The sequence below is a fragment of the Gossypium raimondii genome, chromosome 1 (assembly GCF_025698545.1).
Source record: "Gossypium raimondii isolate GPD5lz chromosome 1, ASM2569854v1, whole genome shotgun sequence".
Lineage (NCBI taxonomy): Eukaryota > Viridiplantae > Streptophyta > Magnoliopsida > Malvales > Malvaceae > Gossypium > Gossypium raimondii.
Window position 1 is genome coordinate 7,341,192 of NC_068565.1, and position 144,179 is coordinate 7,485,370.

At 34.0% G+C, this 144,179-nt stretch overlaps 8 protein-coding genes and 1 long non-coding RNA gene across 24 annotated transcripts; 8 read left to right on the forward strand and 1 right to left on the reverse strand.

Annotated features, from left to right (window-relative positions):
* The first annotated feature begins 8,815 nt into the window (after positions 1-8,815).
* LOC105779790 (G-type lectin S-receptor-like serine/threonine-protein kinase SD1-1) lies at positions 8,816-12,161 on the forward strand. Its single transcript, XM_012603715.2, has 7 exons — positions 8,816-10,228; positions 10,313-10,444; positions 10,585-10,706; positions 10,798-11,008; positions 11,103-11,340; positions 11,419-11,569; positions 11,655-12,161. The coding sequence occupies exons 1-7, from the start codon at positions 8,947-8,949 to the stop codon at positions 11,961-11,963; spliced, it is 2,445 nt and encodes an 814-aa protein (XP_012459169.1). The 5' UTR covers positions 8,816-8,946; the 3' UTR covers positions 11,964-12,161.
* A 3,348-nt stretch (positions 12,162-15,509) lies between these two features.
* On the forward strand, positions 15,510-24,815 carry LOC105779852 (G-type lectin S-receptor-like serine/threonine-protein kinase At4g27290). Of its 10 annotated transcripts, none has more exons than XM_052631031.1 (7): positions 15,510-16,826; positions 16,964-17,098; positions 17,187-17,308; positions 17,379-17,589; positions 17,704-17,941; positions 18,023-18,173; positions 18,257-18,631. In XM_052631031.1, the coding sequence occupies exons 1-7, from the start codon at positions 15,551-15,553 to the stop codon at positions 18,557-18,559; spliced, it is 2,436 nt and encodes an 811-aa protein (XP_052486991.1). In that variant the 5' UTR covers positions 15,510-15,550; the 3' UTR covers positions 18,560-18,631. The 10 variants fall into 10 exon arrangements, with proteins under 10 accessions (XP_052486991.1, XP_052487005.1, XP_052486994.1 ...); XM_052631045.1 differs by lacking the exons at positions 18,023-18,173; positions 18,257-18,631 and adding exons at positions 24,190-24,340; positions 24,424-24,815 and having other exon boundaries at positions 15,511-16,826; XM_052631034.1 differs by lacking the exons at positions 17,704-17,941; positions 18,023-18,173; positions 18,257-18,631 and adding exons at positions 23,872-24,109; positions 24,190-24,340; positions 24,424-24,815 and having other exon boundaries at positions 15,512-16,826.
* Positions 24,816-26,309: 1,494 nt separating this feature from the next.
* LOC105779829 (G-type lectin S-receptor-like serine/threonine-protein kinase At4g27290) lies at positions 26,310-47,170 on the forward strand. Its single transcript, XM_052624147.1, is given in 13 exon segments — positions 26,310-26,537; positions 26,539-26,638; positions 40,563-40,589; positions 44,580-44,688; positions 44,690-44,812; positions 45,098-45,315; positions 45,599-45,733; positions 45,828-45,940; positions 46,011-46,220; positions 46,313-46,394; positions 46,397-46,550; positions 46,629-46,779; positions 46,865-47,170. Coding segments are annotated over 13 exon segments (1,956 nt in total).
* A 976-nt stretch (positions 47,171-48,146) lies between these two features.
* Positions 48,147-50,930, forward strand: LOC105779805 (uncharacterized). Of its 4 annotated transcripts, XM_052631073.1 has the most exons (8): positions 48,149-48,480; positions 48,741-48,794; positions 48,883-48,941; positions 49,022-49,126; positions 49,414-49,469; positions 49,649-49,753; positions 50,578-50,623; positions 50,709-50,930. In XM_052631073.1, exons 3-7 carry the CDS (start codon positions 48,910-48,912, stop codon positions 50,598-50,600), a joined length of 321 nt encoding a protein of 106 aa, XP_052487033.1. In that variant the 5' UTR covers positions 48,149-48,480; positions 48,741-48,794; positions 48,883-48,909; the 3' UTR covers positions 50,601-50,623; positions 50,709-50,930. The 4 variants fall into 4 exon arrangements, 3 of the variants coding, with proteins under 3 accessions (XP_052487029.1, XP_052487033.1, XP_012459193.2); XM_012603739.2 differs by having other exon boundaries at positions 48,154-48,480; positions 50,578-50,930; XR_008196069.1 differs by having other exon boundaries at positions 48,147-48,480; positions 49,025-49,126; positions 49,414-49,753; positions 50,578-50,930.
* Positions 50,931-64,625: 13,695 nt separating this feature from the next.
* Positions 64,626-65,534, reverse strand: LOC105786727 (uncharacterized). Its single transcript, XM_012613220.1, has one exon. The coding sequence runs from the start codon at positions 65,532-65,534 to the stop codon at positions 64,626-64,628; it is 909 nt and encodes a 302-aa protein (XP_012468674.1).
* Positions 65,535-66,516: 982 nt separating this feature from the next.
* On the forward strand, positions 66,517-67,577 carry LOC128035354 (G-type lectin S-receptor-like serine/threonine-protein kinase At4g27290). The gene is made up of 4 exons (XM_052624930.1): positions 66,517-66,809; positions 66,945-67,154; positions 67,206-67,318; positions 67,423-67,577. The coding sequence occupies exons 1-4, from the start codon at positions 66,517-66,519 to the stop codon at positions 67,575-67,577; spliced, it is 771 nt and encodes a 256-aa protein (XP_052480890.1).
* A 9,149-nt stretch (positions 67,578-76,726) lies between these two features.
* Positions 76,727-81,184, forward strand: LOC105779797 (G-type lectin S-receptor-like serine/threonine-protein kinase SD1-1). 4 transcript variants are annotated; one of them, XM_012603729.2, is made up of 8 exons: positions 76,727-78,133; positions 78,254-78,388; positions 78,593-78,714; positions 78,780-78,990; positions 79,068-79,305; positions 79,389-79,539; positions 79,628-79,955; positions 80,949-81,184. In XM_012603729.2, the coding sequence occupies exons 1-7, from the start codon at positions 76,873-76,875 to the stop codon at positions 79,931-79,933; spliced, it is 2,424 nt and encodes an 807-aa protein (XP_012459183.1). In that variant the 5' UTR covers positions 76,727-76,872; the 3' UTR covers positions 79,934-79,955; positions 80,949-81,184. The 4 variants fall into 4 exon arrangements, with proteins under 4 accessions (XP_012459183.1, XP_052487041.1, XP_052487044.1 ...); XM_052631081.1 differs by lacking the exon at positions 76,727-78,133 and having other exon boundaries at positions 78,267-78,388; positions 78,583-78,714; XM_052631084.1 differs by lacking the exons at positions 76,727-78,133; positions 78,254-78,388; positions 78,780-78,990 and having other exon boundaries at positions 78,413-78,714; positions 80,949-81,183.
* Positions 81,185-96,166: 14,982 nt separating this feature from the next.
* On the forward strand, positions 96,167-98,787 carry LOC128039264 (uncharacterized). The gene is made up of 2 exons (XR_008193777.1): positions 96,167-96,275; positions 98,427-98,787. It is a non-coding gene; the product is annotated as an uncharacterized LOC128039264 (long non-coding RNA).
* Positions 98,788-112,939: 14,152 nt separating this feature from the next.
* LOC105779859 (calcium-binding protein KRP1) lies at positions 112,940-113,565 on the forward strand. Its single transcript, XM_012603819.2, has one exon. The coding sequence runs from the start codon at positions 113,089-113,091 to the stop codon at positions 113,464-113,466; it is 378 nt and encodes a 125-aa protein (XP_012459273.1). The 5' UTR covers positions 112,940-113,088; the 3' UTR covers positions 113,467-113,565.
* Positions 113,566-144,179: the final 30,614 nt, after the last annotated feature.

Here is a 144,179-nt window from a genome sequence, read left to right on the forward strand (position 1 = left end):
TTGAAATTGAGATTGAAAATGAAAGGCATGAATTTAATGTTTATGTAGTGATTGAAATTGCTACATGTGATATGTGATTGAGATTGAAGAATAGTTAAAAATTGTATTGTTATTGTCAAATAATGAAAGTTTATGAACTAATTAATATTTAAGAAATATGATAGTTACATGCTTGGTAATTATAATTCTTTATTGCTATTATAATTTGAATTATGATAATACCAGAAGTATAAAATACTCATTGACGTTGTTTTCAGTGGGTTGAAAAAGGGTCTGAGTCTCGGTTCAGCATCCAGGTCAATCCCGACTCTTGCATAGAGATTTCGGTGATGTTTTCTTCCTTAAATGAAAGTGGCATGTACATAAGAATTATAATGGTTATTTTGGTATGTTATATAATTTTGTTGTAAAGAAAGGTATTTGATGTTTTGATGATTATATTAGTAAAATGGTAGAAGTTATTTATAGCATTGGTATCGAATTGAAATGACTTGGTTAGTTTTATGAATTAATTAGAAATGATAATAGGATTTTCATTAATTAAGTTGTTATGTCAATATGTCAAGTATAATTTAAGTATATAAATGTATTGGTTGAATTATGGGATTGGTTGGTCTGAATTGAAAGTTGCGGGGTTTTATGTAAAATAAGCGTAAATGTCATTAAATTTATAAATAAAAAATGAATGAAGTCAATTACTAAAATTTATATGAATTTATGATTTATTTTAATATGTTGGTTATTTATTTAAGATTTATTTGTAAATTGTTTGATATGTCCGGTAATGTCTCGTAACCCTGTTTCGGCGACGGTTTGGGCTTAGGGGGTGTTACAAAATCTTTCAATTTCAATCATATAAGTCTTTTACCAAATCTTACCGAATCAGAGAACGACTTACGGGTATGAGTACATCGTATTCAGAAGCCCGAAGGTTGCAGTGTTAAATAGAAATCCATAAAGGGTTGAACGGAAGCTCATAGGAGCTGAATGGAAACCTATAAGGGTTAAACAAAAACTCATATGAGTTAACAGAAGCTCGTGAGAGCTAAACGGAAAGTAAACACGAAAGTTTGCAACAAATGCTGAACCTCGGTTTACTTGGGTACATTTTCCATCAATTCATCTTTTGCATTTTACCTTCAATTCATCCTTTGTCATAGAACGATTGTACTCAATCCCACGTTCCACTCATTTTGAGCATTCAATTTAATTTCATATTTTAACAATAATTTTATTTTCAACAATAGATATGAATAAATACATAATATCATTCATCAATTTAATAAGAAAACATTAAATTTTAACCATACGAACTTACAGGTTAAATTGTAAGATTTGTAGAAGTTTAGGGACTATTATGCTATTTTCCCTTTTCACGTTTGTCTATAGGCTCTTGATCTAAGATGTAAAATTATTCATTCATTAGCATATATTTCAGTTTCAATTCACTTCACAATTAATACCCTTCAAGTTTTGAAATTACACAATTACCCTAATTTTTACAGTTTTTGCAATTTCGTCCCTCACCAATTAGCCTATCAAATGAGAATTTTTCTAAACTGACAATTTGTCTAAATATTCTAAGCTATCATACTACCTTTGATTAACATAATTTAGTATCAAACCCTAATATTTAATCTTTTCACAATTTGGTCCTAAAATCAATTTCTATTAAAATCACTTGATAAAATCATCAAATAATAAAAATTAAAGCTCTAAATCCATGTTAATTCATCACAAGCATCCAGCACTCATCAATGGTAACTTTAAAATTACCCATAAAATCAAAAACTAATGACATAGATAGTTGGACCTACTTGTAAAAGTCTTAAAACACAAAATTTCAAGAAAAGAGTAAGAATTGAATTCAAATGAAGTAAAATATGAAAAAAAACAGCTTTAAGATCTTTCCTATGGCTGCTTTTGGCTGAAGATTGATGAAGAAATGCCTAGAAAATCTTTTAATTGCTATTTTATTTATTTAATTTTACAAAATTTACAATTTTACCCTTAAATCACCTAATTTCATTGTTTTTTCTGCTTATGCGCCTCAGCCTTCTATCTTAAGCTCATTTACTCTTTAAGTCCTCCTCATTTAACATCTAATCTTGAATCGAAATATGATTATATGTGATTATTTGAAATATGTATTGTTATTAAATTGTTAATTGATTAGAAAGTGGAAAAGTGATCTTGAATTCGAAATGAAAGTGAATTGAGAATTTGAATACCCTATTAACTAGTCGGGCTAAGTCGGATATAGTTGGCATGCCATAGGATTTGGAAGAGTACGGGATTTATCGGCTTTTCCGATTAGGCACTTTATGTGTCATACATCAGGCACCTCATGTGTCGTTTCAGGTACTTATGTGTCGTATACTGATCAGATACTATGTACCGTTTTAGGCACAATGTACCATACTGGTGTGTTTGGGTTGGAATCCGTGTATTCGTCAAAGTCCAGATTATTAATAGGGTGAATAATTGAAATGAGAAAATCAAATGAATTTGATCGATTGTAGTATTGAATATGAGAAAATTTAAAATTGTGGATTGAAATTGAGATTGAAAATGAAAGGCATGAATTTAATGTTTATGTAGTGATTGAAATTGCTACATGTGATATGTGATTGAGATTGAAGAATAGTTAAAATTGTATTGTTATTGTCAAATAATGAAAGTTTATGAACTAATTAATATTTAAGAAATATGATAGTTACATGCTTGGTAATTATAATTCTTTATTGCTATTATAATTTGAATTATGATAATACCAGTAAGTATAAAATACTCAGCGTACGGTTGTTTTCGTGGCAGGTTGAAAAAAGGGTCTGAGTCTCGGTTCAGCATCCAGGTCAATCCCGACTCTTGCATAGAGATTTCGGTGATGTTTTCTTCCTTAAATGAAAGTGGCATGTACATAAGAATTATAATGGTTATTTTGGTATGTTATATAATTTTGTTGTAAAGAAAGGTATTTGATGTTTTGATGATTATATTAGTAAAATGGTAGAAGTTATTTATAGCATTGGTATCGAATTGAAATGACTTGGTTAGTTTTATGAATTAATTAGAAATGATAATAGGATTTTCATTAATTAAGTTGTTATGTCAATATGTCAAGTATAATTTAAGTATATAAATGTATTGGTTGAATTACTGGGATTGGTTCGGTTGCGAATTGAAAGTTGCAGGGGGTTTTATGTAAAAATAAGCAGAAATGCTGCCGAAATTTATAAATAAAAAAATGAATGAAGTCAATTACTAAAATTTATATGAATTTATGATTTATTTTAATATGTTGGTTATTTATTTAAGATTTATTTGTAAATTGTTTGATATGTCCGGTAATGTCTCGTAACCCTGTTTCGGCGACGGTTTGGGCTTAGGGGGTGTTACAAAATCTTTCAATTTCAATCATATAAGTCTTTTACCAAATCTTACCGAATCAGAGAACGACTTACGGGTATGAGTACATCGTATTCGAAGCCGAAGGTTGCGATGTTAAATAGAAATCCATAAAGGGTTGAGCAAGCTCATAGGAGTGAATGGAAACCTATAAGGGTTAAACAAAACTCATATGAGTTAATGAAGCTCGTGAGAGCTAAGCGGAAAGTAAACACGAAAGTTTGCAACAAATGCTGAACCTCGGTTTACTTGGGTACATTTTCCATCAATTCATCTTTTGCATTTTACCTTCAATTCATCCTTTGTCATAGAACGATTGTACTCAATCCCACGTTCCACTCATTTTGAGCATTCAATTTAATTTCATATTTTAACAATAATTTTATTTTCAACAATAGATATGAATAAATACATAATATCATTCATCAATTTAATAAGAAAACATTAAATTTTAACCATACGAACTTACCTGGGTTAAATTGTAAGATTTGTAGAAGTTTAGGGACTATTATGCTATTTTCCCTTTTTCACGTTTGTCTATAGGCTCTTGATCTAAGATGTAAAATTATTCATTCATTAGCATATATTTCAGTTTCAATTCACTTCACAATTAATACCCTTCAAGTTTTGAAATTACACAATTACCCTAATTTTTACAGTTTTTGCAATTTCGTCCCTCACCAATTAGCCTATCAAATGAGAATTTTTCTAAACTGACAATTTGTCTAAATATTCTAAGCTATCATACTACCTTTGATTAACATAATTTAGTATCAAACCCTAATATTTAATCTTTTCACAATTTGGTCCTAAAATCAATTTCTATTAAAATCACTTGATAAAATCATCAAATAATAAAAATTAAAGCTCTAAATCCATGTTAATTCATCACAAGCATCCAGCACTCATCAATGGTAACTTTAAAAATTACCCATAAAATCAAAAACTAATGACATAGATAGTTGGACCTACTTGTAAAAGTCTTAAAAACACAAAAATTTCAAGAAAAGAGTAAGAATTGAATTCAAATGAAGTAAAAATATGAAAAAAAAAACAGCTTTAAGATCTTTCCTATGGCTGCTTTTGGCTGAAGATTGATGAAGAAATGCCTAGAAAATCTTTTAATTGCTATTTTATTTATTTAATTTTACAAAATTTACAATTTTACCCTTAAATCACCTAATTTCATTGTTTTTTTCTGCTTATGCCGCCTCAGCCTTCTATCTTAAGCTCATTTACTCTTTAAGTCCTCCCTCATTTAACATCTAATCCATTTAATCACTATTTCTTTAATTAGTTAATTTTGCACCTTTTTCAATTTAGTCTTTTTTAATTAATTAACTATCAAAATGTTAAAATTTTCTAAAGAAACTTTAATACTATCTTAATGACACTCCGTAAATATTTATAAAATATTTACAGCTCGGTTTATAAAATTGAGTTCTCGATACATGGTTTTCTAAACCACTTAACCTAATAAATCTTTCTAAAATCACATTTGACTCGTAAATACTAAATAATATACGAACTTACTCGTCATATTTGGTATTCTCGAACCACTATTTCTGACGCCACTGAAAATCGGCTGTTACAGGTTCCCTTATTTTTCCTTTTCCTTTTCCTTTTCCTTTATCTCTTAGTTTGGGTGACATTTTTTAAGAAACTCTCTGGTGAGAAAATCAAGTAAAGAATTAGTTTCTCCTTTCATGTATTCAATATCAAAATCAAATATGCTCAAAATTGCTTGTCATCTTGCAAATTCTGTTTTGAGGCAATATTTTGAACATCTTTTTGTAAAACCTCTTTTGTTGATTTGTAATCAATTCGTCAAAGAAATTTTTGATTTAGTAAATCACTTTGAAATTTTGTAATGCATAAAACAATTGATAAAATTTATTTTCTAATAGCACTATAATTTTGCTAAGTTGGATTCTAGTGTCTAGAGGTAAACTAGACTATTTGCTTTTTTCCTCCCTTAACTTGTTTTAGGATCCTACCATACACTATTTCAGAAGCATCTGTTTCTACTATCTTGGGAGCATTTGGATCAGCTAAATGTAAATAATGAAGTTTAGTAATTTGTTTTTTAATCTGGGTAATAATATTGGTGTGGTCATTTGTCCAAGGTTGTGAATTCTTTTTGAGCCTATCATATAAGGGCTTACACTAATATATTATTCGAATTGTAAAATTCAACTAAACTCAAACTTGAAACTCGAATTACTTATTCGAGCTGATTTGAAAAAATTGAATAACTCGATTTGATTAACTTGAAATTCTATTATTTTTACTATTTTTCGAATCGAATCAAGTTTTGCTCAACCCTACAAAAAATCAAATAGCAAAAAAATTTCGGAGTGTACACACCAATATTTGACCTCACCCATCTAACACAATCTTCTTGAATAGAACCAAGCTTAAAGTTATTCAAAAGTTGTTGAAAAGATAATCACTGGCCACGCTCCCAATCAAACGATTCTTACCTAAGTGAAATGAGTTGGTGTGTGGAGATAAAAATAAACTTATGAGAAATTAACGAAGGCTTTAATGTGTGTGTCAATGCCACTTTTTTTAAGGTTCTATTCGCCCCCTATATTATAGTGTGCAAAAGAATTATTGACAAATGAGCCTCAATGATACAATAAAGCCCAATAACTGTCTACGTTTTGCACTGAAAGAAACAATCCACTGAGCATTGAAAGGAGCATAGCAAATATATCAATTTCTATAAAGAATTTTCGGAGTAATTCTTTATAAATTAGTCTAGGAATATAAAAGATGATGGAAGAATAAAAAGAAACTTTGTTTCCATATTATTTTTGAGTGTGTCTTACAAATGAAATTTCACTCCTATTTATAGGAGATCTCATATCTCTTCATAAGAACATAATTACCTAAATGGATAGTCATATCTTTAATAAAAAATATAATTATTAAATAGATATATACTTGAATAAATATGACTATTTGTTATTATCAAATGACATAATTTTTAATTTAAGAGACATAACTCATTACTATAAATAATGACAACTTTTAATTAATAACTAAATAACGTAACTTTTAATTACTTATAACTTTTCATTTGTAATTATTAAAATACAATATATATATATTAAAAATGTTTTAACAGAATATACCAGTACCAATACCAATTCCATTGATCGTTGATCCAAAATTTGAACTCGACAACCTTTCCATCTTTCCTTTCGGATAAAGCAAAGATCCCAGGGAATGTAAATTTTAAAGTTGAGTTCTTTCTTCTCTAATAAGTTCCCTACCCACATATCGGTCCAAAAATTCACAATAGAACCATCTCCTAATTGATCATAAATATTAGCAAGAAAGCATCCTCCAAACTGATTCTAATTAGACGATGATCAAGTGTCCCACCAAACCCAAGATTTATGTCGAGATGCGAGATTTGTAGGGAGGAGATTATTAGCCCAATTTTCATACTAGGTGTTAATCACCTGTTTACAGAGATGCCAAACCTCCACAAAAAATTTGAAAATCACCCATTAAATTTTTTAAAATAAATTATTTTATATAAAAATAAATGAATCTCTATCTTCTAATAAAAACCTCACAAAAATACTTTCAAGTGAGTCTCTTTAATTTGGTAATAATTCTCTTTTCTTTTCAAATTTTATTGATTAATCTTTAGAAATGTTAGAATTTTGAAATTTTTTATGATAGTTTAGAATCTATATGCAAGATTTTATTTATTTATTTATTTATTAAATGATTTTGGGATATTGAAAATTACTTACATCTTAATTGGGTAATTGTTTTTAAAGGTTAACTAATACAAATCCTTCAAAAAATTAAGATTGACTGTATTTATATAATCTTAAATTTCTTAAATATTGATTAAAATGTAGCATTCTTATTTAAAATTTGTTGTTGATAGCGTGATTATTATGAATCTTGTGTTTGAAAATTTACATGTTGCATATTTTTTCTTTTGTGAAAGAAAATTATTAGTTGTTTGTTGGTTTCATAAAACCTTTGTATTTATGATTTAGATTTATTTGTTTTAAATGTTTAACAAGAATGAAAAATATTTTAAAAGAATGTTTACTAATAAAATAAAGGAAGAGCAGGAAGAAAAAATAGTGAATAGCCAAAGTGAGATACAAACCAATTTGAAAAAAAAAGGAAGATTAAAAGAGTAAATTTGAATTTAGCATTACTAACCTTTTGGTCGATCCGAGATTAAGAACCAATATTACAATTATCATCCAAATGATAGAGATAATATAAGATCATTGACAATAAAAGAATCATATAAGAAAGACATATTTTAACAATTGTAAAAAAATATGCAAGTACCTTTTGTTATAGTTATTGTTTCAATAATTTTGTAATAATTTTACAATAATTTTATGTTTAATATTTGACATTTTAAAAAGAGTAGAAAAGAGTCAAATTATTGTTTTTTAACCGAATTACTGTCTAAACCATTAAAATTTTAAATATAGTAGTCAACATAGCAATTCACGTGTACTAAATGCTAATTTTTATATTTTTATGAACTATTTATATATAATTTTATTTTTGAATCTTTTGAAATTTTATAATTATTTCATGAAGTATACATAAACTGCCACATAGGTTACCACATCAATATTATTAAAAATTAATATTTAATAAGCATTTCTATTAGAAAAATATGATTTGACTCCTTTTAAAAAGATGAAAATTAAATTTAATTTTAAAAATATAAATATTGATAACTAAATTTATCATTTTCTATTAAAAAAAACTTTTGCAATGGTTTTAAATCAATTAAATGCTTGTCCTATTGGAAAACAGGGATAGATGTTACTGTTGGACCTGACAGGCCAACTCATGACATTAAATTTGCTGTCAAAGTGGAGAGAAGGTGAAGGATTTGATAAATTCAATTGAAATTTTAAAATTACATAGAAAGTGGAGTTGATAGTTTGACAATGAGATATTAGTCGCAAAAGCATATGCTTGTACAAGCTCCAACGCATCAAGGGTTCTAGAAACCTTAAAAAAGAAAACTGGGTAACTTTTTAAAGTTAATGTATAATTCAAAGCAATGATTGTAATGAAATAGGTGCAAATCTACATTATAATCCATTTAAGAGCAAATGTTATTTGCCTTACAATTTTCTTTATATGCCTGCAGTTGTCAAGATTGAAGTTGTTTGAGAGCCCATTTGCATCATTGTGTTTTTGGATAAGGCTTAGACTTTATAGTTAAAAAGAAAGGTGATTGATTTATATCAGCATCATGCATTAATTTTTCATTAAATGCATGAAAAAGTTGATCAAGTCTACGTTGATTCCATGTGGGAGCCTGGTAGGCTAATTAACACTGATTTGTATATGTGGATTGAGATATTTATTAAATGCTTGGCACTCTTCAGAAAATAGAATTTGCATTGAATCTTCATTGAACTACTAAAATTATTAAGGTCTGCTTTAAGCTCTCGGGGTGATGAATGCAGCTTATTCTCTCTCTCTCTCTTTTTTTTTAAGATATCAGTAGTTTCATATTGAATTATGGAGAGAAAATCAACTGAAGGTTTTGGAAGGTGTTTTTTGTTGGCTTGTATGCTAGTATTTGTCTTGGCAGCCTCTGCTGCAACAGATAATATTACTCCAGGCCGATCTATCAGAGATGGGGAAGCTCTAGTTTCAAGTGACGAAACTTTTGAATTGGGATTCTTCAGTAGCCCAGTTAATTCAACAACACGTTACCTAGGAATATGGTACAAAGTTTCTCCTGAGACTGTCGTTTGGATAGCCAACAGAGAGGCTCCTCTTCTCGATCATTTCGGAGTTTTAAATGTCACTAAGGAAGGTAGTATTATTCTCCAGGATAAGAAAACTGACATTATATGGTCATCCAATAGAACAAGAACTGCTGAAAATCCAGTTCTGCAGCTCTTGGATTCTGGAAATCTTATCGTAAAAGATGGAAACGACAGCGGCTTGGCAAACTTATTATGGCAAAGCTTTGATTATCCTTGTGATACCTTACTGCCAGGGATGAAGCTTGGGAAGAGTTTCATTACAGGAACGAACTGGTCTCTATCATCTTGGAAGGGCCTCAACGATCCTGCCCCAGGTCGGTTTTCGGCCTTGATAGATCCCGAGGGGTTTCCCCAGCTAGTTGTGAGAAATGGAAGTGCAATCTTTTACAGAGGAGGGTCATGGAACGGCGAACGGTTTACGGGGACTCCTGATCTAAAACAGGTTGAATCATCTAACCTATTCAAGTTTACATTTGAGTTGAATAAGAATGAGGTGTACTACAGAGGTGAGCCCTATCCTTCATTCATTTCAAGGTTAGTTGTGAATCAATCAGGCTTTTTGCGGCGCCTAGTGAGAACGAAACAATCGCAATCTTGGATTGAGATCTATTTTGCTCCTCGCGATGAATGCGACCGTTATGCTGTATGTGGTCCATATGCTAGCTGCAACACCAACAACTGTGCTTGTTTGGATGGATTTGAACCAAAGTACCCTGCAGAGTGGGATCATTCAAAATGGTCTGGCGGATGCGTTCGAAAGACTGAATTGGCTTGTCAAAATTCTGTCTTTACGAAGTATAATGGGTTGAAATTACCTGACACATCGAATTCTTCTTTTGATGCAAGCATGAGCCTTAAGGAATGCCAAGAGAAGTGTTCAAAGAACTGCTCTTGCATCGCCTATGCAAATTCAGATATCAGAAATGGAGGTAGTGGATGCTTGCTGTGGTTCGGTGACCTTATTGATATGAGAATATACCCTGACGGTGGACAAGATCTCTACGTACGGATGGCCAATTCAACATTAGGTATCATCTCGAATTTAAACCGATTATTGTTTTATCATAATTGTTCGAGAAGCTAATTGTTCAGTTACACTTCTGATGTTTCAGGTTACCTTGTTGCAAGCAAAAACTCGAGTAAAAAGAAGAGAGTAGCCATTATTGTCATCGCGGTCATATTAGTTGGACTGATTTTGGGAGGATTAATTGTCCACTTGAGATGGAAGAAACTCAGAAAGCAAGGTAAGTAACTAACTTTAGGGACTAATGTCTGTCAATTACGAGAAATGAAGCTCTACTGATGTTTGGTACGTATTTATTATTATTTGATCATTTGGTTTTGATAGTAGAGATTTTTACTTCATTTTGATTAATGTATAAAGTTGAAGGTGGAAAGGATGACATGGAGTTACCAGTATTTGATTTAAGCACTATTGTGAAAGCCACTGATAACTTCTCCGATGATAATAAGCTAGGACAAGGTGGTTTTGGACCTGTTTACAAGGTAAATTTAAGAAAATATACCCAGATGAGCTATCCGTTTTTTGGGGAATGAGGAAATGTGAATGTTAAGCCTTTCAAATGATGATTTCCAGGGTACCTTGCCTGAAGGGCAAGAAATAGCAGTGAAGAGACTTTCAAAAAGTTCTGGACAAGGATTGGAAGAGTTTAAAAACGAAGTCGGATTGATTGCTAAGCTTCAGCATCGCAACCTTGTGAGGCTTCTCGGTTGTAGCATTCCAGGAGATGAAAAGATGTTGATCTACGAGTACCTGCCCAACAAAAGCTTGGACTACTTTATTTTCGGTTTGATCCTTGAACCACATTTTTTTTGAAATGGTTTCTCTGAGGTTTTAATCAGTCGAAGCACTAATGTTTATTTTGATGAGACAATAATCAGATCAAACAAAAAGCGAATTACTGGACTGGAGAAGGCGAATGCACATCATCGATGGAATTGCTCGAGGACTTCTTTATCTTCATCAAGACTCTAGACTAAGGATTATACATAGAGATCTCAAAGCCAGCAATGTGTTACTAGACAGTGATATGTGCCCCAAGATTTCAGACTTTGGCATGGCAAGAACAATTTGGGGTGATCAAACTGAGGCAAACACTAACAAAATCGTTGGAACTTAGTATGTAGTGTAAACATACTCTAACTTGAACCTGATGCCTAACTGTGTTATAACTTTCTTCTTCATCACAATTTTCAGTGGTTATATGCCTCCTGAGTACGCTGTAGATGGACTATTTTCGATAAAATCCGATGTATTTAGCTTTGGTGTGTTAGTACTCGAGATTGTTAGCGGGAAAAAGAACAGAGGATTCTTCCATCCAGAACACAGCCATAACCTTGTTGGGCATGTAAGAAGGAAGAACAAAACATTATTAATTACTATTCTTGCTGTTAAACAATAGATACTTGACATGTTGGTCCTAATGTTTCCAGGCATGGAAACTGTGGATGGAAGAGAAGCCATTGCAGCTAATTGAAAGTAACTTGGGAGATTGTTTTGTGGTATCTGAAGTTCTAAGATGCATTCATGTGGGTCTTTTGTGTGTTCAAAAACGACCAGAGGATAGACCGAGCATGTCATCCGTAGTTCTAATGTTAGGTAGTGAGAATTCAGTACCTCAACCGAAACAGCCTGGTTTTTTCACCGAAAGGAGTCTGCCTGAATCGGACGCTCACTCATCAACCCACCATGAACCAGCTTCTAGCAATGGAGTTACCATTTCATTGTTAGAGGCACGATAGAAAACATGTATAACGTTAACATCCTATGCTGTAATTATTTACCTTTGTATTAAGAGCTATAATGCTCTCTGTATGACTTACCGTGCTAGCAAGCAGGTTGGTTTGTATGTATACAAGCAAATAGTACGTGATGGGTTGAAGATATGGAATTTTCATGGCAATAATGAGCTAAAAAGTTGGAAACTAGTTCTGTTGACATCTGCTCATCTCGTTCTATAAAATCACCAATAGTAGATAAGCTTTTAATAGTTAACATCGTTAGATTATTGTCTTATATAGTTTGATTAGGGCCTTACTAAGAGGTAACTTGGTTCCTGGATGTCTCCCCTAAGCCATCCTATGTGGGAGGATTTCGATGTCTCCCCCTCAAGCCTAAAATACTCGCAGCAATTAAATTAATATGACAAATTGAAAGTATCGACTACGAAATTTCCCGAATCCAGGAGTTGTCGGTGCATTAGAAGACCAAACAATGCCTTTGGTGACCAGGTCTTAATTAAGCAGCCCCTTTGACTTTTAAAATTACTTTTCTTTTATAATTAAGCAGTCCAATAACTTTTTTTATTTATTTTTCTCCATGATGATACCTTAATTTAAATGCCTTTCAACTCATTGCCGTAAAATTAACATAAAATATATAGTTTTCAGAAAACAAATTAAAGTTACAAGCACTAATAAAAATTAATATCATTATAATTATTTAAACATGGCAGAATTTTTTTTACTGGAACATGGACCAAATTGGTAATAATAACAAAACATTATTGCTGACATAACACTATAACATTGTTGCATTGACCAGAAAATTAATTAAAGACCGTATTGGGAAAATTAGACCAACGCATCATAATTAAGGGACTCAATTAAATAACTATTTTAAGATTAAAGTATTTATTTAGTAATTAATTAGTAGTTCGAAAAAGTATAAGTGAACTTCTTCCCCAAACATTTAGGCTTAGTTCAAACTTTAGAGAACACATTATTGGTGAACTATACTTGAATACCACCTTCGATCCGAACAAGGCTATGCCTAGTCCTAGGGATAGGGATGAGCAAAACTCAATTCGACTTGATTTTTTTTTAAAATTTTGAGTTAATTGAATTGAGTTATTCGGTTTTTTCGAGTCAACTTGAATAAGTAATTCGAGTTTCGAGTTCGAGTCGAGTTGAATTTTATAATTTAAATAATTCGAATGATTCAAATAACTCAAATAACATATTGGTGTAAATATCTTTTGATCTTTTTCAATTTTGAAAATGAGCAAATTAGTTTCTCTCAACAAAATTTTTAAAAATCAAAATAATTTTTAAAATCTAAAATATTTATAAAATTTCAAAATTTATTTTTAAAACTATAAAATTTCAAAAATAAAAATTCAAAAAATATATATAAAGTTTAAAAAATTGGGTAAATTCCTAGGTGATCACCCAACTTTTGGGTAGGTTCTATTTTGGTCATCCAACTTCAAAAACTTTCAATTTCATCACCAACGTTTTGAAAATTTAAAATTTTAGTAACCCACAATTAATTACTTAACAAAAAGATGATGCAATCCTTTTTTTATTGGCCTAATAATAAACTTAGTTCTCCAATGTTTATACATTTTATCAAATTGATCCTAAATCTAAAAATTCAACAGATTTAGCCCTTAGTGTTTATGAAATTTATTATTTAGTTTTAATTTTAAAAATCAATAAATTTAATTATGAACATTTATACAATTTGCCAATTTAATTTTAATTCTAAGAGTTTAAAAAGAAAAATATTTTAAAAAAGCAATAAAAATTCATTTTGGCATTTAGAAGCTCTTTGAAAAGCATATACAATAACTTTTTAAACAACAATTTAGAAGATCCCCAACAAAATCTTTTCTTTTATCATAAAATTGAAATTTCTTTTATATATACCTAGTAAAGGGTGAGTAACAGATAAGAGAAAATGACTTTTTATTGAATTTATCAAAAAATTTAAACTTTTAAATTTATAATGAAAATGATAAAATTTACTCACAAATAATTTTAGGTAAATGTTTATTGCTATAAATATCACAAAGTAAATTAATTTTAAAAAAATTAAACTTCTGTTGTAACTATTATAATTGTTTTCTTAACCTATTTTTCTAACAAATAGTTGTGTGAGCAATGGACATCCATGTTCACTACACCAAATTGTTGATGCTAAGACGAAGTTAGGCTAAGATAAGGCGTCGATTCACCTTGGTAGGACTAAAAGCCATCAAGAGGAGGAGGAGAGAGACCGTTTCCCCCGTTGAGTACTCTCCTATAGTATTTATATGGGGAGTTGAGGTGCCATGAGGGAGCACCCCATTGGTGGACAAGTCAGTTCGTTGTTTTTCGGTAAAAATTGTGATGTGACTTTATAAGCTTATGATATGACACTATAAAGTAAGTTAGTGATATAACAAGCATAGTTTTACTTGATATAGGTGTATTAAATACCAAAATATTGGCTTTTTGTTTTATTTGCCAAAATATTAAATAGGGATAAATCCATAATCATACATTAATTATGGTTTAATGTGCAATTGTATACATGAACTTTAGTTTTGTGCAATTTTATACATGAAATTTTGATTTGATCCAGTTCTTTTAAATTATTAACAAAATTATTGATATAACATCATTTTATGTTTATATATTGCATACATAAATAATTATATTCATTCAATATAAAAATAAATGTATTTATTTATTTAAATCTGTATAATTAAATCAAAATTATAGTTTCAAGTATACATTTGAACCACAATTAAAGTTTCACTTGTATAATTGTACCAAATTAAAGTTCATGTATATAATTACACATAAAAATAAAATTCAAATATAATTTTAAGATTTATCCCTATTAAATACCTAAAAGTATTTATGGATGTGTGTTAGAATAATAAATTTTGGGCCCATTTACAATTGTTTAAATTATTTTGAACCAGTCTTCTTCTATCTTCAGTTTAAATTATTCTGTGCTGCTTGTTCCTGGGTTCTGGAGTGTGAAAAAACACACCTTTCTACATCAATAGTAGTCAAGCATTGGTTTCAGCTTTTTCTTTTTATACATTTATATACTTTACATATCTTATATACGTATGGCAACCCTTTGACTTTTCAAAGCCGAAGTTATATGAACTTGGATTCAAACTCATATTTTAACTTAATAAATCAACATTTAATTTTGAAAAGAAATTTAAAGATATAAAATCCGAAAACCCTTCCAATATTTAACTTGGTAAGATGCGAGACCAAGGGTGAGTTTGAATAGGTGATTGGGTGCGGTGCGTTTAGCCTACTTTTTATCTTACGTCACCGTGTTGCTACAATATCTAATCTCACCGCCACCGTTATTTTTATACTAACTGCAGTTAAACGCACCAGACATCCAAACTCACCCTAACATCAATCTGAAATTCATTTGATTTTAAATTTAGAATGTCAAAGGGGCTGCTATAATGAATAGAAAAATAAATACCTACAGAGAGGGACGTCTCACCCAATAATATTGATATAGAGAAGTTTCTCCTTGCATCTATTATCTTTAAAATGAGTAATCAGTTTTACTTATTAGGAAATAAATGGAAGCCTTCTTAATGGAGCTTGTTCTGTGTTTGCTTCTCTTCTTTACAAGAAGAACTTGGGCAATAGACACTTTAACCCAAGGGCAGTCCATAAAAGATGGTGAAACTCTTGTGTCAGCAGGTGGAAGCTTTGAACTGGGATTTTTCAGTCCTGGGAATTCCAAGAGTCGATACGTGGGAATTTGGTACAAGAAAGTATCAACTGGAACTGTTGTATGGGTTGCCAATAGGGAAAATTTAGTTTCAGATGCCTCAGGAGTTTTAAGTATCAATGAGAAAGGCATTCTTTCAATCATGAATGGCACCAAAGGCATTGTTTGGTCTTCAAACACATCGAGGAAATCAGCAGAGGAGCCGATTGCACAACTCCTGGATTCGGGAAATTTCGTAGTGAAGGACCGAAATGATAGTGATTCGGAAAACTTTCTTTGGCAAAGTTTTGATCATCCTTGCGATACCTTTCTACCAGGAATGAAGATTGGAATAAACTTTGTCACCGGTTCCGAGAGGCATGCATCATCCTGGAAAAACACGGAAGATCCTGCTCCGGGCATATATACTTACAGGGTTGACTTGCAGGGGTACCCACAGGTAGTTGTTAAAAAGGGAGCTGATATATTATTCAGAGCAGGTTCATGGAATGGTCTTTATCTCACAGATGGCCCACTGGCTGTTAATCCATTATATTCATCTGAGTTTGTATTGAATGAGAATGAGGTTTACTACACATACAATGTGCAAAACAATTCAATATATACAAGGTTTTTATTGAATCCATCAGGTCTAACACAACGCACCTTATGGAATGAGAGGACAAATAACTGGGAGGTTTACGCCACATCGCAATCGGATCAATGTTCGATCTATGCCCATTGTGGACCATATGCTACTTGCAGCACCAATGAGTCTCCACCATGTAAATGCTTGGAAGGGTTCATCCACAGATCAGCATCTCCCAGGGATATTAATTCAGTAGATTGGTCATATGGATGTACTCGAAGGACACCGCTGACATGTCATGGTGGAGACAGCTTTCTCAGGAAAACTGGCCTAAAATTACCGGACACTTCGAAAACTTGGGCAAATATTAGCATTGATCTTAAGGAGTGTGAGAAATTGTGTTTGAAGAATTGCTCTTGCACTGCATACGCGAATTTAGATATCCGAGAGGGAGGCCATGGCTGCTTGCTGTGGTTTGGAGACCTAATTGACATCATAGAATTCAGTGAGGGTGGACAGGACCTTTATATCAGGCTGGCTACTTCTGATCTGAGTAACGTTCCTTCTTTGTTTTCCATTTAGATTGATCAATAAAATTAGACATAAACATTTGGGGTATATGTTCAAACATGAAACCATTTTTTTAACATGAAACCATTTTTTTGACTGATTATTCGTTAATTCTTTCAGATCATATACGAAGCAAAGGAAAGCTAAATGAAAAGCTGAAGGCTGTAATCATAGCCATCTCTGTAATAATAGCCAGCGGAATGACAATACTAGCATTGTTGTTGTATGTTCAGAAGATCATGCTTAGAAACACAGGTAAACAGATCAGTTGCCAATTAAAACCACTATCATATAACAAGATAATCATTTTCAATCCATCTTATATTAATTCAATGACAACCAGGGGAACATGGAAAGGAAGATTTAGAGTTGCCTGTTTTTGATTTAACAACCATAGCTACTGCAACTAATAACTTCTCGAGCAACAACATCCTTGGACAAGGTGGATTTGGTCCTGTTTACAAGGTATATAAGCTGTATTCTGCAAACTATATTTCACTCACTATTTAACCATTTTGAACATTATAAATTTTAGGGAACATTGATTGAGGGGCAAGAAATAGCAGTGAAGAGACTTTCAAAGAATTCGGGACAAGGACTGGAAGAGTTCAAAAATGAAGTAACATTGATTTCCAAACTCCAGCACCGCAATCTTGTAAAGCTCTTTGGTTGTTGCATCAGGAAAGATGAAAAGATGTTAGTTTATGAGTACATGCCTAACAAAAGTTTGAACTACTTTATTTTCGGTTCGAAACCTACTATCTCAGCACTTCTTTTTCTCCCCTTCCTTCCCCACCCCATGGTCTTGTTACCCAATTTCTTTTTATTTCTTTGTCTGATGTCTTTTTTATTGGTTGCAGATCAAACAAGAAGCAAATTACTGGACTGGCGTATACGAATGCATATTATCGATGGAATTGCTAGAGGGGTTCTTTATCTTCACCATGACTCTAGATTGAAGATTATCCATAGAGATCTCAAAGCAAGCAATATTTTACTAGATCATAACATGAATCCGAAGATATCTGATTTTGGCTTAGCTCGAAAGTTCGGAGTAGATCAGACTCAGGCCAAAACTAAAAGAGTGGTTGGAACATAGTATGTATATAAGCAAGACTTGTTTGGTGCATTATTCCAAGTGGCTTTTAAAGTTCTAATCTAACATTTTTTCTCCTGCAGCGGTTATATGTCCCCTGAATATGCTTTGGATGGGCTTTTTTCAATGAAATCTGATGTCTTCAGCTTTGGAGTTTTGGTTCTAGAGATACTATCAGGAAAGAAAAACAGGGGATTTTCCCACCCAGAACATGACCATAATCTTCTTGGACATGTAAGACCTGAAGACTGAACTGTAGCAAATCATGTTTTCTTTTGTCTCAAACAATAATATCATTTGCCGTTCCAACTTTTCAGGCATGGAAATTGTGGATGGAAAAGAGGCCATTAGAACTAATCGACATTGCATTGGGCGACTCGTATGATGCAACCGAAGGGTTAAGATGCATCAATGTAGCTCTATTATGTGTGCAACAATGCCCCCCAGACAGACCTAACATGTCATTGGTTTTGGTCATGTTGTGCGGTGACAGTGTATTGCCCCAACCAAAGGAGCCTGGGTTTTTCATCGAAAGAAATCTGCCTATGGCAGACTCTATATCAGTCAAAAGTGAAATTTCCTCCATGTATAGATCTATTACATCATTAGAGCCACGATAGACGCTTGTAAATGTTGGAACAAAGAACAAGGTTGAATGAAACAAGCAATTTCTTGAGCTAGAAGGCTCGATACTTGCTGTGCAAACAAAACAGAATTGAGCTTAAAGAACTAAAGAAATCAATGAATTAAGAGAGCATTGGATGATAAATTCTTTGAAGAATTTTTCATATATTTGAAAGATGGCATAATACCAATACATATACATGACATAAACTGGTTAAGAGAAGCAAAATTGATCACCTAAACACTACCTACTACCACTAAGTACATTGATATCATTATAATTATTTTAACATGGCAGAAATTTTTTTTTTACTGGAACATGGACCAAATTGGTAATAATAACAAAACATTATTGCTGACATAACATTATAACATTGTTGCATTGACCAGAAAATTAATTAAAGACCGTATTTGGAAAATTAGACCAACGCATCATAATTAAGGGACTCAATTAAATAATTATTTTAAGATTAAAGTATTTATTTAGTAATTAATTAGTAGTTCAAAAAAGTAGAAATGAACTTCTTCCCCAAACATTTAGGTTAAGTTCAAACAAGGCTATGTCTAGTCCTAGCGGTGAGCAAAACTTAATTCGACTTGATTTTTTTTTTAAAGTTTGAGTTAATTAAATTGAGTTATTCGGTTTTCTCGAGTAAACTTGAATAAGTAATTCGAGTTTCGAGTTTCGAGTTCGAGTCAAGTTGAATTTTACAATTTAAATAATTCAAATAATTCAAATAACATATTGGTGTAAATATCCTTTGATCTTTTTCAATTTTGAAAATGAGCAAATTAGTCTCTCTCAACAAAAATTTTTAAAAAATCAAAATAATTTTTAAAATCTAAAATATTTATAAAATTTCAAAATTCAATTTTTTAAATTATAAAATTTCAAAAATAAAAATTCAAAATATATATATAAAGTTTAAAAAATTGGGTAAATTCCTAGGTGATCACCCAACTTTTGGGTAGGTTCTATTTTGGTCACCCAACTTCAAAAACTTTCAATTTCATCACCAACGTTTTGAAAATTTAAAATTTTAGTAACCCACAATTAAATACTTAACAAAAAGATGATACGATCATTTTTTTTATTGGCCTAATAACAAATTTAGTTCTCCAATGTTTATACATTTTATCAAATTGATCCTAAATCTAAAAATTCAATGATTTAGCCCTTAGTGTTTATGAAATTTGTTATTTAATTTTAATTTTAAAAATCAATAAATTTAATCTTGAACATTTACAAAATTTTCCAATTTAATTTTAATTCTAAAAGTTTAAAAAGAAAATATTTTAAAAATCAATAAAAATCATTTTGTTATTTAGAAGCTCTTTGAAAAGCATATGCAATAACTTTTTAAACAACGATTTAGAAGATCCCCAACAAAATCTTTTCTTTTATCATAAAATTGAACTTCTTTTATACATACCTAGTAAAGGGTGAGTAATGATAAGAGAAAATGACTTTTTATCGAATTTATTAAAAAAATTAAACTTTTAAGTTTATATTGAAAATGATAAAATTTACACACAACTGCTTTTAGGTAAATGTTTATTGCTTTAAATATCATAAAGTGGATTAATTTAAAAAAATTAAACTTCTGTTGTAACTAATATAATTGTTTTCTTAGCCTATTTTTCTAACAAATAGTTGTGTGAGCTATGGACATCCATGTTCACTACACCAAATTGTTGATGCTAAGATGAAGTTAGGCTAAGATAAGGCTTCGATTCACCTTGGTAGGACTGAAAGCCATCAAGAGGAGAGGAGGGAGGAGAAAGAAGAGGAGGAGGAGAGAGAGAGATCGTTTCCCCCCTTAAGTACTTTCGTCTAGTATTTATATGGGGAGTTGAGGTGCTATGGGGGAGCATCCCATTGGTGGACAAGCATTTCGTTATTTTTCAGTAAAAATTGTGATGTGATTTTATAAGGTTATGATATGACACTATAAAGTGAGTTAGTGATGGATGGTAATTATCCTATTCGTTAGAGAGTTTGTGAGAAGTGACGAACCAATCATACCTGATGAGGGTGTGTAGAACAATAGTAGAACAATAGTAGTACAATCTAGTTAGAGATGTAGAGGTGCCAGTTAAAGGAGGTAATATAACAAGCATAGTTTTACTTGACATGGGTGTATTAAATACCCAAATATTGACCTTTTTTTTTATTTACCAAAATATTAAATAGGGATAAATCCCGCAACTATACATGAACTATAGTTTAATGTGCAATTGTATACATGAACTTTGATATTGTGCAATTTTATACATGAAATTTTGATTTGATCCAGTTCTTTTAAATTATTAACACAATTATTGATATAATATTATTTTATATTTATATATTCATACATAAATAATTATATTCATTCAATATAAAATAAATGTATTTACTTATTTAAATCAGTATAATTAAATCAAAATTACAGTTTCAAGTATATATTTGAATCACAATTAGAGTTTCACTTGTATAATTGTACCAAATAAAGTTCATGTATACAATTACACATAAAAATAAAATTCAAGTATAATATTAAGATTTATCCCTATTAAATACGTAAAATTATTTATGGATGTGTGTTAGAATAATAAATTTTGGGCTCATTTGCAATTGTTTAAATTATTTTGAGCCAGTCTTCTTCTATCTTCGGTTTAAATTATTCTGTACTGTTTGTTCCTGGGTTCTGGTGTGTGAAAAACCACACCTTTCCACATCAATAGTAGTCAAGCATTGTTTTCAGCTTTGACCAAGTATCTTTAGGATGATCAGGTCATGCTTAATCATCCTTTCTTCTTTTACACATTTATATACTTTACATATATTATATACGTATGGCAACCCTTTGACTTTTCAAAGCCGAAGATATATAAGCTTGGATTCAAACTCATATTTTAGCTTAATAAATCAACATTTAATTTTGAAAAGAAATTTAAATATATAAAACCCGAAACCCTTACAATATTTAATTTGGTAAGATGCGAGACTAACATCAATCTGAAATTTATTTGATTTTAAATTTAGAATGTCAAAGGGGCTGCTATAATGAATAGAAAAATAAATACCTACAGAGAGGGACGTCTAACCCAATAATATTGATCTTGAGAAGTTTCTCCTTGCATCTATTATCTTTAAAATGAGTAATCAGTTTTACTTATTAGGAAATAAATGGAAGCCTTCTTAATGGAGCTTGTTCTGTGTTTGCTTCTCTTCTTTACAAGAAGAACTTGGGCAATAGACACTTTAACCCAAGGGCAGTCCATAAAAGATGGTGAAACTCTTGTGTCAGCAGGTGGAAGCTTTGAACTGGGATTTTTCAGTCCTGGGAATTCCAAGAGTCGATACGTGGGAATTTGGTACAAGAAAGTATCAACTGGAACTGTTGTATGGGTTGCCAATAGGGAAAATTTAGTTTCAGATGCCTCAGGAGTTTTAAGTATCAATGAGAAAGGCATTCTTTCAATCATGAATGGCACCAAAGGCATTGTTTGGTCTTCAAACACATCGAGAAATTCAGCAGAGGAGCCGATTGCACAACTCCTGGATTCCGGAAATTTCGTAGTGAAGGACCGAAATGATAGTGATTCGGAAAACTTTCTTTGGCAAAGTTTTGATCATCCTGGCGATACCTTTCTACCAGGAATGAAGATTGGAATAAACTTTGTCACCGGTTCCGAGAGGCATGCATCATCCTGGAAAAACACGGAAGATCCTGCTCCGGGCATATATACTTACAGGGTTGACTCGCAGGGGTACCCACAGGTAGTTGTTAAAAAGGGAGCTGATATATTATTCAGAGCAGGTTCATGGAATGGTCTTTATCTCACAGGAAGCCCACTGCCTGTTAATCCATTATATTCATTTGAGCTTGTCTTGAATGAGAATGAGGTCTACTACACATACCAGGTGCAAAACAATTCAATCTATACACGGTTTTTATTGAATCCATCAGGTCTAATACAACGCACCATATGGAATGAGAGGACAAATAACTGGGAGGTTTATGCCACATCGCAATCGGATCAATGTTCGATCTATGCCTATTGTGGATCATATGCTACTTGCAGCACCAATGAGTCTCCACCATGTAAATGCTTGGAAGGGTTCATCCACAGATCAGCATCTCCCAGGGATATTAATTCAGTAGATTGGTCATATGGATGTTCTCGAAGGACACCGCTGGCATGTCATGGTGGAGACAGCTTTCTCAGGAAAACTGGCCTAAAATTACCGGACACTTCGAAAACTTGGGCAAATATTAGCATTGATCTTAAGGAGTGTGAGAAATTGTGTTTGAAGAATTGCTCTTGCACTGCATACGCGAATTTAGATATCCGAGAGGGAGGCCATGGCTGCTTGCTGTGGTTTGGAGACCTAATTGACATCATAGCATTCAGTGAGGGTGGACAGGACCTTTATATCAGGCTGGCTACTTCTGATCTGAGTAACGTTCCTTCTTTGTTTTCCATTTAGATTGATCAATAAAATTAGACATAAACATTTGGGGTATATGTTCAAACATGAAACCATTTTTTTGACTGATTATCCGTTAATTCTTTCAGATCATATACGAAGCAAAGGAAAGCTAAATGAAAAGCTGAAGGCTGTAATCATAGCCATCTCTGTAATAATAGCCAGCGGAACGACAATACTAGCATTGTTGTTGTATGTTCAGAAGATCATGCTTAGAAACACAGGTAAACAGATCAGTTGCCAATTAAAACCACTATAATATAACAAAATAATCATTTTCAATCCATCTTATACTAATTCAATGACAACCAGGGGAACATGGAAAGGAAGATTTAGAGTTGCCTGTTTTTGATTTTGCAACCATAGCTACGGCAACTAATAACTTCTCGAGCAACAACATTCTTGGACAAGGTGGATTTGGTCCTGTTTACAAGGTATATAAGCTGTATTCTGCAAACTATATTTCACTCACTATTTAACCATTTTGAACATTATAAATTTTAGGGAACATTGATTGAGGGGCAAGAAATAGCAGTGAAGAGACTTTCAAAGAATTCGGGACAAGGACTGGAAGAGTTCAAAAATGAAGTAACATTGATTTCCAAACTCCAGCACCGCAATCTTGTAAAGCTCTTTGGTTGTTGCATCAGGAAAGATGAAAAGATGTTAGTTTATGAGTACATGCCTAACAAAAGTTTGAACTACTTTATTTTCGGTTCGAAACCTACTATCTCAGCACTTCTTTTTCTCCCCTTCCTTCCCCACCCCCTGGTCTTGTGTTACCCATTTTCTTTTTATTTCTTTTTCTGATGTCTTTTTTATTGGTTGCAGATCAAACAAGAAGCAAATTACTGGACTGGCGTATACGAATGCATATTATCGATGGAATTGCTAGAGGGGTTCTTTATCTTCACCATGACTCTAGATTGAAGATTATCCATAGAGATCTCAAAGCAAGCAATATTTTACTAGATCATAACATGAATCCGAAGATATCTGATTTTGGCTTAGCTCGAAAGTTCGGAGTAGATCAGACTCAGGCCAAAACTAAAAGAGTGGTCGGAACATAGTATGTATATAAGCAAGACTTGTTTGGTGCATTATTCCAAGTGGCTTTTAAAGTTCTAATCTAACATTTTTCTCCTGCAGCGGTTATATGTCCCCTGAATATGCTTTGGATGGGCTTTTTTCAATGAAATCCGATGTCTTCAGCTTTGGAGTTTTGGTTCTGGAGATACTATCAGGAAAGAAAAACAGGGGATTTTCCCACCCAGAACATGACCATAATCTTCTTGGACATGTAAGACCTGAAGACTGAACTGTAGCAAATCATGTTTTCTTTTGTCTCAAACAATAATATCATTTGCGGTTCCAACTTTTCAGGCATGGAAATTGTGGATGGAAAAGAGGCCATTAGAACTAATCGACCCTGCAATAGGCGACTCGTATGATGCAACCGAAGGGTTAAGATGCATCAATGTAGCTCTATTATGTGTGCAACAATGCCCCCCTGACAGACCTAACATGTCATTGGTTTTGGTCATGTTGTGCGGTGACAGTGTATTGCCCCAACCAAAGCAGCCTGGGTTTTTCATCGAAAGAAATCTGCCTATGGCAGACTCTATATCAGTCAAAAATGAAATTTCCTCCATGTATAGATCTATTACATCATTAGAGCCACGGTAGACGCTTGTAAAATACTTTCATGATATGTTTGGATAAATCAATTAGGCCTTGCTTCATTCATACACCGAAAGAAGAAAAGAATTTATGAACTTCTGCTTTGTACTGCCTGCAATAGTGCTTCTATATTACTCACAAGTCAGGTAGTTGATGTAGCCCTTGTTTTCCTTTTCTTCCTTTTCTCTAAAATTATCAGCTTCACTTCCTGAGAAATACAACACATATCGGAAACTTCTCTGTTTTAGATAATGATAATTAATTTTTAATTTAAAAAGTTACTATATAATTGAATTAAACATAAGTTTAAAATACATAATTTTAGTAGAAGATAAAAATAATTTAATTTTATACTACTTCGATATAATTTAAGTAATTAAATTTTATTATTTTGTAATACAAATAGACCAAACAGAATAAAGTAAATAAAAAGTACATGATAAAAATAGTAGTGGTATAATTATTATTTTACAAAAAATAATACTTAATAAATATATATGAAGGTTTTATATTATTTTCTTCGAACATGGGGAGGTTGTATTGCACACCAAACTAGAATTAATTCAAAACCTTCCTAATTGAATAACATTGTTTTGATTTGATTTGTTTTGTTTCAATCAAATCAATTTTATCTGGCGACAACTTTTCTGTTACCTTTTTACAGATGTGTTAGTAAAAATTTCCTGTGAGAAAAATCTCCATACGAACGAAACTTGAACTGGAAAAGAAGAAATAGGACAAGGCTCCAAGGCGTGTATCAAGTCACTATCTTTATGGTTATATTCGTCCCTACCTATCTTCAGTGTGCAAATGAGTTTCAAGTAAATTAACCTCGATGATACAATACTTTATAAAATAATCTAATAATATTAGAAAAATGAAGGAAGGAAAGAAAGAATATTAGAATTTGTTGGTGTGTTTTCCAAATGAAATATCATTCCTATTTATATGAATTTTCATGTCTCTTCATAGAGACATCTTTCATCAATAAGTTTCTTTCTAAATAATAATGTCTTTAAAATAAACACATAATTATTCATTTAATATTATAACTATTCAAATAATATTATTTGAATAGTTATAATTCTTTTTTAAAAAATCAAATAATATAGCTTTTGATTAATTACATCCATTCATTTATAATTATTGGAACACTATAAATATTTAAAAATGTTCAAAAAATGTGCACCACAAACCAGAAACTATGCGATGAAGGTGAAGAAAGTTAGAAATCAACAATCAGGATATTGTTTTGCAATTTTCACCATTCCATTATTTTGGGGGGGAAAATTGTTATGTAGATTTGAAAGTTTCATAGCGGTCTTATATAGCACCAAGAAAACAGGATTTCGGTTGAAAATGCAATAAATATTCAAGCATGATGGCTACCATGCAGTCAACAATTATGTAACATATTATGGTCAAAGCAGCCAATTTTCAATGTTATCTCTTCGTTTATATCTTTTGTCTGGTCCATATAAATAGGCTTATATCTAACGTCGCTATTGTCAGATCTAGAAATGATGAAAATCTAGGAAAAGGAATAACCAAAGAGTACACTCCTCTAATTTGTATCTATTATCTCTAAAATGGAAGAAGCCTTCTTATTGGTTCTTTTTCTGTGCTTGCTTCTCTTCTTTACTACAAGAACTTTGGCACTAAACACTATAACTCCGGGGCAGTCCATAAAAGATGGTGAAACTCTTTTGTCAGCTGGTGGAAACTTTGAACTGGGATTTTTCAGTCCTGGGAATTCTAAGAGGTATGTGGGAATTTGGTACAAGAAAGTGTCAACTGGGACTGTTGTATGGGTTGTCAATACTCAATAGGGAAACTTCAGTTTCTGATGCCTCTGGAGTTTTAAGTATCAATGACGATGGAATTCTTTCAATTATGAATGGCACCAAAGGCATTGTTTGTGTAACAGGTCAATTTTGACCTGGGTCTAAAGACCCAAAATCAATAAAAATAAAGTCCATTACAATGCCAGCTCAAACCACATGGCCCAAATTAAACCCCAACTGGCCCAAAAAAATCAAGTCCGATATGTCCACAACCTAAACTGGTTTCAGTAAAGAAACCAGAACCCTAACCCTAAGGCGTAGTTTCCCCCTGCTGCCCCTGTGCCTCAGCAGCACGTTCGACGCCCGAGGCGGCCTCCAGTTGCACCAAAATGGAAATCTTTCTGCCAATTGACCCAACGCCTGCAAAAGAACCAAAAAGAAACAGCAAGAAAAAAAGCAAGAACAATAGAAGCAACAGAAGTGAAAAGTAAAAGAAAAAATTGGTGTTTCGGCTTTATAAGCCAGCAACCAAACGATTTAAAAGGGGGAGGGAAAAAAAAGGAGATATTGTATGAAAAGATTCGAAAAATAAAAACAAAAACTTTGAGGTGATTACTGTCTCTTTTTTAAATCTGTTACCTTGTTTATTTTTATATTTTTTCATTTCTAAGTATAAAAAAATAAAAGAAAGGAAAGGGGGTTTACTTGCGCCGCGCCGGAGGAGGAGAAGCCGAACGGTTTCCATTTAGTTCTAGGGTTCGTGGCCACCTTTCAAAGGATTCAACCTTGAATCCAAGTTCTAGGGGTGACAAACTTTAAGTGGGGCTAAGAAAGGCCAGATTTTGCACCCCCGGCCGCCACTTGCGGCAGAGCTACAGCGGAGGTGCGCCGGATCCCTCGATCAGAGACTTAAGCCGGTCTTAGGAGGGGAGGCCTCTGGTTTTTTTCTAAAAATAAGGGATAAAATGTTTTTTTGTTGATTTTTTAGTATTTATAAGGTGTAAAAATGGCGTCGTTTTGGACCTTAGCATCAGTGGCCAAAATGACGCCGTTTAGCATAAAAACCCAAGGGCCGACCCGAGTTCGACCCGACCCGGAGATCAGATCCGCGTGTTTCCATACTAATGGGATATTTTCTTGGCGAGTCCTTCCGCTTCTCTCGTGGTTTTCGATTTTGTCCTTTTTTATTTTTCTATTTTACCACATAATTTTAATTCTCTTTCAATTTAGTCTTTCGTATGCCCCCCAGTGAATGACGCGTGTGCAGATTTGGGTTTTATTCCTATTTGGACCCCGTTAGTTGTCACACATATCATTTTGGTCCTTTTTCTCTTATTTGTTACTGATTTGCCCTAAAAACTTCGTCTAGTTTCATTTTAGTCCTTTTTGTACTTCTCATTTTTAATTTGAGCCCTAAAACCTTGTTTACTTTTTGATTTAGTCCTTAACCTGCTATTATAATTATTCTTCCTATTAAATTAATTATTTTAATAGTATTAACATTATTATACTGTATTATTATTTATTATTAATATTATTATCCTGATCTCATTTATGCATTTTTTATTCTAAAAGTTTGTTATACATATTACATATACGCATATATTTTTCTAATACATATACGTATATATTTAAAAGTTATTATAAATTTATCTTTATATCTCATTTTTTATATACATACGTTTTTTATAATATATGCATATACGTACATGAATTTTATATATATACATACTTATATATTTTTATATTATATAATTTACATACGTAGTTATATATATCTATATACACATTTTTTTAATTTTCATAAATACGTATATACATATTGTAATACCCAATTTTAGCCCGGGCTCACATATGGAAACATAATTTTTGAGGATATGCAATCTTAGATATGATATGCAATCCTAGATATGATATGCAATCTTAGATATGATATATGCAATCTTAGATATGATATGTAATCTTAGAAGATATGATTTTGTAATCTTAGAGATTTAATTTGTAGATACCCTTTAATCTCAGCCGTTGATGTAATTGATTTGTACCGTTGGATTTGGGGAGGCTCAACTATAAATAGAGGCCTCTCCCTTCATTGTAAAAAAAAAAGGGAAAAGAGGAAGAGGAATAAAAAAGAACGATTTGTAGTTTTTTAAAGGTGGCTTACTATTTTTTTTCTTTAGATTATTTTTTTTACTTATTCACGATTTTAAAAAAGGGAGAATGTGATACCATTGCGAATTTTATTTATTTTTTTATTTAGCCCCTCCGCCTTTTAATGTTTTTGTAATTAAGTTTTCTTTATTTTTTAATTTACCCTTTTATTTATTTTAAATTCCAATTTAATCCTTTTGAACGACACCGTTTTAGAGAAGAAGGGAAAATTTCCCTTCCAGCCCCTCTATGTAATTCGCTCGTTCAATTTAGTCCTCCAAATTTTATTTATTTGTAGATTGACCCCAAATTTGTTTACTTGTAGTTCAATTTAATCCTTTTTATATTTTTCTTAAAATTAGTTAATTTTGTTAATGTAATTATTATTATTATTATTATTATTTTCATATGTAATTATTATTATTTTAGCTGTATATATACTTGTTTCTATGTGCGTATTTATATTTTTTTAAAAACTAATATATTTAGCATATTTATTTTTTAATATGAGGTACTTATTTTTATTTTATTTTATTTATATATAATTATTTTTTATAATCTATATATGTTATATTTATCTTTGTATATATATGTATGTATGCATATTAATATTTTTAACCAGTTTTTTATATACTTGTATATATATATGAATATATATATTTTAAATGCTCAAATATATGTATTTTTAACACTTACTTTATAATTTATATTTTATTTTCACAAATGCATTATATATTCCGCTTTTATAAATTTTAATCCAAAGTTACATATGTAAATTATGTGTATGGCTTTTAATTTCAATTTATATATTATGTGCCTTTTATTCTTTATATTTTGTTTATTTTCTTCATTCGATTATTAATTCATGTTTTCGTTTATATGTTAAAAAGAATTGTTTTTTATGATTTATTTGATATTTTGTATGTGATTATTTTTATTATGTATATTGATTTTATTTATTCATTTATTTATATTATTTCTAGGCCTTTGTAATATTTATTATTGCATTGTATATTTAATATAGCATCACATCATTCTTTACTCGATTTCAAACTTTTCAAAATTGAGAGAATGCTTGAATTTAGGATTTTCAAGGAAATTGAGCCCTAACGTATTGGGTTCCGATTTTCTTCGTTAAGTCTAACAATCGAGCATTTCTCTTTAATCAAAAAATAAGAATTCATTATTGGGAATTCAACACGTTGTGTCCTAACGTATTGGATGTGACGCATTGATTTCTCGAAATGAATTTTTTTTCTAAAAACAATAAAGGAAATATTCCGAGTTTGGGATTTTAAAGGAATTGTGCCCTAACGTATTGGGTGTGATTTCTTAAATCTTGGATAAGTGGATGTTCTTTTAAAGTAAAGGAAATATTCCGAGTTTGGGATTCTAGAGGAATCGTGCCCTAACGTATTGGGTGTGATTTCTTAAATCTTGGATAAGTGGATGTTCTTTCAAAATTTTATTGTACAAGTATTTTGGCCCAATTCATTTTGGGGAAAATTAGAATGCTGTGACCTAACGCATTGGGTGTGGTATCTTCTTTCTATGAAATAATAAGGGTCTTAATATGTAGCCTTTTAAGTTTTGCTAAGGATTACATTTTTTCCAAATTCTCGACCTTAAGACACTAATTAATTAACTAGGTACCAATTTTGGGCATTACGAGGGTGCTAATCCTTCCTCATACGTAACTGACTCCCGGATCCGTTTTTCTAAAACTCGTAGACCAAAGCCGTTTTTTTAAGTGATCCAATCACACCCTAATAGAGATTGGTGGTGACTCCCAATTTTAATTTTTTAAAAAAGTCGACAACCTAAAACATTTTTGTTTTTCAAAAGATGGTTTCGACAGCTTGGCGACTCCACTGGGGACTTTTTAAAAAAAATAAGAGAGTCGAGCCACAAAGTTAATTAACTTTTGTCTTATGGTCGAGAAAATATTTTTTAAAAAAACTCATAACATCCTTTTGCATTCCTTACCTTCTTGTTTAAATATTGTTTGCATTATGCATTTCATGAGTTGAACAATTTTACCCTTTTAAGTGGGAGTAAGAAGCTATGCCTTCATGAGGTTCACCTCCGTGTAGTGTAGTGGATTGCTTTCGGGATACATCCGTACCTATGTCTTCGTGAGATTTTCATCTCCGTGTAGCCATAGGGAAATGTATTCCCCTGAACCGAACTCGATCCATATGAGCCTATAATGGGTGAGGATTGAGGAATCTGCTGGTTCGGGTATCTTTACTCTAGAAGCCAAACCTCATATAATGAACCTTAGGAATCCACCCTAAGTAGAACTATACTAAACCCTAGTAGATATTCGAGTAGGAATTTTACTATTATATTATATGTTTATATGATACTGACTTTTCGTGTTTTATTTACATGTCATGGCATTTCATTTCATTATAAAAGAGGTGTTGATTCATGTTCAATTGCTAAATAGAGAGCTGGTCATAAGAAAATGAGTTTCTTGATAAAGTGGATGACAATATGGTTGTCTGAATATGGTCCAAGAACACATGATAAGAGAAGGATGATAATTTAATGGAGGACTATGGCTCCGTTGCCCAAGAATTCAAGATGACAGAGATTATTTGAGAACCGTTGAACCTTCTTAAAGAGAAGCCAATGAGCATCACGAGGATGAGTGAACAACAAGTTACGGCCCGGATCGAGCAAAAAGGAGATAGAAGAGACGTTTTTGAAGAGTTCGTGAGATTTATCTTAACACTCGAATGAAGAAGAACATCGAATGTCTTCGCCTATGAGGGTAAGGCCGTATAAATATTTATTTTATATAAAGAGATTTGTTTTCTAGTCAAGTTCTTTAAATGGAATTGAATCAGAATCAACATCTCTTTATGCATTCATTGCATGCATTCACATTACATGATATCATATGCATTAAAGTCCACTAAAAGATTCTAATTGATATAAATCATTCCTCAGTTAATCTGGAAACCAACCAGCCTACTAAACACCGCTATGGTACTCGATTGAAAACTAAAGGATATGGATCAAAGGATGGAAAGACTAGAACAATCCCAAAAGGAAATGCAGTAGCAACTTCAAAAGCAAATGAATTAGCAGCAAAAAATGATAGACAAAATGATAGAATCTCAAGGGAGTAAGATGACTCAGTTAACTCAATGGTTCAACAAAGGAACTGATAAAGGAAAAGGCTCTGTGCTCAATAATCAAGAATGAGACAATGAGGGACCTGTTTATCCTCCAGACTTTACCCCCCAACAAGTTGAGATATACCCGCGTAGGTCCTCTGTTACCATTAATCCTCTGGGTGACGCTGCAACGCTATTGAATCTCCAAGCAGGATCAGGCTCTAACCCCAGAGCCAACTTTGTTAATCCTGCTATCCCTGATTTCGATGAGACGGCTAGAAAAGAGAAAATGAATGATGAATTGCCAAAACAGCTAGAGAAAAAGTACAAATGGTTGGAAGAGAAATTTAGAGCGATGGAATGTGCAGAAGGCTACTATGGGATGGATGCTAAAGAATTGAGTCTGGTTCCGAATTTAGTGCTACCTTACAAATTTAAAATGCCAGAGTTTGAGAAATATAATGAAACCAGTAGCCCCGAAGCTCGTATTACCATGTTCTGTAGACGAATGACCGGTTATGTCAATAATGACCAACTCTTGATTCATTGCTTCCAGGATAGCCTCACAGGGGCAGCATCCAAGTGGTACAATCGATTGAACCGTACCCAGATTAATTCATGAAGAGATTTGGTACAGGCATTCATAAAGCAGTACAGTCATGTGACATATATGGTTCCTGATAGAATCACCTTACAGAATTTGGAAAAGAAATCAAATGAAAGCTTCAGGCAGTATGTACAGAGGTGGAAGGAGGTCGCCGTCCAAGTTCAGCCACCGCTCTTGGAAAGGGAAATGACAATGTTATTCATAAATACATTGAAAGCTCCATTCATCACACATATGTTAGGGAGTACGGCAAAAAGCTTTTCTGACATAATCATGAATGGTGAAATGATTAAAAGTGTCATAAGGAGCGGAAAGATTGATGCTGGAGGAAATAACAGAAGGCAAGCCTCAAAAGAAAAGGGAAATGAGGTGAACAACGTGAATACGAACGACAAATTGATTGCTAACCAACAGGGTTCATCAAGACAAGAATTAAGTGTGAAGCCAGGTACTGAAAAGCTCCAGTTCACGTCAATTCCAATGCCGTACAAGGAGCTGTATCAAAGCTTATTCAATGCGCATGTTGTTGCTCATTTACATGTGAAGCCTCCACAGCCCCCGTATCCCAAATGGTATGATGCAAGTGCACAATGTGATTATCATGCAGGAATTACAGGGCATTCTATAGAAAATTGCATTACCTTCAAAAAGCTAGTTGAAAAATTCATCAACATGGGTATTGTCAAGATAGATGGTTCATCTAGTACCAAGTCATGATTGAATATGAAGGGGAGTCAAGAAGTGTTCACGATGAAACAACTAAAGAAGAGACCTTGTCAGATTTTTGCCCTTATAGACTTGGAAGTGTTTTAAATAATTAGACTGCAGAAGAAGCCCCTGTAGTATTTAGAGATTACTCAGAGTAATGTTTAAAACACACTTGTTGCCTTCAGCCTAGAGGCAATAAGAATTCCTTTATGAAATAGGCTCATGTCTGAACGTTGTTATTCTAATAAAATACATCTTTGCATTCATTTTTAAGCCAATATTCTTTCATTCTTTTCGAATAATTATACTTTCATTCTTTCGGATCTTCTTCCATATTATTCTATTCATTCATAATTGTACAAATGATTATTCATACATTCTTTTGTATATTATTTGGTACCTATTATGGGTCCCCAGATATCAACGACATGAGTGATGCTGTTACGAATTCAGAAGTTCCTTTTAGTGAGATATGTGTTTAGAGGGATCTCATGACTTTAAAGATGGCATAGATTGTTGCCTATTTTCAGACTTGTTACAGATGGTCGAACAGGAATGAAATCTTACCTCATAAGGAGACAATGGAGATTGTGACCTTAAGGGAGCGTGCATAACCAAAGAAATGAAGCAGAACCTTGTTGAGTTACTTCAAAAAGTTCAAAGATGTCTTCATATGGTCATGCTTGGGTATGCATTGACATTGTAGTCTGAATAATAATGCAATAAAAAAAAATTTACAGTATGTTCAAGATTAACATCATGAACGATGCATTCTTTGCCGGGGCAATGCCTTCTTCTTTGGCTCATAATGGTTTAGCCCGTCGAAGTCAAGTTGTCATTTCTCCGTTGTTAGATTTCATATTAATTGAAGAGGAAGATCCAAAGTTTTCGTCATAGTTAAAATTATGCCCCAAAAGGCTCTATCAAAGAAATTTGATCACAAAGAAGATTTTACATTGGTTCTGATCGAAAGGGATAACGAAGACTTGTCTAATCCTATGAGTTCAGATTCAAAAAAAAACAAAAACAAAAACAAAAAAAATGAAAAAAAAAGGAAAAATGGAGAGGCCAAAGTGAAAACCTGCAAAGGACACTTTGAGACCAAAGGGGATTTGAGTTGAAAACCCGAAAAGGGCGGCTCAAATATTTATTAGAATGGGGCACGAGGTGATTAGAGCAACTTGGGGCATGTGGTGATCTTGGTATACCTGAATTATCAAGAAAATGTAGGCAACATCTTGGGGCATTGGCAGAGTACTGTGGATCTCCTAAACACATGTCAAACTCAGATGAATCTTCAAAAAAAAAAGTTTGTACAGAGAAGTTCAAGCTGCGATATCTAGGGCACCCAATATTCATATTATTTATACTAAATTTGTTATTCTCGGAACACTTCATTCGTTTCCAAGATACGTATTCCCAATTAATCTCTTTGTTATTCTTCTTTACTATCTTTGATAATTTATTTCAAGTTATGCTCAGAATTATCTTTATTTCATCCATCGTTTTGTTCTTTTTGCAAGCATGTTGCATTAGAATAATGATCAATGGACTAATAAAACTTTCACGAAGGAAGTTTTGTATATTATTCTAGAAGTTTCTAAATAATACAAGAGCCTGAAATAGGACTATTATTTAGAACACACCGGGATTAAAGGTTGGAAATCTGAAAAGGAACAGTCTAAACTAGGACTTTCTCTTTGGATTTTGTTGTCAAAAATTGGATGTCGTGTTGATGACAAAGCCTAGATCAACAAGCAATTAATGATCACCAGGCAATAGAAAGAGGTTACCTCAGGGAAGAGAGCCTTCAGTTGCGCGTGAGCCTTTGGTACGACACCTTGGGAATGGTGTAAGAGACTAGAAAGATTTAGATCCTGTATCTCTAAATTGTGATAGGAGAGGATTGAAGAAAAGTCATATACTCTTGGGTTACAGTGGGAGAACGATGCTATGAATTTTTGCACCCCAATGGATTAAACTTGGAGGTTCACAGTGGGGGGCAACCTGGCTAAATGTTTCTTTAGAAAAGCCAGTCAACCAAGAAGGCGTTGTAGCACGTTAGTCACAAAGCCTTAATAAACTTTGAGTAATGACAACCTAAACGGGATCATTCTCGGAAAAATAAAATTTTGCATTCATGCAAGCACCATTCATACATGTCTAGTTAGGAGCATTTGATGCATTTTGATCATGCCATTCTAATCATTAGGCATAATTAGGTTCATTATACAGGCCATGTTCCACAGAGAACAGATCAGTGAAATAACAAATCTTGTCTTCCTGCATTGACAGTGGAAATGATCGAAGATGGCAGATTTTACCTCCCTGTGGTTATAGTGGAGTACATTGAAGCCAGTTATTCTACTTCCCTGGGCAACACTGGAATAGATTGAAGATTTTAGATCTTATTTCCCTAAGCAGTAGTGGAGCAGATCGAAGATGGCAGATTTTACCTCCCTGTGGTTATAGTGGAGTACATTGAAGCCAATAATTCTACTTCCCTAGACAACAGTGGAATAGATTGAAGATTTCGGATCTTATCTCCTAAGCGATGAGTGGAGCGGATCAAGATGGCGATTTTACCTCCCGTGGTTATAGTGGAGTACATTGACGGCGATAATTCTACTTTCTGGACAATAGTGGAATAGATTGAAGATTTCAGATCTTATCTCCTTAGCGATGAGTGGAGCGGATCGAAGATGGCGATTTTACCTCCCGTGGTTATAGTGGAGTACGTTGAAGCCGATAATTCTACTTCCCGGACAACAATGGAATAGATTGAAGATTTCAGATCTTATCTCCCTAGCGAGAGTGGAGCAGATCGAAGATGGCGTATTTTACCTCCCTGTGGTTATAGTGGAGTACATTGAAGCAGTAATTCTACTTCTCTGGGCAACAGTGGAATAGATTGAAGATTTCAGATCTTATCTCCCAAAGCAGTAGTGGAGCAGATCGAAGATGACGGATTTTACCTCCCTCTGATTATAGTGGAGTACATTGAAGCCAGTAATTCTACTTCTCTGGACAACAGTGGAATAGATTGAAGATTTCAGATCTTATCTCCCTAGCGATGAGTGGAGCAGATCGAAGATGGCGATTTTACCTCCCGTGGTTATAGTGGAGTACATTGAAGGCGATAATTCTACTTCCCAGGCAACACTAGAATAGATTGAAGATTTCAGATCTTATCTCCCTAGCGATAGTGGAGCAGATCGAAGATGGCGGATTTACCCCTATGGTTATAGTGGAGCACATTGAAGCCGTAATTCTACTTTCCGGACAACGATGGAATAGATTGAAGATTTGAGATCTTATTTCCTAGCGATGAGTGGAGCGATCGAAGGTGGCGATTTTACCTCCTGCGGTTATAGTGGAGTACATTGAAGCCGATAATTCTACTTTCCGGACAACAATGGAATAAATTGAAGATTTCAGATCTTATCTCCTAGCGATGAGTGGAGCAGATCGAAGATGGCGGATTTTACCTCCCTGTGGTTATAGTGTAGTACATTGAAGCCGATAATTCTACTTCCACGGACAACGATGGAATAGATTGAAGATTTCAGATCTTATCTCCCTAACCAGTAGTGGAGCAGATCGAAGATGGCGGATTTTACCTCCCTGTGGTTATAGTGGAGTACATTGAAACCAGTAATTCAACTTCCCTGGGCAACAGTAGAATAGATTGAATATTTCAGATCTTATCTCCCTAAGCAGTAGTCGAGCAGATCGAAGATGGCGTATTTTACCTCCCTGCGATTATAGTGGAGTACATTGAAGCCAGTAATTCTACTTCCCTGGACAACAATGGAATAAATTGAAGATTTCAGATCTTATCCACCTAAGCAGTAGTGGAGCAGACCGAAGATGGCAGATTTTACCTCCCTGTGGTTATAGTGTTGTACATTGAAGCCAGTAATTCTACTTCCCTGGACAACAGTAGAATAAATTGAAGATTTCAGATCTTATCTCCCTAAGCAGTAGTGGAGCAGATCGAAGATGGCGGATTTTACCTCCTTGTGGTTATAGTGGAGTACATTGAAGCGAGTAATTCTACTTCCCTGGGCAACAGTGGAATAGATTGAAGATTTCAGATCTTATCTCCCTAAGCAGTAGTGGAGCAGATCGAAGATGGCGTATTTTACCTCTCTGTGGTTATAGTTGAGTACATTGAAGGCAGTAATTCTACTTCCCTGGGCAACAGTGGAATAGATTGAAAATTTCAGATCTTATCTCCCTAAGCAGTAGTGGAACAGATCGAAGATGGCGAATTTTCCCTCCCTACGGTTATAATGGAGTACATTGAAGCCAGTAATTCTACTTCCCTGGACAACAGTGGAATAAATTGAAGATTTCAGATCTTATCTCCCTAAGCAGTAGTGGAGCAGATCGAAGATGGCGAATTTTACCTCCCTGTGGTTATAGTGGAGTACATTGAAGCCAATAATTCTACTTCCCTGGACAACAGTGGAATAGATTGAATATTTCAGATCTTATCTCCCTAAGCAGTAGTGGAACAGATCGAATATGGCGTATTTTACCTCCCTGTGGTTATAGTGGAGTACATTGAAGCCAATAATTCTACTTCCCTGGACAACAGTGGAATAGATTGAATATTTCAGATCTTATCTCCCTAAGCAGTAGTGGAGCAGATCGAAGATGGCAGATTTTACCTCCCTCTAATTATAGTGGAGTACATTGAAGCCAGTAATTTTACTTCTCTAGACAACAGTGGAATAGATTGAAGATTTCAGATATTATCTCCCTAAGCAGTAGTGGAGCAGATCGAAGATGACTGATTTTACCTCCCTGTGGTTATAGTGGAGTACATTGAAGGCAGTAATTCTACTTCCCTGGGCAACAGTAGAATAGATTGAAGATTTAAGATCTTATCTCCCTAAGCAGTAGTGGAGCAGATCGAAGATGGCGGATTTTACCTCCCTATGGTTATAGTGGAGTACATTGAAGCCAGTAATTCTACTTTCCTGGACAACAGTGGAATAGATTGAAGATTTCAGATCTTATTTCCCTAAGCAGTAGTGAAGCAGATCGAAGGTGGCGGATTTTACCTCCCTGCGGTTATAGTGGAGTACATTGAAGCCAGTAATTCTACTTTCCTGGACAACAGTTGAATAAATTGAAGATTTCAGATCTTATCTCCCTAAGCAGTAGTGGAGCAGATCGAAGATGGCGGATTTTACCTCCTGTGGTTATAGTGGAGTACATTGAAGCCAGTAATTCAACTTCCCTGGGCAACAGTAGAATAGATTGAAGATTTCAGATATTATCTCCCTAAGCAGTAGTGGAGCAGATCGAAGATGGCAGATTTTACCTCCCTGCGATTATAGTGGAGTACATTGAAGCCCGTAATTCTACTTCCCTGGACAACAGTGGAACAAATTGAAGATTTCAGATCTTATCTCCCTAAGCAATAGTGGAGCAGATCGAAGATGGCGGATTTTACCTCCCTGTGGTTATAGTGTAGTACATTGAAGCCAGTAATTCTACTTCCCTGGACAACAGTGGAATAGATTGAAGATTTCAGATCTTATCTCCTAAGCGAGAGTGGAGCAGATCGAAGATGGCGGATTTTACCTCCCTGTGGTTATAGTGGAGTACATTGAAGCCAGTAATTCAACTTCCCTGGGCAACAGTAGAATAGATTGAAGATTTCAAATATTATCTCCCTAAGCAGTAGTGGAGCAGATCGAAGATGGCGTATTTTACCTCCCTGCGATTATAGTGGAGTACATTGAAGCCCGTAATTCTACTTCCCTGGACAACAGTGGAACAAATTGAAGATTTCAGATCTTATCTCCCTAAGCAATAGTGGAGCAGATCGAAGATGGCGGATTTTACCTCCCTGTGGTTATAGTGGAGTACATTGAAGCCAATAATTCTACTTCCCTGGACAACAGTGGAATAGATTGAAGATTTCAGATCTTATCTCCCTAAGCAGTAGTGGAGCAGATCGAAGATGGCGGATTTTACCTCCCTGTGGTTATAGTGGAGTACAGTGAAGGCAGTAATTCTACTTCCACGGGCAACAATGGAATAGATTGAAGATTTCAGATCTTATCTCCTAGCGAGAGTGGAGCAGATCAAGATGGCGTATTTTACCTTCCTGTGGTTATAGTCGAGTACATTGAAGGCAGTAATTCTACTTCCCTGGGCAATAGTGGAATAGATTGAAAATTTCAGATCTTATCTCCCTAAGCAGTAGTGGAACAGATCGAAGATGGCGGATTTTACCTCCCTGCGGTTATAATGGATTACATTGAAGCCAGTAATTCTACTTCCCTGGACAACAGTGGAATAAATTGAAGATTTCAGATCTTATCTCCCTAAGCAGTAGTGGAGCAGATCGAAGATGGCGGATTTTACCTCCCGTGGTTATAGTGGAGTACATTGAAGCGATAATTCTACTTCCACGGACAACAGTGAAATAGATTGAAGATTTCAGATCTTATCTCCCTAAGCAGTAGTGGAGCAGATAGAAGATGGTGTATTTTACCTCCCTATGGTTATAGTGGAGTACATTGAAGGCAGTAATTCTACTTCCCTGGGCAACAGTGGAATAGATTGAAGATTTCAGATCTTATCTCCTAGCGATAGTGGAGTAGATCAAGATGGCGATTTTACCTCCTCCGATGATAGTGGAGTACATTGAAGCCGATAATTCTACTTCCCGGACCACGTGGAATAGATTGAAGATTTGAGATCTTATCTCCCTAGCGAGAGTGGAGCGGATCGAAGATGGCAGATTTTACCTCCCTGTGGTTATAGTGGAGTACATTGAAGGCAGTAATTCTACTTCCCTGGGCAACAGTGGAATAGATTGAAGAGTTCAGATCTTATCTCCCTAAGCAGTAGTGGAGCAGATCGAAGATGGCGGATCTTACCTCCCTATGGTTATAGTGGAGTACATTGAAGCTAGTAATTCTACTTTCCTGGACAACAGTGGAATAGATTGAAGATTTCAGATCTTATTTCCCTAAGTAGTAGTGGAGCAGATCGAAGATGGCGGATTTTACCTCCATGCGGTTATAGTGGAGTACATTAAAGCCAGTAATTCTACTTCTCTGGACAACAGTGGAATAAATTGAAGATTTCAGATCTTATCTCCCTAAGCAGAAGTGGAGCAGATCGAAGATGGCGGATTTTACCTCCCTGTGGTTATAGTGTTGTACATTGAAGCCAGTAATTCTACTTCCCTGGACAACAGTGGAATAGATTGAAGATTTCAGATCCTATCTCCCTAAGCAGTGGTGGAGCAGATCGAAGATGGCGGATTTTGCCTCCCTGTGGTTATAGTGGAGTACATTGAAGGCAGTAATTCTACTTCCCTGGGCAACAGTGGAATAGATTGAAGATTTCAGATCTTATCTCCCTAAGCAGTAGTGGAGCAGATCGAAGATGGCGGATTTTACCTCCCTGTGGTTATAGTGTAGTACATTGAAGGCGATAATTCTACTTCCCGGACAACAAGTGGAATAGATTGAAGATTTCAGATCTTATCTCCTAAGCGATAGTGGAGCAGATCGAAGATGGCGATTTTACCTCCCGTGGTTATAGTGGAGTACATTGAAGGCGATAATTCTACTTCCCAGGCAACAATGGAATAGATTGAAGATTTCAGATCTTATCTCCTAGCGATAGTGGAGCAGATCGAAGATGGCGGATTTTTCCTCCCTGTGGTTATAGTGGAGTACATTGAAGCCAGTAATTCTACTTCCCTGGACAATAGTGGAATGGATTGAAGATTTCAGATATTATCTCCCTAAGCAGTAGTGGAGCAGATCGAAGATGGCGGATTTTACTCTTCCTGTGGTTATAGTGGAGTACATTGAAGCCAGTAATTTTACTTCCTTGGGCAACTGTGGAATAGATTGAAGATTTCATATTTTATCTCCTTAAGCAGTAGTGGAGTAGATAGAAGATGGCGGATTTTACCTCCCTGTGGTTACAGTGGAGTACATTGAAGCCAGTAATTCTACTTCCCTGGGCAACAGTGGAATTGATTGAAGATTGTAAGTCTTATCTCCCTGTAGTTGCAGTGGAATAGATTGAAGCACTAGCTCCTATACTTTTGAAGATGCAGTAGGAAGGAATGAGGCTACTTGAAGAAGATGAGTTTCATGTTCCAGCAAGACCGGGCAAAATTGGGCACTTTTAAAGTCTTTGCTCCGTTCCTGTTACACGACAACGAGCAAAGAGGGGCAGCTGTAATACCCAATTTTAGCCCGGACTCACATATGGAAACATAATTTTTGAGGATATGCAATCTTAGATATGATATGCAATCCTAGATATGATATGCAATCTTAGATATGATATATGAAATCTTAGATATGATATGTAATCTTAGAAGATATGATTTTGTAATCTTAGAGATTTAATTTGTAGATACCCTTTAATCTCAATAGTTGATGTAATTGATCTCATTGTTGGATTTGGGGAGGCTCAACTATAAATAGAGGCCTCTCCCTTCATTGTAAAAAAAAAGAGAAAAGAGGAAGAGGAATAAAAAAGAATGATTTGCAGTTTTTTAAAGGTGGCTTACTATTTTTTTCTTTCGATTATTTTTTTTACTTATTCACGATTTCAAAAAAGGGAGAAGGTGATACCACTGCGAATTTTATTTATTTATTTATTTAGCCCCTCCGCCTTTTAATGTTTTTTGTAATTAAGTTTTCTTTATTTTTTTAATTTACCCTTTTATTTATTTTAAATTCCAATTTAATCATTTTGAACGACACCGTTTTAGAGAAGAAGGGAAAATTTTCCTTCCAGTCCTCCAAATTTTATTTATTTGCAGATTGACCCCAAATTTGTTTACTTGTAGTTCAATTTAATCCTTTTATATTTTTCTTAAAATTAGTTAATTTTTTAATGTAATTATTATTATTATTATTATTATTATTATTATTATTATTATTATTATTTTCATATGTAATTATTATTATTTTAGCTATATATATACTTGTTTCTATGTGCGTATTTATATTTTTTTAAAACTAATATATTTATATATTTATTTTTTAATATGAGGTACTTATTTTTATTTTTATTTTATTTATATATAATTATTTTTTATAATCTATATATGTTATATTTATCTTTGTATATATATGTATGTATACATATTAATATTTTAACCAGCTTTTTATATACTTGTATATATATATGAATATATATATATTTTAAATGCTCAAATATATGTATTTTTAACACTTACTTTATAATTTATATTTTATTTTCACAAATGCATTATATATTCTCGCTTTTATAAATTTTAATCCAAAGTTACATATGTAAATTATGTGTATGGCTTTTAATTTCAATGTATATATTATGTGCCTTTTATTCTTTATATTTTGTTTATTTTCTTCATTCGATTATTAATTCATGTTTTCGTTTATATGTTAAAAGAATTGTTTTTATGATTTATTTGATATTTTGTATGTGATTATTTTTATTATGTATATTGATTTTATTTATTCATTTATTTATATTATTTCTAGGCCTTTGTAATATTTATTATTGAATTGTATATTTAATATAGCATCACATCATTCTTTACTCGATTTCAAACTTTTCAAAATTGAGAGAATGCTTGAATTTAGGATTTTCAAGGAAATTGAGCCCTAACGTATTGGGTTCCGATTTTCTTCGTTAAGTCTAACAATCGAGCATTTCTCTTTAATCAAAAATAAGAATTCATTATTGGGAATTCAACACGTTGTGTCCTAACGTATTGGATGTGACGCATTGATTTCTCGAAATGAATTTTTTTTCTAAAAACAATAAAGGAAATATTCCGAGTTTGGGATTTTAAAGGAATTGTGCCCTAACGTATTGGGTGTGATTTCTTAAATCTTGGATAAGTGGATGTTCTTTTAAAGTAAATGAAATATTCTGAGTTTGAGATTCTAGAAGAATCGTGCCCTAACGTATTGGGTGTGATTTCTTAAATCTTGGATAAGTGGATGCTCTTTTAAAATTTTATTGTACAAGTATTTTGGGGAAAATTAGAATGCTGTGACCTAACGCATTGAGTGTGGTATCTTCTTTCTCTGAAATAATAAGGGTCTTAATATGTAGCCTTTTAAGTTTTGCTAAGGATTACGTTTTTTCCAAATTCTCGACCTTAAGACACTAATTAATTAACTAGGTACCAATTTTGGGCGTTACGAGGGTGCTAATCCTTCCTCATACGTAACTGACTCCCGGATCTGTTTTTCTAAAACTCGTAGACCAAAGCCGTTTTTTTAGGTGATCCAATCACACCCTAACAAAGATTGGTGGCGACTCCCAATTTTAATTTTTTAAAAAAGTCGACAACCTAAAACATTTTTGTTTTTCAAAAGATGGTTTCGACACATATTTATATACTTATATTTTTATATTATGTAATTTATATACATATCTATATACATATCTTTTAATTTTCATAAATATATCTGTACATGCTTATTTATATTTCTTATTATGTCTTATAATTTATATATATATATATATATACATCCATACATTTTTTACATTTTTATAATTTTATTCATTTTATGTTTACATTTTCATTATTATTTAAAAAACGTTTTAATTTTATTTGCTTACATACTTGTTATTTTGTGTGTTATTGATTTGTCCTTTTATTCATCTATTTTTTATTACTGTTGCTCATATTATTTTTTATACTCATGTATTCGATATTGTTTTATACGCGTATTAACAACGAATTTCATTTCTACCATTTTGAGTTAGATTAATTTATTCGATGCATGAATCATGATTTTAAAACAAGTAAAGCCTTGTATTTTGATTCGATAAGATTGTGCCCTAACTTATGGGGTTTCGATTTTCTCGATAAATCCAAATACACAAATCTTTTGAAACAAAAATTTTAAACGATCGTGAGAATTAGCAAAGGATCATGTTTTAACTTACGGGACACGATCATTTTTCTAAAACTTGAGATAATCTAATATCGTTTTAAAATAATCTTTTCGGTATTCATTCTCATATCGGGAACTTTAGACATTGCGTCCTAACTTACGGGACATAATTTTATTTCTCGATTAACGTGAAAATATGCCTCTATCTCAAAAATTTTCAATGTTTTGACAAAGGATCGTATTTTTAAAACTTTTCAAAATTTCCAATCCTCGACACCAATACATTAATTAATCAACTAGGTACCAATTTTGGGCGTTACGAGGGTGCTAATCCTTCCTCGTACGCAACTGACTCCCAAACCCATTTTTTTTGAATTTCGTAGACCAAAAAGCGTTGTTTTAATAAATTGAATTGTTTATTAAAAATAGCCATTTTCCGAGGTGACCCGATTACACCTCCTCAAAAAAGATTGGTGGCGACTCCCGTGTTCGTTTTCATTTTCAAAATCTAAGTCGATCCCGTTTTAACAAAAAAAATGGTGTCAAACAGTTTGATTTTCCAATACATCAAGAAATGAAGCAGAGGAGCCAATTGCACAACTCCTGGATTCGGGAAATTTCGTAGTGAAAGACCGAAATGATAATGATCCGACAAAATTTCTTTGGCAGAGTTTTGATTATCCTTACGGTAATAAACTTTGTCACCGGTTTTGACTGGCATATATCATCTTTGAAAAGCGTAGAAGATCCTGCTACAGGCCTATATTCTTTCAGGATCGAGCCACAGGGGTTACCACAGCTTGTTCTTAAGAAGGGGCCTTAAGTATTGTTTAATGCAAGATCATGGAATGGTGTTTATTTTACGGGAAGATCATTGCCTAAAGATTACACAGTATATTCATATGAGTTTGTCTTGAATAAGGATGAGGTTTATTACAAATTCGGGCCTCGAAATAAGTTTATCTTTTCAAGGTATTTATTGAATCCATCAGGTCTAGTACAACGCTCCATATGGAATGATGGAAAAAATGACTGGGAGGTTTTTTCCTCTACACAATCAGATCAGTGTTATATCTATGCCTATTTTGGACCATATTCTAGTTGCAGTATCGACAAATCTCCTTCATGTAAATGCTTGGAAGGGTTCATGGGCAGATTAGCATCTCCTGGGGATTTGGGTTCGGTAGATTGGTCAAAAGGATGTACTCGAAGAACACCATTGGCCTGTGATGGTAGAGATAGCTTTCTCAAGCAAACCAGACTGAAGATTCTGGACACTTCCAAATCTTGGTCAGACATTAGCATCAATCTTAAGGGCTGTGAGGAATTGTGTTTGAAGAATTGCTCTTGCACTGCATACGCAAATTTAGATATCTGAGAGGGAGGCTGTGGCTACCTGCTGTGGTTCGGAGACCTAATTTACATCATAGAATTCAGTGAGGGTGGACAAGACCTTTATATCAGGCTGGCTACTTCTGATCTAAGTAATGTTCCTTCTCTGTTTTCCATTTAGATTGATCAATGAAATTGAGTATAAACATTTGGGATATGTGTTTTAAACATGAAACCATTTTTTTGACTAATTATTCGTATTTCTTTCAGATCATATTCGAAGCAAAGGAAAGCTAAAAGAAAAGCAGAAGGCAGCAATCATAGCTAGCACTGTCATAATAGCCAGCAGAATGACAATACTAGCATCGGTGTTGTATGTCCGGAAGATGAAGCTCAAAAACACGGGTAAAAGAACACATTTACCAACTATAACCACAATCATAACATTGTTAGTTCTACAATATTTCAGTCAATCTCATACTAGTTCAATGACAATCAGGTGAAGAAGATTTAGAGTTGCCTGTATTCGATTTTGCAACCATATCTACGACAACGAATAACTTCTCAAGCGACAACAAGCTGGGCCAAGGTGGATTCGGTCCTATTTATAGGGTAAATAAGCTGCATTCTTTAAATTATACTTCACTCGCTATTTAACCATTTTGCACATTATAAATTTAAGGGCACATTGATTGAGGGGCAAGAAATAGCAGTGAAGAGACTTTCAAAGAATTCGGGACAAGGAATCGAAGAGTTCAAAAATGAAGTAACATTGATTGCTAAACTTCAGCACCGCAATTTTGTAAAGCTTTTTGGTTGCTGCATTAGGAAAGCTGAGAGGATGCTAATTTATGAGTATATGCCTAACAAAAGTTTAGACTACTTTATTTTCCGTTTGAGTCTACAATCTCCTAAATCTTCTTTTGCCCCCTACCTCTCGGGTTTTCTGTTATCCATTTTGATATATCTTTTTTGATGGTTACAAATCAAACAAGAAGAAAACTACTTGACTGGCGTATCCGAATGCATATTATTGATGGAATTGCTAGAGGGGTTCTTTATCTTCATCTGACTCTAGATTGAAGATTATCCATAGATATCTCAAAGCAAGCAATATTTTACTAGATAATGAAATGAACCCAAAGATTTCAGACTTCGGCTTGGCTCGGAAGTTCGGAGTAGATCAGATTCAGGCTAAAACTAAAAGAGTGGTTGGGACATAGTATGTATATAAGCGAGACTTGTCGGATGCATATTCCAGGCTGTTTTTAATGTTCTAATCTAACATTTTCTATTGCAGCGGTTACATGTCACTTGAATATGCCTTAGACGGGCTTTTTTCAATGAAATCTGATGTCTTTAGCTTCGGGGTTTTGGTTCTGGAGATAATATCAGGAAAGAAAAACAGGGGATTTTCCCATCCGGACCATGATCATAATCTTTTTAGACATGTAAGACATAAGACTGAATAACAAAAGTACACTTTTTTGTTTTCTGTTTCAAACAATAACATCATTTGTGATTCTAACTTCTCAGGCATGGAGATTATGGGCTGAAAAAAGGCCATTAGAACAAATCGATAAAGCATTGGGCGATTCATACGATGCAACCCAAGTTTTAAGATGCATCAATGTAGCTCTCCTATGTGTGCAACAAAGTCCTTCAGATAGACCAAACATGTCATTAGTATTGCTCATGTTGTGTGGTGAGAGTATATTACCCCAACCGGAGTAGCCTGAGTTTTTCATTCAAAGAAATCTGCCCATAGCTGACTCTATATCAGTAGAAAATGAAATGTACTTGATAAATGAATCTTATACTACATCATTAAAGCCACGATAAATGCTTCCAACATACCTTTATGATATGTTTGGATAAATCAATTAGGCTTTGTTTCATTCATATAATGACAAAAGAGAAATCTATAAATCAGGTGACAAATTAGACCAAGTAGAAGAAGATGAGATGTTGACAAATGAAACTTCAGGATAGCCAGGTGTTATGCTTGTTTTCTTTCATTTACTTTTAGACAGTCGCCCTTTAATAAGCAATGCCAGATCCATTAGGTTATCAATTTGTCAAAGTCAGCCCATTAACACATAAATGCATGACTTTTTTTATTTATTTTTGCCGCTACATCTTCTAAGCATCTTTGCGTGTTCAATTTGTTTATTCAATGAAAGGAATATTGGAGTCTCACTCATCAAGCCACCAAGAATCATCTTCTGTAGAAGATATCAGTTGGTATAATTATTTACCTTGCCTGAATTAAGGCCTATATTGTTTTCTGTTTTGCTTAATGCACAAGCAAGCAAGCAGGTTTGTATGTATATTCCTGAACCTACAACATGATGGGTTGAAGGCATGGAATTTATTTGGCAATAATGAGCTAAGAAGTTGAAAACCAATTCTATTGATATCTGCTCACCTCTTTTTATAAAATCACCAATATTAGTTAGCTTGAAATAATTGGATCAAAATAGTTAGATTACGACCAGCATCTTGTTTTGCAAATCTCATCATCCCAATCTTATTTTTTGTACCCAAACATATGTTGAAAATTCTATAAAAACGCAAGCATGATGTGTTGAGGTTATCGGCAAAAAAGAAAGAAAAGAAACTGAAAAATGATAATCAAAATGATCTCAACACACTGATTTTCATTGAGGCATTAAGTTACAAACAATTACCTAATACTTAACAACTCCCACTAATGACATTGAAAATTACAAAACTTAACTTGTACACATAAACAAGCTAATTTATCAGCTAAAATTAGCACCTAACCATCAATACATAACCAAGCTAATCAGCTAATTAGTCTTTGTACATCAACAATACTGATTACAAAATAAACTAGTGTTGAAAGTTGTCAACAATGCAGCAGCAAGCAAATGTCCATTGTGTATTTTTGGTCATTAAACTTTTGTAACATGTGACTTTTGTTGGTTTGATTGTAACTTTTTGTTTTGCTAAGGATTAGTCAAGTACTTAGCTGATTTAGTAGCTTTTTAGGTTATCATTAAGCTGATTTTACCGCCAGTCGCCGGTGCCAGTGTCGCCGTATATGGTGGTCGGGAAACTGAAAAGTTTCTTCTTTTCTCCGGCACAACCTCTCAGCCCTATGCACCCTCCGGCGACGGCGATAAGAGGTAAAAAAACTCCTTTTTTTTATTTTATATATTTCGAAATAAAAAAAGAAAAAAATATGAAATAGAATAAAAAAGATAAAATGAAAAAAACTTACACCATGTTCGGTTGGGTGTAATGGATTAGCCATTACACCCCTATTCCGTGGCCCCACTCAATAATCTGTTTGGTTCGTTGTATTGCACTAATACGAGCCTATTACGTTACGGACGGATTCGGCATTTTCTCTGTTTTGATTTTCTTTTTCAATTTTTGCCCTCAGCTTCAGCTTCATCTTCAGCTTCTGTTCTTCACCTTCTTCTCCTTCTTCATCCAGGTAACTTTCCTCATTCTACTTCTTCCGTTCTTCATCTTTTATTTCCAATTTTCCTTAGCTTTGTCCGTCGCATATCTTCTCTTCTCAGGGCTGCTGTTTTGTTTCGCTCAAATCTATGGCTGCTTTCTCCTCTTTCTCTCTTTTTTGGTACTTTTTATCTGTTTATATTTTGTTAATGTTAAGGATAGAGTGATAAAGTATTGATTTTGGGTCTTTGATTTGGACAGTAGTTATGCAACGACTGGAAGGATTGTTGCAATTGTGAGAGCCTCACCACGACTCTCTTCTTCTCTCACCTCCATCAATTTTCTAACACCAAATCACCCACGCAGGTATTTTTCTTTTTATTTGGTTGGGAAGTTCTCTTATTTCGGTATTCAATTGATGAATCTTCTTTTTCCTTTTTCATGTCGGTTTCCTTTATTGATAGATAGTTCGAAACCATCTGTTAATGCTAATTATGGTTTTGTTATCCAGAATTTATTAGAGAAACAAGAAAATTTAAGTGAAAGAAAAATTAAACTTGGGGTGGTCAGTAATATTCCTTGTGTTTCGATATGTAAATAAGTTGAATCAAATTATTATGCATTGATCACCAAGTTTGTAAATAAGCATGCAGGGATGGAAATGGCTCAACTCATATGTGGAGGTTGTCGAACATTGCGCCTTCTTTCAGTCAGATGTTTTTCACTATTAGTTTCATTTTCTTTTTTTCCGCTTGTAATTTCAGGAATTTGGAATGTTATGGATTTTACTATCATCTGTTTCATATTGAATTTTCAAACCAACATTATCCATTACAACTAGCACTTTGGAAAAATCATCTTTATTATGGCCCTTTTCAATGATTGCAGATATGCAGAGCCAGCTTATCTGTAGTGGGTGTAGGAGCATTCTTCTTTATCCTAGAGGTGCTACCAGTGTTTGCTGTGCATTATGCAATACAATTACTCCCCCTGGTACACTTCATTTCTCTTTCTTATCATTTACAAATGTAAAACCATTCATTGGTTTTTTGAAGTTGAGAGCAGTTGCTGGCTTTCAGTATAATGGACAATTGATGATCATTTCTGCTTGAAAATCAAGAGATATAGTTCATAAAGTTGTTATTTTTCTTTATGTTCTAAGTGGCCCTATCAATGTTTAGAGCATGGCGTAATAAAGAAACAGTGAAATCAAATTCATGGCAATTTGCTTGTATCAACTTAATGCTGCTTGTGTTAGAGATTTAGATGTTATGTTCTTGGATGATTGTTGAATATATTATTCGTTAGACATAGTCTGTTTTATAGTAGAATTTCTTGCTTTTATACTTGCTTCTTTATGTGAACTTGATTGTATAAGATAGATAACGACTGAGTTCAAATTATATGAGCACTCCAAACAAATCATAAACAATTTTTATGGTCTATAACCATGCTCCATTTAAACTGTTGGAAATATGACTGTCATTGGCATAATTTATGTTCTTAATGGTAGTGTATGTGATGCGGAATTATGCAATTAGTTTTGAATTTGCTCAACTGTTTAGTTTTTATGTTTGAGCTGCTTCTTGCTTCAGCTTTGTTAAGTAGTGTTTCTTGCTGCAACTTATAAGTTCAGGACAAGCTAAAAAATCAACGAGCTTCAACTCTTCCATGATGAGAATTTTTCAGCATGGTCTTTTGCGTCAGATGTGCTATATCATGCCATGAACTTTAGCTTCATTTCTTTTATGCAGTAGATATTGAGGGTTGTATATCTCACGATTGGTGTCATGATGTATTTATGTCTATTTCTACAGAGATAAAGAAGCTCCAAGATTAACTGAGAGTGGTTTCCAATTCTCGGTGTGCATCATGAAACTCATGGCCCTTTTGCCTCTTTTCTGGTTGTCTGTCACCTAAAATTACTTCTTATCTTTGTAATTTACAGTTGATGGATACAAATGCTCAGCTTTGGTATATTATCAGAGAGTATATCTCCAATTCAGAGGTATATTTGATGAGATAATTATTGTGTTCTGCTTGGAACTTGTTTGTTAGAGCTATTGTGTTTTACTGTTGTTAAGTTCTTGAAGGAGAAATTGGCATGAATTTATTGTAAATTTTTATTTGTTATTGGTTTATTAGTATATATTATCCTCTTAAATGTGAATGTACCCAAGGGGGTGTGACTGTGCGCATGCACTAAAGTAATAGCTTGTGTATTCTAGTGTGCTTGAGCATTAATAGCTACTTTTAGTTCAAGGGAAAAAGATGCCATTTCCTATATGGGAAAAATAGAAATTGGCTCCTTGTCTTGGCCTTATACTGATAAGCTTGTACTTTATATAATTGCTTTTTGATTTGTTGTCTTGCATGAAGTGATCTACTACACCTTCAATGGAGAGAATATTTGCTTAAAAGTATAGGACACAAATGATTAAATTGCAAATTTTGGATATTGACTAATTTTAATTTAGAAAATTATATCATAACCTACTTTCCTTTTTCATTTTAAAAGAAGCATAGTTTACTAAGTTGAACTTATGGAATTTAATAAAATAAGTTTATTTTATTTTATTATTAAAACATGTTATTTTTATAAGATTTAAGCTTAAATTTAATCAAAATGATATAGAAGAATGGTATAAGATTGATATAAAATTAACATTCCAAAAAGAATATAGGAGATAAAATGTTAAGTTAGTTGAAATATAAAATTAAAATAACTTTACTCGGATGTAAATGAAAAACTCTCATTACATAAATATATATATTGATGTATTTTATGGCTAAACAAAATCAGTCCATTGATTAGTCAAACAATTAATTAGTTTAGTATCCTGTATCTTCAAATAAAGTGGGGAATTATATATTTTATTAAATTATATTTAATAATAATTATTTTAAATTATATTTTCTAGTATTATATATTATGATTTTAGTAAATTCATATAAGAATATTTAATATTAAGAATTTTATTAAATTATATATTTTAATTAAAATATATTTAATAATAATTATGTTAAAATATGATTATATTATTTATTATTGATATTAATAATCTTATTAAAATTTAATAACAATAACAATAATCATTTACCTAAACAAATTTACGCTAAGGGTATTCTAGTCATTTTAGTTTTTTCTCTTATGCTATTACACCTCCATTCCATTCAACCAAACACAAGAATACTATTTCGCCTCTATTCCATTACATTCAACCAAACAATTGAATTGTTATTACGCCTCTATTCCATTACGCCTCTATTCCATTATGCCTCTATTCCATTACACCTCTATTCCATTACGCCTCTATTCCAATACAGCGAACCAAACGTGGCCTTAAAGTGTTGCTTCTTGTTTTTATTTTGAATCTCTCTCTTTTTTTTTTCATTCCAAAAATAAAAATCCCCTGTTACAATCGGTTTATCATGGCTTTTATACCCATTTTTACAAGGTTTTTTAATCTATTTGTTGTCACTTCTTGTAGGCAAGTGGGTGAAGCGGTGGTGCAAAGTCTTGGCATGCAATGTGATGGCGGACATGTGGCGGCTGGGAGTCGAAGACCCTAGGTGCGGCGCACCTAGGGTTAGGTTTTCTTTTTTGTTTTTTTTTCTAAAAATGTTTTTTTTGGGCTGCTGGTTTTTTAATTTTTTGGGCCTGTTATTTTGGGTTTGGGTTGTTTTGGGCTGAGGTTTTGTTTTCTGATTTGGCCCATATTAGGCCTATTGTAATTTGGACTTATGGATTGTTTTATCATTTTTGGTTTGTTTAGGTTTTATTGGGCCTGTATTTTGGACTCCTTTTTTATTTGTTTGGGCCCGGGTAAATTGGGCCTACAACAAAGAGCTATAGAAGTCTAGTTGGTTGCCTGCTCTATTTGACAGCAATAAGGCCAAATATCATGTATGCAGTCAGCCTTCTATCGAGGTTCATGCATTGCTGCAATGTTGCTCATTTTAAAGCTGCTAAAAGAGTATTAAGGTATGTCAAAGGGACCTTAAGCTATGGAGTGAAGTTTGCGATGGCTGAGGAGTTGAAACTGGTTGGCTATTTAGATAGTGACTGGGCAGGCTCAGTTGATGACATGAAGAGCACATCGCGCTATTTTTTTTTCACTCTAGGTTCAGGAGTTTTCTATTGGAGTTCTAAGAAACAACAAACAGTAGCTCAATCCACTGCAGAGGCAGAGTACATTGCAGTTGCTACTGCTGTTAATCAAGCCATTTGGCTTAGGAAGCTTTTGAGTGACTTGAATGCCGATCAAGAGAAAGCAACAGAGATCAAAGTGGATAACCAATCAGCTGTTGCTATTGCCAAGAATCCTGTATTTCATGGCAAGACCAGACACTTCAAGATCAAGTATCATTTTATAAGGGAGCAGAATTGTCAAAGGAAGTCAATTTGATTCACTGTTGCTCGGAGGTTCAGCTTGCGGACATTCTGGCCAAGCCATTGGCTGTTACAAGATTTGAGTATTTGAGAAAAGAAATTGGAGTCTGCTGCTTTGTAGCCAAGGAGGAGTGTTGAAAGTTGTCAACAATGCAGTAGCAAGCAAATGTCCATTGTGTATTTTTGGTCATTAAACTTTTGTAACATGTGACTTTTGTTGGTTTGATTGTAACTTTTTGTTTTGCTAAGGATTAGTCAAGTACTTAGCTGATTTAGTAGCTTTTTAGCTTATTATTAAGCTGATTTTACTGCTTGGATACTAGCACAAGTTAAGCTTGTTTTCTTCCAATGTATTAGAACTACTTGTATACAAGGTGTATTGCTAATTCAAGCAATGAGATAAGTCAACTCTTTTCTCTCATCCAACATCCGTTTTTGCTTCTGTTTTTCATCTTTCAAACACAAGTTTTCTTGTTTTGATCTTTGGATGCTGTTTTAACTCAACAACTAGACTAGGTTGAAAGTAAAACAAGAAAAAACTGCATGGTTAAGTGCCAAAACATCTTTGTTGCTGCATTACTGACCATCGTTCAACATGATGACTACGCGACAGTCAGCAATGATGTAACAAATTATGTTCAAAGCAGCAACTTGTAACCTTATTTTTTATTTTGACTCTCTTTTTTAATCTTTTGTCTTGTCCACGTGAAAGGAATTGGGTGTTTTCTGTTGAATAATGCTACTGAAACATCGCTATTGTCAATTCTAGAAATGATGAAAAACATGGAAAAAGGAACAGGGATAGTTTTACTTTTCTAACTCCTTGCATCAATTATCTTTAAAATCAAAAATAAGTTATTAGGAGATGAAATGAAGCCTTCTGAATGGTGCTTCTTTGTTGGAGCTGAGAGCAACTAACAGCAAGTTTCAGCAAGAAACTTGAGTAGCAAGTGTCGTGACTTGCAGCAAAAACAAGCAGAAAACAAAGTAGAATTTTTAAAGTAAAGCAAAAAAAATGAAGAAAGTTTTTGAATGAAAACTTGATTACATTCATTCATCATCAGAATGGCTTGAAGCCAATACATAAATCAAGCTTCTAGCTTGTCAAAATAGTAGGTTAACCAAAACAATACCTACCACCACTAAGTTTCCTAGTAAATTGGAATAATAACTTGTACAAATGAATAAAGTTGGTAAACAGCTCAATCACTATCAAGATTACATCAATTATCATCTTATCATAGTTCAAAATGAACTAGATTACATTACATACAAAAAATACAAAATAAAGCTAAACATCCTTGCTTTCACGTGCAAACTGCTGCTTCTGCATGGTGGTCTTCAATGCTGCATGCTAACCACCTTTCAACACTCCTCCTTGGTTAGCATGTTGCTGACTTCCATCTTCATTCTTAAGCTTTGAAACCTTGAAACATTAAGAGGTTTTGTTAAAATATCAGCTAATTGTTCATCAGAACTGTAATGAACCAGTTTTACTTAATGAGCTTGTTACATTTCTCGAACTGCATGACGCTTAATGTTAAAGTGTTTTATCCTCCCATGAAAGAACAGGGTTATTTGCAATTGCAACAGCCGATTGGTTGTCACACATTATCTCTGTTGCTTCCTCTTGTTCAAGGTTGAGGTCGATTAGAATTTTTCTAAGCCACATGGCTTGATTAACAGCTACAGCAACTGCTACATATTCTGCTTCTGCAGTAGATTGACCAAGCAGTGCTTGTTTTTTTAAACTCCAACAAAATACTACTGAGCCAAGATTAAAAAAATAGCCTGAAGTGCTTCTCAGATCGTCTATCGAGCCAGCCCAATCACTATCACTGTAACCAACCAATTTCAAGTGTTTTGCCTTGGTATACAGCATTCCATAGCTCAAGGTTCATTGTAGCAATGCATGAACCTTGAGAGTAAGCTCACAACATACATTATGTCTGGTCTAGTGGCAGTTAGATATAATAAACAACCAACTAGACTCCTATAAGTTGTCTCACACATTGGTTCAAAAATACCTTGACTCGATAGCCTGTCTCCAACAACAATTGGTGTGCTGGTGGCTTTGCAATTCTCCATTGAAAATTTGTTGAGAATTTTCATGGCAAAGGTCTTTTGACTTAGCCAAATTCCTTTGTTTGATTGAGTTACTTCCATGCCTAAAAAATAGGTCATCAACCCCAAGTCTGACATTTCAAAATGCTGTTGCATTTTGCTTTTGAAACTGATCAGCATCTCTTGATCTCCTCCTGTCACCAATAGGTCATCGACATATAATGACACAATGAGTTGAGTTTCTGCCTTGGTCTTTTTGACATACAAGGTTGGCTCGCTTATGCTCCTCTCGAATCCTAAACTGATCAAATAATTGTCAATTATGCTATACCAAGCTCTTGAAGCCTGCTTCAAGCCATACAAGGCTTTGTTCAGCTTGTATACCATTTCTTCCTTGCCAGACACCTTGAAGCCTTGAGGCTTCTCCATATAAATCTCTTCTTCAAGGAATCCATTGAGAAATGCTGACTTTACATCAAGCTGATGTATTTTCCATTGCCTTAGTGCTGCAAGTGCAACTAACAATCTGATAGTGTCAAGTCTGATCCATACCTCTGACTAAAGCCTTTGACAACTAACCTTGCCTTCAATTTGTTCAAGCTACCATCAGCATTTTGTTTAACTCGATAAACCCATTTAACTCCAATGATCTTCCTGTTTACTGGTCTTTCAACTAGAGTCCAGGTTTCTTTTCAATCATGCTGATCTCTTCTATCATTGCCTGCTTCCAACCTTACTGACTTTCTGCCTCTTCAAAGCAACTTGGTTCTGCAATGGCCACCTGAGCTCTTTCATAAACGTCAACCAATGATCAAGTCCCTCTGACTGGTTCATCATCAATATCCATTTCAAATGTATCTTGATCAGTTTCAACTTGATCTGATGCAAGATCCTCAGTTACAGCCTTTGGTTCTTTTTTATCCAAGTTCCAACATGCCTTCTCATTGAACATTACATCTCTACTCACAAGGAACTTGTTTGTAGAGGGTTCCAGAATTCTGTAGCCCATTTTAATTGTGCTATAGCTTATCAAAATCCCTGCTTGAGCCCTTTTATCCAGCTTTCCTATTTTCACAGCTGGAACTTGTGCATAACACATGCAACCAAAGGTTCTGAGATGAGCCAGTGATGGCTTGAATCCAAACCAAGCTTCAAATGGAGTCTTCTGAGCTAGGGCCTTGGTTGGAAGTCTATTTTGGAGATAGACTGCATTGTTTACTGCCTCAGCCTACAAGGTTTTAGGCAGATTTTTTTCAAACAGTAGACATCTTGCCATGTTCATCAAACTTCTATTTTTTTCTTTCACTGACCCCATTCTGTTGAGGTGTATACACATTGGTCAGCTGGTGTTTGATGCCTGCATTCTCACAGTAGGCTTGAAATTGAGCTGAGGTATACTCAATTCCATTATCTGACCTTAGTGTCTTAAGTTTACAGCCAGCTTCAGTTTCCACAGTAGCTTTAAACTTTAAAAACACATGTGCCACTTCTGATGTAACACCCCTTACCCGAGACCGTCACCGGAATCGAGTACGAGATGTTATCCAATCTAACTTACCAATTCGGAGCATAAAAATTTGCTTTTAAAATTAAATTCACTGTTCACAACAAAACTGTCCACCTGCGCGACTGTCACTAATTTACTTATAACTCAAGTTACGAAATTCAAAATTTAAATCCATAAATTTTCTCTGAAACTAGACTCATATTCCTACTTAACATAAAATTTTCAGAATTTTTGAATTAGCCAATTAGTACAGTTTATTCATTAAAGTATCCCCTGTTTCACATTTCGATGTGTCCGACCTCTTGGCACTAAAAATAAATTATCTCATTGCACGTAATTTATATAAGGTTATCGTTTGTTTCTTTTTAACATAGGCTCACTAAGAAATCTATACATATAAATTATGACCCATAATTATTTCTTCACAATTTATAATGATTTCCAAAGTCAGAACAGGGGACTTCAAAAATCATTCTGACCCTGTCTCACTAAAATTCAAATATCTCAAAATACAGAATTCCTTTGCGTACACCGTTTCTTTCATATAAAAATAGACTTGATAAGGTTTAATTAAATATATAATTCACTCTCTAATTCCATTTCTAATATTTATGGTAATTTTTCACATTCACGTCACTGCTGCTGTCAAAGAAACTGCTTCTTTGTATTAGCTACCATTTACACATACATAATACCAAAACATAATCTTTACTACCCATTTCAATAGCTAATCTTAGCCATATCATATGAACATACTCAAAATGATTAAGACTCTATACATGCCATAGTTTAAACATTTTGAAAAGCACATAATACCAAGATGATTATGATAGTGTGATACGAGCTCCGACGATCCCCAATTCGACCAATCACTATAAAACAAAGGAAAAGAAGAAAGGTGTAAGCTACTAATAGCTTAGTAAGTTACATGTAAACAATAATTACTCATTTAATAATTAACACTTTTAACATATAACTAATCAAAACATTTCCTAGCAATTTCAATCACTTACACATGCACAATCTTGCCAATTCACTTGCATATACATTTTCACACAATATTTCAATCAATCAGTAACTAATAAAAATTTATAAAATTAAACTATTTCACTTCGGATTTGTGGTTACGAAACCACTATTCCGATCTATTTCGGGCTATCACAATTCTCCCCCCTTAGGGGTTTTCGTCCCCAAAAATCTTACCAGTGAATAAGTTGGGATACTGTTTCCTCATAGCCTCCTTGGTTTCTCATGTTGCCTCTTCCATCCCATGTCGTTGCCATAACACTTTTACTAAAGCAATTTCTTTGTTTCTCAACTGTTTCACTTCTCGTGCCAAGATTCGAATTGGTTCTTCTTCGTATGTCATATCCGATCGAATTTCCACTTCAGTAGGTGAAATCACATGCGATGGGTCCGATCGATATCGACTCAACATAGAAACATGAAACACATTATGAATTCTTTCCAATTCCGGTGGTAAAGACAATCGATAAGCCACTGGACCAATTCTTTCTATCACTTCATACGGACCAATAAATCTTGGACTTAATTTACCTTTACGGCCAAATCTCAAAATTTTCTTCCATGGAGACACTTTCAAAAATACTTTATCACCCACTTGAAACTCAATCTCTTTTCTTTTCAAATCCGCATACGACTTCTATCGATCCGATGCAGCTTTCAAACAATCACGGATTATCTTCACTTTTTCTTCAGTTTCTTTTACCAAATCGACTCCATGTAACTGATTTTCATTAAGTTCAGTCCAATATAATGGAGTCCGACACTTTCGTCCATACAACGCTTCATAAGGTGCCATTTTTATGCTCGATTGATAACTATTATTATATGCAAATTCCACCAAAGGTAGATATCTTTCCCAATTACCTTCAAATTCCAATACACAACATCTCAACATGTCTTCGAGTATTTGAATTACTCTTTCAGACTGTCCATCTGTTTTGGGGTGAAATGCTGTACTAAAATTCAATTTAGTACCTAATGCCTCTTGTAATTTCTTCCAAAACCTTGAAGTAAACCGTGGATCTCTATCAGATATAATAGACATAGGCACACCATGTAATCGGACTATCTCAAAGAATATACAATTCAATTAACTTGTCAAGTGAAAACTCATTCGCGACAGAATGAAATGAGCCGACTTAGTCAATCGATCAACTATAACCCAAATTGAGTCTTTCTTTTCTGGTGACAATGGCAATCCGGAAACAAAATCCATAGTAATTCTATCCCACTTCCACTCGGGCACCATAATAGGTCAAGTAACCTCAAGATACTTGGTGTTCACTTTTACTTGTTGGCACGCAAAACACTTTGTCACATACTCGGAGATATCCCGTTTCATACCCGGCCACCAATATAATTTCTTCAAATCATTGTACATTTTTACACTACCGGGGTGAACTGCCAAACGACTATCATGTGCTTCCTGCAAAATTTTCTGAATTAAATCAACATTTTTCGGAACACATATTCTGTCATGAAACATTAAACATCCATCTGAATCAATCCGAAAATCAGAATTATCGTCCACTGCACACTAAGTCTTTCTTCTTTGCAATTCATTATCCACTTCTTGAGCCTCACAAATTTCTTGAAGAAACAATGGTCTAGCTTTTAACTCTGCAAGCAATGATCCATCTTCAGTCAATGTTAATCTCGTATTCAAAGCTCTCAAAGCAAAGAGGGACTTTCTGCTCAAAGCATCAACAACTATATTGGCTTTTCCTGGATGATAATCTATCACAAGTTCATAATCTTTCAACAATTCCAACCATCTTCGTTGCCGCAAATTCAGATCTTTTTGTGTCATAACATATTTCAAACTTTTATGATCTGTAAACACAACATTTCTCACCATATAAATAATGACGCCAAATCTTCAAAGCAAAGACAATAGCAGCCAACTCTAAATCATGGGTAAGATAATTTCGTTCATGCGGTTTCAACTGTCAAGAAGTATACGCTATCACTTTTCCTTCTTGCATCAATACACATCCGAGCCCATTTAACGACGCGTCACTATAAACAACAAATTCCTTTCTTGACTCAGGTTGCACTAACACTGGTGCCTCAGTTAAACACTTCTTTAATTTCTCAAAACTTTGTTGACACTCCTCAGTCCATTCGAACTTAACATCTTTTTGCAACAATTTTGTCATCGGTGAAGCTATCATCGAAAAACCTTCTACGAATTGACGATAATATCCGGCTAAGCCTAGAAAACTCCTAACTTCAGATACATTTCTTGGAGGCTTCCATTCAACCATTGCTGATATCTTATTCGGATCCACTTGAATGCCATCTCCCGAGACAGTATGCCCCAAAAATCCCACTTCACTGAGCCAAAATTCACTTTTGCTAAATTTAGCAAACAATTTCTCTTCTCACAGAGTCTGTAGCACAATTCTTAAATGTTCGGCGTGCTCAGCTTCACTTTGGGAATAAATAAGAATATCATCTATAAACACCACCACAAATTTATCCAAATAGGGCCGAAAAATCCGATTCATCAAATCCATAAAAATAGCTGGAGCATTAGTCAGACCAAAAGGCATTGCAAGAAACTCATAGTGACCATACCGGGTTCTGAAAGCAGTCTTTGGCACATTTGACTCTTTAACTCTCAATTGGTAATATCCGGATCTCAAATCAATTTTGGAAAACACTATGGCATCCTTTAACTGATCAAACAAGTCATCTATTCGGGGCAATGGATACTTATTCTTTACTGTCACTTTATTAAGTTGACGATAATCAATACACAATCACAATGTTCCATCCTTTTTCTTCACAAATAGTACGAGAGCACCCCATGGAGAGTAACTTGGTCTTACGAATCCTTTATCCGTCAACTCTTGTAATTGCACTTTTAATTCTTTTAATTCAGTTGGTGCCATTCTGTAAGAAGCAATCGATATTAGAGCAGTACCTGGCATTACTTCAATACCAAACTCTACTTTTCTAATCGGAGGCAAACCTGGCAACTCTTCTGGGAACACATCTAAATATTCACATACCACTGGCACTGATTCGATCTTTATCTCAAACACTTTTGTATTCAACACATAAGCAAGATATGCTTCACAACCATTTTTCAAACATTTCTGAGCAGACATGGTAGAAATCACAACTGGCATCACATTTGACTTATCTGTTTCAACCCGAAGAACTGTACCAGTACTACACTTCAACTCAAGAATTTTCTGACTACAATCTATCTTGGCCTGATGTAATGTCAACCAATCCATTCCCAAAATAACATCAAATTCATCAAATGGAAACAACATCAAGTTGGCAGGGAAACACTGACCTTGTATCATCAAAGGACAATTTTTGCATATTTTATCAACTATCACATGCTCGCCTAAAGGATTCGACACTTTAATCACATACTCAGTCAATTTAACACACACATTATTTATCAGACACTAAATTCATACATACATACGAGTGAGTAGAACCAGGATCAATCAATGCAAGAACATTAGTGTCGTAAAGAGAAAATATACCAGTGATCACATCAGGAAAGATGCTTCCTCTCTAGCTCGGATGGCATAAGCTCTCGCTGGAGTTCTCGCTTCAGATCTTACAGTAGTGTCTTTTGTTACACCTTTACCACTAGTTCCAGTCCCCACATTTCTCGGTGGTTTTCCTCTAGTAGTCACACTGCTCGATCTCACATTCTGAAACTTTTCTATCTTTTCCCTTTCTGGACAATCTTTCACAAAATGATCTTGAGATCCACATTTAAAACATGCTCGGCTAATTAAATAACATTCCCCCAAATGTCGTTTTCCACAATGTTGACATTCCAGTCTAGTAGGTTTAACACTACCTACACTTGCCATAGAAGTCGCCTAAGCTTTAGAACCTGAATATTGTCTTCCTCGATCTCTTTGAAAATTCACACTAGAAACATTCGATCGAGTATTCATTTATCTAGACTTCTTCGCTTGAAATTGAAATGACTTGCCCATTGATCTTTTTCTTGCATCTCTTGCTTCACTTTCCACCTTTCTTTTCTCTTTGCTCAATTCTTCAGCCTTGATAGCTCTTTCAACTAGTACCACTAACTCTTTAATTTCAAGAATTCCCACTAGCAATCGGATATCCTCGTTTAATCCATCTTCAAACCTTTTGCACAATGTAGCTTCATTAGATACACACTCTTGGGCATACTTGCTTAATTTGACAAATTCTCGTTCATATTCGGCTACCGTCATGCGCCCTTGTTTCAATTCAAGAAACTCTTTTCTCTTTTGATCAATGAAACGCTGACTTACATACTTCTTCCGAAATTCTTCTTGAAAGAAATCCCATATAACTTTCTCTTTAGGCACTACTGACACTAAAGTTTTCTACCAATTATAAGCGAATCCCTCAACAATGAGATAGCACATTTGAGACTTTCTTCTGGAGTACAAGATAATTCATCCAACACACTGATAGTATTATCAAGCCAGGACTCTGCTCTTTCAGGATCATCATTTACATTAGCTCGGAACTCTACGACTCCATACTTTCGAATTTTGTCCACTGGAGGCTTTGACAATCTTAACACTTCAGTTTGTTGAGGAGCTATGGGAACAACTTGAGGAATAGGGGGGCGGAGGAGGTTGAGCATTAGGATTAGTTCTAACAAATTCAGTGTACCAATGGTTCATCATTTGGAGAAAAGCTTCTCGAGCCTCATCTCCTTGACCCTGAGTCTCGAATCGACTTTCAACAGGTACATTACTTTGAGCATCATCAGCTGTATCTCGATTAGAATCCATTACTATAAAAAAAACATTTTAAGATGTCAGGAGTCGTCACACTATCATTATTCAATTACAGCATGTATAGATAGTCTATTACACTCGCTATGTTAGTTTGAGAATCGACTAAACCGTAGCTCTAATACCACTAAATGTAACACCCCTTACCCGAGACCGTCGCCGGAATCAAGTACGAAATGTTATCCAATCTAACTTACCAATTCGGAGCATAAAAATTTGCTTTTAAAATTAAATTCACTGTTCACAACAAAATTGTCCACCTGCATGACTGTTACTAATTTACTTATAACTCAAGTTACGAAACTCAAAATTTAAATCCGTAATTTTTCCCTGAAACTAGACTCATATTCCTACTTAAAATAAAATTTTCAGAATTTTTGAATTAGCCAATTAGTACAGTTTATTCATTAAATTATCCCCTGTTTCACAGCTCGACAGGTCTGACCTCTTGGCACTAAAAATAAATTATCTCATTGCACAGAATTCATATAAGGTTATCGTTTGTTTCTTTTTAACATAGGCTCAGTAAGAAATCTATACATATAAATTATGACCCATAATTATTTCTTCACAATTTATAATGATTTTCCAAAGTCAGAACAGGGGACTTCAAAAATCATTCTGAGTCTGTCTCACTAAAATTCAAATATCTTAAAATACAGAATTCCTTTTCCTACACCGTTTCTTTCATATAAAAATAGACTTGATAAGCTTTAATTAAATATATAATTCACTCTCTAATTCCATTTCTAATATTTATGGTGATTTTTCACATTCACGTTACTGCTGCTGTCAAAGAAACTGCTTCTTTGTATTAGCTACCATTTACACATACATAATACCAAAACATAATCTTTACTACCCATTTCAATAGCTAATCTTAGCCATATCATATGAACATACTCAAAATGATTAAGACTCTATACATGCCATAGTTTAAACATTTTGAAAAGCACATAATACCAAGATGATTATGATAGTGTGATACGAGCTCCGACGATCCCCAATTCGACCAAGTTCAAATCACTATAAAGCAAAGGAAAAGAAGAAAGCTGTAAGCTACTAATAGCTTAGTAAGTTACATGTAAACAATAATTACTCATTTAATAATTAACACTTTTAACATATAACTAATCAAAACATTTCCTAGCAATTTCAATCACTTACACATGCACAATCTTGCCAATTCACTTGCATATACGTTTTCACACAATATTTCAATCAATCAGTAACTAATAAAAAATTATAAAATTAAACTATTTCACTTCGAATTTGTGGTTACGAAACCACTATTCTGATTAGGCCCTATTTCGGGCTATCACATCTGATTTGTGTTTCATAAAGTAAATCCAGCAGTATCTTGTATGATCATCTATGAAAAGAATAAAGTAACAGTTCCCATTGAGAGATTCGGTCTTCATTGGTCCACACACATCAGTGTGCACAAGCTGCAACTTCTCTAATGCTCTCCATGCTGTGTTTGCAGGAAATGGCAACCTTGCTTGCTTTCCTTGTTGACACACCTCACAAATTTCATCACTTTTCACTGTTTTGATGAAATTTTCAGCCAACCCTTCATTAACCATCTGAGCCATTGATTTGAAGTTAGCATGTCCAAGCCTTTGATTCCATAGCTTGGAGTCATCAATAGAGGCAATACAGGCTGAATGTGAGTCACTTGGCCAGTCCACTTCAAAGCACTTGTCAGTCATTGTGACTGTCATAAAGTTTGATCCACTAGGATAAAAAATTTGACATTTTTTCTGCTTGAACACAACTGAGTAACCTTTCTCGAGTAGTTGAGCTATGCTAAGAAGATTTCTGTCAATCTCAGGCACTAATAGCACAATCGAGATGACTTTGTTGCCTGTAGGAGTGCATATTAGCACATCTCCTTTCCTTCAGCCTTTATAAACTAGCCATTTCCAACATTGACTTTAGTTTTGCAGCTTCTGTCCAAGGTTTTGAAAATGGTTGCATCTGGTGACATATGGTTTGTGCAACCACTGTCTAGTAGCTAGCCTTTCGAGCCTTTCTCTTGGTTTGTGCAGCATGACACAACAAAAACCTGTTCTTCATGATCACTGCTATTTTCAGCTACTCGTGCTTCAGCCTTTGGTTGCTGAAATTGGTTCTACCTCGGTTTGCCTTTGTTTTTGCAAACCTATCCACATGGCCTTTCTTTTTGCAATGCTGACATATAGCATCTGGTCTGAACCAGCAATCTGCTTCAGGATGACCAGCCCTTTTGCAATATCTGCAGGATTGATCCCTCTTTCTTGTGTTTTCATACCTAGACTTGTCCTTCCAAGTCTTTTTACCTTTTTGAGCAAAGGTACTTGATGTTGGCTTGGCTTTGGCTTGGAAGGCTCCTTCTTGGTGCTCTTCCAGTCTGCTAGCCCTTCTTTGCTCTTGTGCATACAAGGCATTAATTAACTCAGTTAGGGAAATGGTTGTCAAGTCCCTTGAGTCTTCGAAAGATGAGATTTTTGCCTCATACCTCTCAGGTAGGGTGGATATGACTTTCTCCACTATTCTGGCTTCACTGAACTGCTCTCCTAGGGGCCTTATGTTGTTTACAACAACCATAATTCTATCTGAATACTGCTTGACTATTTCTTCTTCTTTCATCTTCATATTTTCAAAGTCTCTTCTCAAGTTGAGAAGCTGTTGTTGCCTTGTTCTCTCAGTCCCTTGAAACTCTTCTTTCAGCTTGTCCCAAGCCTCCTTTGGTGTTTCACAGGCCATGATTCTTGTGAAAATCACATCTGAAACACAGTTTTGTATGCATGACATGGCCTTGTGCCTTTTTGTTCTTTCATCAGCATGTTGCCTCATTTGAGCAACTGTTGGATTTGCTCTGAGAGGTGCAGGCTCAGCATCTAAATTTACTACCTCCCATAGATCGAATGCCTGCAGGTAAGTCTTCATTTTGACTACCCAGATATGAAATCTTTCTCCATTGAAGACTGGTGGTGCAGCTGGTGAAAAACCTGATGAAGCCATAGTTTCTGATATTGAACTACAACAGGTCGTCTAAGAATATGGCTCTAGATACCAATTGTTGGAGCTGAGAGCATCTAACAGTAAGTTTCAGCAAGAAACTTGAGTAGCAAGTGTCGTGACTTGCAGCAGAAACAAGCAGAAAACAAAGTAGAATTTTTAAAGTAAAGCAAGAAAAAAATGAAGAAAGTTTTTGAATGAAAACTTGATTACATTCATTCATCATCAGAATGGCTTGAAGCCAATACATAAATCAAGCTTCTAGCTTGTCAAAATAGTAGGTTAACCAAAACAATACCTACCACCACTAAGTTCCTAGTAAATTGGAATAATAACTTGTACAAATGAATAAAGCTGGTAAACAACTCAATCACTATCAAGATTACATCAATTATCATCTTATCATAGTTCAAAATGAACTAGATTACATTACATAAACAAAAAATACAAAATAAAGCTAAACATCCTTGCTTTCACGTGCAAACTGCTGCTTCTGCATGGTGGTCTTCAATGCTGCATGCTAACCACCTTTCAACATTCTTCTGTGTTTGTTTTTCTTTACTACAAGAACTTTGGAACTAAACACTATAAGTCCAAGGCAATCCATAAAAGATGGTCAAACTCTTGTGCCAGCTAGTGGAAGCTTTGAATTGGGATTTTTCAGTCCCGAAAATTCCAAGAGTCGGTACGTGGGAATTTGGTACAAGAAAGTATCAACTGGGACTGTTGTATGGGTTGCCAATAGGGAAGCTTCAGTTTCTGATGCTTCAAGAGTTCTAAGCATCAATGACAAAGGAATTCTTTCAATTATGAATGGTACCAAAGGCATTGTTTGGTCTTCCAACGCATAAGGAATTCAGCAGAGGAGACGATTGCACAACTCCTGGATTCGGGAAATTTCATAGTGAAGGACCCAAATGATAGTGATTCAGAAAATTTTCTTTGGTAGAGTTTTGATTATCCTTGCGATACCTTTCTACCAGGAATGAAGATTGGAATAAACTTTGTCACAGGTTTCGACAGGCATATATCATCCTGGAAAAGCATGGAAGATCCTGCTCCAGGCCTATATTCTATGAGGATTGATCTGCAGGGTTTATCGCAACTTGTAGTCAAGAAGGGACCTGACATAACATCTAGAGGAGGATCATGGAATGGTCGTTATATTACAGGAAGACCGCAGCCTACAGTTAATCCACTATATTTATATGAGTTTGTCTGGAATAAGAATGAAGCCTATTACAAATATAAGATGCGAAACAGTTCTATCTTTTCAAGGTATTTATTGAACCCAGTAAGTCTAACACAACGCTCCATATGGAATGAGAGGAAAAATGAGTGGGAGGTTTACGCCACATAACAAGCGGATCAGTGTTCGATCTATGACTATTGTGGATTATATGCTACATGTAGCACCAATGAATCTCCACCATGTAAATGCTTGGAAGGGTTCATGCAAGGATCATCATCTCCCGGGGATTTGAGTTCTGTAGATTGGTCAAATGGATGTACTCGAAGGACTCCATTGACATGTGATGGTGGAGATAGCTTTCTTAAGCAAACGGGACTAAAATTACCTGACACTTCAAAATCTTGGGCAGACATTAGCGTTGATCTTAAAGAGTGAGAAATTGTGTTTGAGGAATTTCTCTTGCATTGCATATGCGAATTTAGATATCCGAGAGGGAGCTATGGCTGCTTGCTGTGGTTCCTAGACTTAATTGACATCACGGAATTCAGTAAGGGCGGACAAGACCTTTATATCAGGCTGGCTACTGCTGATCTAGGTAATCTTTCTTCTTTGTCTTCCATTTAGCCTAACTTTTGGGAGATGTGTTCAAACCTGAAACTTTCTTTTTTCTTTTTACTGATCATTCATCTAATATTTCAGAGCATATTCAAAGCAAAGGAAAGCTAAAAGAAAAGCAAAAGGCAGCAATCATTGCCATCTCTGTCATAACAACCTGCGGAATGATGATACTAGCATTGTGGTTATATGTTCGGAAGAAAAAACTCAGAAAAACAGGTACACGAATTCAGTTCTAACTAAAAGCACGATCATATAACAAAATATATCTATCAACTACTTGATGTTTTCTAGGAATATTGCTATTGTTAAATGTTATTACAAAACTCCAGTAAGGAAAATCTCGAACACACGATCGGAACTCGAAAAGAAAAAGAAGAAATAGGACAAGGCTCCAAGGCGTGTATCAAGCCACTATCTTTAAGGTTATATTCGCCCCCACTTATCTTCAGTGTGCAAATGAGTTCCAAGAAAATTAACCTCGAGGATACAATGAAGCCAATGACTATTTGCGTTTTGCACTGACGAGAATAGTCCACTATGCACTGAGTAATGTGTAACAAAAACTCAATTTCTACAAAGGATTTCTGCAGTAATACTTTATAGAATAATCTAATAATATTAGAAAATGAAGGAAGATAAGAAATAATATTAGAATTTGTTGATATATTTCCAAATGAAAACTCATTCCTATTTATAGGAATTTTCTTGTCTCTTCATAGAGACATCTTTCAATAGGTGTCTTTATGAATAAATATATAATAATAATTAATTCCTATTTTTAATAATAATATTGAAAATGCAATACACTGTATGTTGACTAAAATTACAAGAAATCCTTTCCCTAAGGTTAAAAGGAAAACAAAATTGCTTGATTTGATACATAGTGATTTATGTGACTTGCATAATACTCCTACATTAGGTGGAAAGAAATATTTTGTTACTTTTATTGATGATTGTTCTAGATATTGTTATGTATATTTATTGCATTCAAAAGATGAAGCGCTTGATAAGTTTAAAGTTTATAAATCTGAAGTTGAACTTCAGTGTGAATCATTTATCAAGTGCTTAAGATCGGATAGAGGTGGAGAATACTATAATCCAAGTTATTTTGAACTCACTGGAATTGTCCATCAAGTTTCAGCCCCTTACACACCACAACAAAATGGTGTAGCTGAAAGAAAAAATAGTCTTGACTGAAATGGTAAATTCAATGTTATCATATTCAGGTCTTGGACAAGGTTTTTGGGGAGAAACTGTTCTAACAGCTTGTCACATATTGAATAGAGTTCCTAATAAGGAAACTAAAATAACCCCCTATGAACAATGGAAGAAAAGGAAACCAAACCTTAATTATTTGAAGGTTTGGGGTTGTAGAGCTATTGTAAAAGTTCCAACACCTAAACGATAATCCGTCAGAATCAAATAAGTGTGGTCAAGCCACCAGAATTGCAGTAAAGCTACTAGAATAAATATGTGGGTAAACCATCGGATAGGGCAGATCATTAAATTGCTAATACTTCTTCCTTCACATAATTATCCCACCCCAATGCACGTGCTGAAACATAATACATACTTAGATGCTCACAAATGAATCATCTTTTAACATGTCAGAAACATGCAAACAAAATTATCAGACTTACAGATCATACGTAGAATTTATACTATAGATATGCTTTCACATGTTACACATACGATATCAGCACCCTAGATTTCATATATTGGAATCATATGTAACACATAACAGACCCTATGAAGTAGCTAACCTTGATAAGTACTTGAAACATGACCCTAACTAAATTTTATTGAAAATGACCCACATAATCTGATACGCGACCCTGTGGCATCTACAATAAGGTTTTTAGCTTTGTGTCATTTATTGATTTTTCAAAACTAGAGTTCTACACCTTACTATTTTTCGAATTATTGTCATAATAGAAGCACCAAAGTCTATAGACAACAATCACCACAAAAACGATTAATAAATTGCATAATAACCAAATCAAAATCTGCAATCCAAACTAAAATCAGAGTATTCGATTGAATGAATGACTCTAACGAAATAACCCCTAAACTAAGATATTCAAACACTTACCCAATGCTAAGTCAATTTTTAAAACACTTCAAATTGCGGGAGGAGTATTTGTTGCATGATTTTCAACTAAATAGATGATAAGGTATAAAAGTAACATATTTTAATCCCATTCTTAATGCATTTTAGGATGATTAATGATGCAAATTAGTGAATTTGATGCTCCTAATCCTTTAAATTAATGTTTCTATACTTAGGAGAGCATTTGGGAGTGAAAGGAGAGAAAAACAAGCCAAAATCAGACAAATAGAGCTGTTTTTAGGATCCACACGGCCAGGGCATTTTCACACAGGCATGTGCCAGCCTGTGTCGACTTTGCACTCTACTTCTTAAATACGCAAAAATCTAATTTTTAGGGTTTCTAAGCATTCTAAAGTCTATAAATACCCATTAGAAGAAGACATAAGGGGAAATAATAGAAGGTCAAAGAAAACACTCAAAGAACACCATCAGAATCAACTCGGAAGTAGATCTCCTTCAAGATCGAAGATCTCCTTTTAATTTCTGTCGAAGTTTTACTGAGTTTCTTTATGTCTTATGGTTATTCTGACTTTAAGATATTTTTATTCAGGATTATGAACTAAATTCCCTAGATACCTAGGGAAGATGAAATCTATGATGAATCATTTTATTTTATTTTTATTTTTATTCGATAAATACTTGATTCTTGTTCTCAATTGTGTATGATTATTTCTTATTTTAATATTTTCGGGATATTAATTCATGTTTAATGTGCTTATTTTAGTGGTGAAAAAGTCCCTGTTTAATAGTAGATCTAGCATAATTGAGTGGAGCTATAAGCAATCCTAAAAATAGGACGACATAAATCTACCAGATTAGAGTCAAATCTAATAAGGGAATCCATAAATCAAGTTAATGCCACGATAGGGGTTTTAATTAGAAAGAGATTTCAATTAATCAACCTAGAGTCAGTTGTTCTTACTCTCGAAAGAGATATTAACAGAATTTAGGGATTTCTACGGATCAAGACACAAGTGAATAAATCGTTTAATTCAGATTCATAATAAAATGTGAAGTCTAGGTGTATTCTTTCCTGGGTATTATCTATCTCATTGGTTATTATTCGATTATTTCCTTGATTTATTCTCTGTTGCATTCATAGATAAATTAGTTTAGTAATTTTAGATTAAAACACATCACCCCAATTTGTCAACTAGATAATAAAAAGATGGTAATTACTAGTACTTTTAGTCCTCGTGCATACGATATTCCCTACTCACCAAAGCTATACTATTGTTTGATAGATGTGCTTGCCTTTGTCGTATTTATAGTTAGTTTAGTGACCATCAATAGATTTGAAACAATTAAACTGAAACTTCACACCAACCTACATACTTCACATAATAACACTTAAAGAATATGAACAAAAAAATACTTACTAACCAAATGTCATACTAAACCAAAACACCTTAATCACACACAACCCATACGTAGGAAAACATAATAGAACTATAACAACAAATCAGCAAGGATGATAATCAAAATTAAGTGAAAGAAAAAATTGTAGAAACAGGACCACATTAGAGACTTTATGTCAATGAAATGAAAGAAAACAAAAAAAAAAACAAAAGAAAATGGGGAAGAATAGCAAAAAACCGAAAAGAAAAATACTAGAGAAATTTTGACAGAAGAAGAAAGTAACATGTTGCTATCCTAATAGGCTGACCAAAATTTGGATTTTACGCAACTATATCTATATGAGTGACATTGTAAGAGGAAATAAAAATATTTCCACTTTGCACACACATTGAATTCAAACACAGGACCTCTGGGTAAGAAGAAGCTTTACTAATGAACCAGCAAGCTCATTCTTGTCAAGAACTGAGTGAAAATGATAGATAAGCTAGATATTCAAAGTTAGGGGTTGGAACAAAAATAATAAAAATTCAAGAGAAGGGATTTTAACACAGGACCTCAGACACAAATAATTAACACTTAGCCACTAAACCAAATTAACTTGTTTGACATAATTTCACAATTCAAAAATAGGAATTTTGGGGTGTTACAAAGCACCTTAACTTGCTCAGGAAGAAGGTCTATTTGGTCTGATGTCATTTGTTCCTAACATTTGGATGCCTCTTTCTCCTCCTCGAATGGATTCAATGAGAAACTCTTCTTCTGCATCTTGATCCTAAATAGTTCATTGCAACTAGAGTCAAGGAGCAAACACCTTCCCTCTTGAAACATCACTTTGAATCCCTTCTCTACCAATTTTCCTACACTCATCAAGTTTTGAGTAATCTCAGATACAAACAGAACATCTTAAATCAACTTAGTTCCAACACAAGTCTCTATTGCTACTGTTCATTTTTCCTTCACTTCTAGGTACTCTCCATTTCTTAACTTTACTTTTGACTTCGATGACCTGTCAAGGTATTTAAACAACTTCTCATCATAATCATGTGATTAATGCTACCACTATCAATTAACCAATTGTCGCATAGAGTGCTTGATGAGAAGCAAGAGGCAACAAACAATTAGTCCTCTTCTTCTTTAACAGCAATATTTTCTCCACCTTGTTGTTGATTTCTTGGTTCCTTGCAAAACCTCTCAATGTGCCCCATCAAGTTGCACCTTCTACGCTTCACATTTGGCTTTCTCTAACATTTAAAATAGGGACCATTACTTTTTGTAACAAATTCTGAATCACTACTGCCACCACTCTTCTTCCCATTCCATTTCTGTTCATCTCCTACTTCTCTCTGCTACATCTTAGCCTTCAATCTTCCTACCTCATTAGCCTCCTCTGTTCTTGTGCTAGTAAAGCACTAATCAACTCCAATACTCTTAGTTAAGTCAATTCATGGGTGTTCTCCAAAGAGGCAATAGTTTATTCATACTTTTTGGGTACAGAGACTAATATTTTCTGCACCGATCTAGAATCAGAGAGATCATTCTCAAGAACCCTTACCTTGTTAACAATATCCACCAGCTTGTCAGAGTATTCTTTAATTGACTTAGACTCCTTTTTATGTAGCCTCTCAAATTATCTGATCAAGTTTAATACCTTCATGCTCTTGATCCTCTCATCTCCTTGATACTCAACTTTGAGATAGTCTCTTATCTCTTTTACTGATCCAAAAGTCATAGTTCTATTGAATATGGCTGGTGAAACCGAAGTATAAAGGCAAGCCTTTGCTTTAGCTTTCCTGGTTGTTCTCTCCTTGTACATTTTAATCTGGTTCATAGTTGGATTGTTGAGAAGTGGAGTCACCTCATAGTCTTCCTCGACAGCTTCTCAATAATTACAACCCTCAATGTATGCTTGCATTCTCACAACCTATGCTTGATAGTTCTCTCCATCAAACAAAGGTGAGGCTAAGAAAAGCAGGTTACTTGATCCTGTTTCCATTTTCCTTAATACTTTACAAGTTTATCTCTTAAAACTCTCCTAGAACTTTTCTCATAGGTCCTTCAAGAAAAAGAGCTTTTGATACCTCTATCAATTTAGTAGAGAACTAACAGAAGCATGGAAAAATAATAATGAAAGGGATGGTTGAATTCATTAATCAAGTAGCTTTGATATACATGTCTAAAGTAACAACCTCAACCAAATTTTAATTTCCTACTCCTACTAACAAGCTAACAAATCTCCCTAGGACTTAGTCTTATTAATAAAAAAAAAAACTTTGTAGCCCTTGAGACATTAACACTCTCTAAGGATAAACTCTTATTTGGTCTCATTTATCTAGATTTTCCACTAGAGGCATCAATTCTAGTGTATTAAGTATTTCGATATAATTGAACAATCAATACATCAAACAAAAACATTAACTTAACTAACAAATAACTAGTTAACCAACCATCAACAAATTTAGCATATAAGCAAACTTAAATTCCTAACAAGCATTTTATCAAACACATGGTAAGCATAAAATAAGAGTAAATAGTTTGAGAAATGCTCATTTAATTTATGGAAATCCAATAAAGCCCAAAAGTTTGATCATCTCCCTTTTACATAGTCTTCAATAATGAGGAAGAAAGGAAACAACAAAAATAAATCTAACCTAAAAAGAAAAGAGAAAACCTTATCTAAAAATGAAAAGAAAAGAAAACTTAACCCTAAAACTATGGAAAACTAAAGTAAACTATCAAGCAATAAAATCTAAAATGAAAGGTTTATAAAGTTGTATTTATAGCCTACTAACGTTTAACCTAACATTGACCATTTTGCCCTTAAGTGAAAAATAAACTTAAGCTTGTTGGACATAAAATTGCCCTTCCAATTTTTTCACCCTTCAAGTAGTGGTATCACAATACCTAGGCTTGAGTATTGCGATACCTACAACAGTCTTGAAATGGGTGGTCATTAGATGTCTCGGTATCACGATTCCCATTACTTGGTATCGTGATATTACTATAGCTAGCCTCAATTCTATTATTTTAAGCATTGTCAGGGGCATCACGACTTCCATACTTTGATATCGCGATACCCCTCTTTTAAGTGATGTTTTCTTCACTTTTGGGTCACCATCAACTACCTACTACACTTAATCAACTTGTTAGGTTTCTCATGGCCTGATTGGCCAAATTGGGTCTAAAAATGGTTTAAAACTAATAAAAATAATTTATTAATAACAAAACTAAAAATAGACAAAAACATATAAAAGACATTTAAATTGCTTGAGAATAAACTCCTCAAGTGTATTAGAGAGCCTAATTAGCCTAATTTGACATATCAAATTACAACAAATCATTTACAGATTGCCCATCCATAGAACTTGATGGCATACCCGTATAAGTGTTTTCAACATAGAATATCGACATCCCGAAGTTGAAATCAAAAGCATTTACAGAATGTCATGTCGTGGTCTCCACGTTCGAGTTACCAACTAGCCTCGACTATATGCCAAAGTTGAAATCGAAGGCTGAAACCGATGAATGTCTTCCCATTGATGATTCTAGCATTCCATAATATGAGCTTTGTAACAACAACGTGAAACCACCGTACAACTATGTGGTTAGACTTTGTGCTTCACGTTATCGAAACAAATTAACTAGAATTGTTGTCGAACTCAGACCACCTTCCTCTAAATCGACAAACTGAGCATATAACTCTAGTATAGCATTTCTAGTTGAGCAATGTGTATCAAGCATTAACTTGACATCCATGTGCCTTTGAGCTCAAATATATCATATCTAATAAGGTTTATTGGCGTTAGATATCTATATATTTCAAGCTCTAAATTCTCCTCAGGGTTGAAGTCAAGACTTTCCTTCTAATTATTGACAGAAGCTTGTTCAACTTGATGCTCCGCTTGAAAGCCAATTCTATAGATGCTGATACAAAAACAACCCCAATTTTAATGTCACAAATTTGATCGTCATAATAAATAACAGCTCTAATTTGTCTACTCATCTTTGCCAAAAAAACCTATTTCACGTGTTTAATATAAAATTAAAACGAAAACATTATACAAAAAAATAAATACTCATTAACCAAATTCAAACTACGACACCAAAATTACTTACTTGAACCAATTTACTTTGTCGGGTCAATTTTTGAACTACATATTTTTAACATCAATAATGTTCTCTTTAACATGAAAATCTTTTGCTCAAAATTTAACTATGAAAACTTCTCCATATCAATCTTCTTTTTATAGGAAACTTTATCACTGAATATGAAACATATTTCAGAATGCTGGAAAAGATCGAACTTGACAAGTCAAAAAAACGTTTCTAACAAGAAGCGTTTTTCTAAAACGTTTTAAGATAATATTTCAGTTCTACCACGGAAAAGATGGGGCATAAATTTTATCCCGAGATTCTCTAGTTTTCAAAATACTTTATATCGGGATTCTCAATTTTTCAGAATTCAATCTAACCGTTAATTTTATTTTTTAATTATTTTTTAAATTGAATTGGACGGTGTAGGAAACACTCTGATGATGTGGTAGGAGGGAGGGTGAAAGTGCACCCCGTAAGACGTATTTTCAATGCACACTTTCACCCTCTCTCCTGCCATATCACCCAAGTTTCCTCATCTTTCTTGCCATGTCACCCAAAAATGCTTCCTACAAGAAGCATTTTTGCCACCTATCCCAAAATCGACATATTTTCCTAATTTCCAAAAGAAACTACCTAAAATCCTAAATACTTTTTAAAATTGAGATATATGCCTAATTTTTCCCTACCTAAATCGCTATTTGCATTGAGATTTATATATTGGAACACTCGATTCCAAACATTGATTGATGGCAATCCAATTTGGTGAAATTATTGTTCCTCTAGCAAATAAAAGTAAAAGCTTCTATGATATATAGAGAAAATAACATAGACTTAGCGACAATCTATTAACAAACAAACTTAAAAATTTATAAAAATAAAAGAAAAAAATTGTATATTATTTATTTTTGCTTTTTATAAATAAAGTAAAATTTTAAAAATTTTCAAGCCGTTTCTCTTTGATTTTTATCCAACTATGATGCTAAGCTAATCTTCGGACTGACTACCACCCATATTTTCTTCCATCCCACAAAAATAAACATAAAGATCACATTCTAGTCAATACCGTCTAAATTCCTAATATAACATATTAATATGAGTTTCCCATAAGCTTACATAAAAGACAACTTTTAACTGGTTATTTTCATAAACTTTCAAAATTTCTAACCAAGTACTAAATTTTTTATTGGAATATGTTAGATATATTAGTATATATTATAGATTTTGTTATCAGTATAAAATGTTGTCATTTAAATAGATATATTGTATCATATTATAGATTTCTATAGTTATATATTATATAAATAGATTTTGGAATCGTGGTACGTTGACCCCGAGCATTAACCGGTCAATTCTTGTCAACGCCAATCAACATCCAAGATCAACGAAATCTATTATATAATATATTATAAAATATCTAAATTTATAACAACATATCTATTTATATAATAATATTTTTATAACAACTAACTATTATTAAAATTCTTATTGGAAAACTCAATTTGTAGCCAATACTTGTAAAAAAGAATGTTAAGTAAAAATTGTAAAAAATATAATGCACAAAAAATAATTTTATAATTTTTATGATGTATATATTTTAAAGTAATCTGAAACGTTGAAGTAATCTCCACACTGAAACAGTTGAGTTTTGACTTTTCTATTCCAATCTTTTGTCTGATCCATATAATTTGACCGTTGAACAATCAAAGAGTAGAGACCGTTTTACTTTTTCTAATTCTACCTCATTGCATCAGTTATCTTTCAAGTGAAAAACCAGTTACTAGGACATAAATGAAGCCTTCTTAATGGAGCTAATGAAACTTCGCTATTGTCAATTGTAGAAAATACGAAAAAAACCTGGAAAAAGGAACCATCAAAAAGTAAGCATTCTTTTACTTTTCTATCTCCACCTCCTTGCATCAATTATTTTTAAAATGAAAACCAGTTATTAGGAAATAAAGGAAGCCTTCTTAATGGTGCTTTTTCTATGCTTGCTTCTCTTCTTTACGACTACTTTGGCACTAAACACTATAACTCCAGGGCAGTCCATAAAAGATGGTGAAACGCTGGTGTCAGCTGGTGGAAGCTTTGAACTGGGATTTTTCAGTCCCCAAAATTCCAAGAGTCGATATGTGGGAATTTGGTACAAGAAAGTATCAACTGGGACTGTTGTATGGGTTGCCAATAGGGAAACTCCAGTTTCTGATGCCTCAGGAGTTCTCAGTATCAACCACAATGGAATTCTTTCAATTATGAATCGCACCAAAGGCATTGTGTGGTCTTCCAGTACATCAAGAAACGCATCAGAGGAGGCGATTGCACAACTCCTGGATTCGGGAAATTTCGTAGTGAAGGACCGAAATGATGGTGATCCAACAAACCTTCTTTGGCAGAGTTTTGATTATCCTTGCGATACCTTTTTACCAGGAATGAAGCTTGGGAGAAACTTTGTCACCGGTTTTGATTGGCATATATCATCCTGGAAAAGTATGCAAAATCCTGCTCCAGGTCTATATTCTCTCAGGACCGATCCGCAGGGGTTACCGCAGTTCGTTCTTAAGAAAGGACCTGAAATATTGTTCAGAGCAGGACCATGGAATGGTGCTTATCTTACAGGAAGAACACTGGCTACAGTTAATCCAATATATTCGTTTGAGTTTGTCTGGAATGAGAATGAGATCTACTACGAATACGAGGTTCAAAACCATTCTGTATATACAAGGTACTTACTGAATCCATCAGGTCTAATACAACGCACCATATGGAATGAGAGAAAAAATGACTGGGAGGTTTTCGCCACATCACAAGCGGATCAGTGTTCCATATATGCCTATTGTGGACCATATGCCACTTGCAACACCAATGAATCTCCACCATGTAAATGCTTGGAAGGGTTCATGCACAGATCAGCATCTCCCGAGGATATTAATTCTGTAGATTGGTCAAACGGATGTACCCGAAGGACACCATTGGCATGTGAAGGTGGAGATAGCTTTCTCAAGCAAACTGGACTAAGAATACCAGACACTTCAAAATCTTGGGCTGACCTTAGCATTGATCTTAAGGAGTGTGAGAAATTGTGTTTGAAGAATTGCTCTTGCACTGCATACACAAATTTAGATATCCGAGAGGGAGGCCGTGGCTGCTTGCTGTGGTACGGAGACTTAACTGACATCTCAGAATTAAATGAGGGTGGGCAAGACCTTTATATCAGGCTGGCCACTTGTGATCTGAGTAATGTTCCTCCTTTATCTTCTATTTAGACTGAAATAAAATTGGTACAAACAGTTCGGAGATATGTTCTAACATGAAACCTTTTATTTTTGATCGATTATTATTCATCAAATCTTTCAGATCATATTCAAAACAAAGGGAAGATAAAAGAAAAGCAAAAGGCAGCAATCATTTCCATCTCTGTCATAATAACCAGCGGAATGATGCTACTAGCATTGTGGTTGTATGTTAGGAGGAAAAAGCTCAGAAAAACAGGTACACGAATTCAGTTCTAACTAAAAGCATGATCAAATAACAAATATATCCATCATCAATTTGATGTTTTGTAGGAAATGGAAAACAGAATTTGACTGTGAAAAATTGAATGGAGTGCCAGACTTGGTTTATATTTGAACATTGTAAGTTGTAAGTTTTATAATCAGTTTTCAATCCATCTTATACAAGTTCAGTGACAACCAGATGAACATGGAAAGGAAGATTTAGAGTTGCCTGCGTTTGATTTCGCAACCGTAGCTATGGCAACTAATAACTTCTCGGGCAACAACATTTTGGGACAGGGTGGATTTGGTCCTGTTTACAAGGTATATAAGTTGTATTCTGCAAACCATATTTCATTCACTACTTATTTGAATATTTTAAACTTAAGGGTACATTGATTGAGGGACAAGAAATAGCGGTGAAGAGACTGTCAAAGAATTCCGGACAAGGACTGGAAGAGTTCAAAAATGAAGTAACATTGATTTCCAAACTTCAGCACCGTAATCTTGTAAAGCTCTTTGGTTGCTGCGTCAGAAAAGATGAAAAGATATTAATTTATGAGTACATGCCCAACAAAAGTTTGGACTACTTTATTTTCGGTTTGAGCCTTATATCTCAGAACCTCCCCCCCGGTGGTCTTTTTGTTTCTTTTCTAACGTCTTTCTGTTGAGTGCAGATCAAACAAGAAGCAAATTACTGGACTGGCGTATCCGAATGCATATTATTGATGGAATTGCTAGAGGGGTTCTTTATCTTCATCATGACTCTAGATTGAGGATTATCCATAGAGATCTCAAAGCAAGCAATATTTTATTAGATAATAACATGAACCCAAAGATATCAGATTTCGGCTTGGCTCGGAAGTTCGGAGTACATCAGACTCAGGCCAAAACTAAAAGAGTGATTGGAACATAGTATGTATATAAGCAAGATTTGTCTGGTGCATTATTCCGTGTTGCTTTTGAAGTTCTAATCTAGCATTTCTTTTTCCCTGCAGCGGTTATATGTCACCTGAATATGCCTTGGATGGGCTTTTCTCAACGAAATCCGATGTATTCAGCTTTGGAGTTTTGGTTCTGGAGATACTATCAGGAAAGAAAAACAGGGGATTTTCCCATCCGGAACATGACCATAATCTTCTTGGACATGTAAGACATTATAAGACTGAAATACTAACAGTTCACCTTTTGTTTTCTGTTTCAAACAATAACATTATTTGTGGTTCCAACTTTTCAGGCATGGACATTGTGGATGGGAAAGAGGCCATTAGAACTAATCGACACTGCATTCGGTGACTTGTACAACGCAACTGAAGTGTTAAGATGCATCAATGTAGCTCTATTATGTGTGCAACAAAGCCCCCCTGACAGGCCAAACATGTCATTAGTATTGCTCATGTTGTGCGGTGACAGTGTATTGCCGCAACCAAAGCAGCCTGGGTTTTTCATTGAAAGAAATCTGCCTATGACTGACTCTATATCAGAAAAGGATGAAATGTTCTCAATTTATGAATCTACCATTACATCATTAGAGCCACGATAGGAGCTTCTCACATATATATATGGTATGTTTTGATAAATCAATTACGCATTGATTCATTCATATAAAAGAAAGAAGTTAAGAAATTTATAAAATTTCTGCAACAGTGCTTCTATATTACTCGGAAGTCAAAGGGTGGTACTAGTTAGGTATTGAAAAAAATCACCAGATAAACCCCCTTGAAAATTCTTCTAAGAAAGATGATTTAGTGGGAAATTGACAAATCGGACCAAGTAGAAGAAGACATTGGCAACGTTGATAATAATTAAAAACATCAACGGTCCACAATGTTGAGAAACAAAACTTTAGGATAGCTAAGTTTCCTACGTTTATACATGCATCATCTTTGTTTTCTTTCATTTACTTTTGGACAGGAACTTTATAGCAATGTTAGATCCACCTATCTAAAGGGTAACTTAGGGAAAGATGCAATTTTTAAAAATATTTAAGGTTGTAGGGTTTTTTTAAAAAAATTTAAAGAAATAGGTCAATTTTGCCAGGTGCAATATGAAAAACCACATGACACTCACGTCACATGCAATTGATTTATTTTAAAAAATATATATATATATATATATACTAACTATTGGATCACCAATGGTTAAAAAATTAGGGCTATTGATTTTTAAATGTTAAACCAACAACTATTGAAAAAGAAGTACCAACGGTTAAATGTTTTCCTATACACATCCTTTAACCTTTCTCTTTTTTATTCATTCTTATTTGTCTATTCTCTCAACTATCTTTAATTCTTCCATTCTTAATTTTCTACCCTAATCTCCAAAATTTTTCTCTCAAATTTTATCCTAACCGTTTGTAATTTTTAGATTTTATTCTATTTTCATCATTTTAAAGATTTTAAAATGTAAATGCCTCTAATTCGTTTAGATCACAAACACATTTTTGACGTCTAATTACAAATGATAAGAAAATATTTTTATATATTTTTATTTTAATTAATATCACTATTAAGTTGTTAATATTATTATTTTTTAATTTTTTATATTTCTATAATCAGGACGAAGACACTCTCGATGGTATCTATCTATGTGAGTGTGAAGTGTGACAACTTCTAGAAGCTCAAGGGCTTGGCTCTAACAACACCGATGAAAAGATTGCACAGACACATGATCATAATAGTGTTCTAGATACCACACATTGACTGGTGTTGAAAATAGAATAGTTTATTCAAAGCTTAATCTATCATACAATTTCGATTAATTGTAACATGTTTTCACTAAGTGAATGTTTAATCGTAAGACATCTTCATTTATGTAAATTAATTTTCAAAATTATCAAAATTTAAAATATTTTAAAAATGGGGAGATTGTTGGAACATTTTAAATATTTATAGTATTTCAATAACTATAAATGAAATAATGTAATTAATCAAAAGTTATATCTTATGGTTATTGGTTAAGAGTTAACTATTTATAATAAGTTAAGCCTCTTAAATATAAAAGTTCTATCACTTGATCTTCTTACAAAGAATTATAACTATTCAAGCAATATTGGTTAGATTATTCTATAAAAATTATTGTAAAAATTCTTTATAGAAATCGATTTTCTTATTATACTCTGCTCAGTATGTGATTAGTGAACTATTTTCGCCAATGTAAAACGTAAATAGTCACTGAGTTTTATTGTATCATCAAGGTTTATTTGCTTAAAATTCATTTGCACTCCAGAGTATAGGTGGGACAAATTAAAGATAGTGGCTAGTACATGCTTTGAAGTCTGTCCTATTGCTCCATATTTCTATTTGAGTTGTTGTTTATGTTTCGTTTGTGTGTTCGAAATTTTCCTCACCGAAATTCCACACTAACAATTATGAAGCACAATAGTAGCTCATCACATGTTAGAAAATTCTTTGGTATTATCTTGTTATGCATCAAAATAGCTAGAGTGCATGATGTTGAACTTAATTAGTTAGAACTTGATGATTAGAGTATCATAAAATTACTTTATTTTTCCAATATTCACCTACCACTAAAATTGCAGGAATTAAAAAATCATTGAACAAAGTAAATGAAATTATCCAGGTATACCAGTGGCAAAAAAAATTATCTCATAAGGGGTAAGAGTTGATCCCTTAATAGATAAAAAAAATTATCTCCTGAGGTGTTAAAAATTTATCCTTTGAGGGATTATAAAGGGCTTATGGTTGACAAGTTAAAACTTCGACTCAAAAGATGCTCTTACTATCTCATTTGTTTACTCATATGGGATTTAGTAAGGAACCTAGTGGTGGAGAAAGTTTATAAAAAATTAAGTGTTGGTTGGATGTTCAATTTTGATTAACTATGGTGAAGGCAAACATGTTTGAGTTTGTTGATATTAGTAATGAAATTTGTAGTTATGGCTTTAAGCAAATCATTGTGATGTTGCAATTGTCCGAAAAGTGGCTAATACTAATTATGGCACATACATTGTGTTTCTTGGGGGGACGTGCAATTATTGGGTATATAAAGGTTATATACATATGGTCTTTTCCTATTGGTTGTGTAAAAAAATAAAATGTCAATTATGACAATATATATTGCAAAGAAAAGAGAAAGAAAAATTAAAAAAACATACAGATTTTTACGTGGAAACCTTTTCGGGAAAAAAACCACGGGTAGAGGAGAAGAAAATTCACTATGTTGAATTTGAATGATTATAAGAGGAGTAGACTATGTCTATTTATAAGCTTGTAAAACCATATTCTAATAAGAGTGTAGTAAGATTGAAACACCTTATTCTAATCAATATCAAATAGATGGAGTTTAATAAGGTTTGAAAACCTTATTCTAAAATAAAATAAAAGAAGTGTAGTTCTATATGGATTTTACTTTTATTTTATTTTACCACTGTATTTTATTTAAATAAAAATTCGGGTCACTCAATTCTAACAATCTCCACTTTGACACAAATTCCCAATGAACAAGTTTTTCATCGCGAACTTTCAATTAACAAGTTCTCCACCTCTTCCATAAAACCTTTTAAAGGTTTAACTTCAACAATGAACACCAATCAAGTCTAAGCAATTATCAAACTTGGTTATAGGTAGTGACTTAGTTATCATATCTGCAGGATTTTCATGAGTACTAATTTTGTTCACAACAATATCCCCACGAGCAATAATATCACGAACAAAATAATACCGGACATCAATGTGTTTTGTTCCCTCATGAAACATTTGATCTTTTGTAAGGAAGATGGCACTCTGACTATCACAAAATATTGTACTGATTTGAAGGTCTTTATTAAGTTTACTAAAGAGTCCCTTCAACCAAATGGCTTCTTCACAAGCCTCAGTAATCGCCATGTACTCAGCTTCAGTGGTAGACAAAGCAACCGTACTTTGCAAAGTGGCTTTCTAACTGATTACACAACCTCCGATTATAATGACAACCTGTGAGAGATCTTCTTCTATCAAGGTCTCCAGCAAAATCAGCATCAAAATACCCAATGACTCCATCTCTAGTTCTTCCAAACTGTAAGCAAACATCAGTAGTACCTCATAAGTATATTAAAATCCACTAAACTACTTTTCAATGTTCTTTACCGGGACTTGCCATGTATCTGCTAACTACACTAACTGCATATGGTAAATCTGGACTTGAACAAACCATAGCATACATGAGAGATCCCACTGTACTAGAGTATGGAACATGTGACATGTACTCAATCTCATCATCTGATTATGAAGACAATGCCGATGAAAGTCTAAAATGGGCTGTTAAAAGAGTACTAACAGGCTTAGCACTTTGCATATTAAACATGTAAAGAACTTTCTCAATGTACCCCTTCTAACTATACTTGCTTTTCTATCTCTGAGACTCTCCATACTAAGTATCTTTTTTGCTGATACCAAATCTTTCATCTCAAATTCTTCACTTAGTTAGGCTTTTACCTTTCTTATCTCTCCTTTATCTTTTGCTGCTATCAACATATCATCAACATAAATGAGTAGATACACAAAAGAACCATCACTATTTTTTCTTAAAGTAAACACACCTGTCAAAGCTACTTCTTTTGAAATCATGAGAAGTCATAAAGGAATCAAACCTCTTGTACCACTGTCTCGGTGACTATTTCAAATAGTAAAGGGACTTTTTCAGTAAGCAAACATAGTCCTCTTTTTTCGAGACTGTAAAACCCTTTGGTTGTTGCATGTAAATATCCTCCTCAAGTTCTCCATGCAAAAATACAGTTTTTACATCTAATTGCTCAAGCTTCAAATCATGCATGGCCACAATACCAAGCAAAGCTCGAATCGAACTATGCTTTATAACTGAGGAGAACACATCTATGAAGTCCACTCTTGGAATTTGACTGTAACCCTTTGCAACAAGCATTGCTTTATACTTGAGTTCTTCAACTCTTAAAGTTCTTTCTTTCTTTTTAAACACCTATTTACAACGAACAACATTTTTACCTTTAGGAAGTTTCACAAGATCCCATGTTCTGCTTTTGTGGAGTGATTTCATCTCCTTTTGCATAGCAAACATCTACTTTTCTAAATCTTCATAGCTAACCGCCTTAGAATAATTAGATATGTAACACCTCTAACTCGAATCTGTTGCCAGAACAGGGTTACAGAGCATTAACAAAGTTTACAAATTAATTATCAGACATTTCATCTCATCTAGCATTCATATTAGAAACCAATCAAAATCATACATATTGTCCCTTAAACAAGCCATCGAGGCCCAAATTACGCATTAGAAACAAATAGAGACTAAGTCAAAAACTCAAAAAAAATTCAAAAATATTTAAAATTTTCAACATTGCAGGGGTCACACGGCCGTGTAGCCAGGTCGTGTGACTCACATGGTTTGGAGACACGCCCGTTTCTCAGGCCGTATGGGCATTCGAAATAAGGACACATAGCTGTGTCTCGACCAGTGTCTATGCTCGTCTGAGTATACTGACTTAGGTCACACGGCCAAGTTACACGCCCGTGTGCTAAGCCGTGTGAGCATTCTATTTTGTGAACATTTTAGATACAGGGGACACACGACCGTGTGTCACACACGGTTGAGACACACACCCGTGTCTCTGCCCGTATGGACAAAAATAGGTTATTTTACAAGCCATAATTAGACATCCAAAACAAGTAAAAATAAGTGGCTAAACTTAACAAATTACATATGGGCCATCATTAAACAAAATACCTATACATGCCATTATAACCAAAATCAAAACATTCGAAAGTACTGATAGAACCAATGGATAGTGTGATACAACTCTGACAAGTTTTCAACCCAATTGAGCTTCCAATAATCTGAAAAATAAAGGAAAACAAATACATAAGCAATGAATGCTTAGTAAGCTCGTATAAACTTTAATCATATCAATTTATTTTAAATAAGAAACTTATACATATCAAGAAAAATCCAATATTGATACCACAATACTTATGAAGTTATATTTAAGAACTCACTAAGCGAATAAATCTACAATATCACCTATACATATTATTCCTAACATAGTAGGGTTTTAAACAACTTTAACTCTTCCAAAATTTCTTTATTTTCATTTGTGTTTCTTTACTTCCCACACTCATTCCATATACATAACACACCATTCATAAGTATATCATTCAACTATAGCTACTAGCTAGTTCATTTAAACATAGACCTTTTTCGAATTAATCACATGATAACTCATTTCATAAGAAATTGCATAACTTAAACCTTACCACTCTTTCATGAGCACAAGCATATTTTCATTTGAGCACTTACCATTTCAATGCATCTTATAATTAAACATATTACCATTCAACCAGTAGTTTGGCACTTGCCTAAGCATCAAACAACAACACTTGTAAGCGTACTTGAACATATTTCATATAATTTCAACATCAATAACCTTATTATCTCAACATGTCACACTTGAATTTATTACTCGTCTCAACTTACATAATTTCCATACATCAACATATCAAGATATTGATATATATATACATTTCATGATGCATATCATTCTTTTACTATTTCTTCATATACATATATCATCTAAGACAACTCCCGATAACTTACCATTTGAATAATGGCTTACGGATATGAGTACATCATTTTCAGAAGCCCAAAGACTGCACAGAAGCACATAAGTGCTAAAAAGAAACCCGTAAGGGTTGAACGGAAGCTCACAAGAGCTGAACGGAAACCCATAAGGGTTAAACACTCATATGAGTTAAACAAAAGCTTGTGAGAGCTAAACGAAAAGTAAACACGAAAGTTCTCAACAAATGCTGAACCTCGATTTACTTGGGTAATTTACTGCCAATTTATCCTTTTCATATGCCGTCAATTCATCCTTTGCCATAAAATGATTGTACTGAATCCCACGTTCTACTCGTTTTGAACATTTAATTCAATTTCATAATTTAATAATAATTTTATTTCCAACAATAGATATGAATAAATACATAATAACATTCATCAATTTAATAATTAAGCATTTAAGTTTAACTGTACGAATTTACCTGAATTGAATTGTAATAACTGCAAGAGTTTAGGGAATATTTCACTATTTTTCCTTTTTCACAAGTATCGTGGAATTTTGATCTAACATATAAAATTACTCATTCATTAGCATATATTTCAGTTCCAATTCATTTCACAATTTATACCCTTCAATTTTTCAAATTTACACAATTACCCCAACTTTTACAATTTTTACAATTTAGTCCCTTAACTAGTTAATCTATCAAATCAACTAAATTTTTCTCAATTAATAATTTATCCAAATATTCTAGGATATCATACAAACCTTAATAAAATAGAAATTTAATATCAAACCCTAATATTTTAACTATTTTCACAATTTGATACTAACATCAATATATAACAAAATCACTTTATAATATCATCATACAACAAAATTAATGCACTAAACCCAATTAATATTAATAATTTCTTTCAATATATTAATTTAGACAATAAAACAATTCATTTCATGCAAATTGGTCATTTTGACATTTTTATAAAATTGTCCTTAAAATTTTACTTTTATTCAATTTAGTCCTTGAGCCTAAAACATGCAAATTATCTATTTTAATGTAAACCTATGCTAGCTGAATATTCATATATATTTTCCTCCTCCTCTCCATTCCACATCCATAATGTATATAACATGCTTATATGTAACATTATCTATAATCTCACTATTTACTTATATGTTCATATCAAAGCTATCCACTTGAGTTATAATCACTAAATTATTTATATCTTGAGCTACAGAATTATTGATTAAGATCCGCTTGATTTTTTTGAAACTAGACTAAAACATATTTCTACCATAAAAATTTCAGAATTTATAATTTAGCCAATAAGTACAGTAAAATCTTCAAATTTATCCCTGTTCTACTTTTGACAGCTTCGACCTTTCTTTACTAAAAATTAATTATCTCTTAGCACGGGGTTTGGATGATATTTCTGTTTGTTTCCCTTGAAAATAGACTCATTAAGAATTTAAAAGTAAAAAATTAAACCCCTAATTTTTTTTACAATTTTTGATGATTTTCCAAAGTCAGAATACGAGAACCCGAAATCAATTTGACCTTGTCTCACAAAAATTTATATATATCATAATATGAAATTCTTTTGCTTACAAAGTTTCTTCTATGTAAAACTAGACTCAATAGGCTTTAATTTAATACTTTAATTAACCTCTAATTCAATTTTTACAATTTTGGTGAATTTTCAAATTTAGACTACTACTCTTGTTCAAAACTATTTTGGTGCAAAATGTTGATAATCAAGTTTATAACACCTCCTTTCCTTTCTCTACAACATTTCGCATCACTTCATCTTATTTCCTTCACTAACATATCAAGAACATAGAACCTTATATAAGAAAACTAAACTTTAACATCATTTTCATACTTTTTCAATAATATCAAACTTAAAATATATTGAAATCTTGATGTTCTTACCTTGTCCTATTGATTTCAATCATTAAATTGATTTTCTTTCTCCTCTAGCTTCTATTTCTTAAATCTAACTTGATATTCTAGCTCCTCATAGTCTCCTTATTATGTTTATCTCTTGGTAGCTATGAAAAGTCTTTTGATTTCTAAGTGAAAATGGTGAATTTTTGGTAAAATGACCAAATTGTAAAGAAAAGAAAATTTCTTTCTTTCTTTTCTCTTCTCACGTTAGTAGCATGGAAAGATGAAGAGAATTCTTCATCTTTCTTTCCTTATATACTAAATAAAATAATAATAATAATATAATTAAAATCAAATCAAAATATTAATAAACTAATATTTATTTAATTAATCTAAAATATCACCAACATCATCATTATTCCTCAAAATTATCTTCCTTGTTAAATGATCATTTTGCCCCTTATGATTCTTCAAAATTCCTCTATTGACTCATCACTTATTTTGGTAAAATTGTGATTTAATCCCTCATACTTTTTCCACTTATTCAATTTGGTCCTAATTCATCCATTTTCCTTAGCTTCTAGATCATTTCACCTTTAAAATATTTGCACTATTAGTCCTTTAAGTTTTTCATATTTATACTTTAACCCCTCAAATTTTGAGTTTTTACTCTTGGGACACAATTTTTCCTACTTTTGTGATTTAGTCCTTTCTTGAATTAATATATCATAATATATTTGTCAATGTTGAAATAACTCAAAATTTCCCTTTTATCATTTTATTTCCTTATTTTACTATATTAATGATAATATCTTATTTTCTTACTGTAGTAATTTTCGGGGTATTACAAGATGGTTCTTGGTTTGCATCTATATCTTCAGCCACATTTAAAACATAAGCAACTAGATTAGCCTCGGCATACTTCTTTAGAGGTTTAATTTCTCTTCTAGTTCTGTTTTTTGGCAATAGAGTATTGTGGTGAAGAAGTAACTCTATTCTGAATTTTTGTACTAGCTTGAGGAGTCGACTCTGTTGTAGATTCTGGATTAATCTGATACTCTACCTGCTTTTGATTTTCTTTATTGGAAGAGTCTTTAAGAGATAAGTTAGGTAGCATAATAGTTTCATCAAAAACAACATCTTTGCTAATCACAACTTTTCTATTTTCAGGACACCATAACTTATACCTTTTTATACCAGCTTTATAATTAAGAAAAACACATTTAATGGATCTCGATTTTAATTTTCCATTATCAACATGAGCATACACAGGACACCCAAAGATCTTTAAATCAGAATAGTCAGTAGGATTACCAGACCATACCTCTTGTGGGGTGTTTTTCTCAATGGCAACGGATGGAGATCGATTGATCAAAAAACATGCAGTAGAGGCTGCTTTGGCCCAAAACAACTTCAGTAAGTTAGCATTCGACAACATACATCGAAATTTCTCTATGATCGTTCTGTTCATTCATTCTACAATGTCATTCTGTTGTGGAGTATGACGAACTGTCAAGTGTCTCACAATCCCTTTTGAATCGCATAGTTCATTAAACTTATCAGAATAGAACTCTAAGCCATTGTTTGTGCGGAGGTGTTTTATTTGTTTTCCCGTCTGTTTTCAATCATAGTTTTCCAAGACTTAAATGGGGAAAACACATCGCTTTTCTACTTCAGGAAAAATGCCCAAACTTTTTTGGAAAAATCATCAATAAAAGTTAACATATAATTAGTTCCACCTCTCGAAGGCACTTTGGATGGCCCTCACAGATCAAAATGAATATACTCCAATGTTCCCTTCGTGTTATGGATTCCTCTGGTGAATCAAACTTTCTTTTGCTTCCCAAAAACGCAGTGCTTATAGAACTTCAGTTTGCAAATTCCTTGCCCATCAAGAAGTCCTCTTTTGCTCAATTCTGTCATGCCATTCTCACTCATATGCCAAAGTTTAGTAATATCATCATTTGACAAGGAAGAGGAAGTGACAGTTGTATCACCAGTAACAGTAGAACCCTGCAGAACATATAACATGGTAGTCTTTCTCTGCCCTTTCATCACAACGAGGAAACCTTTGGAAATCTTCAAAACCTTACTTTCAGTTGTGTATTTGTACCCTTTTGGATTAAGAGTACTCAATGAAATTAAATTTATCTTCAATTCTGGAACATGTCGTACGTCACTAAGTGTTCTAACAACTCCATCAAACATATTAACTTTAATTGTTCCAACACCTGAAATTTTACATTTTAACATCCTTAACCCGTATCCGATGCCGAATTAGGGTTACAAGGCATTACCGAACACACACAACCATCTCAAAATCAATATATATTATATATATTATTTATATATAATAAACTTAGTCTAATATAAAACAAAATACAAAATTTTATACTTCTCTCTTCTAACCATTTTTAATAAACAAAGACATTAAAATCTAACTAATAAAGACATTGCGGACTAGCAAATCCATAAGAAAATAAACCATTTTAGTATGGCTATTATAATCATATACAATACAACAAAATACGACCTTCAAAACATTTATCTAGTCTATACATGCCATAGTTAGAATTTAAATATTTTAAATACCGAGATAATAGATAGGGTGATGAACTTGCTAACGATCCCCGAGCTTGAAGCTTGATATTTAAGTCTATAAAATACAAAGACATAAGTAAACAAAGTAAGCTTTTATAGCTTAGTAAGTCTATAGCATAACCACAAATATATATATATAAATATATAAAAAAATTTATAACATTTCTGGTACACTTAATGAATTCGCAAACACTGTATATATTAACAAATACTTATAGATAAATGCATACATAATTATCAACAATTAAAACCGAATGTATATACACTTTAACGTAAATATCCGATTACATATATAGAAACATATGTTTAAAAATTTTATAACCGAATGTGTATACATCTTTATTACTGCATACATCCGAATGCACATATGTACTTATCATATGCATATAATTGATCATACACATATATACCAATCACATTTTATAATCTTTTGTACATATATAAATATACTCATTATAAATTTATACCGAATGCATAGCTAATACATACATTCAAATATATATACATATTCTTCATATACATATAAATGAGTACATTTATATATATATATATCTCAAACGCATACATAAATAATTATCAAACACATAGGCTCAACATATATATATATATATATTACAACCGCATATCACCATATGCAATTATAAATTCAACAATCGTATATACCTAATATACATATGCTTTTATTAATTGTATGTATTGAAAGCATACAATTATATTTAACCAATGCAAAACCCGTTTGTAGGTGTATACTCACCAAGCATGTAAAAACTGAATGTTTATGTATTCATCAATTTCATATAATCAAAATCATATATATATCAATTGCATATCTCACATAATTTAAACAGATTCACTGACACTTAGTCTGCTAGGGTTTAAAACCTGATTCGGTACACCGGCTTTTAGCCTGCTAGACCTATAGTCTGAAATGTATCACTGACATTAAGCCTGCTAGACATAAAGTCTAAATTATTTCACCAGCATCAAGCCTGCTAGACTTAAAGTCTGTATTACATTCGATCACTTTATGATCCACACTAATAATTTCATATCTTCACTTCCATTCAAGAACTTTTACATGAATATACATACATAATCGAAACTTTCACATACATATATAAATTTCATACTTAAATTCATTACAAGAACATATACACATAATCTTGCATATTCAAACCTTATATAAACTTATATAAATGTCCTACCTAAATTCAATTAAAGAACATATAAATATATGTAAGTATGCTCATTTGAATACAACATATACATATAGATTATAACTCACATATATATATGCCTATTCAAACTATATATATACAATTATAAGTTACATATTTTAATCCAATCCAAGAGTTTATACTTGTATATACTTATATATATATAACTTTCTTACCTAATTTCAAAAAATAAATTTAAATATATATATTCATGCTTATTCGAACATCACCTATTCTTGATTACATTTCATATCTTCATTTCAAACCATGAATTTATACAAGATCATACTTGTATATTCGAACATGTTATATATTATCCACACTTCAAAATTTATTCAACTAATATACTTTAAATTATAGCTCAACATAAAATACAATTAGTATGTATGTATAAATATTAACTTAATAACTTTTAGTTGCTAATAGACTTACCTCAGACGGTGAAAAGTCGAAACCAAACGATTAATCGACAACTTTAGTTTTTCCCCTATCCAACTCTGATTTCTTCAGTTCTTGATCTAATTATATTCAAAATAAGCTAGTTTAAATATAATTACATTTAATTTAATCCAAAAACACATAAATGAGTAAATTACCATTTTGCCCCTAACATTTACACTTTTTACAATTTAGTCCTTATTGGATAAAACAAAAAATACACAAAATTTGTTCACAACATACAAGGGCCGAATGTACCTATTGTTCATACAAGTCCTCACATTTCATTTATTTCATATTTTAGTCCCTCAAAATTTAATTTCACAATTTAACTCTAATTACTCAATTTCACTAAAATTTCTAATACAAAACATATTAATCTAAAATATATCTTTCATTATTCATCATCAAACATCACATAACACAAATTTTCATCAATGGTAAAACTCAAAATATTCATCAAAATTAAAAATTCAAACATGGGTCGAATAGTATTCGAAGCAACGATCTCAAAAACGTAAAAATTATCAAAAACCGAACAAAGAACTAACCTTAATCAACAATAGCCATGAATGAATTCTCTAAGTTCCTTATTCGACCAAAGAGATGAAATGTTTTATTTTTTCTTTACTTATTTTAATTATAAGATATAATTTAATAATTTACTAAATTAACCTTATTATAATAAATATTTATAACATATTTTTTAAGGACAATGTTGTCATATACCACCCACTAACTAAATCTTGGTCTAATTACATCTTTAGACCTCCCACTTAAAAAGACAACAACAAATAGGTGCTTTTAAATTTAACCTCTAAATTTTATTTTACGCGATTAAACCCTTTTCATCGAATTGAACCTTCAAACGATTAAATTTCCACACGAATTTTTCACATCTATAACTTAACATATAATAGACACTAAAAATAATATTAAAATATTTTTCTGACTCGAATTTGTGGTTCTGAAACCACTATATCTGATTAGGGTCAAAATTGGGCTGTTAAATACATGAAGCATTATTTGCCATTAAAACAATACCTTCAGACACTGTTTCATAAGTTGTAAACCAACCCTGATTTGGACGCATGTGGAAGGTGCAGCCCGAATCAAGGATCTACTCCTCGCTTAATTTAGAATTGTTGACAGAAGCGACTAGAAGTTCACCATCGCTGTAGTCTTCTACAACATCAGCTTTACCGAAATTTTCTGGTTGTTTTCCCTTTTAATTCGCAGCCTTCCTTTTGATATTGTTTTGTAGCTTATAGCACTCAGATTTGATGTGCATTTTCTTCTTGCATAAGTTACAAGTTTTACCTTTGTTTGAAGACTTTGATCTACCTTTAGATTTACTGCGATGATTCTGTTCCTGTGTCCTTCCATGATCATCATCAGCATTCCAATCTTGTCTCCCACGAATAATGAGACCCTGTCCCTGAGAGTCAATTTTAACCACAAGATACTTCATATTATCATACGAGGTCAAAGAATCATAAACCTCATAAACTGTGAGAGACTCGCGGCTATATAAAATTGTGTCTCTAAAGGTTGAATAAGACGGGGGCAACAAACAAAATAGAATCAACCCTAGATCTTCCTTATCATACTAAACCTCCATGGCCTCCAAGTTTGAGAGAATTTCTTTAAACACTGTTAAGTGTTCGTGCACAGACGCACATTCCTCTAAACGATGAGCATAAAGGCGCTGCTTCATATGCAGCTTGCTGGTTAGAGTTTTCGACATACATATTTGTTCTAGCCTCTTCTATAATGCAGCCGCGGTCTTCTCTTTCATCACATCCTGCAAAATTTTGTTGGAAAAATGCAGATGTAATTGTGTTAACACCTTTCGATCCTTACACTTCTTCTTTTCATCCGTTAATGTCGAAGGCATCTCATCTATCCCTAGCAGGGCATCCTCCAGATCCATCTGCGCAAGAACTGCTTGCATCTTAATATGCCACAACGTAAATTTGGTGTTGCGATCCAACAGCGAAATTTCATACTTCAAAGTCGCCATTATCGTGATCGAGATGAACAACCTAAAAGCTCTGATACCAATTTGTAAAATAATAGAGTGTCGATAATGATAATATATATCGCAAAGAAAAGAGAAAGAAAAATTAAAGAACACGTAGATTTTTACGTGGAAACGCTTTCGAGAAAAAAACCACGGCCAGAGGACAAGAAAATTCACTTTGTTGAATTCGAATAATTACAAGAGGAGTAAACTATGTCTATTTATAGGCTTGTAAAACCATATTCTAATAAGAGTGTAGTAAGATTGAAACACCTTATTCTAATCAATATCAAATAGATGGAGTTTAATAAGGTTTAAAAAACCTTATTCGAAAATAAAATAACAGAAGTGTAGTTCTATATGGATTTTACTTTTATTTTATTTTACCACTATATTTTATTTAAATAAGGATTCAGGTCACTCAATTCTAACAGTTTGCAGTAGTTTCTTTTTCTCCAAAACTTCTAGTTAAACCAAACTATGAAATTTTCGGATTCATTTCATTATCTAATAAAACATTAGTAGCTTTCAGATCTCTATGTATTATTCTTTGTCTCAAATCTTGATGAAGATGAAGGAGCCATTGAGTGATCCCGTTGATAATTTGGTAGTGTGTTGGCCAATCAAGTGACATGCTTTGAGCTGGATCTTCTCAAAAGCCATTTTATTTCTTGTTAGAACTCTAAATATAATTTTTTTGGAAGATTGAGACAAGGGATATAACTAAATCAACTTCATGGATTGGACAAAAGACATAACAAATATAAAGAAGTCCAAACTTTTGTTTGGCAAGTATTCATAGATCAACATCTTTTTATCTGTTTCAATACAATATGCAAGGAGCTTCACTAAATTCCTCTGCTGAAGTTTTGTAATATGTTTAACTTCATTTGTGAACTCACTGATTCCTTGTTTAGAACTATTTGACAACCTCTTTATAGCAATTTCTTATCCATCTTTCAAAACACAACTGTGGTTAGTGTTTGTTTAACAAAGAACTAACTGAAGCATAGAAAAATAATAATGAAAGGGATGACAGAATTCATTAACCAAGTAGCCCTTATATACAAGTCTCAAGTAACAGCCTGTTGGGTTTTGGCAGAAAACTAAGGAGAAAAAGAAGCAAAGAAACATATGCAAAGAGAATTGAAAAAAATGAAACCTGAAAAAACTAATTTCATATTGATTTTCATTAAGATAAAAACATATAAGTTACATGACAATTTCCTAATGTATAACTGCTCCCACTAATTACTTGACTAAAACATAGCTTAAGTTACACATAAAATAAAGCTGACTTATCAGCTATTACATCACATTGAACATCATTCAAATCAACAACTAATCTTACTAACTTTAAACACAAATTACAAAAGAACTAAAGTTAGTTACATATGAACAAAATGTTGCTGCTGTACTGGTTAGGCTTCAAGGCTTCTCTGCTATTGCATTACAGGCCAAAGTTCAACACTCCTTCTTGGACTGTATGCAACAAACACCAATACTTCTTCTTAAGTTATCAAACCTTGTAACACCGAGAGACTTAGTTAAAATATTAGCAAGCTGGTTTTCTGAGCTGCAATGAATCAGATTGACTTTCTTTTATTGTTCAGCCTCTCTAACAAAATGATATTTAATCTTAAAATGCTTAGTTTTGCCATGAAATACTGGATTTTTTTTGCTATTGCAATAGCTGGCTGATTGTAACAGCCCAATTTTGACCCTAATCGGACAAAGTGGTTTCGAGACCACGAATCCAAGTCTAAAAATATTTTAATATTATTTTCTGTGTTAAATATGTGTGAAATTATATATGTGAAAGTTTCGTGAAATAATTTTACTGTTGTATGCTTAATTTGAGAAAATGACTAAATTGCGTAAAGTGAAAATTTGAGGGTTAAATATAAAAGTGCTTAATTGTTTTTGTCTTTATAAATTGGAGGTTCTATGTGGCAATTAAGCCATTTTCCAAGTTAGTGGACGGCATTAGGTGATGTATATGGTTTTCTTATATTATTAAAATAATATATATGTTATAATAAGGTATAATATATTATTATGTGAAAAAAAAAGAAAAAGAAAAAGAAAGGAAGCCACTATCATATCATCTTCTCCACTGTCGAAACTGGAGAAAGAAGAAAAAGAGAAAAGCTTGGCTAAGGTTCGGCCATTGGGAGTTAGATTAAGGTTAGTCTTTTGTTCGGTTTTTGATAATTTTTACGTTTTTGATATCGTTGCTTTGTGTTCTTTAAAACCCATGTTTCAATTTTGTGAATTGATGATGATTTTGTGATTTGCCATTGATGAGTGCTTGAGCTTTTTGATAGTTGTTGATGAAAAATGAAAGATATGTTAAAGATTAATATGTTTTGTGTTGAAGTTTTTGGTGATTTTGAGTAATTATGGCTAAATTACAAAAATAAATTTTTGAATGACTCAAAGGTGAAATAAATGAAATGTATGGACTTATATGGGTACTAGGAAGATTCGGCCCTTAAGGAGTGTGGCCAAATTTTGTATATTTTGTGTTTTGTGGAATAAGGACTAAATTGTGAAAGTGCGAAATATTAGGGGTAAAAATGTAATTTGCCCATTTATGCTTTATTAGACTAAATTGAATGAAAATATGTTAAAATGAGATTTATTTGAATATGTTAAGATCAAGAAAACAAGAAATGGGATTTAGATCGGGGAAAATCGAAAGTAATTGAGTAGCCGATCAATTAGTCGACGACATCCGAAGTAAGTTTATAAGCAATTAGATATTAAAATTTCTGAATAAATGTTAGTTATATATGCTGAAATGGAAATATGATAAATATATATATAGCTGAATGTATTTTAGTTCGGAAAGTAGAGATAGACATGAATGTGATTTATCAATATTTAGCACTAAGTGTGCGTAGTATGGAATAGCTACTGACTATATGAATGGCACTAAGTGTGTAAAATTAAAATGATGATGTTGAATAATAGGCACTAAGTGTGCGGAATTATAATAATGATGTTGAATAACGGGCACTAAGTGTGCGATACGAGAGTAATTTGGTTAGCACTAATTGTGCAACTTCATTACTGACATCGGCACCGATATGTGATCCCATGTAAGACCATATCGGGATATGGCATTGGCGTCCTACCAGGTGTGCGAGATATCCCGAACATCCCTAATATTACAAGTAAGGTGTGTCTATGATCACTTGATTGTTATGTGCCAAGATATAATATGCTTTGGTGTAAATGTATATAAATGAAAGTGAACACAAATAATTATTGAATGAGTGAAACTGACCTTAAAATAGTTGTGGGCAGCAGCACTAGTATAACTTTGAAAAATCACCAAAAATAGTAGAAATTGAATTAAAGTCTGGGTGAGATATGAAATTAAAGATTAATGAGTCTATTTTTCTATAAAAGAAACAGAGTAAGCAAAAGAAGTGTGAATTATGAGATATTTGAATTTTGGTGAAACACGGTCAGAATGAGTTTCAGAATCCCCTGTTCCAACTTTGAAAAATCAGTAAACATTGTACAAAAATAATTATGGAGTATAATTTATATGTTTGAAATCCTTAATACGTCTATTTTCAAGTGAAATAAACGAGAACATCATATGAATTTTTTATGAGGAGAAAATTGATTCGTTGTGAAGAAGTGTCAGAACTGTTGGACAGCAAAACAGGGGTAAATTGAATGAATAAACTGTACTAATTGGCTAAACCAAAAGTTCTGGAAATTTTATGGTAAGAATTTATATGAGTCTAGTTTCAGGGAAAATTTACGGAACTTAATTTGGAGCCCTGTAGCTCCAGATAAAAATAAATTAGCGTCTATGACGCAGAAAGACAGCTTGCTGGAAATTAAGCAAACCTTAAAATTTATGTGTGATTAAATTTATATTACAGTGAAATCATATGAGAAACTTTATAGATCTTAATTTGGAGCTCTGTAGCTCCGGATGAATATGATTTAGTGACTCTGACTCAAATAGAGAGCTTTAAATTTTAATATAAGTGAATAGTGAAATTATGTATAATACTATTTAAGCATGTTTTATCGTAAAGGATGTGGAATGGAGAGGAGGAGGAGGACAATAAAATGTATGAAATTAATTATTTGAAGTTATATAAGCTAGTGCCGAATGTAATATTGTGATTTGATTATATTTCGAGAATGATTTAAATTAGATGTGAATTATGTGAAAGACTGATTTTGTAAGTTCAGGCTTTATGCCTAGCAGGCTTTGTGCCTAGCAGGCTTTGTGCCGGTGAATTATATCAGGCTTTATGCCTAGCAGGCTTTGTACCGGTGAATTATATCAGACTTTATGTCTAGCAGGCTTTGTGCCGGTGAAATGTATCGGGCTTGGTGCCTAGCAGGCTTTATGCCGGTGTTATATACAAGGCTCTATGCTCTATAAATCTTATGTGAGCAATAGTAAAAGCAAATAAATGTGTTAAGAAAGCTAAATTATTCGGTACATGATTTGGCAGGGAGTAAGACCATGAGTGGTTTATGAATTAAAACATGTTGGTAAGCCCGATACATGAATAAATGTTGTGCTTATCCCTACTTATAATGCTTATGTTATATGTATATTTGGTGAACATATTTGGTATACATGCTTAGGCTTTGGCCAAGTAGTTACATAGACCATGCCACGTTAAATTTATAAGTTATGCATTGATATGGTTTGTTATGTGATTAGCCCCAAAAAGAGTTATGTTTAAATACACTAGCTCGCGACTATGGTTGAATGATTTGTTTATATCTTGTGTGATGTTCATAGAAAATGAGTGTGGAAAGTTAATGAAAAGTAAGTTCATATGGTGAACTTTTATGATTAATCGTTAATGTGGGAATGGTATAATGTATCAATTAGTATAATGTTGTTGAATTATAATTATGGTAAAAATAAGAATAAAATGAGATTGTTTGTTCAAATTAATGGACACGCAGGATTGAGTACATATGTACGGCAATCGGTGATGAATTGATTGGATAAGTCCATGGTGGATCCATGGCAAAATGTGAAAAGTAAGTATGGTGTTTCAATAAAGAACATCATCTTGAGTTATAACATTGTGAAAAAAATTCAAGCAAATTGTGACACCAAGGCGACGATGTACTCAAGTCCGTAATCGATCCTTAATTTAAAAAGTATCTGAAAGTGCAATTGAAGTTAAATGTTGGATTATAAGTTGACATCTTATATTGAGCTCGATTGAGTAAATCCATTATTTGATAGTGTGGTTAGCAGAAAATGTTGCATTATATATATATAATGTGAAGAGTTATAAAAGCATGTTAATAATTTTGAAAGTTTTAAATTTGAATGAAATTTTGTAACTCGGTTTAATAGGTTTACATGTGTAAGTGTTCTGGTAATGCCTCATACCCTGTTCCGGCGTTGGATACGGGTAAGGGGTGTTACACTGATTGTCAACTCTAATCTCAGTAGCTTCAACTTGATCTTCATTCAAATCACATAAAAGCTTCCTAAGCTAAATGGCTTGATTAACAGCAGCAGTTGCTGCAATGTACTCTGCTTCTGTTGTTGATTGAGCTACAGTTTGTTATTTCTTTAAACTCCAATAAAAGACCCCTGAGCCTATAGTGAAGAAATAGCCAGATGTGCTCTTCATATCATCAATGAGTCGTGCCCAATCACTATCAGAATACCCTATCAACTTGAGTTCTTTTGCCTTCTCAAATTTCACTCCATAATCCAAAGCCCCTTTCACATATCTAAGAACTCTTTTGGCTGCCTTAAAGTGAACAACATTGCAGCAATACATGAACCTAGACAGAAGGCTAACAACAGACATGATATCAGGTCTTGTAGCTGTCAAATAGAGTAGACAACCTACATGGCTTCTATACTCTTTCTCATCAACTCTTTCATGGTTGCCATTGTTGGTTAATTTTTCACCTTGAGCTATTGGTGTGCTAAAAATTTTACAGTTTGACATACAAAATTTGTTTAAGATCTTCAAAGTAAAGGCTTGTTGACTTATGAAGATAGCTTGATCGGACTGATTTACTTTCATGCTAAGAAAATAAGTCATTTCCCCCAAGCTAGTAATTTCAAAAACATCTTGCATCTGTATTTTAAACTCATCAATCAACTCCCTCTTGCTTTCAGTTACCAACAGATCATCTACATAAAGTGACACAATCAGTAGAGTTTCATTCTTTGATTTCTTCACATAGAGAGTAGGCTCACTGATACTCTTCTCGAACCCTAGCCTAGATAGGTATGTATCAACTCTGTCATACCAGGCCCTTGGTGCCTACTTTAGACCATACAATGCCTTTTTAAGCTTGTAGACCTTATCCTTTTCATTAGGAACCTTGAACCCATCTAGTTGTTCAATGAATATCTCTTCCTTAAGGAAACCATTCAGAAAAGCATACTTGACATCCAAATGGTGCACTCTTCATTTCTTTTGAGCATCAAAGGCAAACAAAAGCCTTATTATATCTAACCTTGCAACGGGAGAAAAGGGTTCTAAGAAGTCAATACCATACTGTTGGTTATATCCCTTCACTACAAGTCTTACCTTGTGTTTGTTTAAAGACCCATCAGCATTGTACTTGACCCTAAACACCCATTTCACACCAATAAATCTCTTCTGGTCTTGCCTGTCAACTAGTTCCCAAGTATTGTTCTTGTATATCATCTTTATTTCAGCTTCTATGGCTCTTTTCCAACAGTTTTCTTTAGCAGCCTCATCAAAACTTGTAGGCTCTAGTATAGCCATATTACATCTTTGATAGATGTCTGTGATGGTTCTTGTGCCTCTCACAAGTACATCATCGAATTCATCACCAATTGCCTCCTCTTCTTCAGTTAGTTACAGATTACTGTCTCGTTGACCTTGTTCACACAAGCTTGCATCTGTACCATTCCAGTTCCATACATTTTCCTCATTAAATTTTACATCACTGCTCATCATGATCTTTTTGGTGGAAGGATCAAAAACCCTATAGCCTTTCTTTATGCTGTTGTAACCAACAAATATTCCTGGCATAGATCTTTTTTTTAGTTTGGTTCTCTTCTCAGCTGGAATAAGTGTATAGTAGACACAACCAAACACCTTTAGATATGAAACTATTGGCTTAAGTCCAAACCAAGCTTCAAATGGAGTTTTTTCTTTGACTGCATTGGTTGGTAATCTGTTAAGCAGGTACACTAAGGTGTTCACAGCCTTAGCCCAAAATATGCTTGGTAATTTGCTTTCAAATAGCCTAGCCATGTCAAGTACTGTTCGATTCTTTTTTTCACAAACTCCATTTTGCTGAGGAGTATAGATGGTTGTCAACTGATATTGAATTCTAGCCTGCTCACATAGCTTCTGAAATCTTTCTAACAAATACTCAGTACTATTGTTTGATCTCAAGGCCTTAAGCTTGCAACCTGATTGATTCTCAGCTAAGGCTTTGAACTTGTTGAATACTTTAGGTATTTCTGACTTTTGTTTCAAAAAATTCACCTAGCAGAACCTTGTATAATCATCTATGAATAGCACAAAATATCTTCTGTCATTTAGAGAAGAGGTCTTCATTGGTCCACAAATGTCATTATGGACCAATTAAAGCTTGTCTCGAGCTCTTCATGCCTTGTTAACTAGAAATGGCAGTCTCACTTGCTTCCCAAGCTGACAAATTTCACAAACTCTATCTTTGACTTCAACCTTGGACATGTCTTCAACCAGATTGAATTTGTACAGCAAACTGAGTGATCTATAATTAACATGGCCAAACCTTTTGTGCCATAAACTAGCTTTATCAGTAAGACTAGTGTAGGCCTTCATTTCCAACTAATTCAGATTCAGTATAAAACATCTTTCAGTCATAGCTACTGTGACTAGTTCTTGACCAAGTGAGTCCTCAATAACACATGAGTTATTCTTGAAAATAGTGAATAACCCTTCTCTATTAGCTGACCAATACTAAGCAGATTTTGATCTATATCAGGTACAAAAATGACATCTGAGATTGTTTTGTTACCTGAATGTGTGCTGATTACAACATTGCCTTTGCTTCTAGCCTGAATAAGGCTTCCATTTCCAATCCTGACTTTGGAAACAAAGCTGCTGTCAAGATCTTTAAATAGCCCTTCACCGGATGTCATATGATGAGTGTAGCCACTGTCTACTAACCAGTCCCTTCTGACCTTGCTTGAGGTTACAAAACAAGATGTAGTGAAAATATGCTCCTTCTGAGCTTGAATGTCCTCAGCAGCTTGAGCTTGAATTTTCCACTGAGTTTGTGCCTTTCCTTTATTCTTGCAAACCTTTTCAATGTGACCAAGCTGCTTACAGCTCCTACACTGAATATCAGGCCTATACTAGCAGTACCTGTCCAAGTGTGTAGACTTTTTGTAGTGAATGCATGGTAGAAACCTTTTCTTCCTAGCATCCCTCTTTGGTTTCTCCCTTTTGTCAAGCCATGGTTTCTTTCCTTTGTAGCTCGAACTTGAGCTTTCTTTGGTTTTTGCTTGGAAAGCTCCTTCAGGATGCTCCTCCAGCCTATTGGCCCTTCTTTGTTCTAGTGCATACAGAGCATTTATCAACTAAGACAGTGAAATGGTTGATAAGTCTCTTGAGTCCTCCAATGAGGAGATTTTTGCTTCAAATTTTTCAGGAACAGTTGTAATGACCTTCTCAACAATTCTGCTCTCACTAAAATCATCTCCAAGGAGCCTGATGTTTTGACTATGGCCATTATTCTATCAAAGTACTATTTAATAGTTTCAGACTCTCTCATCTTCAAGTTCTCAAAGTCCCTCCTGAGGTTGATCAACTGCTGCTGCCTAGTTTTTTCTGACCTCAGAAACTTTTCCTTTAGCTTCTCCCAGACTTGGTTTAGAGTGTCACGGGCCATTATTCGAGTGAAAATTACATCAGACACTCTATTTTGCAAGTATGACATTACTTTGTGCTTCTGAGCACACTCTTCACTGTGTTGTCTTATTTGTGTAATAGTGGGATTGGCCCTCAATGGAGCTGGTTCTGTGTCATTCTCAATCACATTCCACAAGTCATGTGCTTGCAGGTAAGTCTTCATCTTCACTACCCAAATGTGGTAGTTTTCACCAGCAAAGACAGGTGGTGGTGGTGGTGGTGGTGTAAAACTCATGTTGCAGCAACAATAAAAAAAGCTTCAGTTTCTTTCTCTTCAAGGTTTCTCACAAAAATAGCTACCAACAATAGAGGTCTTCAAAGATAACAGGCTCTAAATACCATTTGTTGGGTTTTGGCAGAAATCTAAATAGAAAAAGAAGAAAAGAAACAGATGCAAAAAGAATTGAAAAAAATGAAACCTTAAAAACTAATTTCATATTGATTTTCATTAAGATAAAAACATATAAGTTACATAATAGTTTTCTAATGTATAACTGCTCCCACTAATTACTTGACTAAAACATAGCTTAAGTTACACACAAAATAAAGCTGACTTATAAGCTATTACATCACATTGAACATCATTCAAATAAGCAACTAATCTTACTAACTTTAAACACAAATTACAAAAGAACTAAAGCTAGTTACATATGAACAAAATGTTGTTGTTGTACTAGTTGAGCTTCAAGGCTTCTCTGCTGTTGCATTGCAGGCCAAAGTTCAACACAACCTCAACCAAATTTTAATTTCCTACTCCTACTAATAAGCTAACAAGTCCTAACTTCCTACTCCTACTAACAAGCTAACAAATCTCTTTAAGACTTAGTCAAATCTTCCTAGGACTTAGTCTTATTAATAAAAAAAACTTTGTCGCCCTTAAAATACTAATAGTTAGGACTGCAATTAGCACTCCCGTAAATAGTGAAAAGGTCATCGCTATGATCGTCCTTCTGTTGTTATTTCTTTTCACTCCATTTCTTTAGTTGTCATTTTGAACTGTTTGGAAAGCAAATAAAAAAATCAATGAAACAAAAATAATGAAATAAAATAATCAAAGGATAAAGTATATTTCATACCTACTTTTGATGCAGTAACTCTCATATATATATCTTGATCGCTCTCAGTTATGTATATAATATCAAAAAGGCCCGTAAACCAAAGAAAGCACCTAGTTCCTCCATTTGAAACATCCAAATTAGCATAAGTTGTGTAGGAGCAATTCGCGGAACATAGGTTCTTTCATTCCTCTAAGCTTATACTGTAATTATACCATGAATGTCTGGTTTCGGGCACTTTTATGTCAGATAGATTTACATATTCGTCACTAGAATAGTTTAGTTGTGTGTTTCTCCCACAACCACTTGATCCTGATACTGCATTCCGTTCCTCGGGATCGTTCGGTGAAAAGCTTAACATGCAACTACATACAGGGGACTTGTTGTCACATATGCCATTTGCACCACACAATGCATATCTATCACAATAATCAGTGTAACATGGAAGATTTTGTATTGAACATCGATTTAGATCATTCCACATGAAAGGATTTATGGCTCTATTTGGACTGCTTAGCACTCCCCTTAAAAGAATTGAGTTATTGCGAGGAATGATGTTAGATATAGCTCTTGTTCATTGAATACCAAATTATAGGTATACATAGGGTTTACTTCCATGACAAGAGCCCCATGTAACCGCTGGTTTTTGTAAGGTCCAGATCAGAATCTAATGGTTGTATCATCTCTGTTAGTGTTTCAATGGCTACAAAGGTTTTTGATTAATAAAGCTAAATCCTAGGAAGATTTGTTAGCTTATTAGTAGGAATAAGAATTTAAATTTTGTTTGATGTTATTACTTGAGACATGTATATAAGGGTTGCTTGGTTAATGAATTCAGTCACCCCTTTCATTCTTATTTTTCTATGCTTCTTTTAGTTCTCCACTAAACCAAAATTTGCACTGAGAGCTATTTTTCTTGAGGGACCTGTGAGAAAAGTTTTGTGAGAGTTCTGAGAGAAAATTTGAGAGATACACTTGTGAATTTTTGAGGAAAATGGAATCGAGATCAAGTAACTTGTTTGTTTTAGCCCTACCTGTGTTTGATGGAGAGAACTATCAACCATAGGCCATGAGAATGCAAGCATACATGGAGGGTTGTGATTATTGGGAAGCTTTCGAGGAAGACCATAAGATGACTTCACTTCTTAACAATCTAACTATGAACCATATTAAAATGCACAAGGAGAGAACCACCGGGAAGGCTAAGGCAAAGGCTTGCCTTTATGCTTCGTTTTCACCAACCATATTCAATAGAATTATGGCTTTTGGATTAGCGAAGAAGATATAGGACTAACTCAAGGTTGAGCATTAAGGAGATGAGAGGATCAAGAGCATGAATGTATTAAACTTGATCAGAGAATTCGAGAGGCTACAAAAGAAGGAGTTTGAGTCAATAAAAGAATACTCAAATAAGTTGATAAATATTGCCAACAAGGTAAGAGTTCTTGGGACTGATCTCTCTGATTCTAGACTGGTGCAGAAAATACTTATCTCTGTGCCTGAGAAGTATGAAGCAACAATTGCCTATTTGGAGAACTCCAAGGACTTGACTCAACTAAGAGTAATGGAATTGATCAATGTTTTACAAACACAAGAGAAAAGGAGGTTAATAAGGCAAGAAGGAAGCATAGAATGAGCTTTAAAGGCTAAGGTGCAGCAGGGTGAAGGAGGAGAGGACCAAAAGTGGAATAGGAAGAAGAGTGATGGTAACTTGTACAACCCTTGATGTATCATTGAGGGGTGTTTCCCTATTCGCCAACCATGAAATAGTCGTGATGGAATTGGTATACCATATTCCTAAGTACCTTTGGGTACTGGAACCAGGGCTAAAGAATCCTAGTTCGAATATTCCACCGGCTGAAACCAAGGTATCACCACCATCCCTAATCGAATGACTTGTATTTAAGATTTCCAATGCAATCGATACTGTTACGTGAGGCCACATAAGGGTTCAAAACAGAAACAAGATAAATCCTGCCATTGATGAGATAAGAAACTGAAAGACTTTGAAAATCCTGTTCCTTAAATTACACCATAGTTTCAACTTTGAAACCTCAGCTGCCTCAGTCAAGAGTCATTTCTGACTGCTGCTACAGCCTGCGGTCTTGCGGGACACATACTCGGGCAACCATAATCTAAACTATTCATTAAACGTCGGCAAATATTTTCTAATAGAGAATCTCAACTACTATTTTGTTTTGAACACCACCTTTAGTAATCTTATAAATTTTGCTCTATATCTTGTTGTGGACGACTGTACCATGATTGTTTGCTTTGAAAAATAATTAATTAATTAAATGATTACAAGAATATAAATCTGTACTTTGTTCCATTAGATAAAGGGGTTAAGTGAAACTACATAAATTAGTTATAGCTCTGACATCCACTTCTAGCATTTTCGTATGTTGAAAACTTCTTCAAAGATGTGAATGATATTGATAAAAAAAAACAGAGTCAAACTAAGCTTATGTCAGAAGAAAAAAAGAAAAGAAAAGAGGAAGCTATAATCAAGGCTGTGAATGTTCAAACATATCAAATATGTGAAAAACTCATCTAGCATTTCTCTTAAGACTTAAAATAATGGCATTTGTCCTTTTATTAGATTACACCTCAAATTCTACCAACCTGAGATTGTGAGTGAGAAGCAGGCCAACAAAGAAAATCACATGTTAAAAGCTTTATTACAAATAAACAGGCATGAATAATTTTTACTCCTTACTTGAGTAGTCGAAGGAAAACAAAATTAAAAGGGTTAGTAGTAGTTTACAAATTAAAAATATATATAATTTATTTTATAAAACAAAAGTTATAATCTAGAATAACTATTTAGGGGAGATTAAATGATATTGGGTTCTTAGTTCTTACAATTGCTATATTTTGGGTTCATTAGGTGCTTCAAGCTCATTAGGCTTAGCCCAAAGTTGTTTCTTGTTGAACCAATTATAAAAGTATAATCATAATTAATTATATGGTTAAGGGTGTACAACATTCTCTAATTTAAAAAAAATTAAACTCCCTTTCCTCCACTTAATTGGGTATTTGAATTGTTAAAATACATAAAAAATCTTTTTAACAGTTAACCGTTAAAGTTAATTGTTCTAATTTTTTCTTCTTTTCAATTAAAGCCGTCATGTATCACGCCGTGATTGTACATGTAGAAAAATAATAAAAATAAAAATATTAAAATTTATAAAAAATAGAGTAATGTAAAATTACAAAAAAATATAAAAATATCTTTCAAATTCATTAAAATTTATTACAAATATACAGAATTATAGAAAATTATTTAAAATATATAAAAATCATTATAAAATATAAAACTATAAAAAATCATAAAACTTATAAAAATAGTAAAAATTATAAAATTATAAAATTCATAAAATAAATTATAAAATTAGTAAAAATTATAAAATATAGAAAATTTATTAAAAAATATAACAAATTTACATCTAATGGTACAACAAATTAAAGAACAGATTTTGGGTATGGGATTATGCTAGCAAATGAAAAAGTGGAGAGCTTTAGAAAGTGGGAATGGTGGAGGTACAGAGGGAGTGTGTGCTACCACTGAGTTACTGTAAATATTGAAGCTTGATGGAAACGACGACATACGCTGCACAACAAATGTGAGCTTTATCCTTTTTTTTTGGGGGACTTTTAGAATCGAGCCAACGGTTCGGATAAGTTAAATCAGAAACAATTGATATAACAATCCTGAATAAAGTAAAATTCAGTTGACTCATAAATCAATTCGAAGTGATTAAATTGAATTAAAAAATCAGTTGAATCAATTTTTATATTTTTATGAAATTTTAATGATTTATTTGATTTTTATAATTTTAATAAATTATTTGATTTGAATAGGAAATTGGTAATCTGATTAATTTGACTATCAATCTGATTTTATTGGTATTAAAATTTATTTTATTCTTGTTTTATTCAAAATTGCTCATGTTCAATTAGAATGTGTCACTTGGTATGTTCCTATTGGTTGTTTTAAATTTTAAAATAAACAGAGATAAAAGTTGTAAATTTTATGATTTTTTATAACTTTTATCTTTTATAATAATTTTTTATATTTTTCAATATTTTTACATTTTAATATTTTTATTAATTTATATTTTATCATTTTTCATCACATGCCACAACCACGGTGCAACATGTGGCGACTTTAATTGAATAAAAAATGAGATTGTAAATTTTAAATGTCAAATAATAAAGTTAACGATGAAAGGACTTTTTTATTCATTTTGGCAGCTCAAATTTCTAATTGAGTGCAAAAAAATATATATATATATAAGGACTTAATTGCTTTTCTCTAAAAAGTTCTAGGGCTTTGTACACTTTAAGCCTTAATTATAATATATTATTCTTATTGATAAGAAATAGTTTTGACATCTGTTTAGATACAATAAAATACAATACAAACATAATATATTTTAAATATAAAATAATATAATAAAATTCAACCCAAAAATTAATATAATATATTTAAAAACATTTAATATGATATACTATGCATAACATCTATATTTAAAATGTTAACATATTTAATAGTTTGTATTATATTTATATTTAGGGTAAATTACACCAACAACCACTCAACTTTGGTTCCAATAACAAATTAGTCACTCAACTTTCAAATCAGTCACTAAACTTTAGAAAAAAAAATCAATCACCATAACCATTTTCCATTAAAGACGTAACGGAAAGTTGACCTATCATTCCACTGTGTAAACGACCCCAATTTAAAAACCCTAGTTGGGTTGGGTAGTAAAAGAAGAAGAAGAAGAAGAAGAAGAAGAAGAAAAAGAAGAGGCAGAATTCTAAAGTGGTTCAACAGTAGCATGAGGTTGTCGATCGCGACGACAGCTGTGGGGTAAGCTTCTCAAAGAACAATTCCGGTGACGAGAACGGTCAAGCCTTTTCTTCGTCGTATCCGGCCAAATGCACCATCTTATCTCTACTTGAAAACTCGTACAGTGTTGGTTTATTCTTTTTGTGTGGGGGAAAGAAGAAGAATTGTAAGAAAAGAAGAAAGAAGAAAAAGAAAAAAAAAAGAAGAAGAAGAGAAAACAAATGTGGCAGGTAAAGAAAAGGCAGTACCAGTGACAGAGTCTATGGCAGTGGCAAGGGTTAGCGACCTTAAAAATACCATAGCTTCTGTTTGGCACCTCTTCTTCTTCTTCTTCTTCTTCTTTTTCTTCTTCTGTCAACTAGTCAGGGTCAATAGCTCGGATAGTAGAGTGTTCGTACCAAATGCTTTAGACATAGAATTTACCATAGTTTAAGGATAAAACAACATGATTTTTGTTGTTGCAATCGAGTTCGAACCATGGTCGCCGCAGTTGAGAGGTTGGGTTGGTAATCGAAAAGGGTAGTTCATTGTGACATTTCCACAAACAATTGGGTTGCAATATTTGTTTTTGGTTTTGGTGACACAAGGTTCAAGGAATTTAAGTAAAACAACAATGGCAACTATGAGAGCATAGATTGGAAGCTGTGGTTTGGGTTTTGGCATGCAAGATCTGGATTAGGAGAGATTGGAAGGTAAACAATGAGACAAAAGAGATTGAGAGTAGATTGAAGCAAATCACCATCTTTGAAAAAAGAGAAAGTTAAATGTTAGTGGCCACGTCAGCTATTGGGTTAATTGGGTTTCCACTGTGGCTAGTTAACTATCACACCCCCAAATTTGGCAGATTCGAATAAAAGGTAAATAGGTGTGAAGGTTTCCTATTTCAGCGCACTATTGTAGTATAGTTTGCCACTTTTCAGAATTTTGGCAAGTTAAATCCTGGCGCATAATGTATCCACCCGCGTAGAATCTGAGGTTTTCATCTGGAGATGCTTCTTAGAAAAGGAAGAGTGTTCCCATGAGAATGTGCGTCTATGAAGGGATATGCCCAAGTTTTGTATCTTGAGAACGTATTAAGTGTATGAGGAAACTGTAGAAGACTTAATTATCTTTAAGAGTACGCCTTATAAGAGTTATCGCCAAAGGTATGGTACGCCTGTTTGATCAAACGCTATGCAAAGTGGATTCTGTAACGTGATTGGTTGTGAGTCAACTGAATGGATTGATTGGTCAACCAACATCTACATCAGATTCTCTTTTATATTTCTCTTAATTTTTGTAGGGCATTAACAGGGCAATTTATGTATACAATCGACATTTGTCAAGATCCACTAAGAAGAACTAAGTATATATATATGGTAATAAAGGAACATTTAAATGGTTTTTCTTCCCTTTGTTCTACATTCAGGTTCTTCTTCTTAAACCCAAACATTCTCTCATTCTTCGTTAAGTTAGAAGCTAAGGTTTCTGGGATAATCAGTGAATGTTTTAATCTCCTAATAAGTCTAATAGCTCTGTATATTATAATTTCAAAAGAGTAAGGATGTAAAAGACATAAATACAGTAGAGAGTGAATATGAGGCCTTACATGAGGGGTTGTATGTAATGGATATATTGGTAAACTATCTATAAATGGGGTTTTAATGGTAATCTCATATCCTTTTAAGCAGTTGTTGCTGGTTTGGGAAGGATGATCAAATTTGGATCTCCGAGCTACAATAAAGGTGAGTTTCAAGTGAGTTTTTATCATAACTCATGTATGTTAGTTTATAATGGTAGATCATATGTTGATGCCTTCTCAGATAGCTGGTGAGTGCATGTGTGTCTGAATTATTGTAAAGGTTCTACATAATTAAAAATGAGATCTATAGGTTGCTGCATGAATAAGATGATGTGTGGTATGTATGCATGTGAAATCAAGTATGAGAGAATATGAGTTCGTCAGAAGTGTGAACGAATATGGGTAAGTGCCTTCTGTGGTAAATGAGTAACATAACCAATTGTGGTGCCTCTGGTAGAGTAGGTACATTGCCTTCAGATATGTGTAAGAAGTGTGAATGAATCTAGGTAAGTGCATTCTGTGGTAAATGAGTAACACGACCAATTGTGATGCCTCTGGTAGGGCAGATACATTGCTAATCAGACTAACATATTACGACATGCAGATATGTGTAAGACCATGTGGTAGAGACCCATGACATCATAAGACAATGAAAATACTCATGGTGTTGCCTTCAGTAAGATGTAAACTGAACTAGCAAATCACGTCATGAAAATTGTATAAAACAATATGGTAGAAATCTATGGCACCCTCTGAGATAGTCTGCTAGGACAGTAAACACGTGATGTTTTATGTAAACCTTTATGGCATAATTTGTAAAGCTTTTGTGGCATATTTTGTAATACCTATGTGGCATATTTTGTAATGCCCGTGTGGTGTATTCTATAATGCCCTTGTGGTGAAATCTGGTCAACCACCTAGGTGGCGTGATCTGGGTAAGCTTTGAGTCTCTCCGTTAGCTGATGCTATGATAAGATCTGGTAAGTTTGAAGATATATCTGTTTGGATAGTCTTGTGGTAAAATTGAATATGCCTTGGGGTTATTCTTGGAAAGAGTTTCTAGAAATGTTTCTGAAGAGAGAATCCGCCATAGTAACTCGTCAATACAGTGAACTTGTTGTAATCGTAAATATGAATGGTTTAAGTGTTCGTTAGATCTGAGTTTGTATATGCTATGTAAGGAGGTTATCTAAATTCTATGGTATCCGCCAAATTTGAGTGTTTCACGCTATATGTATATAAAAAGGTTATTTGAAGTATAAGTTGTTTGTCAAACCAGAGCGTTCTCACGATAAGGTTGTCTAGGATGACTTGGAATATATCATCCATCAGAATAAGTTGTTGTCTTAGTTGATTTAAGGTATGATCTCACTGGTACCCTAATAGTTGTCAAACTCAATATAAGTATCCACCAGAATAAAATCAGTAGGTACACCATCCTGGGTAAAGTGTTCAACATCTGTTTGAGTGAGAATTTGTTGAAGGTAGATTTTGTATGAATATCCTTCCGAGGATGTATCCATTATCAGGAAAAGGGAATGAGATCCATATTGAGTGAAAAATCGGGTATCTATCCAATGAGTGAATTGTGTATGTAGTGGTCAAGTATGAAAATTGACATACATGTATGCGTCGATATTAGAAAAGAATTCATTGAAGACTGAAAAGCAATTCCAAGTTAGAGGAATTCAACAATAAATACGCCAAGGCAATGTGGGTAATAAAAGTAAAAAAAAATTAATTTCAATTAGTGTTTTTTTTACTAATTCAATCAATTTTGATTTCCATTCAACATTGGCTTTGGTAAATTTGCTTCAAATTTAGTCTAATATTTTATTTGAATTGATACACACATCGATTTTTAATTTAATTAATCGATCAACCGATTAAATCGATCTAATTTAAAAATATTATAATTATTTTAACTACTCCATTTAAAATTTTCTCAATAGTTTGTTTTTGTTTTAAATCATAAAAGAGTTTAACTGTAATATTAAATCACTTGCAAATAAATGATGAAAAATCACTTACAAATACATAACTTATGGTCATAAATCATTGAGAAATTTGTTTTAAAAATTAAATTATAGAGGTCAAAGTTCATGAAATTAATTTTCTATAAGAAATAAAAGATAGATCAAACTTGATAATATTTATATAAACTGAAATTTTAAATAAAAACGTTTGAGGACTTAATTTATAAACTCCAAATATAATTCAGTCTGACTCATGTTTAATTTATTTTAGATAAGACGAATGCAATTCCAATTATACCCTTTGAAGACATCCGGTTATCCAAAAAGTCATTAGAGAAACCGCTCTCTCGTTTCCCATAAATTGACAATTCTATCCCTACCCCACCTTCGAAGAAACCATGGAGAAAGGCAGCAGTTCCAATACCCTGGACCGACCGACCATTTCTCATTTCCCCCAATTACCTGTAGCTTAGTTGTCTTTCCAGGCCCTCTTTCTTGGAAACCTCAACTCACCTTCATTATCCCTTTTCTTTATATATATATTTTCCATCCCCAAGCTCCCCCAACACATTCCAATATTATTCCACTTCTTCCAACAGTTGGGTTTCTTTGTTCTTTGTTTCTTTTTATTTCATCAAAACATGTCTGCGATTCCTCCATCAGCTTCACAAAACTCATCATCTTCAGGTTTCCAGGATTTCTTGCCCGTGATGGCTGACAAGCTCGGAGGGGATGGCTTGATAGGGGAACTGTGCAATGGGTTCAACCTGTTGATGGATAGAGAAAAAGGGGTCATTACTTTCGACAGCTTGAAGAAGAATTCGGCCCTGTTGGGGTTACAGGACTTGACAGATGATGATTTGAAGTGTATGATGGAAGAAGGTGATTTTGATGGCGATGGGGCTCTTAATCAGATGGAGTTTTGTGTGTTGATGTTCAGGTTGAGCCCTGAGTTGATGGAAGCATCTCGGTTTTTGTTTGAAGAAGCTTTTCAACATGAATTCAAGGATTTTCATTGATTGTTCTTGTTTCATCCATAATTGTCGTTTTAATGAAATTGTTGAATATACAGAAAGAATAGAACAAAAGAGAATTGATCAAATATTTTACATTTATCATTTATGGTGCCTTTATTTATTTTAATTTTTCATTTGTTCATCTATTGAAGTACGCAGTTACTCCAAAAATAATAGATATTAGGTCCATTATCACTCAAGTGGCGTAATAGTTGATTTATGGAATATTCTTGGAATTTGAACTAGTCAGCAAGAAATTTTCCGAAAAATTAAAATGATAATGTACAAATAAAAAAGATTAAGCTTTGTAAGAGGCAGTTACGAGGGGGCTACATGGAGGAGAGTGGGACAAGTGGCCCCAATTATCCTCACCAACTTTTTGTCTTAATATTTTAACTAGAGTGAAACAGCTTCAAGGAAAGTGAGACGGACCTTGCCTATTGAGAGATAGAGGTGCTCATGGGCCGGGCGGCCCGACCCGGTCCGATAGCCTGCCCGAAATATGGGAGGGTTTGGGTAAAAATATAGGCCCAAAATATGGGTTTGGGTAAAAAAACGAGGCCCGATTAAAAGAAGGGCCGGGCCTCGGGCACCACTTTTTTGGCCCGGGCCTGGCCCGGCCCGAATATAATAAATATTTTTATTTTTTATTTTTAAAATACTTTTAAAATACTTTTATTAAATTTTAAAATTTTTTTAAAATACTTTTTTAATTTTTTTAATTTTAAAAATATATTTTTTTAATTTTTGTTTTAATTTTTAAAATAAATTTTTGGTATTTATTTAAAAAACGGGCCGGGCCGGGCCCGAGCTTATGAATTTTTTCCCGGGCCGGGCCTGAGCAAAATTCTAGGCCCATATTTTGGGCCAGGCCGGGCCCTAGCCTAGGACCCGAGCCGAATTTTTTTCTGAGCCCGGCCCATGAGCACCTCTATTGAGAGAGAACTAGCCATTTTTTTATGTCTTTTCTGCTCAATAATTATTGTCTTGTCTTGTCCCTCAGAGTGTTACGAGTCACAAGAGTCTTCAAATACAAATCGATAAAGAGAAAGAGATAAGTTTTAGAATTTCCTTTTTCTTGGTTTCATCAATTCAGCATAACATGATTTGTATAGGAAATGACTTAGCTGAGACTAAGGACCAGTTTTTCATTACTTTTAAAAAATAATTTTGAAAAGTACTGTGAAAAAATACTTTTGAGAGGTGCTTTTGAAAAATTTGGTTTAAAATTTGAGTGTTTAGCATTGCTGTCAAAAAATACTTTTGAAAAATAAAATATTCATTTTAGACATGTTATTATTATCAAGTAATAAATATGCATTTAAATAATATTTAAATTAATTAATATTATTATATTTTAGTAAGAATATAAAAATTTATTATAACTTGTTGTTAATATTTTAATATATGAAATATAAATTTTAAATATTTTAAGCAATGAATATTAATTATTTATAAAATTTAATTAGAATATATAAACTATATTTTAAATATTTAAATATAACCATTAAATATTTGTAATTAGTATTTCAAAAAAATATTTTTTTATTTTTAATTAATGATTTTAACACAATTGTAATTAAGCACAAGAAAAAAAAATATTATGTTATTGGAATGGTGAAAAAGTAATTAAGCACCAAAAGTGCTTTTGGGAGAGGAAAAGCTAAAATTTTTAGCTTCTCCTTTTCAGCTCCTTTTCAGAAGTGCTTTTGAAAAGCACTTCTGAAAAGCTAAAAATTTCAGCCAAAAGCAGCTTGTTCTTCACAGCTTTTCTTTCAAAAGTGCTTTTGGAGTCAAAAGTACTTTTTTTAAGCAATGAAAAACTGGCCCTAAACGCACAACCACAATGTGTTCAAATGAACTATTGTTATCATTCAACATGCTTTCTTCGTCCTCACTTATCAAAAGCTGCTACTCCAACATCATCTGCTCACACAACTCTTAATTTCTCTTTGAGAGCTGTAAGACCCAATTTCTGCCTGAGCCCGCATTGAATAAACTAAACCAAATTAAAAATATATATTACAGTCCATTTTACAAAAATAAACCCACTACCCAAATTAAGCCCAATCAAACCCAAAGTCTAGCCCAAATCAAATCTAACCCTGGCCCACAAACTAAAAATTTTTCAGCCAAAAAAGGAAACACTAAAGCCTCCAGCACCGCATGCCTTGCTGCTGCCGCCCCATCTGCGCCGCACGTCGTCACAGCCCAAGGCTCGCCTATCACCGGTCATCCACGCGCCTGACACCTGCAAAAATTGAATACAATAGCAAAAAGGAGGCACGCGGGCAATAATGGTAGAAGCAAGCAATAAAGAGAAAGCAAATTTTTTTATTCGGCTATAAAAGCTAAAATCTCGCATTTGTAATTTTTTTACGAACACAAGAGAAATAAAAAACAATATTTCAAGGTGATATTTCATTTTTTGTTTTAGATCTAGTGTTTATTTTTATTTCTTTTTTATCTACAAAAATAAAAAAGAAAAACGCACTTGGATTCGCACCCGAGCCCCGTCGCCGGAAACCTTTTCCCTTGGCGCTGAAATTGGGCCGAGAGGGGTGTAGGGGGTCTCTATTTTCGGTCTCTTTATTAAAAAAGGGCCTTGGCCTTTGAACAGGATTCAAAGCCGGGGGTTAAAACGCCTTTTTGTGCCATGCCGGCCACCGGCCACGGCGGCGCTATGGCGGCAACAGTGGTGGAGCCCCAGTCCGGTGGAGAGGCCGAAAAAGAGGCTGAGAGAGAGAGTTTGAAGGCTCTGTTTTTTCATGGGGGTAAAACTGATTTTTTTTCTGTTTTTTGACATTTATATTGGGTTTAAAACGACGCCGTTTTGGGTTTAGGCAATAATGGCCAAAACGACGCCGTTTTATGTAAGACCCGAATACCCGACCCGTTCAGCAGGGGATTTGCGTGTTTTTATGCGGAGGGGTAAATTACGCTTTTAGCCCCTCCTATTTTTAATGTGTTCGCAATCAGTTTTTTATATTTTAAATTTACCTCTTTAGTTTATTTTCGATTTAGTCCTATTTGAACGACGCCTTTTTAGAGGAGAAGGGAAAATTTCCCTTTCAGTCCCTTTATGTTATTCGTGCGTTCAGAATAGTCCCTCTCTTTTAATTTATTTACGATTTGACCCCAAATTTTAGTTTAATTTTCAATTTAATCCTCTATTTGTTATTTTAGTTATTTTATTATTAAATTAATTATTTTAATACTGTTATTATATAATATCACTAATATTGTATTATTATTATTATTACCAGGTACTTATGTATACCTTTTAATTCCAAGTTTTATTATATATGAATATATATACATATTTTTTATAATATATATAAATACATGCACATATTTTACAATTCGTACATACATACATATACATCCTTTATGTTTTATAATTTTACTCGGATCAAGTAAAAAGGAAGATCGAATAGGCACCCCTTTAGGGAGTTCGCGAGATTCGATCTTAGTATCTGGATATGAGAAAAAGGATCGATGTCTTCACTTTGAGTATTAGGGCAAGGTCGTATATGTAAATATATGTTTTATGTAAAGAGATTTGTTTTCTAGTAAAGTTGTCTAATAGAATTGAATCAAAATCAACGTTTCTTTTTGCATTCATTCCATTAATCTGTATTACATTTCATTGCATCAATTGCATTTAAATTCACGAAAGAACCCTAATTAAACGAGATTATTTCAGTTAATCTAGAAACCAACAAGAATCCACCAACCAAATATCACTACGGTACCTGTCGCAAAACAAAAGTAATGGATCAAAGGTTAGAAAGATTGGAACAATTGCAAAAGGAGATGCAAGATCAGATACAGGAACGAATGGATAGAATCCAAAAAGACATGCTAGAATCCCAAAGAACTATGCTGAACCAATTGGCACCGTTATTAGCTGGCGGGAATGATAAAGGAAAAAGCCCTGTAATTGATTCTGGGGTTGATCATGAGGACCCTGTATATCCTCTAGGTTTCACCCCGACAAGCACCCAAGCACAACCAGATATGTGCCCACAAAGAGTACCTGCCACTATTAGACCTCATATTAGGCTGGTGCCTCGATACCAATAAACTTTCAAACAGGCTTGGGTTCTAATCCGGGAGATAATCCAACCAACCCCGTTGTTCTTGATCTTAACGACGCGACGGAAGCAAGAGTAGATCTACCGAAGCAGCTTGAGGATCAGTATAGGTGGCTAGAGGAAAAGTTTAAAGCAATGGAGAATGCTGATTACCGTTGTAGGATCGATGCTAATAATCTGAGTTTGGTCCCAGATCTAGTACTCCCGCCAAAATTTAAGACTCTAGAATTTGAAAAAAATAATGGGACTAGTTGTCTTGAAGCTCACATCACGATGTTCTGCCGAAGAATGACAGGGTACGTTAATAACAATCAGCTGCTAATTCACTGCTTCCAAGACAGTCTGATTGGGTCGGCTGTCAAATGGTACAACCAGTTAAACCGTGTCAATATCCACTAATGGAATGACTCGGCACAGGTTTTCATGAAGTAATATGGCCACGTGACAGACATGGCACCTGACAGAATTACACTACAGAACATGGAAAAGAAGTAAAGTGAGAGCTTCAGGCAATATACCCAAAGATGGAGAGAGGTAGCGACACAAGTCCAGCCACCTTTTCTAGAAAAAAATAACGATGCTTTTCATCAACACTTTAAAGGCCCCATTCATTAACCACATGTTAAGAAGCGCTACCATGAGCTTTTTAGATATTGTAATGTCTGGCGAGATGATTGAGAACGGCATAAGAAGTGGGAAGATAGACGCGGGAGAAAGTACCAAAAGATCAACCCTGAAGAAAAATGAAAATAAAGTGAATAATGTGAGTAAAGGGTATTTCAAATCAGTCACCATCGGCCAATCAAGGGCCATGACTACTTGCTATCGAGGCACCTCAAGGCAAGAATCCAACTCGAGGCCAAATATAGAAAGACTCCAGTTCACACCCATCCCAATGACGTATAAAGAACTGTATCAGAATTTGTTTGATGCGCATGTAGTAGCTCCGTTCTACTCAGAACCCATGCAACCTCCATTCCGGAAATGGTACGATGCAAATGCCCAATGCGAATACCATGCAGCAATAACAGGACACTCCATTAAAAATTACACTACATTTAAAAAGTTAGTCGAAAGGTTTATTAAGATGGGCATCGTGAAGTTTGACGATCCATGTGGACCTAATATGGCAGGAAATCCGTTACCCAGTCATCCAGACTTAGGGGTAAACGAGATAGCTGAGAATGGAGGAAAAAGAACCAAAAATAATGTTGCAGAAGTAAAAACCCCATTGAAATAGGTTTTGAAACAAATGATGGACATGAGATTAACCATTCAGAAATTGGAGAAGAGACCAAAAGGGATGATGAGCTACTGTGAGTTCCACGCTGAAGAAAGCCAAAAAAACTAGGAGTGCGCTGAACTCAAAGCCTTGGTGCAAAGTCTAATGGATAATAAAAAGTTGGAATTCTTTGAAGAAGTCAAAGGCCCAAAAGGAATGTTGGGAAATTTGAATGTTAACGCCGTATCCGAAGAATGAGCTAAGGAAGATAATTTATGAGGCATCTACCCTTAACACACTTGGGAGTGTTTTGAACAATGGGACTGTGGAAAAGATCCCTGTATTTTTTAAGACCTAATTCAGAGTAATGTCCAAAACACGCTTATTGCTCTAAGCCTAGGAGCAATAATAATCCTTTTGTGAGATAGGCTTATGTTCAATATCTTTATTTCAATAAAATGCATCTTTGTTTCTTGCTTCAAGCAAATATTATTTTATTGTTTCCATTTCATTTATAATCATACTATACAAATAAATATTCTTGGGTTCTTTTCGATACATTCGTCCGTCCCTATAACAGGTCTCCAGATATCAATGATATGAGCGACATTGGTATTGAGTCAGAATCTCTTTTTGAGCAAGATATATGTCCAAATGAGCCTCAGGACTTTGAAGATAACTGAGACTGTAGCTTATCCCCTGATTTGTTAAGGATGGTAGAACAATATCCTACATTACAAGGAATCAATGGAAGTTATGACCTTTCTCTATGTGGGGCACAGATGTCATTTGGCCAATCTCGCCTAAAGTTTTGACAATTATCAATTCATCTTTATGGTCATCGATTACCTCACTAAGTGGGCAATAGCTGCTTCATATGCTGATGTCACAAAGTCGACGGTCAGTAAATTCTTGAAAAAGAATCATATGTCAGTATGGAATGCCAAAAGGCTCATATCAGACAATGCATTGAATTTGAACAACAGCACGACATTAAAAGTTTGCAGTTCGTTCAAGATTAACACCATATCGCCCCAAGATGAATTGCAAAAAAAACCAAAAACCAAAAAACCTCTACCGGCGCAACGCCTTTCGCTTTGGCTTATGGCGATTTTGCCCATTGAAGCTGAGATTCCTTATCTTTGAGTCTTTGGATCCAAGCCTGATATGATCAGTTAAATTTGATTGAAGAGAAAATGTTGAAAGTTATCCGTCATGATCAAATGTACCAAAAGCGAATGATGCAAGCTCACCAAAAAATGTTCGCCCTAGAGAATTCGATGAGGGGGACCTAATATCGAAGAAGATCCTTTCCATATAAAAGGACTTCAGAAGAAAGTAGACGCCAAACTAGGAAGGACCTTATGATGAAGGCCTTCTCTAGAGAAGCATTGATATTGACCAAGATATATGGCAAGAACCTGCCTAGTCCTGTGAATTCTGACTCAAATAAGAAATACTTCACTTTTGATAAAAAAAGAAAAAACAAAAAGAAAAAAGAAAAGAAAAATGAGAGGCCAAGGCGAAAACCCGCAAAGGGCTCCTTGAGACCAAAAGGGTTTTGAATTGAAAACCCAAGAATGGGAAATTCAAATTTTTTGATCAAAGGTGGGGCACGTGGTAGTCTTGTCCCTTTTGAATTAACAAGAAGGAGGAATGCTATATCTTGGGGCATCAACAAAGTCTTCTAGGACTTCTAAACACGTATCAAGTTCAAAAGGTTCTCAAGAAATTTGCGCAGAAAAGCTCATGCTACGATATCTGGGGCACCTATTTCTATTTCATTCATTTTTTTATTTTGGCAAAATGTGCCATCTTGATTAATTTATTCTCATTCTAGCAAAATTTGCTATCTTGATTAATCTATTCATTTCGAGCTTTGCTCTCAACAAAATTTCATCTTGTCCATTTTAATAATCTTTTTCAAGCATTTTTCATTGAAATAACGATTAATGGACTGATAATATTCAAGCAGAAGGAGTTCTGTATATTACTCTGAAAGTTTCTAAATAGTACGAGGACCTGAAACAGGGCTATTGTTTAGAACTAACCAACTTAAGGGTTGGAAGCATTTGGGAAATAATAGTTTAAATTGTGACTATTTCTTTGGTTTTTCTGTTAAGATACCAGCTGGACAAGAAGGCATGGTAACACATCAGTGATAGAACCTTGATAAACAATGAGCAATGTCAACCCAAACATTAAAAGGGATCATTCTCATGACATTCTGCATTCATAAAAATATCATTCATACATATCTAGTTAGGAGCATTTGAGTCATTTTAATCATGACGTCCTAAACACTAGGCATAAATAGGTCCATGCAATGGATTCTACAGGTCATGTTCCCTAGAGAGTAGATCGGTGAAACCACAGATCCTATACCACTGAAATCGTAGTGGAACGGTTTGAAGAATATGGTGAATGTTATATCCCTGAAGTTACAGTGGAGTAGATTAAAGCCAATAATCCTATTTCCATGATGTTGCAGCGGAACAGATTAAGGCTAAAGGTAGCAAAACTTATTTCCCTGGCGTTGCAGTGGAATAGATTAAAGCTGAAGTGGAGCGGATTAAAGCTGAAGGCGACGAATCCTATCTCCTTAGCGGTGTAGTAGAACAGATTGAAGCTACAATAGTGAATCTTGCTTCTCCGACATTACAATTAAAAAGATTGAAGCCACCACGACGAATCTTACTTCCCTGGTGGTGCAGCGGAACAGATTGAAGCTACAACGGTGAATCTTACTTCCCCAACATTACAATTAAAAAGATTGAAGCCACAACGACGAATCTTACTTCCCTGGCGGTGCAGTGGAACATATTAAAGCTACAACAATGAATCTTGCTTCCCCAACATTGCAATTAAAAAGATTGAAGCCACAACGACGAATCTTATTTCCCTGGCGGTGTAGTGGAACAGATTGAAGCTACAACAGCGAATCTTGTTTCCCCGACATTGCAATTAAAAAGATTGAAGCCACAACGACGAATCTTACTTCCCTGACAGTGTAGTGGAACAGATTGAAGCTACAACGGCGAATCTTGCTTCCCCGACATTGCAATTAAAAAGATTGAAGCTACAACAGTGAATCTTACTTCTCTGGTGGTGCAGTGGAACAGATTAAAGCTACAATGGTGAATTTTGCTTCCCCGACATTGCAATTAAAAAGATTGAAGCTACAACAGCGAATCTTACTTCCCTAGCGGTGCAGTGGAATAGATTGAAGCTACAACAACGAATCTTGCTTCCCTGACATTGCAGTTAAATAGATTGAAGCTACAACAGCAAATCTTACTTCCCTGGCGAACAGATCGAAAACGGCAAGTCTCATCTCCCTGAAGTTGCAGTGGAGCAGACTAAAGATAACAAATCTTATCTCTCTGAAGTTGCAGTAGAATAGATTAAAGCTATAAACTATAGATCTTATCTCTCTAAAGTTACAGTAGAGCAGATCACATCAAACCTTATCTCCCTGAAGTTACAATGGAGCAGGTTGAAAACCACCAATCTTATCTCCTTGAGGTTGCAGTGGAGCAGATTGAAGCTATTAATCCTATCTCCCTGAAGTTGCAGTGGAGTGGATTAAAACGATGAATCCTATACCTCTGAAGTTGCAGTAGGTCGGATTAGGTCTACCATAACAAGTCTTATCTCCATGAAGTTGCAGTGGAGAAGGCTGAAGATAACCAGCCTTATCTCCCTAAAGTTACAGTGGAGCAGGTTGAAGATACCAATCTCGTCCCCTTGAAGTTGCAGCAGAGTGTATTGAAGCTATAAGTCGTATCTCTCTAAAGTGCAGTGAAGTGGATTGAAGCAACGAGATACAGCAGAATAAAACGAGGCTACTTGAAGAAGATGAGCACAAAAAGTCAAGACTCGGCAAGACCAAGCAAAATTAGCCCTTTTAAAGTCTTTGCTTCATTCCCGTTACACAAAAATGTGTAAAGAGGGGCAGCTGTAGGACCCAATTTTTGCCCGGGCCCGTATTGAATAAACTAAACCAAATTAAAAAAATATATTACAGTCCATTTTAAAAAAATAAACCCACTACCCAAATTAAGCCCAATCAAACCCAAAGTCTAGCCCAAATCATATCTAACCCTAGCTCACAAACTAAAAATTTTTCAGCCAAAAAAGGAAACCCTAAAGCCTCCAATAGCCCCATGCCTTGTTGCTATCAGCATTCATCCATTCATTGCAAGACGCCAACGCCTGACTCGTCTATCACTGGTCATCCACGCGCCTGACACCTGCAAAAATTGAATACAATAGCAAAAAGAAGGCACGCGGGCAATAATGGTAGAAGCAGGCAATAAAGAGAAAGCAATTTTTTTTTATTCGGCTAAAAAAGCCCAAATCTCGCATTTGTAATTTTTTCACGAACACAAGAGAAATAAAAAGCAATATTTCAAGGTGATATTTCATTTTTTGTTTTAGATCTAGTGTTTATTTTTATTTCTTTTTTATCTACGAAAATAAAAAAACACACCTAGATTTGCACCCGAGCCTTATCGCCAGAAACCTTTTCCTTTGACGCTGAAATCGGGCCGAGATGTAACAGCTCGATTTTGACCTTAATCGGACAAAGTGATTTTGGGACCATGAATTCGAGTCAGAAAAAAATTTTAATATTATTTTCCATGTTAATTATGTTTGATTTTACATGTGTGAAAGTTTCGTGAATTAATTTTATTGTTTGTGTGCTTAATTTGAGAAAATGGCTTAATCGCGTAAGATAAAAATTTGAGGGTTAAATATGAAAGTGCTTAATTGTTATTATCTTTATAAAATGGAGGTTTTATGTGGCAATTAAGCCATTTAAATGCTAGTGGACGGCATTAGGTGATAGTATTAGTTTTTATATTATTAATATTACTTATAAAGATTATAAAAATGTATATTATATTATTATATTATAAAAAAAATTATAAGCCATTATCATTTCATTTTTCTTCATCTTTATGACCAAAACTAAACAAAAGAAAAATAAAAAAGAACCTAGCTACATTCGGCCATTTTGAATTTTGATTAAGGTTAGTTCTTTGTTCGGTTTTTGATAATTTTTACCTTTTTGAGATCGTTGTTTTCTGTTCTTCAAAACCCATGCTTCAATTTTGTGAATTGATGATGATTTTGAAATATGCCATTGATGGATGTTTTAGTTTTATGTTGTTAGTTAATGAAATATGAAATATATGTGTTAGATTAACATGTTTTCTCTTGGCAATTTTGATGAATTTGAGTATTTAGGACTAAATTGTGAAAATAAATTTTTGAGGAACTAAAATGAAAAATAAATGAAATTCATGGACTTGTATGAGTATAATGAAGATTCGGCCTAAGCATAGTATAGTCAAAATTTGAATGTTTTGTGTTTTGTGTAATTTGGACTAAATTGTGAAAAATGTAAAATGTTAGGGGCAAATTTGTAATTTTCCCATTTATGTGTTTTTGGATTAAATTGAAGTTAATAATATTTAAACTAGCTCATTTGAATATGTTTAGATCAAGAACCAAAGAAATCGGAGCTAGATCGTGGAAAAGCCAAAATCGTCGACTAATTATCCGATTTCAATTTTTCACTGTCCAAGGTAAGTCTATTAGCTATTTAATGTTATTAAATCAATATATATGTATGTATATCTATTATGTTTGTTGTTGAGCTATAATTAAAAGTAATTTAATTGAATAAATTCAAATTATAAATGGTATATATATGTATATACAATGTTCGAATATATAGGTATATGCTTATATAAATTTTTGAATTAAGTTAAAGTATGAATGGTATAAAGGTGTGTATATATATATTCAAATATTTATATATGTATCTATATGTATATGTACTTGAATTTGGTTGGTTGTATGAGAGTTATATATATGTGCACATAAGATTCAAATATATGTAAGTAAATACATGTATAAATTCTTGCTTAAATTAAAGATATGTATAATACATATGTATACATAAATTTGAACATATATATGTATGTAAAAACATTTGGGTTTGATTAAAGGTATGTATGTTGTAATTGTATAGATAATTTGAATAAGTAGGTATATGGGAGTTGGAACATCTATATATATATGAATAGGTCTTGATTATATTTTAAGGTATGAATGTTAAGTCTGCATGTGTAGTTTTGAATATGTATGGATATACATAAATATGTTTTTATATTGAGCTTAGGTATGAATATATATATATATGTTATGTCGAATAAGCATGTATGCATATGTACATGTGAATTAATTGTATTAAATTTAGTTAAGTATTTATATATATACATGAATAAGTTATGAACTTAGATAAAGACAAGAATGTGTGTATTTATTTATTCATATAGGTTTAATTATAAATGAATATACATGTATGAGTTTTTATTTTTAGTTAAAGGTATAAATGTTAAATACGTACTTGGGAGTTCGAATATATCTAAATGTATATTCGTGTACAGATTCTTGAATTGAATTGAAAGTATGATTTGCAAACTCTTTTGTGATTGAATATGGACTACAATGAATGTGTGTTTGCTGTTAATAAGTATTTGAGGAATTATTATGTATATGTGAAAATTGAGATTTTCAGGCTTAGCGCTTAGCAGGCTTATTGCCGGTGAAACACTTCAGACTAAATGTCTAGCAGGCTTAATGTCGGTGAAATATTTCAGACTATATGTCTAGCAGGCTAAGTGCCGGTGTACTGAATCAGGCTTTAAGCCTAGCAGGCTAAGTGCCGGTGAATCTGTTTTTAAGTATGTGATTAAGTGTACAATTATATGATTTTGGATATATTTAATTGATAAGTATATATATACATTCGGCTAAGTGTGTTTGATGATTATATATATATATATTCGGTTTATGCATTTGTAAAATATATATATATGCTTTGGGATTATGCAGTTGATAAATATATACGTATAAATATTCGTACATATATTTGATTAGTAACTACATATGCATTCGAGATGTATATACCTTTGTTTATAAGTATTTGATGAAAATGAATGCATTCGTTCATATGTATTAGATTTGTATTGGTTTAAAGTTTATCATGAGTATACATACACATTCGGTTATGATATGTGTATAATATATATATGCTTTCGGTTGTATACATTCGGTTGTAATGTTGTTTGGTATAAATATATATTCAATTGATCGCATTCGATGGTACACATATCTGACTATAAATAAAATGGTCTAAGTACAAGAATGTATAAATATTAGTTATTCGTGTTAATTGAAATCTCGGTGAAATAAATTAAAAAGTTATATTATTTATATATATTTACATATATTTAGTTATGTTGTAGACTTACTAAGCTATAAAAGCTTACTTCGTTTGTTTATGTATTCTGTTTTATAGACTTAAAGATCAAGTTTCAATCTAGGGGATCGTCAGCAAGATCATCACTCTATCTACTGTCTCGGTATTGAAATGTTTAAATTTTAACTCATGGCATGTATAGGCTGGATAATACTTTGATGGTCGTACTTCGAAGTATAGTTTATGTAATGAATAACTATACAAGAATGGCTTACTTTCTCATGGTTTAGTTGTTTTGAAATATTATGTTTTGTTTTAAATAGTCAAAGTAGAATTAATAAATTATGCTTATATAATTATTAGATTTAGAATATTATATGTAGCTGTTAAAATTATTGAATTATACTGAATGTCTGTTTTGAGTTGTGTTTTGTTTAGTAATGCCTCTTAACCCTAATTCGGCGACGGGTACGGGTTGGCGGTGTTACACGAGAGGGGTGTAGGGGGTCTCTATTTTCAGTCTCTTTCTTAAAAAAGGGCCTTGGCCTTTGAACGGGATTCAAAGCCGAGGGTTAAAACACCCTTTTGCGCCACGCCGGCCATCGACCACGACAGCGCTACGGCGGCGATAAAACTAATTTTGAAGGTTGAGAGAGATTTTGAAGGCTCTGTTTTTTTATGGGGGTAAAACTATTTTTTTTTCTGTTTTTTGACATTTATATTGGGTTTAAAACGGTGCCGTTTTGGGTTTAGGAAATAATGGCCAAAACGACGTCGTTTTATATAAGACCCGAATACCCGACCCGTTCAGCAGGGGATTTGCATGTTTTTATGCGGAGGGGTAAATTACGCTTTTAGCCCCTCCTATTTTTAATGTGTTCGCAATCAGTTTTTTTATATTTTAAATTTACCTCTTTAGTTTATTTTCAATTTCAATTTAGTCCTATTTGAACGACGCCGTTTTAGAGGAGAAGAGAAAATTTCCCTTCCAGTCCCTCTATGTTATTTGTACGTTTAGAATAGTCCCTCTCCTTTAATTTATTTGCGATTTGACCCCAAATTTTAGTTTAGTTTTCAATTTAATCCTCTATTTGTTATTTTAGTTATTTTATTATTAAATTAATTATTTTAATACTGTTATTATTATATAATATCACTAATATTGTATTATTATTATTACGGTACTTATGTATACCTTTTAATTCCAAGTTTTATTATATATGAATATATATACATATCTTTTATAATATATATAAATACATGCACATATTTTACAATTGTACATACATACATATATATCCTTTATGTTTTATAATTTTAAAATTCATGTGTACATACATACGTTTTATAATATATACATACATATACATATACATATATATTTTATAACTCATACATGTACATACATATATCTTTTCACATTTTATAATTTTATTCATTTTCTTTATTTACTTATTTACGTTTTCATTATTATTTTAAAAGAATGTTTTACTTTTATTTGCTTATATACTTGTTATTTTGCATGCTATTGATTTGTCCTTTTTATTTTCGTTGCTATTGCTCGTATTATTTTTACACCATCATATTCATTATTGTTTTGTTATGCATATCAACAATGTAATTTGTTTTCACATTCTTTTTATCACAACGTCGTGTTTCATTTTACTCAATATGTCAAAATTTATTTTAAATAAGTGGCATTTCGTATTTTGAGATTCGAAAGGTCGTACCCTAACTTGCGGGTTTCGATTTTCGTGATAAATCTAAATACACGAATTTTTTCAAGCTTAAGTTTTTAAACGATCTTGGGAATCGACAAAAGATCGTGTTCTAACTTACGGGACATGATCCCTTTTCTAAACCCGAGATAGTTGAATATCTTTTTAAATAAATAACTTTTTGGCATTTATTCACATATCGAGAATTCAATACGTAGTGTCCTAATGCATTGGATATGACATGTTGTTTTCTTGAGATGAGGATTTTTCTAAAAAAATAATAAAGGCAATATTCAATGTTTGAAATTTTGAGAAATTGTGCCATAATGTATTGGACTACGAGTTCTTCATATGACTTAAACAATTGAATATACTTTTGAATTTTATTGCATGATTTTTTTAAGGATAAGCTCATTTTTGAGGATGTGAAATATCATGCTCTAACTCATTGGGTATGACATTTTCTCTCTCCGAAATGAGAGAGTTTTAATAGGTAATTTGATTTATACAAGTTTTTTTTAATACAAGGATCGTATTTTGAATCTCTTCAAAGTTTCTAATTCTCGACACTAAGACACTAATTAATCAACTAGGTACCAATTTTGGGCGTAATGAGGGTACTAATCCTTCCTCGTACGTAACCGACTCCCGAACCCATTTTTCTAAATTTCGTGGACCAAAATCGTTGTTTTAATAAAATCAATTCGTTTATTAAAAACAACCACTTTTCGAGGTGATCCGATCACACCTCATTAAAAAAAGGATTGATGGTGACTCTATTTTCTTTTTTCAAATTTAAGTCGACCTCGTTTTATAAAAAAAGGGTCAACAAGAGCTATAAAAAAATGTCTGTGGGCAAGGGCTTTGTCAAGACATTAGCAGTTTGAGCCACTGCTGGTATGTGATTCACCTATTGATTACTTAAGACCCTTTCTATCTCGCAAAATGCAAATTAAGCTTCACCTGTTTTGTGCTTACTTGCTGCACTAGGTTGGTTGCCATTGCAACTATGCTATCGTTGCGCCATATATTAGGATCTTCATCTAGTGTGACCCCGAAATCTTGTAGAATTGACTTGACCCATGCAACTTCAAGTGCTGAATTACTAATCTTCTATATTTTTCTTTGACTACGAACGAGATATAATCTTCTGTTTCTCAGAGCTCCAAGTAATCGAATTGGACACAAGGCACACATAATAACTAAAGGTCGACCATCAGCCATCCACATAACTTCCCCAATCAACATTGGAGAAGGCATTTATTAGTACTCAAGGTTGTTCAAGAGTAAAATACAAGCCATGGTTCACAATGCCTTTCAGGTAGCGTAAGATATGTTTTACTGTTGCCCAATGTGTATTTATTGGTTGTTGCATATATTGAGAAACCTTGTTCACACTGCTATGTCGGGCTTATATGACATAAATATACTGAAGTGCTCCTACTATACTCTTATTACATTCAATATTTGCTATAGAAACCCCATCATCTAAGGCAGTTTAGAAGTAGCCATTATAGGTTTTGCCATGGGGTTAGCATAACCATATTAGTCTTTAGTAGTAGCACCATCACAACTTATATGTAGTAACAATCGGTTACCAATTCTCTTGGCCTCAATGCCCAAAACATAACTCAAGTCCCCCAATTCCTTTAGAGAAAACTTAGCATATAGCTGTGCCACCAACATTTCTATACTGCAAGATGAGTTCCTTGTAATGAGGATATAATCAACATAGGCAATAAGATACATCACCACTCCTTCCCTCCTATAGATGAATAAAGATTTCTCAGCTTAAGAGGATTTAAAACCGAAGCTGAGGAGAAATGTTTTTAATTTAGTGAACTAGCTACGAGGTGCCCGACGTAACCCATATAAGGCTTCCTATAATTTTCATTCCAATTGTGAACCATCAATCTCTTGTTGCTCAAAACTAAGGGTTGGACCATACAGGCTTCTTCACTAAGATTTTCTTTTATAAACGTGTTATTAACTTGTCGCAGTGGTCATTTATGAGCAAGAGCCAAGGAAAGAAAGAGTTTCATTGTTGGAAACTTTACCACGGACTGTATGTCTCTTGAAAATCATGTTATGGTATTTGAACACAAGTTTGGGTTTATGTCTAGATACTGATCCATCGACCTTATACTTAACTTTGGAAAGCCATTTACAACTATCAATCTTCATTCCAAGGGCCAAAGGCACCAAAGACCAAGTGTTGTTGCTGACTAATGCATAGTACCCTACATAAACTACCTCACTTCAATGATAATTGCTCAGTGCTTCATATACATCTGCAGGTTCTTGGTGAGTAGTTAAAACTGTAGTTTGATAGACCTTAGGTTTGTAAGTGTCTGCTTTGCTTATTGTAATTATGCGAGGGTAATTAACATTTGTTGTGGAAGTCATTACTCGTGTTTGTATTGGAGCTGAGCGGAGAGTTTGTTGTTGGAACAATGGCAGCAGCAAAAGAAAACAAGGTTGCAAAACAAAATTTGCAAAACTTAAGCAAGAAGTATCGAAGCAAAAGAAAAACAAAGCAAAGCAAAAACAGTGAACAAAAATTGAATACTCAAAGAAATTGTAATCGAACATTACATATTTTCATTCAAAATTTGAATATATAAAAGAGTTACAAATTTGATTCATTTGACGATTACCTAATGACATAACTGCTCCCACTTAAACTAAACTAATACAAGCTTAAGTCAAATACAAAATAAGTGACATATCGCTTTTACATCATCAATCCAATCACAAACTTAATCCAACTAACTTTGGAAACTAGTTAAAGTTGAACTAAACTAAATTACAAAAGAACAAAACATCCAAAGTTGATTGCTTCATCCGTTCGACCAGGTCTTGCACGCCAAGCAATATCACCAAGCTCAATAGCCAACCATGTCTTTGGCCACATGTTGCTTTGATCTAGCTTTCAACACTCCTCCTTGGACCTGTAAGCAACACATACCAATTCCATTTCTCAATACATCAAACCTAGCGACTCCTAAGGGCTTAGTCAAGATATCGCCTAATTGTGCCCTGAGCTACAATGAACAAGGTGATCTCTTTAGTTTGTTCACCTCTCGAACAAAGTGTAACTTTATCTTAAAATGTTTAGTTTTCCCATGAAACACAGGATTCTTAGCTATAGCAATCACGATTGATTGTCCACCCAAATTTGCTTGCTTGACTTGTGTTTCATTAAGGTCTCAAGCAATTTCGAGCCAAATGGCTCGATTGATCTTCTTGCGGTTGCAATGTACTCTGCTTGGTGTGGATCGAGCAATGATTTGTTGCTTCTTTGAACTCCAACAAAACATGCCCGATCCAAGTGTGAAGAAGTATCCAGAGGTACTCTTCATGTCATCGAGGGATCCTGCCCAATCACTATCAGAGTAACCTTCTAATTTCAGTTCCTTCCCACTTCCAAACATTACACCAAAGTTAATGTGCCTTTGATGTATCTAAGAACCCTTTGGCGACCTTCAAATGCGCCTCATTACAGCAATGCATGAACCTTGATAGCGACTAACACCAAACATAATGTCCGCCTAGTTGTCATTAGATACAACAAGCAACCTACTAGGCTTCGATAATGCCTCTCATCAACCCTTTGTCGATCATCATTCTGGTCAATTTTTCACCTTGAGCCACAGTGTCGATCGCTTACGATTATGCATGCAAAATTTGTCTAGGATCTTCAAAGCAAATGAGTGTTGGCTGATGAAGATACCTCGATCAGACTGGTGAACTTCCATGCCAAGGAAGTAAGTCATGATCCCCAAGTCTGTCATCTCAAACACTTGCTACATTTGGACCTTGAACTCATCAATGAGCTCAACTTTGCTCCCTGTCACTAACAAGTCATCCACATACAAGGAGACAATCAGCAAGGTTTCAAATTCTGACCTCTTAACATACAGAGTAGGTTCACTAAGGCTCTTCACAAATCCAAGCTTGGTCAGATAAGCATCAACTCTGTCATACCAGGCCCTTGGTGCCTGTTTCAGGCCATAGAGGGCCTTTCTTAACTTGTACACTTTGTCTTCATGCCCAGCAACTTCAAAACCTTCAGTTGCTCAATGAAGATCTCCTCCTTGAGAAAACCATTTAGGAATGCTGATTTGACATCCAATTGGTGAACTTTCCATTGCTTTCGAGTCTGCTAAAGCAAGCAATGACTTAATTGTATCGATCTTGCCACTGGAGCAAAAGTCTCCAAGTAGTCCACACCATATCTGCTGATCAGAGCCCTTCACCACAAGCCCGGCCTTGTGCTTGTTGATGAGCCATCAGCATTGTACTTGGCCGGTACACCCATTTAACTCCAATGACCTTCTTGTGTTCAGTCCGCTCACCAACTCTCAAGTCGATTTTTGTTGATCATTTCTAACTCATCTTCCATAGCTTTCATCCACACGTCCTGGCGACCTCTTCAAAGTCCGAGGGCTCAATCACAAGAACATTGCACCTCGATAGATATCACCAAAGTCCGGTGCCCCTCTTTGGTATGTCATCTACAAGATCTTCACTTGGTCCCTCTTCTATAGGTTCATCAACCAAGTCCATCCGGTCCATTTCGGACATGTCACTTCAACACCATTCCAATTCCACACTTTTCTTCATCAAACTTTACATCCTGCCGACTAAGACCTTCTTTCTTTGTAGGATCATACACTCTATAACCCTTCTTGTTCTTCTGCCAGAGCCAACAAAAATTCTCGAGTAGCCCCGCTCTCGAGCTTGGTCCTCTTCTCTCTGGAATAAGAGCATAACATATCTGACCAAACACTTTTAAATGTGTTACCATAGGTTTGACTCCATGCCAAGCCTCAAAAGGTGTTTTATCCTTGACTGCTCGAGTTGGCAGTCTATTGAGCAGATACACTGAGGTGTTGACTGCCTCAGCCCAAAACTGGCTTGGAAGCTTGCCTTGAAATAATAGACACCTAGCCATATTTAGCATAGTCCTATTTTTCCTCTCACAGACTCCATTCTTGAGGAGTATAGACTATTGTGAGTGATGGTGAATTCCAAGACTATCACAAAGCTTCAAATCTCTCGACACATATTGAGCCATTATCATCCTCAAGGCTCTAATTTTGCGGCTGACCGATTTTCAAGATATGCCTTGAATTTGCGAAGGCCTCAAACACTTCGACTTTTGCTTCAAGAAGTAGACCCAAGACAACCTCGTTAAATCATCTATAAGCAGGCAAAGTACACTTCTCACCGATTGAAAGTGTTCTCATAGGGCCACAAACATCGAGTGCACCAATTCGAGCTTGTTACGAGCTCTCCAAGCACTTGTCGTGAGAAAAAGCGGTCTAGCACGCTTACCAAGCTGACAAACTTCACAAACATTCCCACTAACTTCAATTTTTAAAATGTCATCAACCAAATTCAGCCTATGTAGTAGATCGATGGATCTAAAATTTGCATGGCCTAGTCTCCTATGCCACAAGTCAGTTCTTTCAACAAGGCTGGTGTATGCCTTTCTTTCTATTTTGCTAACATCCAGCATGAAGCACTTATCAGTCATAGAGGCGGTGACTATCTCCGCACCATTCATGTCTTGAACAATACAAAGAACCATCCTTAAAACCAATGTATAGCCCTTTTCAACTAATTGGCCAACACTAAGCGATTCGGTCTAAGTCGGTACAAAAACACATCCGAGATCACTTATTACCGAACCGGTGCTAATCAACACATTGCCCTTGCCTTTAGCCTCAATCACCGCCATCTCCAATTCTAATCCTCGAGTGGAAGCTTACATCAGGCCCTTGAACGACTTCTCATCTGCAGCCATATGGTGTGAGCAACCACCGCCTAGTAGCCAATCATTCTTGGCCTTGGTTGTGCCAACAAAACAAGTTGCTGTGAACACATGCTCCTCCTGAGCTTGAATGTCCTCAGCAGGTCTAGCTTGTTGCAGAGCAGCCTCCCTTGGTTTGCCCTTGCACACCTTCTCCACATGGCCAAACTGCTTACACTTTCTACACTGAATATCTCGCCTGAACCAGCAATACTTTTCTGAATGTGTTGTCTTCTTGCAATGAACACATGGTGGGAACACCCTTTTGCTTCATCTCTTCTGACTTGACCCTTTTGTTGTGCCAAGGCTTCTTGCCTTTTGCACTCACACTCGAGCCTTCACGGCTTTAGCCTCGGAAGGCGATTCAGATTCTCCTCCCGCCTATTTGCCCTCCTTTGTTCAAGTGCATACAGGAGTTTATCACTCGAGACAATGAAATGGCCGATAAATCCTCGAGTCCTCAAGTGAAGAGATTTTGACTCAAATTTCTCGGGGAGAGTTGTAATGACTTTTCAACAACTCGCTCTGTGAAGTCCACTCCTAGGAGCCTAATGCTGTTGACAATGGCCATTATCCTGTCTGAGTACTGCTTGATGGTCTCAGACTCCCTCATCTTCAAATTTTCAAAGTCTCTCCTGAGGTTGATCACCTGCTGTTGCCTTGTCTTGTCGGGTCCCCATGAACTCCTCCTTCAGCTTGTCCCAAGCCTGCTTAGGTGTGTCACATGCCATGATGCGTGTGAATATCACATCAGACACTCCACTCTGCAGACAGGCCATAGCCTTGTGCTTCTTAGCTCGTTCCTCAAAGATGTTGCCTCATCTGTGCAATAGTGGGATTGGCTCTCAATGGAGGTGGTTCAGTATCATTCTCGATCACACTCCAGAGATCATGTGCCTGAAGGTAAGTCTTCATTTTAACTATCCAAATGTGATAGTTTTCTCCAGTGAACACAGATGGAGGTGGTGGAGTGAAACTCATCCTGCAAGATCGAATCCAGATGCTTGATCTTACCAAATTTTGAACTTCTTTGTTGGTTTTGATTTGAACACAACAGATTGCATACAAAGGCCCTCAAAGACTGGGCTCATGATACCATTTGTTGGAACAATGGCAAGAAGAAAAGAAAACAAGGTTGCAAAACAAAATTTGCAAAACTTAAGCAAGAAGTATCAAGCAAAAGAAAAACAAAGCAAAGCAAAAAAAAGTGAACAAAAATTGAATACTCAAAGAAATTGTAACTGAACATTACATATTTTCATTCAAAATTTGAATATATAAAAGAGTTACAAATTTGATTCATTTGATGATTACCTAATGACATAACTGCTCCCACTTAAACTAAACTAATACAAGCTTAAGTCAAATACAAAATAAGTGACATATCGACTTTTACATCATCAATCCAATCACAAACTTAATCCAACTAACTTTGGAAACTAGTTAAAGTTGAACTAAACTAAATTACAAAAGAACAAAACATCCAAAGTTGATTGCTTCATCTGGTTCAGCTTCAGTCTTGCACGCCAAGCAATATCACCAAGCTCAATAGCCAACCATGCTGCTGGCCACATGTTGCTTTGCAGTCCAGCTTTCAACATTTGTGCATTGACTCCAGACTCATGAGACAACTGTTGCATAGCAGAGGTAAAGTGGCCTTGCACTAGAGTCTGCAGCAATAGAAGCCTAATGTGAAGAAATTGTTACAGGATATGAAGCACATCTGTTGAGTTTTTGAATCGAGTTAATCCAAAAAGAATTGATTCAAATGTCTACTAAAGCTTCATGCTTAGACTACTCATTCACTTTACTTCATTTAAAAAGACATCACTTTTTAAAGTACTCAAGGAATAGAATGAGGCAACACAACCTTACTAAGCACTCAACCTTCAAAAGCTTATTACACGTCTACTACGATTCAATTTATTTTTTTAGGGTAAAAGCAATTTTCAAGAGCCTATCTCTCTCTCCATAGCCTTTCTTTCCTCAATTCAATCACTTGTGGCTCTTGACCCATTGGACCGCCTCCAACCTTCTCGACACATTTTTATACCAACAAAATCTATACCTTTTTTTTCTTGGTTATAAACTAGGGCCAAAGCCCTGATCAAACGAAAGGAATGATCTCGGGAAGGCAACACCCTTTACATTTGCATTTAGCAAGTGAATGGCGCTAGAAGGGAGCAGTCAAAAAGAAGGATCCGTTCTTGCATATGCAAACTTTCCTTGGCCCAATGGTCCACAATAAAATTACGTTGTTGAGGAACATAATTTAACATACACCTCCAATCCCATTTTAATAACCAATCAATAACTGACACCAAACAATGGAGTGGATGTTTAATACCAACACCTGGCTTAACCATTGCAACCGAGGTTAGAGATTCTGATTCAATAATAACATCTCGATAGCCTTTGTCTCTAGCCAACAACAAGCTATAATGTAGTCCCTAAAGCTCCTCAAATTCAATGCCACAACTCCCACACCGTACTTGGAACCCACCAAGCCAATATCCAGTGCCATCCTTAAGAACTCTATTGAAAATTGTGTTAGTGTCTCAAGGCTACAACTATTTTTAAAAAAATAAGACTAAGTCCTAGGGAGATTTTTTAGCTTGTTAGTAGGAGTGGGAGTTGTTAGCTTGTTAGTAAGAGTGACAATTTAAATTTTTTGTTGAAGTTGTTACTTAAGACTTTTATATAAGGGCTGCATTGTTAATGAATTAAATCACCCCTTTCATTCATAATTGTTTTATGGCTTCAATTGGTTTTTTGCTAAACCAATAATGGTATCAAGAGTTATTTTTCTTGAGGGACCTATGAAAAAATTTTTGTGAGAGTTCTGAGAGAAAATTTGAGAGATACACTTGTGAGGTTTTTAAGGAAAATGGAATCGGGATCGAGTAACCTGTCCGTCTTAGCCCCACCTGTATTTAATGGAGAGAATTATCAAGCATGGGCCGTGAGGATGCAAGCATACATGGAGGGTTGTGATTATTGGGAAGCTGTCGAGGAAGACTATGAGGTGACTCCACTTCCCAACAATCCAACTATGAACCAGATCAAAATGCACAAGGAGAGAACCACTAGGAAGGCTGAGGCAAAGTCTTGTCTTTGTGCTTCGGTTTCATCAGCCATATTAATTAGAATTATGGCTTTTGGATCAGCAAAGGAGATATGAGACTACCTCAAGGCTGAGTATCAAAGAGATGAGGGGGTCAAGAGCATGAATATGTTGAACTTGATCAGAGAATTCGAGAGGCTACAAATGAAGGTGACTGAGTCAATCAAAGAATACTTAGACAAGCTGATAGATATTGTGATAGAGGGTTACGCGCGGACCAAGATCGAGTCGTCAAGTCACGGAAAACTCCTACGAAAGCTCTAAACAATCAGATCTGAAACGAAATAGAAAATTAAAATATTAAAACTTTGAATTTCTAGATCTGAAATAAAATCCCAAAATCAGCAAAGAGTCAAATTGAGAATAGAAATAAGTGACAATAAGGGTTCTTGAAACCCTAAAGGAGGTTGCAATTCTGCCCAATTGAACACCAAGATAGTTTTCCCCAAATTTCGGTAATCTAATTTCACCCAAAAAGAGTATGGATGAATCGACAAAAACCCTAGAAATTGGGGATTTTTGACTGATTCTTGAGATAGAAAAAGGCTGGAAACACAATAAGAACAACAAATAAATTAGATAAAGATTCGGCACAAGCAGAAATAAAGAAAGAATTGACAGTAAGAAATTAAAAGATAAGTCCTAAGAAGCCTTGAAATCCTGAAAGATTTCACAACTCCCTTCAAACGGCTCTAATCACCCCTCCAAAGAATATCAATGGCAAGAAGAAGGTTGAAGATGGCTCCCACAATCAAAAGATTGTTAAAACAACTTCTAGAGAAAACCCAAGAGAGAATTCTTGGAGAAAAACTCAAAGAGAATTCTGCACTTAAACAAATCTGAAATTTTTGATATATCTGATAAGTGAATAACAAGGTGGCTGGCCAGGCCTTTATATAGGCCTCTCAAGTGTTTTCCTAATCTAATTAGAAAACTAAAAATAAAAAAACTCCTAATTACTTTAATATTTAAATGGAAATTTGACCAAGGGCTTTTAATTGGGCCTCTTGGACTGAATATTTCCATAAAAATAAAACTAAGTATTAAAAAAATAAAACTTTACGAATTGGGCCACTGTGACAATTTGGGCTGATTTTCAATTAAGTATGGGTGGGCTTCTTGATTGGGCCTGAAATCTTCTCATTGGGCCTCGCCTTTAAGAATTTGGGATTGTGATCCATCTCCTAACGAAATTGGGTCGTTGATGCTCGTAACGGAGATCCAATGCACTTTGGCTGCAAGATTCGGTTTCTTGGACCAAGATTTCCAAGATTTGAAATATTGATTTTCTCAATTCTTGAAATCGCTCCAAACAGCAAAATTGGGCCAAGATTCGGTTTCTTGATTTTCTTGAAAACAAGAAAGTGAATCTTGATTTTCTTGTTCTTTCGTGTACGCATCTAAGGCCTTGCTAACAAATTCTTGAATGATCCCATTTAGTTTGGAACGCATTTGTCGGGCCTTTGATCTCGTATCATTCCCCCTTCCTCAAAAAGATTCGACCTCGAATCTGAAAAATCAAATGGGGATAAGTCAGCCACATTAAAAGTAGAACTTACATTGTACTCACCAGGTAGATAATTTTATAGGCATTATCGTTAATCCTCTCGAGTACTTGGAAAGGCCCATCGCCCCTTGGGTTCAACTTGGTCTTTCTTTTTGCAGGAAATCGTTTTTCCTCATATGGACCCAAACCCAATCTCCGGGTTCTAGGACAACCCGTTTGTGCCCCTTGTTTGCTTTGTTGGTGTTGGCATCATTTGTTTTGGCTATTCGTTGCCTAGCCTTCTCATGTAAGGATTTCACCAACTCAGCTTTCTGTTCGCCATCTAAATTAACAATGTGTTCAAGTGGTAATGGCGCAAGATCAAGTACTGTTAGTGGGTTAAAACCATAAACAAGTTCAAATGGAGAATAACCAGTTGTAGAATGAATAGATCTATTATATGCAAATTCAACAAACGGTAGGCATTCTTCCTAATTTCTAATGTTCTTTCCCACAACAGATCGTAATAAAGTCCCTAAGATCCGATTAACTACTTTGGTTTGGCCATCAGTTTGGGGGTGACATGTAGTGGAATAAAGTAATTTAGTACCAAGCTTACCCCACAATACATTCCAAAAGTGGCTAAGGAATTTGACATCTCTGTCAGAAACAATTGTTTTAGGGATGCCATGAAGTCTTACCACCTCTTTAAAGAATAAGTCTGCTATATGTGTAGCATCATCTGTTTTGTGACAAGAAATAAAATGTGCCATCTTTGAAAACCTGTGAACAACAACAAATATACTATCTCTTCCTTTCTTATTTCGAGGCAAACCTAGAATAAAATCCATGGATAAATCTACCCAAGGTGAAGTAGAAATCGGTAAAGGAGTGTAAAGGCCATGAGGCATTACCTTAGATTTTGCTTGTTTGCATGTAATGCACTTGGAACATACCTTTTCGACATCCTTTTTCATATGTGGCCAATGGAAGTGTTCTTGCAAGATGTCTAGTGTTTTGGCCACTCCAAAATGTCCCATTAAACCCCTACTATGGGCCTTATAAATCAATAAGTCTCTCATGGAACACTTTGGTATGCATAACCTGTTTATGCGAAAAAGAAAGCCATCTACAAGATAAAACTTTTCAAAAGTAGTATGTCCACAATTCTTATAAATATGGCTGAAATCAGCATCATCATCATATAGCTCCTTAATATGTTCAAACCCTAAGACTTTAGCATTCAATGTAGTTATTAAAGTATATCGTCTAGACAAAGCATCTGCAACTACATTATCTTTACCTATTTTATATTGTATCACATAAGGAAATGTTTCAATGAATTCTACCCATCGGGCATGCCGTTTACTCAACTTACCTTGTCCCTTTAACCATTTAAGGGATTCATGATCTGTATGTATGACAAACTTATTGGGCAGCAAATAATGTTGCCATACTTGAAGTGCACGAACTAATGCCAATAGTTCTTTGTCATAAGTCGAGTAGTTTAATTGTGCACCATTCAATTTCTCACTAAAATAAGCAATAGGTTGCTTATCTTGCATTAAAACGACGCCGATCCCAATTCCTGAACCATCACACTCAAGTTCAAAAGTTTTAGAAAAATCAAGTAATTTAAGAAGAGGAGCAGAACATAACTTAGCCTTTAGGGTCTGAAAAGCTTTTTCTTGGGTTTCACCCCATTTGAAACCCACTGATTTCTTTATAACCTCTGTCAATGGGGCAGCAATAGTAGAGAAATCTTTCACAAATCGTCTATAAAAACTAGCTAAACCATGGAAAGATCTCACCTCGATTCATCATGTGTAGAGTCGACCACTCCTTGATTGCCTTGACTTTGTCCTCATCGACATGAATACCTTGAGCACTAACTATGAAACCTAATAATATTAGTTTATCACAACAAAATGTGCATTTATCAAGGTTGACAAATAATTTTTCAGCTCACAGAATATTCAAAACGGTTCTAACATGGAAAACATGATCATCTAATGACTTGGAGTAAATTAAAATATCATCAAAGTAAACTACTACAAATTTACCCAAGTGAAGCCTCAAAATATGATTCATTAATCTCATAAATGTACTAGGTGCATTAGTAAGGCCGAAAGGCATAACTAACCATTCATACAATCCAAATTTCATTTTAAAGGCTGTTTCCCATTCATCCCCTTCCCTCATTCGAATTTGATGATAACCGCTTTTTAAATCAATTTTAGTAAATATAACTGAACCATGTAATTCATCAAGCATATCATCAAGTATAGGAATTAGATTTCGATACTTTACCGTTATCTTGTTGATTGGGCGACAATCAACACACATACGAAATGTACCATCTTTCTTTGGCACCAATAAAACAGGAACAGCACAAGGGCTTAGGCTCTCATAAATGTACCCTTTGTCTAGTAACTCCTCAACTTGCCTTTGCAATTCCTTTGTCTCCTCGGGATTGCATCTATAGGCTAGTCGATTTGGGATTGAAGCTCTGGGTACTAAGTCAATTTGATGTTCTATCACTAAAAACATCCTTATAATCCTGCAAAAGAGATTGAAACACACTAGGCAAATTTTCGTTAATGTTAGATAAAGATAAATAATTTTGCCTAAACCTCACAAGGATACAAGGCTGTTTATTAAGTAGGTCTCTCTTCACATCTTTTTTTGTTGCCAAAAGATTTTTTTCGCTCATTTTACCACTAGTGGATTCACTCACCTTTGGGCTTTTTAAATTTTGACTTTTTCTACTATTAGCCTCTTTTCTCTCTGTCTTTTGTACTAGCTCTTTCTCCCTTACCCCCTCACAAAATTTCATCATCTTCAATTGATCTTTATATACATCAGTAGGATTTAAAGGAGCAAAAGTGAATTGCCTACCTTTAAACACAAGGGAGTATCGATTAAGTTTACCTTGGTGTGTAACATCGCGATCAAATTGCCAAGGTCGTCCAAGGAGCAAGTGTGTCGCATGCATTGGGACCACATCACACCATACTTCATCCTCATAATTACCGAGCTTAAAAGTGACCAAGGACTATTTCGTAACTTTAACTTCGGAGCATTCATTAAGCAACTGAAGGTGATATGACTTAGGGTGTTTTGTACAAGGCAACTTTAAAGAATCCACCAAATAGCTACTCACTACATTCGAGCAACTCCCACTATCAATAATGAGTGAACATAAGTTACCTTTAATAAAACACCGAGAATGGAAAATATTGATCATTTGACTATCATCATCTTTCATCTGAATGTTAAGGGTTCGGCGAACTAAAAGGCATTGAAAATCAGCAAAGTCCCCTTCTTTTGGTGGTTCGACCAACTCTTCGCCATTATCACTGTCATCCACAAGTTCTAGCATATCTGGATCTATTTTATCAGTCGAAAGTGTACTTACCATTATCTTTTAGAAGAAGTAATCTCGTGTTAGGGCATTCCCTACTATAATGACCACGCCCTTTGCACTTAAAACATTCAATCTCACGAGTCCTCTTCATATTTGAATCACCTATATTGGGCTGCTTAGAAGGTGTTTGCGCTTTAGCAGGAGCCCCTTTTTTCCAATCTAATTGCTTGTTACTCAAAGAAGACTTATTAGTAACAAAAGGAGGTTTTAAACTCTTAAAATTAGAATTGGAATTGTTACCTCGGTAATATTGTGAAGTAGAGAAGGACCCAAACCTTTGTTCCTTTAATTGTTGCTCGATCTCAATGGCTTTGTGAACTGCTTCTTCCAAATCAATGTAAGTTTGTAGCCTTAATGTATTAGCTATCGGCCTGTTCAAACCATCAATAAATCGAACCATAGTTGTTTCTTCATCCTCCTCCACATTAGCTCTCTGAATGAGCATCTCCATTTCCTTAAAATATTCATCCACCGTCCTACTACCTTGAATAAGTCTTCTCAGCTTTGTTTTAATTTCTCTATAGTAGTGAGGTGGAATAAACCTTTTAAGCATAATCTGTTTCAACTCATCCCATGTCGAAATCTCACTTTCATAATTCCGATGACGATTTACCCCAAGTTGAGTCCACCAACTTAATGCATAATCTGAAAATTCCAGCGTTGCTAATGCTACCTTTTCATCATTTGAACATTTATAGTACCGAAACATAAGCTCAATCTTAGATTCCCATTCACAATAAGCTTCTGGATCATTCTTACCATGAAATTGGGAAATTGTGAACTTCGGTTTTGCCAAAGAAGGTTGCCCATGATCATGAAAATCATCATCCATTCTAGGGACACGTCGAGGGCCGCGCCTATGGGGCTGGTTATCCCTATCTTCCTTGATTGGATCTCGATATTGAGGTTCTTGATTCAATCGTACCTCATTCAAAGTAGTATTCAATGTTTGAAGTGTAGCATTTATTTGAGTGATTGCAGCAGCATGTCCGTCTAACTGTTGTTGGACTTTCATAAGTGTATCATTATGGTCATCTTTAGACATTTTCCAAAAACCTGCAAAAAATAAACACTCAACACTCAAAAATAAAAGTTAGCAAACCTCATCGTTAATCACTCAAAAAGAAAAATTAAATTCTCAATGAGGTAGAATTCAGTCTTGTGAGTTCTTTAATAGAGTTTATATCAACCAATTAGAGAGTGTATGAGCCGAACTAACAAAGAATCCTAATTTGCAATAGGATGCCAAAAACTGACGAGACACCAATTGATTCGTGTTGCACTGAGGAAAAATTGTGCACACGTTTAAATCATACTAACACAAGAAACAAGAAGGTGTTAGATATTGTAAAAGGAGAATAAAAAGAAAACAAATGAAAACCTATAGCTAAGAATCAATAAAAATTGCTGAAACCAGAAAACCTGAAAAACTGCGGAGTAACTTGACAACTTCGTTTGAGGTGTTCCTGATCTCCAAAAATCACAAAATTAAATCTGGAAAGTCCTTAAATATTGAATTTTTGATCTGGAAATTTTGGGCACCAAATTCAACCCGCTGAATATTTTTTTAAATGTTTATTGGATTTCATCTTTTTTGATTTTTTTCAACCTTTTCGACTGATTTTTTTGCGGGATTATTTTTTTATATTCAATCACAGTGTCACAAATATGTATGTAAAATTTCAGATCAATCGGACAACGTTTACCTACTCAAATAATTTTTTTTCGAAAAATTTTTATGGGTAAAACTGCTGTTTGTAGTTTTAAAAAATAGAGATCAGTTTAGAAATCAACCAACAACACCCAAAACGCCCAAAATCTGATACCAAATGATAGAGGGTTGAGCGCGGACCAAGATCGAGTCGTCAAGTCACGGGAAACTCCTACGAAAGCTCTAAACAATCAGATCTGAAACGAAACAGAAAATTAAAATATTAAAACTTTGAATTTCTAGATTTGAAATAAAATCCCCAAATCAGCAAAGAGTCAAATTGAGAATAGAAATAAGTGATAATAAGGGTTCTTGAAACCCTAAAGGAGGTTGCGATTCTGCCCAATTGAACACCAAGATAGTTTTCCCCAAATTTCGGCAATCTAATTTCACCAAAAAAGAGTATGGATGAATCGGCAAAAACCCTAGAAATTGGGGATTTTTGACTGATTCTTAAGATAGAAAAAGGCTGGAAACACAATAAGAACAACAAATAAATTAGATAAAGATTCGGCACAGGCAGAAATAAAGAAATAATTGACAGCAAGAAATTAAAAGATAAGTCCTAAGAAGCCTTGAAATCCTGAAAGATTTCACAACTCCCTTCAAACGGCTCTAATCTCCCCTCTAAAGAATATCAATGGCAAGAAGAAGGCTGAAGATGGCTCCCACAATCAAAAGATTGTTAAAACAACTTCTAGAGAAAACCCAAGAGAGAATTCTTGGAGAAAAACTCAAAGAGAATTCTGCACTTAAACAAATCTGAAATTTTTGATATATCTGATAAGTGAATAACAAGGTGGCTGGCCAAGCCTTTATATAGGCCTCTCAAGTGTT

What these genes read in the sequence shown, in the direction of transcription:
- LOC105779790 (XM_012603715.2), top strand. Translation starts at nt 8,947, where the DNA reads ATGGAGAGAAAATCAACTGAAGGTTTTGGAAGGTGTTTTTTGTTGGCT. An exon ending in CTTGGACTACTTTATTTTCG is followed by an intron (nt 11,009 to 11,102) that starts GTTTGATCCTTG and finishes GACAATAATCAG; the next exon opens with ATCAAACAAAAAGCGAATTA. An exon ending in GCCATAACCTTGTTGGGCAT is followed by an intron (nt 11,570 to 11,654) that starts GTAAGAAGGAAG and finishes TAATGTTTCCAG; the next exon opens with GCATGGAAACTGTGGATGGA.
- LOC105779852 (XM_052631031.1), top strand. Translation starts at nt 15,551, where the DNA reads ATGGAAGCCTTCTTAATGGAGCTTGTTCTGTGTTTGCTTCTCTTCTTT. An exon ending in GCTGGCTACTTCTGATCTGA is followed by an intron (nt 16,827 to 16,963) that starts GTAACGTTCCTT and finishes TAATTCTTTCAG; the next exon opens with ATCATATACGAAGCAAAGGA. An exon ending in AAAAGAGTGGTTGGAACATA is followed by an intron (nt 17,942 to 18,022) that starts GTATGTATATAA and finishes TTTCTCCTGCAG; the next exon opens with CGGTTATATGTCCCCTGAAT.
- LOC105779805 (XM_052631069.1), top strand. Translation starts at nt 48,396, where the DNA reads ATGGTGGTCGGGAAACTGAAAAGTTTCTTCTTTTCTCCGGCACAACCT. An exon ending in TCTTCTCCTTCTTCATCCAG is followed by an intron (nt 48,795 to 48,882) that starts GTAACTTTCCTC and finishes TTCTCTTCTCAG; the next exon opens with GGCTGCTGTTTTGTTTCGCT. An exon ending in TCCTCTTTCTCTCTTTTTTG is followed by an intron (nt 48,942 to 49,024) that starts GTACTTTTTATC and finishes TTTGGACAGTAG; the next exon opens with TTATGCAACGACTGGAAGGA.
- LOC105786727 (XM_012613220.1), bottom strand. Translation starts at nt 65,534, where the DNA reads ATGGCTTCATCAGGTTTTTCACCAGCTGCACCACCAGTCTTCAATGGA.
- LOC128035354 (XM_052624930.1), top strand. Translation starts at nt 66,517, where the DNA reads ATGAAGATTGGAATAAACTTTGTCACAGGTTTCGACAGGCATATATCA. An exon ending in ATTAGCGTTGATCTTAAAGA is followed by an intron (nt 67,155 to 67,205) that starts GTGAGAAATTGT and finishes ATGCGAATTTAG; the next exon opens with ATATCCGAGAGGGAGCTATG. An exon ending in GCTGGCTACTGCTGATCTAG is followed by an intron (nt 67,319 to 67,422) that starts GTAATCTTTCTT and finishes CTAATATTTCAG; the next exon opens with AGCATATTCAAAGCAAAGGA.
- LOC105779797 (XM_012603729.2), top strand. Translation starts at nt 76,873, where the DNA reads ATGGTGCTTTTTCTATGCTTGCTTCTCTTCTTTACGACTACTTTGGCA. An exon ending in TTTGGACTACTTTATTTTCG is followed by an intron (nt 78,991 to 79,067) that starts GTTTGAGCCTTA and finishes TGTTGAGTGCAG; the next exon opens with ATCAAACAAGAAGCAAATTA. An exon ending in AAAAGAGTGATTGGAACATA is followed by an intron (nt 79,306 to 79,388) that starts GTATGTATATAA and finishes TTTTCCCTGCAG; the next exon opens with CGGTTATATGTCACCTGAAT.
- LOC105779859 (XM_012603819.2), top strand. Translation starts at nt 113,089, where the DNA reads ATGTCTGCGATTCCTCCATCAGCTTCACAAAACTCATCATCTTCAGGT.